At 42.5% G+C, this 128,476-nt stretch overlaps 9 protein-coding genes across 13 annotated transcripts; 6 read left to right on the top strand and 3 right to left on the bottom strand.

The window, feature by feature from the left end:
- Positions 1-13,033: 13,033 nt before the first annotated feature.
- LOC110862820 (methylcrotonoyl-CoA carboxylase beta chain, mitochondrial) lies at positions 13,034-15,962 on the top strand. The gene is made up of 10 exons (XM_022112027.2): positions 13,034-13,284; positions 13,347-13,486; positions 13,558-13,722; positions 13,795-13,973; positions 14,039-14,289; positions 14,351-14,499; positions 14,714-14,849; positions 14,973-15,231; positions 15,452-15,628; positions 15,696-15,962. Exons 1-10 carry the CDS (start codon positions 13,253-13,255, stop codon positions 15,780-15,782), a joined length of 1,575 nt encoding a protein of 524 aa, XP_021967719.1. The 5' UTR covers positions 13,034-13,252; the 3' UTR covers positions 15,783-15,962.
- A 206-nt stretch (positions 15,963-16,168) lies between these two features.
- LOC110862824 (glucosamine-6-phosphate isomerase) lies at positions 16,169-18,964 on the top strand. Of its 2 annotated transcripts, XM_035845866.1 has the most exons (7): positions 16,169-16,936; positions 17,016-17,180; positions 17,274-17,375; positions 17,578-17,945; positions 18,214-18,387; positions 18,515-18,579; positions 18,752-18,964. In XM_035845866.1, the coding sequence occupies exons 2-7, from the start codon at positions 17,057-17,059 to the stop codon at positions 18,777-18,779; spliced, it is 861 nt and encodes a 286-aa protein (XP_035701759.1). In that variant the 5' UTR covers positions 16,169-16,936; positions 17,016-17,056; the 3' UTR covers positions 18,780-18,964. The 2 variants fall into 2 exon arrangements, with proteins under 2 accessions (XP_035701759.1, XP_021967724.1); XM_022112032.2 differs by lacking the exon at positions 18,515-18,579 and having other exon boundaries at positions 16,181-16,936.
- A 128-nt stretch (positions 18,965-19,092) lies between these two features.
- On the bottom strand, positions 19,093-24,016 carry LOC110862823 (heat shock 70 kDa protein 4L). Its single transcript, XM_022112031.2, has 11 exons — positions 23,650-24,016; positions 23,254-23,578; positions 22,692-22,925; positions 22,297-22,618; positions 21,861-22,116; positions 21,664-21,791; positions 21,468-21,595; positions 21,154-21,297; positions 20,963-21,079; positions 20,670-20,903; positions 19,093-20,597 (listed from the first exon to the last, which is right to left on the bottom strand). The coding sequence occupies exons 1-11, from the start codon at positions 23,754-23,756 to the stop codon at positions 20,097-20,099; spliced, it is 2,496 nt and encodes an 831-aa protein (XP_021967723.1). The 5' UTR covers positions 23,757-24,016; the 3' UTR covers positions 19,093-20,096.
- A 3,801-nt stretch (positions 24,017-27,817) lies between these two features.
- On the bottom strand, positions 27,818-29,088 carry LOC110862813 (protein ANTAGONIST OF LIKE HETEROCHROMATIN PROTEIN 1). The gene is made up of 2 exons (XM_022112019.1): positions 28,618-29,088; positions 27,818-28,543 (listed from the first exon to the last, which is right to left on the bottom strand). The coding sequence occupies exons 1-2, from the start codon at positions 29,086-29,088 to the stop codon at positions 27,818-27,820; spliced, it is 1,197 nt and encodes a 398-aa protein (XP_021967711.1).
- Positions 29,089-31,814: 2,726 nt separating this feature from the next.
- Positions 31,815-44,237, top strand: LOC110862822. Its single transcript, XM_022112030.2, has 15 exons — positions 31,815-32,579; positions 37,197-37,547; positions 40,004-40,094; positions 40,279-40,602; positions 40,847-41,175; positions 41,272-41,460; positions 41,534-41,626; positions 41,691-41,732; positions 41,799-42,000; positions 42,083-42,231; positions 42,293-42,451; positions 42,537-42,737; positions 42,825-43,100; positions 43,187-43,321; positions 43,580-44,237. The coding sequence occupies exons 2-15, from the start codon at positions 37,263-37,265 to the stop codon at positions 43,715-43,717; spliced, it is 2,613 nt and encodes an 870-aa protein (XP_021967722.1). The 5' UTR covers positions 31,815-32,579; positions 37,197-37,262; the 3' UTR covers positions 43,718-44,237.
- Positions 44,238-45,305: 1,068 nt separating this feature from the next.
- LOC110862816 (glycerophosphocholine cholinephosphodiesterase ENPP6) lies at positions 45,306-51,542 on the top strand. Its single transcript, XM_022112024.2, has 8 exons — positions 45,306-46,096; positions 47,712-47,935; positions 48,192-48,568; positions 48,798-48,874; positions 48,945-49,082; positions 49,148-49,312; positions 49,381-49,639; positions 49,828-51,542. Exons 2-8 carry the CDS (start codon positions 47,712-47,714, stop codon positions 50,046-50,048), a joined length of 1,461 nt encoding a protein of 486 aa, XP_021967716.1. The 5' UTR covers positions 45,306-46,096; the 3' UTR covers positions 50,049-51,542.
- LOC110862821 (Na(+)/H(+) exchange regulatory cofactor NHE-RF2) lies at positions 51,358-62,624 on the bottom strand. The gene is made up of 3 exons (XM_022112029.2): positions 62,139-62,624; positions 61,592-61,879; positions 51,358-52,751 (listed from the first exon to the last, which is right to left on the bottom strand). Exons 1-3 carry the CDS (start codon positions 62,352-62,354, stop codon positions 52,368-52,370), a joined length of 888 nt encoding a protein of 295 aa, XP_021967721.1. The 5' UTR covers positions 62,355-62,624; the 3' UTR covers positions 51,358-52,367.
- Positions 62,625-65,207: 2,583 nt separating this feature from the next.
- LOC110862814 (DNA-(apurinic or apyrimidinic site) endonuclease 2) lies at positions 65,208-68,864 on the top strand. 3 transcript variants are annotated; one of them, XM_022112020.2, is made up of 8 exons: positions 65,208-65,575; positions 65,658-66,151; positions 66,228-66,621; positions 66,686-66,769; positions 66,841-67,040; positions 67,101-67,328; positions 67,797-67,945; positions 68,024-68,864. In XM_022112020.2, exons 3-8 carry the CDS (start codon positions 66,456-66,458, stop codon positions 68,673-68,675), a joined length of 1,479 nt encoding a protein of 492 aa, XP_021967712.1. In that variant the 5' UTR covers positions 65,208-65,575; positions 65,658-66,151; positions 66,228-66,455; the 3' UTR covers positions 68,676-68,864. The 3 variants fall into 3 exon arrangements, with proteins under 3 accessions (XP_021967712.1, XP_021967713.1, XP_035701767.1); XM_022112021.2 differs by having other exon boundaries at positions 65,658-66,379; positions 66,441-66,621; XM_035845874.1 differs by having other exon boundaries at positions 65,658-66,621.
- Positions 68,865-93,224: 24,360 nt separating this feature from the next.
- Positions 93,225-125,382, top strand: LOC110862815 (potassium voltage-gated channel protein Shal). Of its 2 annotated transcripts, XM_035845873.1 has the most exons (6): positions 93,225-95,083; positions 113,710-113,872; positions 114,323-114,508; positions 117,437-117,643; positions 118,784-118,906; positions 121,792-125,382. In XM_035845873.1, exons 1-6 carry the CDS (start codon positions 93,969-93,971, stop codon positions 122,116-122,118), a joined length of 2,121 nt encoding a protein of 706 aa, XP_035701766.1. In that variant the 5' UTR covers positions 93,225-93,968; the 3' UTR covers positions 122,119-125,382. The 2 variants fall into 2 exon arrangements, with proteins under 2 accessions (XP_035701766.1, XP_021967714.1); XM_022112022.2 differs by lacking the exon at positions 118,784-118,906 and having other exon boundaries at positions 93,226-95,083.
- The last annotated feature ends 3,094 nt before the right edge of the window (positions 125,383-128,476 follow it).

Genomic DNA, 128,476 nt, shown 5'->3' with positions numbered 1-128,476 from the left:
AAAGCGGCTCAGGAAGAAATCTAAACGGTTAGGAAGAAATCTAAACTTGAAAAAAAATTTAAGCGGTCAGGAAGAAATTCTGAACGGTCAGGAAGAAATCTAAACGGTGAAAACAAAATTTAAAAGCGTCAGGAGAAATTAAACGGTTAGAAGAATCTAAACGGTGAAAACAAATTTAAACCGGTCAAGGAAGAAATCTAAAAAGCGGTGAAAACTAACAAAGAATCTATGAAAACAATTAAAGGTCAGGAAGAAAATCTAACGGTTAGGGAAGAAATCTAAAACGGTGAAAACAAAATTTAAACGGTCAGGGAAAGAAATCTAAACGGTTAGGAAGAAAATCTAAAGGGTGAAAAAAAATTTAAACGGTCAGGAAGAAATCTAAACGGTTTAGGAAGAAATATAAACGGTGAAAAAAAATTTAAACGGTCAGGAAGAAATCTAAACGGTTAGGAAGAAATCTAAACGGTGAAAACAAAATTTAAACGGTCAGGAAGAAATCTAAACGGTGAAAACAAAATTTAAACGGTCAGGAAGAAATCTAAACGGTTAAGAAGAAATCTAAACGGTGAAAACAAAATTTAAACGGTCAGGAAGAAATCCTAAACGGTCAGGAAGAAATCTAAACGGTGAACAAATTTAAAACGGTCAGGAACAAATCTGAACGGTTAGGAAAGAAATCTAAACGGTGAAAACAAAATTTAAACGGTCAGGAAGAAATCTAAACGGTTAGGAAGAAATCTAAACTTTGAAAACAAAATTTAAAACGGTCCAGGAAGAAATCTGAACGGTCAGGAAGAAATCTAAACGTGAAAACAAAATTTAAACGGTCAGGAAGAAATCTAAACGGTTAAGAAGAAATCTAAGCGGTTAAGAAGAAATCTAAACGGTGAAAACAAAATTTAAACGGTCAGGAAGAAATCTGAACGGCTAGGAAGAAATCTAAACGGTGAAAACAAAATTTAAACGGTCAGGAAGAAATCTAAACGGTTAGGAAGAAATCTAAACTTTGAAACAAATTTAAACGGTCAGGAAGAAAATCTGAACGGTCAGGAAGAAATCTAAACGGTGAAAACAAAATTTAACGGTCAGGAAGAATATCTAAACGGTTAGGAAGAAATCTAAACGGTGAAAACAAAATTTAAACGGTCAGGAAGAAATCTAAACGGTGAAAACAAAATTTAAACGGTCAGGAAGAAATCTAAACGGTTAAGAAGAAATCTAAACGGTGAAAACAAAATTTAAACGGTCGATAAGAAATCTGAACGGTTAGGAAGAAATCTAAACGGTGAAAACAAAATTTAAACGGTCAGGAAGAAATCTAAACGGTGAAAACAAAATTTAAACGGTCAGGAAGAAATCTGAACGGCTAGGAAGAAATCTAAACGGTGAAAACAAAATTTAAACGGTCAGGAAGAAATCTAAACGGTTAGGAAGAAATCTAAACTTTGAAAACAAAATTTAAACGGTCAGGAAGAAATCTGAACGGTTAGGAAGAAATCTAAACGGTGAAAACAAAATTTAAACGGTCAGGAAGAAATCTAAACGGTTAAGAAGAAATCTAAACGGTTAACAAGAAATCTAAACGGTGAAAACAAAATTTAAACGGTCAGGAAGAAATCTAAACGGTGAAAACAAAATTTAAACGGTCAGGAAGAAATCTGAACGGTTAGGAAGAAATCTAAACGGTGAAAACAAAATTTAAACGGTCAGGAAGAAATCTAAACGGTTAGGAAGAAATATAAACGGTGAAAACAAAATTTAAAACGGTCAGGAAGAAATCTAAACGGTTAGAAGACATCCTAAACGGTGAAAAAAATTTTAAACGGTCAGGAAGAAATCTAAACGGTCAGGAAGAAATCTAAACGGTTAAGAAGAAATCTAAACGGTGAAAACAAAATTTAAACGGTAAGGAAGAAATCTAAACGGTGAAAACAAAATTTAAACGGTCAGGAAGAAATCTAAACGGTTAGGAAGAAATCTAAAGGGTGAAAACAAAATTTAAACGGTCAGGAAGAAATCTAAACGGTTAGGAAGAAATATAAACGGTGAAAACAAAATTTAAACGGTCAGGAAGAAATCTAAACGGTTAGGAAGAAATCTAAACGGTGAAAACAAAATTTAAAGGGTCAGGAAGAAATCTAAACGGTGAAAACAAAATTTAAACGGTCAGGAAGAAATCTAAACGGTGAAAACAAAATTTAAAGGGTCAGGAAGAAATCTAAACGGTTAGGAAGAAATCTAAACGGTGAAAACAAAATTTAAACGGTCAGGAAGAAATCTAAACGGTTAGGAAGAAATATAAACGTTGAAAACAAAATTTAAACGGTCAGGAAGAAATCTAAACGGTTAGGAAGAAATCTAAAAGGTGAAAACAAAATTTAAACGGTCAGGAAGAAATCTAAACGGTTAGGAAGAAATTTTGTTTTCACCGTTTAGATTTCTTCCTAACCGTTCAGATTTCTTCCTGACCGTTTTTTTTTTTAGTTTTTTTTTTTTTTTTTTTTTTTTTTTTTTTTTTTTTTTTTTTTTTTTTTTTCTTCCTTTAATTCTTCTGGTTTTTTTGTTTCACCGTTTAGATTTCTTCCTAACCGTTCAGATTTCTTCCTGACCGTTTAAATTTTGTTTTCACCGTTTAGATTTCTTCTTAACCGCTTAGATTTCTTCTTAACCGTTTAGATTTCTTCCTGACCGTTTAAATTTTGTTTTCACCGTTTAGATTTCTTCCTAACCGTTTAGATTTCTTCCTGACCGTTTATATTTGTTTTTTACCGTTTAGATATCTTCCTGACCGTTTAAATTTGTTTTTTACCATTTTGATTTTGTTCAGATTCCTAATATGTAGGAATATGAATGCAATTGGAGTTGTAATGTGTAGTTTGCATTTTGTGTTCAGTTTGCATTTAAGATGCAGATTGAACGCAATTTACATTGGTTTTGCAGTAGAAGCAAACCGAAGCATGCAAATCAATGTTTTGCAACACAGAACACTGGCAGTGATGGCAAGCAGAGTGCAAACTCATCTTATGCAGACTGAGTTGTCCAGCTTTGTAGTTTGCTAAACAGGTAGAAATGGTAGTATGTAATGTATGCATGCATTTGTTCCAATGATGAACAAACTATTGTGTTTATGTATATAATGCGGAAATGGACTTATTTTAGCTGGAATGAACTGTGAGATTTAGCATACACAGGTGCTTTTCCGTCCGCTCTGCAGTATAAAGCTAGCCACGGACCAAAGCCCGCGTAACGCCCATTTAATTTTTTTGTAACAGAGGGTTGTTCTGCACAAGAGTGAATCGCAAATCTCAGATTGCCCCAAATGGGAAATTGAGATTGCAAATTACTTGTATCAAATTACCCATCAAAGTAGTTGTATCAAGTTACCTATCAGAAATAGTTGTATCACATTACCCCAAATCAACTAATAGAAATAGTATCATACACAGTTTGTATGTACTAATTAATTGAAACATAAATAAACCAGTTAATATTAATATAAAATTAACCAATTGAAGTTAAGTACGAAATCATTTACACAACCATAGAGCTTTATGCTAAGAAACTGGTGCACACTAATTCAAGTTGCGCTACACTTAACATACACACACTCATAAATTAACCAACGTGAATTTACAACTCACACACCTCATAAGAATTTACTTACGAATAAAAACATGGTCTCGCGAACGGTGCAATTATAAATAAGACTAATAATTGTGAACACCAATATTTTCGATATAAGCGAATTCCTTTGGGGTGATAATTTGTCCATAGTGCTAGTTAAGTGAGTTGCGTTAGTTTTGCGCAGTATTTAGTTTCTTCTAAAAATTAATACTGGTAAGGTTTCAATAAACAATTTTTAGTGCGTATTTTGAAGTTACTCTCGAAACAATTGTTCAAAGGCAAGTTTTAACCAAATCAAAATGGGGAAACTTGAAGACTTGAGAACGGAGAGGGAAATGATTGCTACAAAATTTGAATTTATTTTGGATCAAGCCAACGATCACCACACAACACCTTTGGATATAGCAACAATCGATGCATACGTCTTAGAAGTAATTCATTGGAATAAGAGACTGGACGAGGTGTATCTTCAAACTGCATTTCTAAAGCCCAGTGACTTAGATGATGATAAAAAAGATTATGTGTTGCTATTAAAAAGTGTTCGTCAAGTTTTGGTACAGTTGAGGGCCGTGCGAGCCCTGGTTATGCCTGTAGCGACTGCTAGCATTCCCACAGCAACTTCAGTTGGGAATAATGTGAGGCTACCTAAATTGGAAATTCAACCATTCCACGGTAATTATTTGGAGTGGGCTACGTTCAAAGACTCTTTTGAAGCTGCAGTTCATTCTAATGCTAGTGTTTCCAAAGTGGAAAAATTCACCTATTTAGCGTTGCTAAAGGGAGAAGCTGCCCGCTACACCGCTGATTTACCACTCACGGATGCGCATTATGATCAGGCTTGGAAGCAATTACACGATCGGTACGAAAACCAACGTATGATTGCATTCGCTACTTTGGATAAGTTTTGTTCTCAGCCAAAGTCAACAGCAACTTCAAAATCCGTCAAAGCACTTATTGACGCAGCAAACAGGTGTATCAGATCTATGGAGCTGCTCAATTGTCATATGGATATACATACAGAACAATTTTACATATATCATATAGCAAGGAAACTTGATCCTGGTGCAAAGGACATGTGGGAACATAGTCTTAAGGACAACGACATAATAAAATTGGCAGATCTAATTTCATTCTTAGAACGACATGCTATGGCGTTGGAAAATAGTGCTTATGTTGCATCAAATCCAAAATCAGGGTCGGAAAAGAAGACTGCTACTGTGCACCATACGCAAGCAGCCACTAAGAAATGTAAAATGGGATGTAGGGATAGTCACCCGCTCTTTAAGTGCAAAGAATTTAGGGGTGCGACCGTGGAAGGTCGACGGGCGCTTGTAAAAAGGGAAAAACTATGTTATACTTGCCTACTACCCAAACATGGCACTTGTGACAGTCCCTTTAAATGCAAAAAGTGTAATCAGCAACATAGTTATTTACTTCACAATAACGCCGCTGACAATCACAGAAATGATCAACAAAATCAAACAATGAACACACAAGCAAGCAATAATTCTCGTGCAGACCGGAATTATGAGCGACAGCAAGGAGAACATCAGCAATCAGAAAGAACAAGTCAGGTATTTCACACCCAGGGGAGGAGTGACGGTTCAGCTTCAAATAATGGAGGGAGCTTGTTCTACAACAATTCTGAATGACTAGAAACGCCTTCAGATTGCTATCCACTAATAGCAACAGCTTGTGTGGCAGTAAGAAATAATTTAAATGAATTTGTCAACTGTAAAACATTGTTAGATAATGCATCAACAAATAATTTTATAACTGCATCATGCGCCAATCGGCTGAAATTGCGAAAACGAAAAACCTATGTACCAATTAGTGGACTAGGTCAGAATCAAGTCGGATGTGCAAAGGGAATCGTGAATATTACCTTTTGTCCACATTTCGATAAAAATAAAACTTTCCGTATGGAAGCCTATGTAGTACCAAAAATTAGTAGGTTACCAATAACGAAGATAGGTGAAAGCACTGTCAGCCGTCTTCATAATCAAATAAACAAAAATAAAACAACTAATCGACATTTCAAAGCCCAGCTGATATCGATATATTAATCGGAGCTGAACTCTTTTATAATATAATCGATGGGGAGAAGGAAGGAGATTCCACTGGACCGATCGCAATTAATTCACAATTAGGATGGTTAATTGGCGGCGGCCGAACTAATAATCAAAATGAGATGAAATTGTATCATACTCAAATTAATAAATCAATTGAAAATGACCAGAATTTAAAGCTGGATGCATTATTAAAAAGTTTCTGGGAAATAGAGAAAGTGCAAGACTCACAACTGCTCAGTGCTGAGGAAAAACGGTGTGAGGACCATTTTAAAAATACTGTTCAAAGAACCAAAGCGGGTGAGTTCATTGTGAAATACCCATTTAAAACTCCTAAAGTGCAGTTAGGGGAATCATTAAATATTGCAATAAATCGTTTCAAGCAAGTAGAACGGCGACTCCATAAAAATAAACACTATGTTGTAGAATACAAAAAATTTATGGATGACACATAAACTTGGGGCATATGATAGAAGTGCCACCACCAAACAAAGATAGCGAATTTAGATGCTATTTACCCCACCATTTTGTGTTAAAAGAATCATCTACCACTACCAAATTTCGCGTAGTATTTGACGCATCAGCTAAAACGTCTAACGGCCTCTCATTGAATGATACAATGATGGTTGGACCTACTGTTCAAGACACATTAGCAAACTTAATAATGAGATTCCGAAAGCATAAAATTGCAATAAATGCTGATATTGAAAAAATGTACAGACAGATCCTTGTATCGAGTGATGATCAAGAATTTCAACATATTGTGTGGAGGGAATCGCCAGATCAACCACTTAAACATTATAAATTACTAACAATTACTTATGGCACGGCTGCTGGTCCATATTTAGCTACTCGTGTGCTAAGCGAGTTAGCAAAACAAGTTGATTTTCCAATTGCATCACCAGTGTTACAAGAAGATTTCTATATGGATGATTTATTGTCTGGAGCTGACACTGAAGAGAATGCAGTAAAACTTCAGCACGAAATCATTGAACTATTGAAACGTTGCGGAATGTCAATCAGAAAATTTACTTCAAATTCCGAAAAAGCTCTTATGTCAATTCCTGAAGATCTGAGAGAAACAAAATCGCTGACATTTGATAAAGACGCAACTGTGAAAACACTTGGAATCTATTGGAACCCCGCTCAAGATTGTTTTGGATTTAGAGCTGATATATTTGGTAATGTAAAAGTAGGTTCATTAACAAAACGAGTGATTCTATCTGAAATTTCGAAATTATTCGATCCCATTGGTTGGTGCGCACCCATAATAATTAATGCAAAAATTTTAATGCAATCAATTTGGAAAGAAAATTTGAACTGGGATGATTTAGTGCCAATAACAATTCAACAAAAGTGGGATAATTTTAAAATTGAACTGAAAAATTTACAAATGTTAAAAATTCCAAGAGCGCAAGTTGGTCACTCAGGAAAAAATCGACAGACATATTTGGTAGGATTCAGTGATGCGTCTGAACAAGCGTATTCAGCTGTAGTTTATTTGGTGTATTATCATGAAAAAGGAAACGGATTATCATATCTGGTATCCTCAAAGACTAGAGTAGCGCCAGTAAAGCAACAATCGTTACCAAGGTTGGAACTTTGTGGAGCACTACTGCTAGCAGAATTTATGCCGTTAGTTGCAAAGGCTTTGAAAATGAACTTTACTGATATGGTGGCCTATACAGATTCAACACTAACTCTTGGATGGATTAGGTCTGAACCGTATAAATATAAAACCTTTGTTGCAAATAGAATTACCAAAATTCAAGAATTAATTCCGGGAGATAAATGGGGATTCGTTCGTGGAATTGATAACCCAGCTGATTGTGCATCTCGTGGAATAAGTGTACAAGAATTTATTAACCATCCATTATGGTGGAACGGGCCGTCTTGGTTGAATGAGAAACCACCTGTACCAAATTTAACAAGTGAAGTTGTGAGTAAACAAGAGCCAAGTGAAGAAAGACGTGATGCTTCAGTGTGTCATTTAACAAATATTAGAATACCGAGAGATCTGATTCTCAGGTACTCAACATTAACCAGATTGCAACGAATCACAGCAAGATTATTAAGATTTATAAATAATACGAGAGCAGCAGTCCAGAAGAAACATGGATTTGCAGCTGAATCAATTAGTAACCCTTGGCTGTCGACAGTGGAACTTGAGGTATCTCTTAGACGTTGGATTTGTATCGCTCAAGAGGAAGAGTTCGCTTCAGATCTGTTGCAGCTTAGAACTAAAGGGAAGTTATCCAGTAAAAGCAGCTTATTATCGTTGAACCCATTCATCGACAAAGACAACATTTTGCGAGTGGGGGGAAGGCTTCGTCATGCAAGCATTCCTGTGCATCAGAAACATCCAATTCTGCTGCCACCGCATCACAGAATTACAACGATGATAATAGAAAATGCGCATTTGTTGAACCTACATGCTGGTTCACAAACTTTATTATCTTATCTACAACAAAGATATTGGATTGTTCGAGGAAAGGATGCTGTGAGGAGGATCATTCGAAAATGTGTCATCTGTACAAGAAATCGAGCAGAAACCATGCAACAGATGATGGCAGATCTACCTTCATTTCGAGTAACTCCATCCCATACTTTCCAGAAATGTGGAATCGATTATGCTGGACCTTTCTTGATTCGACCTATTACACCCAGAAGTAAGGTGACATGAAAGGCATATTTAGCGATATTCATTTGCTGTGCGACTAGAGCCATACACTTAGAAGTTGTTAGTTCGGCCAGCACTGAAGCATTTATTGCTGCCTTAAGAAGATTCATAGCTAGGCGAGGCAAGCCATCAGACATATACAGCGATAACGGCACAAACTTTGTCGGAGCTGACAAGGAGCTAAAGGAGTTGCAGAAACTTACCGACAATGTAAGCCACAATAATCAGATCGCATTAACAATGTCTAAGGAAGGAATATCTTGGCATTTCAACCCACCTTCAGCGCCACACTTCGGAGGACTCTGGGAGGCAGGGGTTAAATCGACCAAATACCATCTTAGAAGAATAATGGGATTAAATCGATTAACATTCGAAGAGCTGACAACTCTTACCGTTTAAATTTTGTTTTCACCGTTTAGATTTCTTCCTAACCGTCTAGATTTCTTCCTGACCGTTTAAATTTTGTTTTCACCGTTTAGATTTCTTCCTAACCGTCTAGATTTCTTCCTGACCGTTTAAATTTTGTTTTCACCGTTTAGATTTCTTCCTAACCGTTTAGATTTCTTCCTGACCGTTTAAATTTTGTTTTCACCGTTTAGATTTCTTCCTGACCGTTTAAATTTTGTTTTCACCGTTTAGATTTCTTCCTAACCGTTTAGATTTCTTCCTGACCGTTTAAATTTTGTTTTCACCGTTTAGATTTCTTCCTAGCCGTTCAGATTTCTTCCTGACCGTTTAAATTTTGTTTTCACCGTTTAGATTTTTTCCTAACCGTTTAGATTTCTTCCTGACCGTTTATATTTGTTTTTTACCATTTAGATTTCTTCTTGACCGTTTAGGTTTGTTTTTCATCGTTTAGATTTCTTCCTAACCGTATAGATTTCTTCCTGACCGTTTAAATTTTGTTTTCACCGTTTAGATTTCTTCCTAACCGTTTAGATTTCTTCCTGACCGTTTAAATTTTGTTTTCACCGTTTAGATTTCTTCCTGACCGTTTAGATTTCTTCCTGACCGTTTAAATTTTGTTTTCACCGTTTATATTTCTTCCTAACCGTATAGATTTCTTCCTGACCGTTTAAATTTTGTTTTCACCGTTTGGATTTCTTCCTAACCGTTTAGATTTCTTCCTGACCGTTTAAATTTTGTTTTCACCGTTTAGATTTCTTCCTAACCGTTTAGATTTCTTCCTGACCGTTTAAATTTTGTTTTCACCGTTTACATTTCTTCCTAACCGTCTACATTTCTTCCTAACCGTTTAGATTTGTTCCTGACCGTTTAAATTTGTTTTTCACCGTTTAGATTTCTTCCTAACCGTTTATATTTCTTCCTGACCGTTTATATTTGTTTTTTACCATTTAGATTTCTTCTTGACCGTTTTGATTTGATTTTCATCGTTTAGATTTCTTCCTAATTGTTTAGATTTCTTCCTGACCGTTTAAATTTTGTTTTCACCGTTTAGGTTTCTTCCTAACCGTCTAGATTTCTTCCTGACCGTTTAAATTTTGTTTTCACCGTTTAGATTTCTTCCTAACCGTTTAGATTTCTTCCTGACCGTTTAAATTTTGTTTCCACCGTTTAGATTTCTTCCTAACCGTTTAGATTTCTTCCTGACCGTTTAATTTTTTTTTCACCGTTTAGATTTCTTCCTAACCGTTTAGATTTCTTCCTGACCGTTTAAATTTTGTTTTCACCGTTTAGATTTCTTCCTAACCGTTTAGATTTCTTCCTGACCGTTTAAATTTTGTTTTCACCGTTTAGATTTCTTCCTGATCGTTTAAATTTTGTTTTCACCGTTTAGATTTCTTCCTAACCGTTTAGATTTCTTCCTGACCGTTTAAATTTGTTTTTTACCGTTTAGATTTCTTCCTGACCGTTTAGAGTTGTTTGTTACCGTTTAGATTTCTTTCTGACCGTTTATATTTCTTGCTGATCGTTTAGATTTCTTTTTTACCGTTTAGATTTTGTGTTCACCATTTGGACTTCTTTCTGACCGTTTACATTTCTTGCTGACCGTTTAGATTTGTTTTTTACCGTTTAGATTTCTTCCTGACCGTTTAGATTTGTTTTTTACCGTCTAGATTTCTTCCTGACCGTTTAGATATCTTTTTTACCTCTTAGATTTCTTTTTTACCGTCTAGGTTTCTTCCTGACCGTTAACATTTGTTTCGCTCACTTATGTATAGAAGATACCGTTTATGGAATACGCTACCGAAGGACTGGGAATTACGTAATATGTCTTACGGTTTGTTTCAATCAAAAGCAGGCGACTTTATAACTGGTCAGAATGTAGTGAACCAGTAGTCAACCCTTATTTTGTTACTAATACTGGTATTAATTAGTGTAGTTTAGTTGAAATTATTGTACGTGTCTTAATCTGAAAAGCAGATTTTTTCTTAGGTGAGGCTATAGTTACTAAAAAATACCTAAGTAAGCATTCAGTCGGGTTCTGAAAAGTGACCAGAGCCCATAACTTTATCATTTCTCAACCGATTTCGATCAAATAAAAACCCAGAGTCAATTATAATCATGAAGAATCTAATTCTCTGCTGCCATGCATGAACTCTTCTTATTTTGTGTTTAGTCGTTCAAAAACCACTTCCATGACAACGTTTTGCCTTATTATACGGAAGTGAAGCATTTAACAGAAAATGTACGTGGATGGAAATGTGAGAAAAATAGCTATCTTTCATTTAAAATTTTAATCATCAAAATCGGTTGAGAAATGAAAAAGTTTTGCCTTTGACGAAAAATGAAACTTTGGGTTCAGGGCCGGCGCTGACGGTAACTGAAGGGGTCAGGTTCCCTAGCAATTGAAAAGCGTTGATTCAAATTTTTAAAAAGTGCAGGTGTAAATATCATTTAAAATGTCTTAACTCAGGCCCGGGTTAGGACATTTTATAATTTGGCATCCGTCAGATAATTTTTATACTCAACTCAAATCAATTTTGTTAACAAATTTTCAGCGCCTATCTCAAATATTTGAACCAAACTTTTGTTACTGATTCATCGCGATATTACCAATTAAAAGCTTAAAATAAACTAAACCCTAAAAAGGATTGCTTAGGTGTGACTGGAGTATGTGCGATTAAAAGTTTGAAATAACCCCCTCCCTCCTCCCACCCTGGAGAGAAAGTGCTGGTAAAATGAGCACCACCCTGGGAATAATTTCATCACAGTTAAATAATTTCGCCCCAAATTTTGCCCCATGTACTTGGTCTATACTAAATCAATTCTAGCAGTTTACGCATCTACTAGTTTTATCGTTGGAATGACCATTGGCGGCTGTTGATTTTTCGTTAATAATGTACTGTAATATTATTGAAGACAAGTTCATTAGGTAAGTAAAATAAAACATGAGCTGGGGCTTATGTCACCTTGAATGCGGCGTCAAGAAACTGATAATCAGCCATTCTTTGGGTATGTTTATGTAAATTCTATGTTTATCCTTTCTGTTATATTTGCACTGCAAAAACTTGCACAAATCAAAAATTATTCCCAGGGCGGTGATGTTCATTTTACCAACACTTTCTCTCCAGGGTGGGAGGAGGGAGGGGGTTATTTCAAACTTTTAATCGCACATATTCCAGTCTCACCTAAGCAATCCTTTTTAGGGTTTAGTTTATTCCTGATGATTTTCGACATTTTAATAAACTTCAGTAAACAGTAAACAGTAAGACCTGACTTGAAACTGGTCAAATCAGCCTATTTTTTAGTTGTGGGCAGTATGATCCAGAGGTCGACGCCGCCGATCTCACGCCTCCGCGCCGCCATACGCCGATGCACTTTCCGCGCCGCCGCCGCCGAAAAATTTGATTTCCTATTCCTTTAACATTGCGACACCTCGCCGCGCCGCCGACGCCGCCGAAAAATCACCAAAAACTGGCGCCGCCGCCGCCGAAAATTTGTCGGCGTCGACCTCTGGTATGATCTTGCATTTAGTGCATTAAAACTTTCAAAAAGGTTGGGGGTTTTCAATAGGAGGGGTGGCTTATGACTGATAAGCCAATATCTACATGTCCACATTTTCCGTGTTTACAATTGTTACAAATAATTCAATTAATTATATCAACGTTGCTGGGGGTGGGAAAATATCGATTCTCATAGTTTTTTGGTCGCTGATTTCGAATCTGACGTCAGTTTTTCGATTGAGACATCATGGGAAGGGGGACATGGCCAAGAAGTTTTCCTCAAATTTCTCGCTAAATTAAGTGAATATATTTTTTTTGCCATATCATATAATCCAATTTAGAACGTACTGGATCAGTGTGACTGACCAATCGACGGGCGTATACACTAGTAACATATAATCCGACGTAATTCATCTGAGATTCCCCCGCATGACCAGGCTCCCTTACTCAACTGGTAATAATACATTGTCCATCATCACGATCAGTATGATCCCACCATCCGCATCCAACGTCGACGAAATGTTAAAAATTTCAACACATTAAAAATATGAAAACAATTTTCCTAAAATAAAGTTTTGAATTTTGAACCTGAAATTTTTCCAGGTTTTTCAAATTTAAGATGGGGGCCCATGCATGTTGATTTGATCATAACAAATGTCTAACATGACCATATTTTAGCAGGGTTTTAGTAGGGTGATTTTTTTCTCACACTAATACCTGTCTTCGTGCAAAATATAACCCCGAGTGGACGGTACGGTTTGTAAAAAGGCTACTCATGATATAAGGTTGCTAACTATATGATAGAAGATTGCTCAATATCTGCCAATCAACCGGACTTTGACCATCAAAATAAGACCGGCTGTTGTGTTTACAACTTTTACAAGTGTTACCTGCTAAGCATGATAATAAAGTTGAAAGTACTACAATTATGATAGTAGCTGGGTAATTTTTGGTGACAGACGTGAAAAATGCATGCTGGTGTAAGGTGTATGATTCGAAGGTATACCAAAAAAACTTTTCTTTTCCCATTAAAATTAAAATATCTATTTATCCCTTAATCAGATGGATGTCGCAAGGTTGCTTCACCCAACCGATACCGTTCACTGCTGAAGATGTCTCCAAGATTGACAACGCCTCCATTTCCGGTTATCAAAGTAAATTAGCCAAGTACAAAGAATTGGAGAAGGCGGCGTTGATCGGAGGTTAGCTGTTAGTTGTATATGTACAATTGAAATGATATTCAGTGGTTAAGTTATTAATTGCCGTGTGCAAGGTGGTCCTCGGGGAATTGAACGACATGTCACCAAAAACAGGAAAGTACTCATACGGGAGAGAATCAAGAACATTTTAGATCAAGACTCACCATTTTTAGAAATTGGAAAACTAGCCGGATTTGACATGCCTTATGGTGATTTACCTGCGGCAGGGGTTGTAGCAGGTACAGACACAGTGTATATGCATTTATAACTGTAAGCTCAAATAAAGGGATTATAATCTGTCTACCCTGAAGGAATTGGGCGAATCCAGGGGATATACTGCATGATTTCTGGCAACGATGCCACCGTCAAGGCAGGCACATACTATCCAATCACGGTCAAAAAGAGTGGACGTGTCCAAAATATATCAGAAATGAATCGCCTGCCTGTAATTTACATGCCGGATTCAGGCGGCGCATTTCTGCCATTGCAGGTTTGACAAAAATATGACGCCGACACTAAGGCTAATATTGAGGAAATTACAATAATAAATTCCAGTCCGAGATTTTCATCTATGGTGGGAGAGGATTTTACAACCAGGCTGTCATGTCGTCCAAAGGAATTGCACAAATTGCCATGGTCTGTGGATCCTGTACGGCTGGAGGAGCTTATAATCCAACCATGTCTGACGAAGCCATCATAATTGATAGAATCGGGAAGATTTTTCTCGGTGGTCCGCCCCTTGTGAAGGCTGCGACGGGGGAAATAGTGACGGATGAGGATTTGGGTGGTGCCTTTATGCACAGCAGGTTCAAATCAAACCTTGAAACTCCTGACCTGTTTAGTGATAAAACCATTTAATATTTTCAGTGTTAGCGGTTGTACGGATTATTTTGCCACGGATGAAACCCAAGGGTTTAAAATGTGCAGGGAAATCGTCGAGTCGCTAAACATGAGACCTGTACCTGTTCCGAATACGAGTAGTTTTCTCCAACCAAAGGCTGACCTAACCTGGACAGGTAATCCAACCTTACCCACTCAAAAAGTAGAATTTTGTTATCTCAGGGCGCTTCTTAATCAATTTACTTCTTTATTTTGCCCTTTATTTACACCCACTGCAATATTTACTGTAAATTTTACAGATGACAGCTCACAAAAAGCTGGGCTTGAATACTTCACTTGATTCTATATTAATTTATTAACGCATGTTTAACTAGTTTTTTAATTGCTCAGATTTAGAAGGGAAAAGTCACCTTGACAAGGTAGAAATATACGGCGTTCTCTCGGGGTTATTGGATGGGAGCACGTTTAAGGAATTTAAGGCATTTTATGGACCTGGACTTATAACTGGGTCGGGCTATATTGAAGGGTATGCACACAATATTTAATGTGTTTAAACAGAGTTAAATATGCAATTATGCCAGAATACATTTTTATTTTTTATTTCTATTTCTATTTATTCTTTTAATACATTTTTATATCCTAATTTCAGAAATATGGTCGGCATTATAGCAAATTCAGGCCAAATTTTGGAAGCCGAAGCGTTAAAAGCTGCCCATTTCATTGACATGTGTAACCGTCGTGCCACTCCGTTGATATTTTTACAAAACTCGGACGCAACTTCTGCCTTGGCCAATGACTCGTATGACCTGAAGCCAAGAGGGAGCATGTCGGCAGCGGTGGCGACGGCCTGTGTGCCAAAAATATCAGTTACACTTACTGGATGTTTTCATGAAGACTATTTGCTCATGGTGAGGAGATTTTGACAACTATCGAAAAAATCTATAGATAGATTTTTTAACGTAACCAGCCTGATCTGGCTGCGTATTATATTATACGTGTGCAAACTGGATAAAGTTGGAACAATTTTTAATTACACAAATCTGATTTGCAAATTTGTAATTGCATTTTTTCACCAATTCACAAAATTTACGCGATCACTGCGTCTTTAACACATTTTTTCTGGCGCAGTGTGGCCCGTCTTATAACCCAAACCTGAATTTCGCATGGCCAGGTGCCCAGTTTTCTTCCTTCTTAATGGACAATGCAGGCCTACCAGAGAAACGTGACGACGAAGAATTCGACGCCTTTTATGCCGCCTTCAATGTTCTTACTGACGCAATAATTACTCCAGAAATTACGAGAATGGTACAAAATAAGTTTATTCCTCGATTAAAACTCAATTGCTGAAAATATGTCCTACGTTTTTCCCCAGGTGCTTGGAGAATCTTTACGCATAGTGAAACAACAATCCTTAAATTTACCAGTGACAAATCTTCGATATCCTGTTTTTCGAATGTAAAAATTCATTCATAGTGACGAGGTACGTGGTTACGTACCTCGTAACTCTCTCAATCGCCCCGTTGGATCTTTTGATAAATATCAATATATATATATATATATTTCGGGCAAATTATTTTAAGTATGAAAAATATACACAAAATGTGTATCAATAAAAAAACCGTGGCATTATCATATTTTATATGCAGTTTTTGTATTTTGTATGCATCATGCAATTTCTCATAAAGCGTTGCGTGATTTCTGACTGAACTATTCATTTATGTCCTTTTCCTGCTCAGCCAGGGAATGTTTCATTTCAACGGTTTCTCTCACATATCATTGTTTTGCATATTTTCCTCCCGTCTGTTTCCGATATTTTTTTACTCAGGGAAACCGGGAACTGGCATTATGATTCTGATTGCATAATCTCGTAAGTATCTCTCAGCTTGTTTATTTAACCACATCGAGATACTGTGGTATCATTAATTTCAGTTATTGATTTAATTTTAATCTCCATCCATCAACTTTCCGTAGTTTAATTTGATACCACTCCACACGTTGGTGATGGGATAAGTCCTACCTAATCATGTCCTCCCCTTCATCTTCTCCCGTGTCATCTCCTCTCGTCCTTACCATATTTTACGTGGACATGCAAAGAAGGCATACATAGAATTTAAAAAGCGTAAATTTACTTTCCATCGTCGTCACTGGGTTATTCCGCTACACGGATTTTTGTATTTAAATGAACACGTGAAAGACGAGGGGGAGGAGGTGACGGTGAGGTGATGATGGGGAAGACTTATCCTATCGTTCAAGCCCAATGACAAATGACCTGGTCATTCACCTTCCTCTCAGCAGTTGTAAATTACAACTTGTAATAATCGCTGTGTCACCAAGTCGAGCCTGACCTGTGACTGATGATCTCATGTCTGGCTCGGGAGAGGATTGTAATCTCGCATCTGCAGCAGCAGCAGTTTGTTAATTGTGAGTGCATGGTATTAAATATGAGCGAGATAGAGATATTTATCTCGATGGTCAACTGTTATTATTATTAAATGAATCGAGGGTGAGGATGGTGATATCCTTTTAAACTGGGTGTTGGTGATTCTGAACGCTCTGTTGAGTTGATTTACTCATTCGCTAGTTAACTTGGTCCCTGTGCTGCGGTGTTCGTTGGTGAGTGATTATTTCTCTTGCTCTCCTTTTTAGCCTTTTTGAACATTTGTAATTCATTTTGTCCAAACTCTATGTACAGAAATCGTATTTTTCGTGTGGCTGACGACACTCCTAGAAAACATGCGACTTTTAATTCTCGAGGATGACTCCCAAGTGACAGAATGGTCCGCAAAATATGTCGCGAAACGAATCCGCGATTTCAATCCTACCCCGGAAAAGCCATTCGTCCTCGGACTGCCGACAGGTATTAGGACAGCACTAATCCGCTGTGAATTATTCACAGAATCAGATATTTGTAGTAAAAATACGTAAATTTCTATGCTAAACTAATCCACAGGAGGCACACCCCTTGGCATGTACAAGAATCTGATCATTTTACACAAGGCTGGAAAAGTGTCGTTCAAAAATGTTATAACTTTCAACATGGATGAGTATGTAGGTACGTGGAATGTGCTGTACGAGTAGAGCTATAAAAAATTTTATAGGAAAAATAAGTTTCTATTAATGTCTTAACTTCCGAGTTTGATTTTTATACGTGGTATCTACCAGAGCCTTTCATGCTTGGTCTCTCTCTGCTTCTGCAGGGAACAGACTTTCTCAGCAACAGAATTTTTAAATTTTCTACACTGAATGAATTTTAGGCCTGCCACGAGAGCACCATGAAAGCTATCACCACTACATGTGGTCCAATTTTTTTAAACATGTCGACATTCAACCACAAAATGTCCACATTCTGAACGGAAATGCGGACAATTTGGCCGATGAGTGCGACCAGTATGAGAAGGAGATCACGAAAGCTGGCGGCATAGAGCTGTTTGTGGGAGGAATTGGGCCGGATGGTCACGTGGCGTTCAACGAACCAGGGTCGTCCCTCGTGTCACGGACGAGAGTCAAGACGCTTGCTCATGACACAATCATTGCGAATGCGCGCTTCTTTGATAACGACCTGACCCAGGTGCCCAAACAGGCGTTGACAGTTGGAGTGGGGACCGTCATGGATGCGAGAGAGGTAATTAATTCAAATAATTGAATGACCCCAGTCCGATCCGTCGGCACGGCTAGACTCTGATTTTGTAAAATTGAATGGTGGAATACTGACAGAATGAAAGGTTAATATATAGGTAATCCCCGAATGATTACTTGATTCCATAAGCTGACTGACGAAACTGATGCCTTCCCATGTCATCTACCACCTCCTTCTTTACGACGGCATGATAATCCGTCGTTGTTAATGAACGAATGAATGAAACGCTACACACTGTTGGTTCGCTTTTCAGGTGATGATTCTGATCACCGGCGCCCACAAGGCCCCCGCTCTCTACAAGGCGATCGAGGAAGGAGTGAACCACATGTGGACCGTGTCTGCTTTCCAACAGCACCCCCGCACCTTGATGATTTGCGATGAAGATGCAACTTTGGAGTTGAAAGTGAAAACTGTCAAATATTTCAAGGTAACATAATCTCACGTGATAATTTCCTACCATAAATGTGACTAAAAAGTAGAGCACTAAAACGTTTCAAAATTGTTTAGATTTTTTAAATTGATTTCAATTTTTTGGACATTATATTACTCTTTAGGAACTATATTTACTCCATTCTAAACTCATCTTGGATGACGAAAGCGACAAAGTTTCTACCAATAAGTTGGTCATTTTTTTAAATAAAAGTTTGACACTTTAGTTGAGAGTGGATTTGTTAGTTGTGTAATAATAACCGTTTTATCGTACTATTTTACATTTGTATAACCGTGTGACTATAGTGCAACCTAATTAAAATCACAGCGCTAATTTGTTCCCCATTCTTGTTTTGCTCTAGAACCTCTGGGGCGTCCACAGCAAGCTGATTGACGATCCTGTCAACGTATAAAGCCATGATATGGCTCTACGGCAATGTAGCTAAGATCTTATCAGAAGAATATAGTTTTACAATGAAATTAGCAAATTATCTTAAAGGATCTAAATTTCTTTAAAAAATGTCATATTGTAAACCATTCGTGCCAATAAATTCGTAACCTTATTTAACAAATTACTTTTTCCAGTATTTCAGGGGCTATGGGTAAAAATGCGTAAGGCTGGCCAGTATGTGTAAGATGGGAACTAACCCTACCTTGCCAATATTAGCCAGCGTTACGCAATTAAAGGACAGCCCCTCATTTATTAGTGGTTGTTTCACTTTTATTGAAAAGATTCACAAGTTTATGAAATGTATGAAAACACAAATCAAGTTAAATTCTACAACTAAAAACACTCTTCTACTGAGCATAATAACACAGGATAGTAAAGAATTGAAAAATAAAGAGTGGGTTTAAGCAGGATAAGTATGGTTATTAATTGACTAATTAATTTACGTTGCGCCACTAATTAATCACCAAGTTCACAATAGACGTATGTATAAGTTATCAATTTCTTTAAAGCATGGCGACGGGATTCGTTTCCACAATATTTTATGCACATATCATCCACCATAACAAGATCCATTATCACGTAACAGTTAAAGTGATCATTTACCTACGTTACAGTTTTATTTTATTTTATTTATGACGATTATTTTAACATAAGCACTACTTACTCACCTCGACATTTGCAAATTTAACAATTTGTTGCTTCCAAACGATGCACTTTTAGTTCGTGAACTTCGGAACACAACTATAGACATGAATAGGCGCAATATATTAACTAGATGACAAGATATATTATTACCAATTAATTTAGCAATTAATTTGAGTGAACTTGCCAATTATTTTTCCAAAGAAGTACAAAAATCATTCGTCCGAAAAGGGACATTTTTTAAATTCTGGAGTGCAAAATATTTTATCTGCCTCTCCTGATTAATATTTTCATTCGTTAATCTACCGACCCCGACTCTCATGATTACAATGTGCCATCATTATACAATTATTCAGACAACGCCAATGTAAACCCAGCCACCGTTAATTAATTATCATTATTTACTTTAATTAGGTATTACAATTCCTTGCTCACAAAATTATTCGCTTATGCATTTACTTTCAACGGACACACATCACCAATCATTACATGATTTAAAATTATTAATTAGTAAGCTATTGATTTTGTTCTTTCAAGATTATATCCAATTTCATCATCAATACTCAATTATATTAATTGCCTAGTAATTTTTTAAAGATTAGGGTTGATTAGGGTTATTCAAGATCCATTTCTTTAGGTTGTTGTTGCTCGTCGTTTGTGGGAGGATTTTTTCCTGCAGCATTTAGATCCTCGCCAGCACCCTCGCCGCCATTCTCGCTACCCGTTCCAGCAGCGCTGTTCTCTGTGGGAGGAGGAGCTCCTTGCTCCTTCTTCGGAGTGGGTGGTTTCGGCTTGGGCTTGTTCATGATGGGGTGAACCACGCTCTCGAAGGACTTGCGGTGCACGATGATTTCCATCGCGTTGATGGGCGAGGTCATATTGGGTTTGACGCTAAGGAGAATGTCCCTCGTGTGGTCCAGCCACTGTTGACTCTCTTGAATGGCATTTTTCAATTTGTCTACGTCAGCAGCGTCCAAGTGTTCATAGCGAGCTTCGTTGGCAAACTTCATGTCGACGATTTTGCGGGCTAGTTGGATCGACACTTCGAGCTCACGGATCGCAGAAGGACGCTCATGGTGGTCGCGGTGACGTTCGAAGATGGGGTCCGTAGTTTTCTGGGAACAATAAAAATACAAATGTTACTTTTTCTCTACTTTACCAAAGGGTTGGCTTGTGACATGCGATACCTTCAGCTTTTCCAAGCGATCTTGGTAAACTTGTCGCTTTTCATCGCTGCCTTCTTCGTAGAGCCAATTTTCCAGAAAGCTGAGCTCCTCGGACAGTTTAGACTTGTCGCGCTCCTCAACAAATTGAGTCAAATCAGTATCCAGCTTGTCTCTCAGGAGGTAAACGTACTCTTCGAGACCGTTCTTGGCATCGATTCGCTCCTTCTCCCTCCTATCTTCAGCCATCATTTTACCCTAGGAGCAAGTATAATTTAGTAACTATCATCGACGAACCATTTGTTTGACACACTTACCTCGGTTTCAGTCATAAGTTGAATGTCGTAGGGCGCATAGCCGTAAGAGTTTTGCTCGAATGGAAGTTCGATAACTTTGTGGGACTTTTTCTTATCCACAGGTGCCTCTACGTCGTCCTAAAGATAGATTTTAAAATAAAATAAAATGGCATAGTTACGCAAAATTAGCGTATTTATAAATCACAACGAACCTGGCTCATTGGTGTTTCAGCCTCCATTTCGGTATCCTGTTGCTTCGTGGCTGCTCCTTCCAACGGGGAAGCGACGGGTGGTTGTTCTTGCATCGTTTCCCCATTGTTCCCAGCTTCTTGGGAGGTCTCAGTCTCCATCATTTCCTACATATTAAATCACCAATATCATTTAATAATGACGTCAACATCCCATTTAATAAAGATGTTTTCGTAACCATTGGAAGGCTAGTTTTGTAACCTTCTCCCAAACTTTATACAAACACTTGGCGTTAATTGCATTTAATAAAAAAATTGCCATGTTATGAAACACTTACATCGGCACTCTTCAAATAAGCCGTGATTGCTTTGATACTGAAAATCCCGTCCAAGCTGATCCTGGCCTTGACTTTCAGTTTGACAGGGTCCTCATCAGGCGATTCGATATGCTTGATGCAATATTCGGCTGCGAAATTAGTCACAAATAAATATTTTCTTTCCCGAATGATTAATTGTGGTCTGTAAAATAATTACCGATTTCCTTCTGAGGGTAGGGCACATCACCCGAGTACATGGCCTTAAACTTGAAACCGTCCTTTTTATAGAAAGTCAAGAGGCGTGAGAAGGGCACGGGATGGTACAGTGGGAACACTTCCAGCATTCTGCGAGTTAATTCAAAAATTAAATCATGTCCATATTTACTAAGTTATAATTTTTAAGAAACAACTCACCCGTCTTCCTGCAAACTCTCGTCCCACACAATTTTTATCGGATACATTTGAACGTCCGAGATTTTAAAGTCTCGAATTTTGTATGCAGGCGAAAGGATGGCGCATTGTAGGGCACAACCTCGTGCAACAGCCTCGTCCTGGTTCAACGTCGTCGAGGGCGCCTTGCCAAAGGTTTTTTCAATCAGAGCCTTGATCGACGGAATGCGAGATGATCCACCCACAATTTCCACAGCGTAGATGTCACTCGGCTGGAGATCTGCAAGGTTTCAAAGTTGAATGACAATTACATTTTTTTAAATTTCGAACTTTTAGCGAATTGAATTTAGAATTGAACTAAAGTGCATTAAGCCAAGCCAATTAAAATTAGCCAGCTTGAAGGCAAAGTTTACACAAATTACACTATTTTACAAGTAATCTGTTATTCTTTTCCACTCACTCGAAGACCGGAGACAATCCACCATCGTTTTCTCCACCCTCTGCAGCAAATTGCTGCTCATTGCTTCAAAGTCGGCCCGACACATGTGGCTCGTCACGTCCTTGTCGTCCATCAAGCACTCAATGTTCAAGGGGAGCTTTGTCGCGTTGGCTGACATTTGCTTCTTGATCTTTTCAATTTCCGTGAGAAGGCGGACGTAGGCGCGATGGTTCGTTTCGGGGTCAATCTTATACTTGACGCGAAACTCGGCGCAGAAATGGTCAGCGAGAACCTTATCAAAGTCACGACCGCCCAAAAATGGATCCGCGGTAGAGGCCAAGATCTGCAAGAAAGAAATAATTAGTACTTGAGCAATTAATCCTCCACCCATAAGGATAAGGGCAAAAAGGATTTACCTTCAATTTTCCCTTGTTAAAGGCACAAGTCCAGACTTGCAAGGAGGAGTGGCCACAATCCACGAAGACGACATTTCTTGGCTTATCCGCCTCCTCCGGGAGGTCCTGCTTGTAAATCCCGTACGTTAGGGACGTCGCCACCGTCTCATTCAGTAGTCGAAGCACGTTAAATCCTGCCATTTGCGCAGCAGCGACCAATGCCCGGCGTTCCACATCCGTGAAGAAGGATGGCACCTTAATTATGATCAGTTTCAGTTAGTTACTCGTAATTAATTATCAAACTTAAGCAAGAAACATTTACGCTGTACCCACCAACTCTCAAGGCTAATTACTCATAGACAACCAACCTTGTGCGAGGCGTAAGTTACGCCGCGTAACAGCAACATATCAAACCATACTGAATAACCCTTGAGAGTTGTACAGCAGGCAGGTGCTTGTAACTGTGTATACTTGTAAATTTACGAGGTTTACAACTACGATTGTACTCTATCAATCCTAATTTCTTAATTAGATTACCACAAAATTTGCACAGCTACTTTTAAAAGTACAAAGGTTGTCTCACCGAAAAGACACAGTCGCTAATCTTGGTCTTCAAGCCTGCCTCCGTCGTCTCCTTCAGCTTGGTGAACAGCATGGCGGCGATTTGTTCCATGGAGAAAACGTGTTCCTCGCCCAAATACCTAACCTGCACTGCGACCCCGCCACTCTGAGGGTGTGCCACGACCTTGAAAGGCATCCGTTTGAGTTCCTCTTGCACGTACGGATCATCAAAACGACGTCCCAAGAAACGTTTAAAACCCCAAATCGTATTTTTGATATTCGTCACAAACTGATTTTTCGCCGCCACACCGAGAATACGATTCTTCTCGCCAAACGCCACCGTCGACCTGGATAATTGGAATAATTAATTTATAATCCTTGATTACGTCAGTATATCCAAAATGCCTTAAAAACTTACGCCGTAGCTCTCAAACTGTAATCATTGTCTACAGTTTCGATTCCACCAGCCCTCGCGACGGCGACGAAGCAGGACTCGTTACCAAAGTCAATCCCGATAACGGACATTTTTCTGCTATTTCTAATTCCACCCCTTTTTCTTGGTGAAAGAAAGAGTAGGAGTGGGCGTTTAATTGGTCACTTTTCCTCTACTTTCCTCTTATACAATTCACTACAATTTTTCCCAGCACGGCGTATAACACGTTTCACTTTTTTTGAAAGTATTGGTTTAGAAAATTTCCAGAAAGAATCAGAAACCGAAAACTGAGTCTCGTTCCTGTTGGTTCGATGGCCGGTGTGGAGAGGAAAAGTGGTGGTGGTGAGGCACTCGTCAGTTTCGTAAGTGGAGGCAAATGTTGGGAGAAGGTTCTAGAGGTTTCCACCACCAACCACGTGCTCCTCGGCTGCACCAATCCAACATTTTCCTCTTCCTCCTCTGCTCTGGAAATTTCCTCTCGTCATTTTCTTCCTTTTTCCCTTTTTCAGTTCTCGACGACCCCTTCAAGGCTTCACCACTACTTATGCACATTCATTCATACAACAACGGCCACGGCGCTTTTCCACCTCAAATCTGAGGGTGGGTGGAGGCATTGGTCGCCAATTTCCATGTATGGTAACATATGCATATTTTATGGGCATGTCATTGTAGAAAGCGACTTTGCTATGCTATCTCGCCAGATCAGATTTAAGATTGAAGGGGTGACATTTCATTAATCCAATCTATAATGGATCAATATCATCCAATCCATAAGGTCACAAAGTAACTGATAATATCTCACTGATAATGACATTAGTACACGCACCATCAATCTAATCCAAAGTATGAGTCATGGTCAAAACATGCGTCTGCGTATTTATTAGTGCCTATGTGCATGTACAACAAGTGTATTACGGTGTGCACGTCAGGTATGGGCCGGCCTGAAAAAGTGGTGAAATAATTACGTAAGGTATCACCATCCAGGAAAATCTTACGCTGGTTTTTATTTACTTCCCATAAGTGAGATATGAGAGGCCCTTGGTCCATGGCCTCCCATATCTCATACCTTGCTGGAAACAAGCAAAAACCTCAGTGCAAATGCTCCCTGGATGGTGATACCTTATGTGCACTCTGTAATATCAATGACAACATGGAATGATGGAGGTGTGTGCTTTGGGAATTTGAGACGAGTGGAAATTGAGACGTCGCAACTTTCCCGAAAGGCTGATTGTAAAGGATTTGAGTGGATTTGGATCCTTCCAGTGAGGTGTCAAATGGCAGCTCGTTCCTATCATAGTTCACTCGTGGGTGACCTGTGAAAACCCCACTTTGAGAGACGTTACTCCCCTTATGAACGGTCCCCTGAGCTGCGTACAATTTGAGACTCTTTAGACTTGGCCAGATTTGTCTGGTGAGGGATTGACGACCAGTGAGATATGACAGTTCATACAGTTCATTTTGCAAATGCAACCTATTATTCCTTGTCCTTACGATCCTTACGATTAGTACAGTTCAAGTCTCATTTACACGTAAGTTTTCCTTAAATTTTATCAGTATCAATTTTTGAATTTTTCTTAGCCCTGCAATCCCAAAAATCTTGCCAAGATTCGTTACTGCATCGTCCCTTCTTCATAAAAAGTATGCATAGACCCACTTAATAGGAATCTCTCAAATTCAAAAGCAACAAAACTCGTAAAATGATCATTATGCAAAATTTCGCTCGCTAAATTCACTCCATCAGTGTTACAGGCTTTCAAGGGAAAAAATGCAAAATTAATTTCATCCCCAAACCCATAACCAACTTAACGAGCATTTAAAGTTCATACAAATTGAGGTGCATCGCATTATTTACATTTTCTTGTGGGAAAAGAGTCAAGATCACGATAATTTACGGCCCCTGCATAAAACACGTGGTCCATTTGAAGCAAAACCCATTATGTGGAGCTCATTATACAATGCATTCAAACAAGTATCCTTCCTACCCAACCTTTGTGGACGGCCTGTTCTGAGAGAAGTCTGCGTCTCCTTCACCATGCACCTACTTTTCGAAAGGGTGAACGTTTCTTGATGAAAAGAGAGAAAGTGGTCTTGAGAGAGCAACAAAGTTTATGATTTTAGTCGTCCTCTACTTTGTTCACCGTCCAATCATTCCCATTTCGAAGGTATGTATGTCCCATGCTTATTACAATTAGCTGGCTGCATAAATGGTGCTATTAATCAGTTTACTCTCTGCGCAGGTGTCACATGCTGACTAAATATCTCCCTTTTACTTTTACATTCAACTAAATCTGTCTCGTTATTTTGGTCAGTTTTTCAACCTGGTGTGATTTCCCTTCTTATTTTAGCTCTTCTAACGCCCAAGTCCTTCGTAGACGCTCAGAGCTTCATCCGGTTAACGGTTTACCTTTCAGTTTTTCGAGAATTCGAGAAATCTGAGGATTGGGATTTCATTGTTACGCAATAGTAATGACATGGCCCATAAGATGCGTCGCCATAGCAACGAGTGGGATTCGTACGAGAGACAAAGAGCCACGGGATGGCAGAATAAAAAATGCTCTTACACCGTTAAGCCAATGAATTATCAAATTGCACTCTGTCAAATAATAGTAATCGTTGGTAACCTAACCTGCTGGAAATGGCTGACAATGATGTCAGCCATTTCATGCTGTATTATATCTCCCTTTTTTAGCTGCAAAGTAAGTCCTATCCGCCCATAGATAGGACATACAATACAAGAAATAACTTGTACGAAAACCATATATGTAAATAATTCCCCGTGAATGGTATATTCGAGTATTTTGGTGTTTTTTTTTAATTTGTGACAATTTTTAATTGGTCATATTTCATTATTTAATTATGCGTTTAAAAAATAATGAGGGTATTCATTACGAGTTCGCATCCTTCGCAACGTTAGCAACAAAACAAAGTTCGCAAGTTCGCAAAAACTTTTGGCTTGAAAATTTATTTGCGAACTTGCGCATCTCCAGGGCTAGTATTTAGTTCGCAAAATACTTTTTCAGAAATTTTCGTGGTACAATCTTTTTTGTGATTTGAGTGCAAAATGTCATCGAAAGTCGCTAAAAAAAGGAAACAGGAAGAAGCATCAATTTTGGACGATACATTGGTAGAAGAGGTTGAGAACACGAATGTAGACAACGTCAAGGAGCGCCGGAAGTGGACTCCTACCGAGATTGAAAAGCTGTTAGATCACCTAATCTCAATTGTTTCTGTTGGAAAAGAGATAGAGAAGCCAAACGCAGTAGCATTTTACAAACGTGGAGTAGAAATTCTCGCGTTTGAACATTGTAACCACAACCAATTAAAAAATCAAGTGAAAAATCTTAAGAGAAAGTATGGAGAGACGGTTCAGTGGCGCAATCAGACAGGGCAAGGGGTCTTAGAAGAGCAAGGGGAATCTTCTTTCAAAGGTAAAACTCATAAACATGTATATAAATTAACGTGGAGAGCAATTATGGAATATAATTCAATTAATTCTCAGAAACTTTGCTAAAACGCTGTCCCCACTTCGAAAAACTGGACGAGATTTTTGGAAATAAACTTAACATTGCTCCTCCCTACCTACACGATTCGTCGAAAATCGGAGATGAAGATCATGTTATAACTACTTTGAATACACCAGACTGGACATTGAACAGCACCATTTTCAGTGAGGAGACTAGCGTCCCCGAAAGTAGCGAGCATTCAGTGACTGTAGAAGAGACGCAACAATCAAAATTGGTAAGAAAGCGGAAGTTGGCCCCACAAACTGGATCATCCATGCTGGAAAGATGTGTCGAAATCAGGATCGAATTACAAAAAGAACAATTGGCACTAGAGAAGGAGAAATGGCAGTACGAGAAGATAAGAAACGATGAGCGGTACGATTTAGAAGTCAAAAAGATGGAACAAGATCGTGAAATCGAAGAACGAAAGTTGGACTTAGAGCAATAACGCATTAATAAAGATTTCGAGCTTCAAAAGTATAAGATAGAGCAGGAGTTTAAGTTAAAATTAGAGTTATCTAAAGTACAAACTAAATAATCAACTCTAATTAAAACCTATTTTCCGCATAATACGTGTAAAAATTAGTTCTTGTCAAGTTTTGTACATGTACATCTTAGGTAATTAAGGTGAATTAAGGTTACAAAAACATTTATTGTAATGCCAACTTTCCGGTTATAAAATTAAATAATCCAATTCTTTTTCTGTCATTTCCTCTCGTTGCCTCCGGCATTTCGTGATCTTCCTCCCCCAAATCTTCAACAATTATTGCTGGAAGTGTGGGCTTGATAATATTATACAGAATGCAGCATGCCATTATCCAGTCGCATGCTAATTTGTGTCCACGTTGCTTATCCACGCGTATCCTCAATCCCTTTAAGCTTCCAAAAGTTTCCTTCATTATTCCAAATACGCATTCAATGTTGACCCGATATTTTGAGAAATATTTGTTAAATGCTCTTCTTTGGCTTGCTGTGCCGGCAGTAGCATTATTCCGGAAAGGTGTGATCATGAAGTCACTAACAGCATAAACAGAGTCCCCAGCAATCCATTGCCCATTAGTTAGAAAACTTTCGGGTCTAATCCCAATTTCTGAGTTGGAATATACTCGTGCATCATGAACCGAGCCAGGATATCCAATAAATATATTTCTGATAATACGATCATTGTCACAAACCGCCTGCAAATGTATTGCGTACCGCTGCTTTCTTGTGAAATATGACTCTGGGTCATCCAACTGAGCTTCATCTAGAGGGATATGAGAGCCGTCGATGTAGCCGATACATTTTGGTAACTTGTCGCCCATAAATAATTCTATATTTGCTCGTTCATTCTCATCAGGCCATCGAATATAATTATGCTCCAGACTAAGAATCGCCTGCCACATATACCATACCACTATACAATTAAACTAAGTATTTTAAATTATTCGCAATTAATTGGTTAATTTACTTTTAATACTCGTTCAATTATGAGCATCACTGAACCACCTCCTCCAATCCCAAAAACTGCAGCCACGTTATGAATAGAGTTAGATGACCCATCATTTCCGAGCTTATAGAGTGTAATAGCGAGTTGTTTATCGACTGGCGTTTGTTTTTTGCTGCTGTTTGATCGGAAGACATGATGATCTTGAATCATTAAGAGAATCCGTCCAAAGTTTAATCTTGAGACTCTCAGAAATTTTCGAAATAGGTCGTCGTTATAATCTGGGAGAACGTTACGATACCACTGGTCGGATTTGGGGACAGGATTTCGTGGAACAATGTACCGAATGGCCTCTGTGAGCAAAATTTCATCTACGATATCGTCGAATTCCTGCCATCCATCTCTTGTGTTCGAATTTGTGCTCCAAATCAGTTCGGTTGAAGCGATTTGGCACAAATCATTAATATAACGACGCTTCTGAGATATTTTAGGCATATCGAACTACTTACATAAAAATCAGAATTGCAGAAAAATTACTATTCCAAAAAAATCTAGAATTTGTATTTTTTGCAAATACCAACTTTTGCGAATTTGTTTGCGAAGTGTCTTCACTTCGTTGCTTCGCAAAATTAGCAATTTCGAAAAAGTTATGTTGCGATGCGAACATGCGAACTCGTAATGAATACCCTCAATATATTTTGATTTGGTATTCACTCAACATTTTTATACTTTTTCGATCTGAGAACTATGCCAAATGCAAGAAATTACAAGAAAAATCGAGAAGGTAATTAGTAATTGAACTTTAATTACTTTGTGGCAATGTAATTGTAATTAGTAATTAATTACTTGGCTTAAATTGAGTAACAAAGTAATTAATTACTTTGAGTAATTAATTACTTGATTGCTTCGAATTGGAATGCCTATTGTGTAAAATCTTGATTCACAAGATCATTTTTAGACGAGCTTGAAGATTAATTTTGCGTTAACTACGCTTCAGGTATCAATTATTCATCTCTGTTACTTTGAATGTACTTCCAGCAACTAGATTCCAACAATTAGATTAATTAACTGCTTAATCTTAAAGGTTAATTGCAGTTCTTTAGTACATTTACGTTCTTAGAAATACATGTAATATTAAAATAATGCCAAGCGGTATTCATATGTGACTCAACCAAAGTGGTATTGGTAAATAATACAGTCAGCAGTAGTAATAGCTCGGTATTAAAGTTTTACCATATCGGTAGCAAATTTTTACGGATAGGTAAAAATTTACCAGTCGACAGATATAATTTTAAGACCAAGCGGTAGCAACTTTGATACCTGGAAATTAATACCTACGTGACTATGCCATACTTTTAAGATTGTACCGCCATGATTATAAAAAATGTAAATAATTTGTAATTAAGTAATTAATTACTTTTGACGGAAGTAATTGTAATTGTAATTAATTACTCGACTGATGTAATTAGTAATTGAGTAATTAATTACTTTCTCTCGTCAGATGTAATTAAGTAATTAGTAATTAATTACAAACTCAAGTAATTAAGCAACACTGGCCAAATGCATAGTTTTTTGCACAGTTTTTTTGCACACTTAAATCGGTGCTCTTGTAAAGCTATTTGCCACTATGTACATATGTAAAAATTTTTCTACTGCTCTACAATTCCGCACTTCTGATCTAATTAAGTTAATTTGCAAAATCTCTTCTTCGAGCATGCTCAAAGGAGAGATTAACTTGTTGATAACGCCAGGGAATGGATCCGCAAGATGTATTCTCTGCCCTTCTGTGTTTTGTCTTGACATTCTACATGGCTGCACATGGTCCTCTTCTTGGGGGCCCTGCAGGAAGCTTTTACCTCCCACAAAAGGCCTAGACATGCGTTGACATTTTGTACTCAGGGCCCCCGATGATGTCGTTTGATGGTGGCCATCTCCTCCTCAACGTCGACGTGCAGCCGGTAGGAAGACGACGAGGAGGGAAACAAAGCACCGGAAAGGTGTAAAAAAGACCAAGTGGAATAATAGAATCGTAATCTTTTTTATTCGAGGAGACTACAAAACTATTTATTCATTCTCTCGTGTCGTCATTTCCTCCCTCTCTTTCCACAGGAATGGGCCCATGCAAATAAACAAACGCTCGCTTCTTTTCTAAATACCTCAAGTAACTTTTTACATGGGTTCAGGCAGGTGACACAAAATCTCTACATTATTTTATATGTAGATCATTATCCAATTAAAGTTCGATTAAAAGAAGAATTGCATTTTTTAATAAGTATCTAAAACAAGCATAATCTACTTTTCCATGCAAAAAAATTGCATAGCTGATTTGCACCTAAAAAATTTAAAGTTAACAATTCCATACTATGGAAACGCAAATCCAAGTTGAGAATTTGGTATGATTTCACAAAAGGCATGAACAGATGGACTAGGAAAAGCTATACATTTCTGCTCCAGTAATACGACACTAGTACACAGTCGTATATACTGGACTTATTGTGTACAATAACGATTTTTGAGACGAGAAATTGCGAGGATGTTATTTATTTCGTGCAATTCTCTCCCCTCGATCCTTGTTTCTCGGATGATCTGCCTCATGTCAATTTAGTCCAACTTCCTCCCTCCTGCTTCCTTCCTTCCTGAATTATTGTTGTCACTCATGCACGCACAATGCTGCACAGGATGAGTGGCATTCCACTTTCCAGTCCGAAGTAAAGGGCAAAAAGCCGCCCAAAAGATACCACATCTTTTCCGCACGGCCACAAAACCACCCCCATTCCCATTGCTCAGATAGTCAGAAACATGCCACGCCAACTCCATCGCCTCGTCATCTCGTCCATTTAAAGCTCTTTAATTCCGACCAGTTGTATCCACAACGAGTGGAAGGTGTACGCACGTAGGAACAACAATTGGAGAGCAGGAGCGATATTTTTCCAGGGAAAAAGGCTCACAATAAGGGACAAGGGTCGTGGGACGCCTTGATCTGTGGCAGCCGCAGTTAATGAACGGTCCCTGGCACAGGAGAGATGAATTAAACCCTCGCCGTCGCTGCTGCAAGAATTACGCCTCCATTGTTCATTTGGGAGTTGTTCGACCAGGCGGATGGTATATAGGAAAGGTTGACTCTGAATAATAATAATATGTGCATATGAACGAGCAGGAGTTGGAGATTGTTGCCGTATTCTGCTGCCTGTAATATTACCTCGCTGGTGCATCGTCAGTTGGTGTACCGTGTAAAAAAACATCTACAAGACTTGTTTCATCCTTCTGCAGTCATTTTATTGGACTCGCCAAGTTCCATTATTGCACTGTAATAATAAAGGTTCAGTTAGTCGTCCATTCACTGTCAACGAGACAAGTCAAGTCCCATGCAAAAGCTGATTTGCACACACTCTACGCAAGTTGAAAAGTGGTTGATTTTGCAGAGTGGTGGAGGAGGGAGGATACATGAAAAAAGCGAGAGTGCACATTGGGAAGAATTTGCACATTTTGTGGGAAAAGGCTGAATTGTTGAAATCCAGTGGGAGCAGAAAAGTTGGGCTCAGCCAGAGCTTTAATCGGGCTGCTTAAAGCCCAGGAAGGAAATCTGCCATGATCGAATAAGTAGTTTTATTTCCCAGTCCTGGAAATTCCATCCAACGAAATCAGGACAAAGGATGTCGAGTCGATAAACTGCGAATGTAATCTAATCTCATCAGTCTCTCCCACATGCGCATTATTCCCATTTCGACGGAAAACTATCTCTGCTATTTCTTTGATATTGAAATATTTTCATCCAGGAGACACAAATCAACGGATACGATTACTTGTTTTGTTCGCGTTTGCCCAAAATAGTGCAAGTTTTGATCAATCCATGGAAACTTTATGCCGATTCACTACATTCAAAGTACTAAATGGTGTGATAAAACTTGTGGAAATTGTGACAAAAATTAGGTGGTAACGATTCCATTGGAGAAATACTTGCCCAATTTTTGGCAGATTCTGTCTCGGTAAGTGAAACAATACGACTTGTTCTAGTTTAATTAATTAAGTTACATTTTCCTTGGTTTCATTTTAACCCGAGTGAGTTTGTAACGATGTGGCGTGGCGTGTGCAAATTGCATGTAAAACATCAACCACTGCCACTTATTTACAAGAAGCACATGCAGTCGACCACTTTGCATTATTAGTGTAACTGTCAATTATGACGGGACGATGAGGATGTGCAGGTCTCTTGGCTTGATGGAAATAAACATGTCATTTTCATACTTATGGTTAGGCGTCTTTCGCAAGTGAGCTCGTCACTGCTAATTGTTGAGGCTTGTTCTTCTCATCTGCGTCATACGTGCGGAAAGGATGTCGTCAATTTTCCTTGATTTTCGCCATGTCTGGGAGATGATGATGACGACTAAAAACGGCCCTTCTTAATACGCAAGCATTGATCAACCACTCACATCAAGATTAAGCTTGACACAAAGGATTCATTTGCACTTACGACACAACTTTCAAAAATGTATGGCTGCCGATGAGCTGTGTTGCTCCGTAGCTCCAATTCGTGCCCCCTTATCCCTTGCAATAATTAGGCTTTGGCTGGTAATCAATTCATCATCATCGTCCTAATATTTCTGATTGATCCGTCTTTTACATATCTTTCAGGAGCGACATGGGAGTCGCAATTTCTCATTTGGCCGAGAGTTTATACCATTTCAGCTTCATTCAATAGATTTTCCTTTATTATTCAACTACATCATTTTTTACCCTGGGTTTCCTGTACTGATTGATTTTAATGGATTTCCTCCCGAACCATGCATAATTTATATAGGTGACCCAAAAAGCCCATCTTTAATGACATTTTCTTAACTGTGGCACAAATGAGCTCTTCTTCACACACATCATAAAACTCATAAAAATGATTGCTGCTAAATTCGAGGACGACGCGTATTTTTACAAGTGTCACATTAATATCGATTCCGTTCATTTGCTGAGGTGACAATTATTGCCGTGTCATAAATAAAAGTCACGTTGCTGCAGTATTTATCCTATTATTATATTATCCCACCCGTGGAATTTATGTGGTGAAATAAACAAAAAAGTGACTACACACCAAGAAAACAGGGTTAAAGATTTATGCACATTTTCGCATTCCCAAGGGAAACTTAGCTTCTGTGAAATTATTGGTGTTTTTTGCACCAAGAAGAAGCTCATGATGTTATCTCTTGAGGGAAAAAGAGGCAGATAAAATAATAATATTTCCTCCCAAATCCATCCATCCGTCCATCCTGCTCTTCTCCACCTCTTCTGCAATCCTCTCCCCGTCAATTCACCTCGTCATCAGTGAATTGTCGTTGATTGGGGCCGTCCATTAATTCCGTGGCGTGGCGCATACGAGAAAACTGAATGGGTCTCAAATTTCCTCGCTTTTTCCCCCCGCACATGATTCGCGAAGGATTCTCTGCATTGATGGTGGATGTACGGAGGCAAATTCTAGTGGAAACCATACCAAGGACAAAATGCAATTTTGTATGGCACGTAATTCATATAATAACAATAATAATCCCAATCCATGCCGACAATTCAATTCGCAATCTTCTTCTCTTCTTGGTCGTGGTGAGAACGCAGCAACCTTGTGGCAACCTAGTGGCTTTTGGTGGCTGAGAAGAAGATGCACCCATCTCTTTCTGCACTTTTGCAGTGCTAAGATGCGAGTCAAAATTAATTTGCGAGACGGAAAACCAGGCTGATTTTGTGGAATGTCTCATGCATTCTTTTCTCCTTCTGCGGGGCAAAATATGGATGCGCATCTTGACAAAAGTTGAATGAATATGGGTATTGATTTAGCTACATTGGAATTGACGTAGGACAAAACCTGGTCAAAAACATTGCCAAATAATATGTGCAAAGATTTCTCGGTCAACTTTGACGTCGGGAGTCTCCTTGTTATGAGATTTGTTTCCATCAACTTTACTCTGGAGGAAATATTCGCTCCTGTCCCTCTCAGATTTCGATGCTCTTTCTTTGGACACAGATCTTGAAACGCCGTAAAAGTGTTCTCTTGGCTGGGATACGAGATTCTCATATGCACAGCCCCTCAATGTTACGTATTGTCCATTGTTAGTTATGTGTGGCGTTTTATGTATGCTCAGCTAAAGAACAGACGACGCAGTGAGTTTTCCTTACACGACTTACCGAAAGGTTGACAAATGGTAATTGTGCTGTTTGGTACTAAATAGTGGTCCGACACCCACCCACGCGGTTCGTCACCCTTCAGAAAGAGTCGTAAAGGCATCTGCAGTGTGGTGGCAGGAGCAGTGGTTCGAATCCGTATTTGTTAATTGGAGGCACGATGATATGGAGTTGGGCTGGGCCCATTGCCTTCATTCAGCAAACCAAGAAATTGCAAAAATGTCCTGGGGTTTCTAAAGACCACTCTTTTCCTACAAATCCTAGTTTGCATGGGTTTTTCACCTTTTTGCAATATATGCATGAAAAACAGTCTTTTTGTCATAATTTTCCATCCCAGAGACATTTTTCCATATTCTCTATTTCGTTCGACGTTTTTTTGCATATCTGTGTCGCTCAATCGTTACATCGTTGTTCGGGGCATGCAAACTTTTCGTAGAAAATAAACCGTCGCAAACGCGCATACGGAAGTAGCTTCAGACGTACTTCACCCCAAACAGTCCCACCACAACTCGGGAACACTTAATTTCACTCTATTTCACCTATAGATTAATTTTTTGTAAAAATCTCATTTTGCCCCGACCACACCCCCTGGCGACGAGGGGGTGTGGAACAACTCGGGAACACTTAATTTCACTCTATTTCATCCATAGATTAAATTGCACTAAAAATCTCATTTTGCCCCAACCACACCCGCTGGCGCCGAAGGGGTGCGGCAAAATCGGGGAAACACTCAATTTCACTTAATTTCACTTAATTTCATTTAATTTCACTCAATTTCACTTAATTTTACCCATAGAATAAATTGCACTAAAAATCTCATTTTGCCCCAACCACACCCCCTGGGGCCGAGGGGGTGTGGCACAATCGGGGAAGCACTTAATTTCACTTAATTTCACTTAATTTCATTTAATTTCACTCAATTTCACCTAATTTTACCCATAGATTAAATTGCACTAAAAATCTCATTTTGCCCCAACCACACCCCCTGGCGCCGAGGGGGTGTGGCACAACTCCGGAACACATAATTTTACTCTATTTCACCTATAGATTAAATTGCACTAAAAATCTCATTTTGCCCCGACCACACCCCCTGTCGCCAAAGGGGGTGTGGTCCGGTTGCCCCCAAAAGTTGATAGGATCCTCCCCCTGGGGTCCTATGTATGATGGCGAAAACCGATTTCGATTATCTCGATCCGTTCTCGTGATATCCTGCTGACAGACAGACGGACAGACAGACAGACAGACAGACAGACAGACAAAGTCTTCACATAAAGTAGCTGAAGCTACTTAATAATTCTTAAATAATCTAATAACAAATTGTTATTAACAATATGTTCAATGGGGTAATTGAACACCAGAAAAGTTGTGCCTTAGAAACAGGAAGTAAATGCAAACAAATATCGGTGACCAGAATTCTCTAAATCGAATTTTGCAACAACATTCGTGCATGCATAGCTTTATACAATATTTTGCCAAATATTAAATGCTAAATTTCCCATAAAAATACGGAACAAAAACAAAAAAATATAAAGACGTTCTTACTTTTAAGTTTTAACTAATTATTATACGTATGAATGTATCACCACCCCAATAATGGTGAACAATAAGATGATAAAAAACGACTAATTCCCTTTTTGGCCTGATACGTATTTTTACCTTGCATTCCTCCTGATTTTAATCTGATGCGTTGGTTTATTTTTTGCGAGGTGAAGAAACTCACAAGAAGCGAATCAAGAGTGCGAATGAAGCCAAGACAGGACAAAGCAAGGAGTTAGTTACACAGCTTTTCCAAGTTAAAAAAAGTACGACTTGAACTTGAAAAGAGAACCACAGAGCGAGATGAGAATTGCTTAGCTTGTACAGAAATCAAATCAAATCAACTTTTCTTGAGATAATAATTATGCACGCCAAATGCCAGCGAAACCGCAAACAGTGGTAATTTCTAAGTCGATGAATATTTCGCATTTTTCCTTACGTAACAATTACACTGCGACTTGGGTTGCCGGAGAGGAGCAGATTCCTGGGTTTACCTAGATATGCAACCATACATATTTCGAGCTAATTAGTTTTTGGAAGGAAAATCCGCCCAGTTAGCCTTGCGTTTTTAAATATGACGAATTATGTGGCATCCTTCGTTCGTAGGAAGATTGGGACGATTTCATGAAAAAGTGCGTACTTATTATGAATCCATGAAGAACAACATACACAAGAATGTAGATAATTTTATTAGTAATCAAATTATGCATGATGTTTGTAGACCCATAAATTTTAGAAATTGGTTGTGAAAAATAATGGAACAATTTATCAAATTGCAACTAACATTTTATGAAGCATCGTTTTTTAAAACGAAAGAATTTTATCAAATTATTGTTTTAAAATATCCAAAACATTCTACAAAAATGAGATAATTTAATAAAGTTTATTTTTACACTACTTTGTTTTAGTTGTTTGGTCCGTTTCTTTGTTAGAAACGCATCTCACCGCATCTTCCCGCCTGTTCCGAGCTGGACATGACTTCGAAAGTCCTCTGGGTGGGGTCTTCCTCAACCTACTCGACCCACAAAAGCGTCACCTCGACTCCGGCCAAGAAGCAGGACGTGTTTTACGAGAACATCAACCATCGTCGCGGTCAAGACGTCACTGACTCCACTCAAAACAAGAACTGCACGGTCAAAACCTTGTCCTTGGTTCAGCAGCAGGCCCAGATTTTCAATTCTGCCAACAACAACAACAATAACCACCAACGCCAGCAGTATCAGAATGGAAACCACAACTCAAACTCATCTTATTCCGACGTAAGTGGCAAAAAAATGTTCAGTCAAGGCAGCTCATTTTTCGCAATTCGCCACCCAACGAGTGAGTGGACGAGGGGCACTAATAATTAACCCATATTTCATTCATGTTGGGAAAAAGACGGGGTTGTGTCAACATTATTCTATTGAAAGGCTGGATCATCCCTCGCCAATTTGAATGTCTGCACAAATTGAATCCGCCCCGTCTGCAGCTTAATTTTGCCTCGTTATTCTTGTTCGCAAAATTGCACGGGTAGCGAAACCAGCGAGTATGATAACGGGAGAGAAATTTGCATCCTAATGGCCAATCGGCTTCATCTCGATACTCAATTGTTGTTGTCGTCGTTGCATTGTTAGTTTTCCTCTTGAGTTGACTTGTTCAAAAAAATGATTGATTGTACTGATCCGTTTCTTCGACTACTTTTTATTTTACCACTATGTGGCCCCATACGAATGGGCATAACTTGCCACAATTTAGGTAAATTTTAATTTTGCTTGCAAAAACTGTGGCATCAACGTTGACGAATTTATTCAAAACATATCCCTCAAGTATTCATTCATTTTTTAGCGTACCGATTTTAGTCTCGAAATTATGTTGAAGCGCATTTTACTTTTATTTCTTCCTTCGTAAAAGTCTGTTGGCTTCTCGACGGCAAGGTTTGTTCGTTCTCAAATTGGGTCTCCTTCACGGACGAGGGAACAACATGCATACGGTTTTTTTGTTGTCCGTGGTCGCATAAAATCAGGTCTCGCTGCATATTGTGCACGTGCATTCATGCAATTTAGATGTAACGGATTATAAAAATTGAAATATTGGAAGGGAATCTTTGGCGGTGCATGAAATTCATGTCAAGAATTACGTAGACGTTAAAATCTGGGTATCAAACGGATGGGTTGTCAATCTTGACATTTATTTTGTTTGATGTGCAACAAGAACCAAAATAAATATTGAAAACTGCAGAAATTGCGTCGGAATTTCTTGGTAAAATAGATGAGTTCTTCTCCTCAGAGCTTTATGAGGTGTGCATGAAGGAAATCCATTTTGCACAAGGATGGAATCTGACGGGGGGCACTTATGGCACTTTCAAAACAGTACTCGCATCCGGCCAGCTCCACAGTAAATTCGACATTCGATACTTATTTGCTCATGTGAGGACAAAAGACGCGCATCACTAAGCGTGTCCTCCTGCTGCCAGGTGGTTTATTTACCAGAGTTGTTCTGCAAACTTCCGCCCCACAAAAAACTCCAAACCATCGGAGGATGATGAATTGGGACATTATTAACATAAGCACACATGCAGAGTGACACGGCTCATTCGTCACTGCAGGCCAGCCATACCTGGCGGAAAAGAAGACATGTATGGAAAAGCATTTAATGCCACTAGTGACAGAAATACGGCATCCTTGACGTGTTCGTGTGGCAAGCGAGGTGTAATGTCTAATTTTTACGAGGTTTACTCTATCCATTTTTTAACCAGAGAACAGATATTCCATATTTACCTCGTTTCCAACAAGTGGATTGGGTTACAATAGTGGTAAATCACGTGGGGACATGATCCCACCCAGGGCTGTGCGGTAAGGCTGTGACCCCTCTCGCCATGTAGATGCAAAAATATCCTGATGACCCACTGCGGCCATGCCCTTTCTGCACAGCCCCACATTCATCTTCGATAACCCCCTCCGCCACATAATATGTACGGATGGAAGAGTATATTTTTCCACATATTTTCCAATTTTTCTCTTGCCCATAACTACACGTAATTGCCAACAATTTCTACTCGCTTTGTTCTGCATGTGGTTGAAACACGCTACCACCACCACCACCATTTATCGACACATAACTCTTTTCAAAGTGCTATTGGTTCTGGTCGTTGGGTATTAAATAATGAGGATTATACGTGAACGTGGTGAAAATAGAATCCCATTTTTTCTCGATATGCAACAACAATTATCTCATTACCACCAGAGTGGAAGTGGAATAGAGAGTGGAACAAGGCAGCAAATAAATACTCCATCTCCGTCCACAAGTTACATCTCTTCTTGCACCACCAATATCATTTTGCTCATTTTGTAAGTCTCATCCTCACTCGTGCTCAAATGTCCAACTCTGAAATTATGTACGTACGTACGCCACAAATAAATCTCATTCCGTTCTACACAAATAATTACCACTTTTACAACCATATTATTGGTTTCTAAACATCTCTACAAAACAATTGAGGGTTTCCCACAGTGGAGGGCCGTGCAGTAAGGGTGTGACCTCTCGTGACCCCTTCGCCCCCAAAACATGTCCCCTTTGACCCTGCGTCGAAAGAATCGAGATTAGACCTCCTCCTTTCTGCACGGCCGCTTTCACACCCAGCGCACGAGAGAGCGTGTGTGCGCCACAAGTTCCGCAGACTTCTCGATATAATTTATTTCTGTTTTTTTTTCTCTTCTCCCCCTTCGAAATTATTTAGACGATTGTTTACGATGTGCCCAAAGCGAGTGCAGAACGTATTTACGCCCTCCCCACAGCAGCAGTAGCAGCACCGTCATCATCCGCGCTAGGTGAGTGCATGAGGAGGAAGCCTCGATTTTTTGAGGCGTACGTACCACTAACGGATCGTCCGTATGTGAGCCATGTACGTGCTCAGTCGTCGTCTGTCAGTGGGCGACGCTACGACTCTAGGTTCTAATTTGGGCGAAATTTTGGTGAAATAAGTTCCCGTTTTTTTCTGTCTTGGTGTTTCAGTCGTCGAGAACGTGCTGGTTCCTTCGGCGGCGAGACTGGTTTTAAGTCAGCAGAAGCAAAGTAGCAGTGGGAGTGGGAGTGGGAGTGGGAGCACGAGGAGCGACTTGCTCGACGACGACGACGACGACGAGGACACGCTCGACATTTCGGACGACGAAGGCGAATTCGACGTGGAGGACAGGACAGAGTTTGACGATTTTGACGATGACATTGTCCACCCCCCGAAGCCCACGGGAAGTGTAGGAGGAGAGAGTAGAAACAATTTCAAGTACGCGGCGCCCCCACCGGAACAAAATTTTAATAGTTATGATGACGCCGATTATGGTGAGATTTATGCCACAATCACTCATTCAACGTAAAACGTGTAAAATTTTGTAAAGTTTACAACAATCAGAGAAATATATAGCCAAGGACATTCCGAAGTGCATGGCTACTTTGATTAGTCTTGGTCTTATATGAGCACATAAGATCAGTCTGTGCACAAAATTTACAAGGCTTGCAAATGTAGCGTGAAGAATGGAATCCTCGCAAAGGGTTACTATTTTGAAGATTTGTGACTTTTCTCCAGGTTTGGAAGTGATTCACGAGGAGACGGAGAGTCAAATGTCGTCTTCCGATTCTGAGCTGGACTTTGACAGTGACACGAATTCTGGAGGGAAGACGGGGGGCAGTCGACGACCGGCCTTCCCCTTCCTCCCTACATCTTCCCCCCCAAGTAGAGCCAAGGAGGGGGCGAGGGGGCTCAACTTCTTCGATGCCCCGCCCTTGCCCGAAACGACCACGATGCGACACGACGCTTCCCCAGAGGAAATCTTCCAGGCGGAGGAGGGGTTGTCCCTCGAGGAAGGCGAGGAGGGCATAGCCAAACATATTCGAATCTCGCCCAATTGGGACCCGGTAATTCCTTGCATGATTTATTTCATTAATAGGCAAAAAAATTGCGAGGAATCGAAAATTGTGAATGTAAGTGACCTGTTTTTCTCCTTGTCGCAGGAACCCATCTTGACCCGATTGTACACGATGCAGGAATCTAAACCATTATTAAACAATAAGAACGCGAAGAAGGACTGTTTGAGTGGGTTTTTAAATATTTTGAGTGGAAATAGAAAAAAGGGAACGTTTTGGAACGCTTGGAAGAGAAAATTCTATGTTTTATCGGCCGGAAAGTTGAATGGTTATGAGGTATTTGTAACTATTCAAAATATTCTGATGAGGTGGGTGAGAAAAAAATTGATGTATTTTTTCCCTTCTCCAGAAGGAAAATTGTCTCGATCTTTTCCAAACGATCAATTTGGTGGGAGGAAAGGTGGACTTCTTGGACCCCGCAGATTTCGTGGGGACGGATCAGGTACGAAATTACACGTCGCGAGTTGGAACACGTGGCTTTTTAATGGAAGCATTTTATTTTTTAGAACAAAACCATGACCAATCGCATCATCGGGATTGATGACGCCGTGAGTGACCATCTCGAATTAAATTAAGCCATTTAGAGTATTTCATTTTTTAGCCTTAATTTTTAGAAAGGACATTACTACGTCCTACAATGCCCCACGGTCGCAGAAGCAGGAAAATGGGTGGCCGCCATACAGTACGAAACTCTCCCCTCACTAACTTCCCAGTACGCCATTCCCCTCTTCTCCAAGTTGCCATCCATGTTCAAAGACCTCGTTTTGGTCGATTTCGGCTCAACTAACATTCGCGCTGGCGTCTTAATGCATCAAGGTAAATTTTTAAAATCCTTCCTTTTCTCTTTGAAAATTCTCCAAGGTTAGATTCGGCTAAATGTTCCTACTTATGTACGCAGCGACCCTTCCTGCCCTGTTCTTTGCCGCCGTGACGTCACAAAACGACCAGGATGGCACCGTCATTTACGGGAATGATGTCTACCTCCGGGAAAACAGGAAAACTGCAAAGCTCAAGTTTCCTTTTGAAGCGTCGTCAAAAATGTGTCAGGTAAAAAACGTCGTCTCGGAAACAATTGGATGGAATTAAATTTTTCATTTTTTAAGTTTAGAATAATTTGAACATTGACGCCGTGAAGGGATTTCTCCTCAAGATATTTAAAGAATTAAAAGTGGAGCCGGAGCGGTATCGTGTCATTATAAATTTACCCCGCAGGGTGGACGACGCCTGTAAAAAGAACATCTTGGGAGTTTTGTTTAACACGTTTCAGGTAGTCAAAAGCTGTAGATTGTTGTACTTCTTGTTTGCAGAGTATTTTATGCAGAGTATTTTAGCCATGGTTTTTTATGTGACAGGCAAAAAGTGCTCTCCTCTGCCATCAGAGTGTCGTCTCGTTCTGGGCGTACTCGGCGGACAACGGGATCATTTGCGACATCGGGGAACGGTGTGACATCGTCCCCGTCTCGCAAGGATTCGTCCTCTCGCACGCCTGGGGCAGGGCACCCTTTGGAGGCCAACCTCTGAAACATGCCCTTCGACAAGGACTTGGCCCCCAGGTACGCTGACATACACGCTCCCACCACGTAGACACTCTCTGTGTCACGTGCCCAGTGACGTTGGTCAATGTTTGGGTGTATTTTCAGGAGAACGGGCTGTATTTGTCCACCCCGACGGAGAACCTCGTGCTGCGCTTCATCACGGAGAACTTCATCTACACGAGTGGGCAGAGCACGAGGAAAATGTCGCAAGAGAGTCAAGAGATCGTGGTGGAGATGGACCTACGAGACGTGCTCTCCATCCCTAATCTCATCGGGGTCAATCAGAACGTGCTGAGGGGGGTAGCAGACGGATTTTTCGACCCCGGCATGTACGGCTTGGATTGTGACCCCTTGCCAAAGATTTTACACAAGAGTTTACAGGTTGGTTGGTTGGAGCCAATTTCGTGTGCAATTTATTGTTGCCCTGGTGCTGATGTGAATATAAATATTTGCATATTTTCTGACAGGATTGCGGGATGGATATCCGGAAGGAAATGTCGCAGCACATCTTCGTCACGGGAGGATGCACCATGTTGCCCGGCTTCGTGGAGCGACTCGAAGTCGAGCTGACCAAGCTTTGTCCGCCCCATTTGAAGCCCAAGGTACGTTGTAGGATCACCCACTCGAAAGGAGGCGAGGTTGGTGAAATGGGTTCAAAAGGCAGTTCATCAGAGAGAAATTAATAACTCACCAAAGGGTGACCAGCTTCCTTCTGCTTTTCACCCATCTCGTCCGTCCCATTTCACTTTCATTTCAGTGCATTTCACTTTCCCCAGCCAGAGAGCTATGCAAATTACATAGCTCTCTACATAATACTATCATATTCACATAATGTAATACATGTATACCGTTAATTTCAGATTCAAGCTTCGCCTTACCGATACCACGCCAGCTTCATCGGTGCCTCCGTCCTGTCCACGACGGAGGCATTCGAGAAGTCCCTGATACATCGGAGCAAGTATGACGGAGGGCCGGGACCCACCCACTGGACCGTCTAAGGACCAGGAAATCTAAGAAATTAGTTTCCTCTAGTCTACTCTCTCTCTCTCTCCCTCGGCACACTCGATATTTCCAAATTGGTCACAATTTCCCATTTGCTCGCACATTCCGAATTGAAATTATGTCCCGATGCGTAATTATTTTGAGATTCCGTGTGATTTTTTTAGCGTGATCTGACAGTAAATGATTTTGCACACTGATTTAATTTTGTTTCCCAATCTTGACTAGATTAATTGTATATTTATTTCGAAAAATCTTTGTAGAAAAGTGAGCATATTTTTTTCCTTGATAAATTCATGTTGTGATATCGACGCCTTTTTCGATAGATTGATGACTGTTATCAGGTTAAGATTTAGGGATAGATTTTAGTAAAAATATTATTAATTAAGCATTATAATGACGCCTCACTTTATACGTATAACTACATAACTATTTTGGTAGAATAGTTTGGAAAAATGCAATTAAGTCTTAAAAGACGACGTCAATAAATAAATTTTTGAATTTACAAAAGTAATGTAATTACTCGCATTTAATATTTAATTGAAACACTAATTGTAAGCACATGAAGATTTGTACTCTCAGCGAAGCAAGTAATGCCCATCTACAAATATGCAATGTTTTTCGAAATTTTGCAAAAACCCTCAATGAACCAGATCAGTTTACAAATTGTCGTAATTTTAATACATAATTAGCTGAGTTACTTAATATAGTTCAGTTTACAAAGTGGCATAAATGTTTTACAATTGTACATGATTTTCAAATGTCTCAAAATTCCCAATTTTTTCAATGAATTCACATTTCTTGGCATTTAGGGACCCACACGAGCTGCTAACTTAATGGCAAAATAATCGTGCTGGGTAGAGAAAAATGATGACTCGCACATTGTAATAAAGGAAATGGAACTGTCACGTCCGTGACACTGGGTGAGATAAATATGTGATTATCCAGGAAAAAGTGGCTCACGTTCTCATGGAGGAGAACGAGCCGGTGGGGTCGTTTGGCTGCCCACCTGATATCTGATTAATCTCTCCTCCCTCCGCAAATTGGTCTCGACATGCGAACCCGTCAACCAGGGGAAAAAGAGTGAGTCGTCACTTTCTGCCGTCACGAAGAGGCGAATCTCTCCCATGCACCGTTTCATCACATCCTCCACCAAAAGGCATCAGGATAATGAAATGTCACCTCTTCTCTGGGACGGAATCATGTCACGGTCCGTGCTGGTCGTAACCGCCAAACTCGAAAAAGCACTCATCTTTACCCCCTCCATCAAGGCACTAATTGAGTCTCTCGTTAACTTTTAATTGCATTTGTCACCCCGTCCGATCCCATTATTCGAAGCAGACTCGGACCACAACCTGACTTTGTCTGAGACGAAATCACAGCCGATGGATTCGTACTCCTCTCTCCATTCAACCCAACCAGGGCTGTGTCTGATCTCGGAGAGAGAGAGACAGAGACAGAGAGAGAGAAGAGAGAGAGATAGGAGGACAAAAAATGGGAAAAATGACTTCGAGATTTTGCGGATGGGCCCGAAATGCGGAGAAGATGCTCCCCTTTTATTAACGACGAGACTGAGCACTCGGGATCCACTCCACTCTCTCCCACACTTTGTAAACAGTGTGGAGAAATAAAGTTGCGAATTTCTTAAAACCTAAAGTGTGCAAAAAGTGGAGGCTCAAAGAGAATGCAGAGAATATTCTCCCCTCGTCACCATCGTCATCTCCTCCTCGGCCCAGTCAGTCTCAATAGTTGCATAGTCGTCGTCGTCGTCGTCGTCCTCCAACTAACTTTAAGCACCAGACCAGCCACACTGGTGACGAATATGTACACAGAACCAGGCGACCAACACCAAGGTTGCTCCTTGGTCCACACGCCCAGAAAACTCTAGCTGACAAAATTATCCAAACTTACAAATTATCCCCAACTCGCATTTCGTCAGGAATTAATTAATAAGAATTAATGAGCCATTTAAATTAGTGATGGCAGTGTGAGAGGCGGTGCAACCCTTGGCTAGATAGTTACTGACAAGAGTGAGTGCTTTGTGGGAGGGATGGAGGCAGCCCTGGTTAGTTGCTCATCTTGACCTCGCGTAGGTGGTACGAGGACCATAGAAACCACCCCAAGATGTGTTCAAAGCTGGTGTCGTGATTATTTTGGGGATGCCCAAAACGAGGTCGAGGGAGAAAGTTGTGCTGGACAGCGGCGGACTAGAATGTGCACGCGTATCGATCGTGGCCTCCTTTGGTCGACGCTCGCATCCAGAAAAGAAGCATATTAATCTCCCATCATTGGCCAATCTGGGATGAATTGGCTGACCAAGTGAAAGCAGCAGCAGCAGCAGCAGAAAAGGATAACAGTTCCAGTTTGGGAGTAAAAAGGTGCGTGGATAAATTTAGTCTCTCAGGTTTGGCAAAATGTTTCAAACTGGGAGAAATTTGGGTACAACAGATTTGCAAAATCTGCATGAAAATGTGTGAGTGAGTGAATCCCCCAGCATGGAATATTTGGGATTTTATTTGGTGTGCACAACGCAGCCATGAAATGATAGGGAACGCTTCGTCTTCATCATGCTCATCATTACATCGCAATCTATCAAATCAGGAACGAGACAGACATGCTTTCTCTTCCAGACTGAGTGAGTGAGTAGACGCACCGTCGTAAATATGCGGGGTCCGTGCAGATCGGATGTGGCCCATCTCATCTCCGCTGCCCCCACCATGTCCAGGCTACACAGCCTGCGTGAGTAAAAGCCACCATTTCTGCACTGCTCCCAGCACGAAACTCACAAAATCTTACGACTTTCTCCCAGGAAAGATTATCAGTCACATTAACAGTATTTTGCTCAGTGATTCATACGATACACGCGATTTGCAAGCCTGCTCCATCTTCTTATTGGCATCACTCAGAGGACGAGGAGGCTCTGCGGAAAGAACGTGGTCTCACTCGTCTCGCCCTATGTCGAGGGTGGAAGGTGGTTGTTGAGCCGGACAAGAAAAGCGGTCCCGCCCCTTCTGCCCGGTCCCTTCGACACAGCGAACAACATGATAAATCCTCATTTTCATTTCACTTCTTGTCAGAGAATCGCTTTCTTGGTGAATGTAATTCGAGGGGCGTTTTCGACTTTCTCCACCGACTGAGAAAGTATAACTTTGGGGGCGAGTTTGGTGGGAGAATTCAGTCACGAGCTGGACGACATTGTCATCTTTCCATTGTCTCTGATTTCTAAAATTACACATATTCTCTCTCAGCAAAAGGATTCAGTTTTTTGTAATATTCAGGAACTCTAAACATTGGAAAACGAAAGGTGGGTTTCTGTAAATCTTACTCCTTCAAACTTCTTGGTGCTCAGTTCGCTCCCTAAACAAAACCAAAACCTGTCCTCCTGCATATTTACCAAGGCTTGCTTTTCAAAAAAGACCTTCTCACATGGAATTTGCATAAGCACCCAACTCGAGTAGCCGTGCAGAGAGGAGTCAATCTCTTTCTGCCTCCTCTCTTGGCGACATGGTGCGGAAGGGGCAAATTGCGATCGCAACTTTTCCGCACGGCCCCGTACGTAAACAGACAACAAGTTCTCACCCAATAAACCTTGCTTTTTCTCGTCTCACCAACCGAATAGGAGGCCAGACTCACCTAGAAAGCACGACACCCAGCTCTGCACCTCGACATGAACAAATGTGGACGGATAAACGGGATAGACGATATTGGCACCGTCTCACTTTGCATCCCCCATTCGTACACTTTGTATTCATGCACGGCCATTTACATATTCCTCTGGTGCGAGAGGAGGATATGCAGTCACCTCGAGGACGTAAGAACCAAGTTACGCGTGCACATTTCCCATTCGTCCTCCGTCCCGAGTCAGAGTCAGTGTCACCCAGATTTATTTGGCAGCTCGTCTCACAGTGCAGTCCTTACTTAGTCGGCCAGTTAGGAGCACTCGCTAATGATCCATGTGCTCAGCCAGTTACACAAATGCGTGTTTTTCTACAGATGGGAGTAGCACGATGTGGGCGAATATTTGGATTCGTCAACATCCTCCTCGTCGCCCTCTTCCTCGTCGTCGCCCTGAACAAGGCCGAGGTGACGGCGTATGAATACCACCCCACTTCCGCCACCACCACCAGCCCGGCCTCGTCAGAGGAAACGGATGGGTCGTCCGGGGTGACACCACCTCCATCACCGGTCAACAAGCTCCTCGTCATCATGATGGATGGGTACGTGGCTGACCAAATATTTATCCAACACACAATAAACCTGATGGATTCCTCCAGTTGGGATACTTTTTGGCCCAATAATTTGTCCAAACATGAATTTACTCTTAACTAACTTGTCCAACTTAGCTCGTTGGACAATTTGTCAGCGTCCCAATTTTTCATAATTTTAATCTTATTTTAACTTTTTCCAAATTGAAGTGGTCCACAGAAGTTGCGTATTTTTGAAAACATGTTTCCTTATGGTTTCTGGGATTAGATTCCGGTGGGACTACTACGACCAGTCGAAGGGTGAGCTGCGGGGCTTCCCCCTGTTCCTGAAGGAGGGTGTGCAGGCAGAGTGGGTGGAGCCCATCTTTCCCTCCGAGTCCTACCCCGCCTGGACGACCATCTCCACCGGCCTCCACCCCGAGAACCACGGAATCCTGGCCAACTACATGTTCGACCTGAAGCACGGGGCCGTCTTCGACCTGGACGACGACTCCTCGACGAGCAAAGTCTTGTGGTGGCAAGACGCCGAGCCCATCTGGATCACGGCCACGAGGCAGAACAAAAAGTCCTTTCTCCACCTCTGGTCCAGGTGCGATGTCCCCTTCCAGGAAATCCTCCCCCATCGCTGCTCCGGCTATCGACCAGGTGGGTGTGCAGAGTCATTTCCCACTACGTGCAATCCTACCAAATACGACTAGTTCCATTCCTTTGTATGCATATCTGGGTCACCAAGTAGCGTCCTTAATAATCCTGCAACTCCTACTCTGACCTCTGCTCCCATTACTTTTCTTAATTACAATTACTCTCCAGTGTATACAAATATGCTAAAAAAATCTAGCGACAACAACTTAATTCTGTTTCCCTTACTCTCCAGCGCCCGGCATAGATCAATTTCGAAATACGCTGAACCTAGCGGTGGACAGTCTCCTGAAGGACTATGAATTGGCCATGGTACAAAATTACCACATTTAAATACCTCTCCCATAAATGAAACAGTTAACTTTTTCCCACCATAAACTAGGTTTACAGTGAACACCTGGACATTGTGGGGCACGAGTTCGGTCCATACTCGGCCGAGTTGAAGCAAACCATGCGAGACCTCGATGACGCCATGTACGACTTTTTGGACAGGATGGCCGACACCGGGCTTGACGACAAGGTGCTCATTCCTCCAATTAGCCGCATATTTAGTTAATTAGTACGCCAGCTATTGTGCATTTGCAGGTGAACGTGATTGTGGTGAGTGACCATGGGATGACGTGGATTGGGGGTGGATCTGGGACCGTGTACGTCCCCGTGGGCGACTATGTCAACAGCAGCTACGTCTACAAAGTTCTCGGAAAGGGGGCCATGATGCAGATTGCGCCCTACAGCAGGAGGATAGACACTGTAATTGCATGTAGTGGAGAGCTCTTATCGAAACCACGTGGTCACCTAATTTAATGTGTGTCCCTCAGGTTTACGAGAACTTGAAGGGCCGGCGCGGCTTTGACGTGTACCGTCGCGACGAGATTCCGGACGAATACCACTTCAAGAACCACCGCCTTGTGCAGGAAATCCTCCTCGTGGCGCAGCCCAACTTTTACCTCCAAGGGCTCCAAAGTTCCCAACAGGTTCCGCGGAGTCCTACCTACGTCCCCTTCAGGCCCCAACGTGGCACGCACGGCTACACCAATATGACCGATATGCGCACCATTTTCTTCGCCAGGGGGCCAGGTAAAAACATTTCTTTGCAAAATTCTCACTTCCCTAATTTCACATGAGCAGATTCATGCCAAACTTTGTGAGGGACGATTTTTGCCAAAATCATAAGCCATGTTACGTGAATATCATCCAATATTTTACAAAGTTTGCACGGTTAGATACGAATCTAGTAAAATTTTAATAAAATTCGGTCCCCGCAGATTTCAAGAAGGGGATCGTCCACCCTCCGATCCATTTGGTGGATGAGTACCAACTCTTCGCCAAGCTGCTCCACCTCCCCGCCCAGCCGAATAACGGGACGTGGTCCAAAGTGGCGGGGATGTTGGTCAGTGCTGCCAGAAGAGCGTCGTCGTCGTCACCCGGCGTCACCCTCGCCACACTTTTGCTCGTTCCATTACTTTTAATTTTACATAATGACTAAGCCACCAATTTCTGGATAAGCTCCGCCGCCCGCGCCCTCATCCTTCTGCACACACTATTTTTTGTCTCGAATAAGGTTTTATATTCCTGAAAGCTTTCCATTGTTTGTCGTAAACTTACGAAAAACAGAATTTTCCACGTATTCACGTAACTCGTACCATGAATTGATCCATAAAAAAGACTTTCCTACAAGCAAAGTGTGATGATATGTTGATTAATTAGTTAATTCGTTTCCGCCAAGCGGTATCCAAGCCTTGGATAAGGTTTTCATTAATTGGCGGGATTTTATCATGATGACAAGAAATTCATTTGTCTGGAAACCGGAAGCAAACTCGTGTGAGAAAACAGTTTTACTCTAGTTTGTCCGGCCAGTGATACAAATACGTATTTATGCAAATAAATAACGACCCATTATTATTACACATTTAGTTACGATTGATTAAGCATAACAAGAAGTTAATTGCATGTGCGGCCCCGAATTATTCGTCAATATTATTGTTATTTTGACACCGTTGCGTTTATGTATGCAACAAGAACAAGACGAATTATTTCGCAGGGAAGAGTGAGTTCCTGGAATTATTTTTCATTACGAATCACAAATCATACTTACAATTAGTTTTAGCTAAAAAATCACAAACGAATGTTCATTAGTCGGTAAGGGAAGATTCAATTTTATTTTAAGTACTGATCTTGAAATTATTGTTAATTGTGATCAAGAGAGAAACTTACCTTCTTATCGTCCAATCCAGTCGAGATAATAATGCAGAAGTAGCCAAGTAAGAATGCACGCACGCAAGTGGTTGGTTCGTGGTGCTAATTTGTACCTATGTATTACACATTATTACAATACTACAGAGATTCAATACAGAGAAATCCAATCATGGAAAATGGAAACAATAAATATTATTTGCCATAAAAATAGAAATTTCTGCTAGAGAATCTTTTAGAGAAAAATACAAGAATTTTAAAAAATTTCGGGTTCAATAAGATTCAAAGCCAGTCCAATTTATCAATAAAACGGAACGATAACAATAATCAAGGATTTTAAAAACGTGATTTTATGAAATCTTATAGAGAAATAACTGTAATTGCATGGGTTTAGCAGACTATTTATGAGATTGAAATTGGGATTAATTTTTACACAATTTTGGGTGCTATTGTTTCCTAGATTATAAAAAAAGAAAAGATGCAGATTTTGCAAAATGATCAACATAATGTGTAAATATAAATAAATGTCTCAAACTGTGTTTCAAAAAAATTGTTTAAAATTATGATTGTTAAATTTTTAGGTGAGAAAAAAATTCAAAAAGTCAACACGAAATAGTGTATTTATTTATTCAGGACGACTTTTAATAATTTGTACCGTATACTTATCAATATTCTAGATAATACAAAATACTTAATTTTTATCTTATCGTCGACACACACCTGTTAGCATTCCCTGAAAAAAAACAAGTTATCGAATCCTCTTAATATATAATTCAAACGACGAAAACTACAATAGTAAGTACTGATTTAGACAAAGTGCACACTTTCCTGTCGATTTTACGACTACTATTCTAAACACAGTGGAAAACGTAAGAGTGTAAATTGTAAAGTGAAAATAAATTCATGTCAAAAAAGCTATCAGTATTTGAAGTGAAATTATTGACACCTTTTTTCAACCCGAATTTCGCCTACTACAACTTTTGAATTTCTCAAATTTGGAAAAATTATACTGTCTTTTTTCACGAGTTAATTTTAGTTCGTTGCTCAAGTTTTGTCTAAAGCTCATTTATTTTTGTATTACTTAATTGGACAACATTCATGTACGAAATCCCGTTTTTACCAAATAGCAAACCGCACACCCCAAGGACAGAGTCAGATGAAGAAGAAATTACAAAATTCGCTCTACAATATTTAACTCCAAATCTAAATAAGTACTGAAACAGTTAACTAAATAAATTCTAATAAATTCTAAAGTATAATTTTAGCACTCTTTTTTTAGAACGGAATGATTAACTCATCAAAATCTAAGTTCATGAATATGGACGAGTCATTTTCCCGTCCAAATCGTTTACAGTAAACTCATAATTATTCACCGACGAAAATTACACCAATCAGCTATTCGAATTATTTATTTATTTTTATTTATTACTTATTGCCCAAACTAATTATTTTCAAAACGAAGGGACAAAGTAGTAGATGTGATGGATTTTAGCTTGATTTTGACCCCTGGATGTCATCCTGAAATTATCCTAATTTTTTTTAAACGCTATCTTCTATCTTATCCAATATTATTTTAGACTCTGGCATTTTTTGCATCGTGCCCGCTTCCGTTTCAAAGTGTTTGAATAATGTCGTACTTCTTTTTTAAGTCGATATTCTGATTTTTGGGGTCCATTTTGTCCTTCTTCCTGGCCGCGAGCTTGGCCCGCATCTCGGAAGCTGTCATGTTCAAGTCGAGCCCGTTGGCATTGCTCCCTGACGAGGATTTGGTCAGCATGGGGATGGGCGAGGGGGACGCCGAGCTGGGCGTGGTTGACATGGCGTATGGCGTGGGGGATGGACCGCCGCCCAGCGAGCTGCCCCCATCGTCGTCAACGCTGTGGTTTCCATTCCCGTTGTAGCCGTTCTTTCCACGATGGTGGGTGGGGCTGTGGGAGGCGGAGGAGGAGTGGTGGTGGTGAGCAGCCTCCTCCTTCTTCAGCGAATTCGTCTTGCTCTGAAATTACATGGACAGGAATTAGTTTCTGAGGAATTCTGGAGGAAAGATGGGGGCCCGCTCTCCCACTTTCGAGTCACAAGAAAATAGTGGCAAAGAAGGAGCACATCCTTTCTGCACAGGGATCGAGGGGGTAGATATGCGTGACCACGCCTCGTTAAGCTACCAGACTGCAGACTCGTTAAGTTACCAGAACGGAACGTATGGTCGGAACAAACAGATCTGATGAGACCCGTTCACGCAAAGTGGTCAGACCAATATTGAGCTATTTCTCTAAAGTGGGATTCGAATCCCAAACCAAAATAGTTCTACTTCAGAATTTAGACAGGTTTGTCATGGTTTTGTCCATAGTTTGCAAAAATATGTACCAAAAATGGAGTTCTGGTAGGTAGGAAATACAAATTTCCTGGAAATCACGTTATGTTTTATGTTGGTACGGAAGTCTTCGTGACGCGCTTCCACCAATTTGTATTGTATTGTACATATCTCTCCATTCAAGTATTTTTCCCTAATCAGACACTCCACTGTTCTACCCTTGGTGACACAAACAACAAATTTTATGCAGTCTCTATAAAACATTGTTATTCGTTATGCCTTTAATTCCTTTCTCCTAAAGTGAGTAAGCTAAATATGCACAATATAACACGGGCAGTAAAGATGGAATAGTTGGTTGAATATGATTTGGTAGGAATACTTTTCGCAAATGATGACTATTCTATTCTATCCACAATCGTCCAAATAGCAAATTTGGCAAATAATGCCAAATAGCTACCAAATAGATCTCATTGTTAACTATGGCTCAAGTCCCCAAGGAGTAAAGTACAAATAAGCGTAAAATGCGGGTATGTGCCCATGGAAGAAAGTTTGCCCCGCACCTTCTGCACGGTCCCCTGGTCACAATGAGGAATTGATCAATCGGTCAATTGACAAGATTTATCGCTGCGAAGGAAAAGGGAACGAAACATGCGGAAGTGAAACAAAGGAGTTTTAGCGTCATCCCACTTTTACGATTTGCATTCCTCGTCAGCCGACGGCCTCCCAATCTCAAGTGACATCATACGCTCTCAGAGAATCCTTCATCGACGGACGGACGTTGATTATTAAGATGTGCCCAATATTCAGATTCCTACACGAACTGATCAGCATTGCCTTGTAAATATTTTCAGCCAACTGCGACGACGAGTGTTGCCATTTTCTAGAAGAGATAGTCCCTGCAGTGCCGATGGGTTGGTCGTATGTACACTTGTCATAGCACAACTCTATGAGTGGACACTACACGAAGCGCAGTCCTTAGGCCTACCTTAGCAGTGCATATATGCATCATGCATAATTGCAATTACTCAACGAGAAATCTGCATCATCAACCGCTCGTCTATTTTGACTTTGCTCAAAAGTAATTATTTCAGTCTAATCAGCTAAACGGATATCGAATCATAATTATTTCAATGACTGGGACGAGGTGACAGAGTCAGTTTATCCTCGAGAGGAGATTTATCCCTATTTTTTAACGCTTTTGTCCCCACCACGTGGCCCAAAATCAGGATTTCATGTCCAGAATTTCATGTCCAGAAAATGAATGAGTGAAATTGCGGGTTGGAAAGTGCACTCGTGGAACCGCGTGTCACTTTTGGTATCCTCGTTTTCCTATTTACCAAGCCGCAGAAAAGCAAAGTCTTTAATCTGCTTGACCATTAAGTGCTAGTCGGCACTCGGCCAGGGTTCTGCTTCGCTGTAGCCAGTGAGGATTTGAATTGTCCCTTTGTTTCGAGATGTGTTTAAATTATGAAACCGTGTTTAAATATTTTATGACTGATTGTTTCCACCACCACCACACCGCATCATTATTCAATCCGTTAACCACCACATCGTTGCTTCGCTATAGAGTTCGTTAGTCGGTAAATGTACGGACGGAGGGCTTGATGAGATACGACACGAATCGAATATTTACATGCGAATAATGTTTAAAAATCTTTTTTTTAACGGACAAAGGCGCAGATTTCTCTTTCCCTTCGATTAAATTGGTTGGTGATTCATTTCCAATAAGTAAATACGAGTGGTATTAATTCCGATTGGGTGGAGAGGAGTGTGCGGAAATGATGTCGTGCACACTTGAGGATCAAAAAGAGTGCATCAAAAATGACCACACACACTTTACGCAGGTTCTCCTCACAATTTGTCACATTTCCGACGGATTTAAAAATAGGATTGCATTTCCTGTCTGTGCAAAAATCGGAATTGGACTAATCTCAGTCGGATGCGTGTATACATAAATGCGATCACGTTACAAAAGCCAGAAATCTACATCTCTCTTTACTGCACTCAATTAAGTGCATTTGAAGGTGCTTAATTTCTAGTTATAAGCTCCATATTTCACTTATGTACATTTACATGCATCGCCCATTGACAGACACAAAAGGCACCTTCCAATGGCGCTTCTAGGAAACCCTGGTTTTAGATTTATTTCATTTTTATCATAACAATTTCACAAGTGCAAAAACAATGGTCACGTCGCAAAGTTTCTGAGCAAGAAACTGTAACTCGACTATCCTGGTTTGGTTAGGAATATCAAATCCAAAATCCGTTTTGCATAATTTGCAAAATACCTTAGGTTAGGCATAAACGATGTCACATTTTTCAGACCCCTCATGGGTTACACCCACCTTGAGCACGTGGCGCAATGGAGCCGTCACGTGAAAAGCTCTCGTGACACTTCCCACCGGACATATCACCCCTCGCCAAATTTATCTCATGCGATTTTGACATTGACCATGTTCCAGCAAGAATATACGCGTCGCAGTATTTCTTCAGAGAGAAGAGTAACTTTTATGAAGCATGCAATTTATGCGTATACATATGCAGTACATTGACCCATAAATCTGCATACTATGTACATTTTACTGCATGCAGTTGGCCGACCACGATTGAGTTTTTAACAAGGGACGAAATATTTATCCCTCGCAAAAAATGAGTCACCAAAGGACAATGCAATCTATTCGCTCTTGATAAATAAGTAATGCGGGCTAAAAATACAGCCTACAAATGTTTTCACTAATCAACCATGTAACTGGGTCATTAAATCATTAATTACTCCTTTAATTGGAAGGTGGGGCGATTGGGTTTGATCAAGATTTGAGCCGATTGCAAACCCTGACCCCCACTGCTCAATATTTCAGTGTGCGCATATAATAATTCACACATCCAATTAGAGCCCCTGTCTCTGTTGATTCTCATTCCGTCCTCAGGGTCGTCCCAGAGTCGACACAATTTCACGACAATGCAGACTAAGTTTCATCCCAAAGTCACAATCATCATCAGCAAATGGAATGTCTTCCCGTGCGCCATTAACAAGGAATGGCTGATTAAATTTATTTCGTTAACTATGTAAAAGTCCACGAGGCCGCGTTGCCTTCGATGTGCGTGGTTTAGGTTGAAAATGAAAGTGATTACACGCTAAATCATGTGGGAGCAAAAATTTTACCCAAGAAAATATTGTGCAGGAAGCTCAAAATGTCCAATTAGAAAAGCCGGCTTTAGTTTGTGATACAATTATAATTAGGCATACTCGTACAGACAAGAAATTCCATGCTACTGACGGGGTAAGGACACAACTTAACTCGAGGATAATTTGTTGTCACATTATTTACAGTGCAGAACAAATCAGAACGGCCGATTTTGACCTTTCTAATGCCCACGTGAAGTTTGGTGAGGGGTGAGGTTTCGCCCTGAGAAAAAATCCCCTCCCTTCTGCAAAGCTCCAGAGGGAATCGTGGGATTTCATCCTCTTGAAACATTCATCATTCAATTTGATCCTCGAAGCCTCGAAGTCCGTGGGACCCTCCAAGTATTACGCCGTTATAAATCAGAGGGAAAATCCGTTCCATGCATCCATACGAGTAGAAAATAGGAGTAGTGGGTATACTTTAATTACTCTACGTCCTCCTTGAACGACCCTGACGGAGTGAAAGCCATGAATGAAAGTGGACCAATTGAGCTTGAAATACATATTCGTCTACAATCAGGGAACAATAATGGTTACCCATCTTGTTTAATTGGGCTCCCATTGTTTCCCAATTAGCTCGTTGCGCAAAGTGTAATTACCCACACAATATGTTTACAAGAGTCGTTCGGATTGTGAAATTTCTAGAGGACGTAATTCCGACCTGATTTTGCTCCAACCTAATAACCATACCCCGGACAAATATTTTTTTATCCTACCCTACTCGTGTTGAGCTCAACATGAGTAGGGTAGGATAAAAAAATATTTGTCCGGAGTATGCTAATAACCCACACACACCGTTGTTGCAGTGCTCACTGCTGAGCAGCAGCGAAACCAAAACCAGGAAAAGGAAACGAGATATTTTTCTCCAATGAGAACCCAAACCTGTCCATGTTTTTCTTCGCGAATTTCATATTCCACGAGCATTGTCATGATCCAGCTAAACAAATGCTTGCACATGGGCCCGTGCAGGAAAGTCGTCCTGGATTTCGACCCATTTTCACCCATTGCGAGGGAGATGCCACTCTACACGCGCAGCCTCCAAACCCTGTTACTCATCGAGGGAGGATTGGCATTGGAAACACCTGTCTGCTCTACGTACTAAAATTTCCTATTATTTCCATCATTTTTCGCAAATAGAACACGAAGCCTGCAAAAAATTGGCAAATAGCATGCCACCAGACGGTTGTCTTGGTGCGGCTGTGCAGAGAGGATGTGCAATATCCTTTTTCCGAGGTCACACCACAATGTCCACTCCTCCGCAAAGGCTGGATTGCAGAGACCGCAGAGGATTCGTTGCCCTTGTCTGGAGTAGGTCGCGTCCTTTCTGCACGGCTCAGAGTCATTTTATTTATCGCATTTTGGGAGGAAAATTGCTCAGATCGACCCTGAGACCCCAATGTCGGTGGGAGCCAATTGTGCCGGTAGAAAATTATGAGGATGCATGATCAAGCCAAGTCATAAAACATGACATAATTCCACCATGCACATGCCCCCAATGGCCGCCCCTCCTTATGCTCCCACACACACGAGGCTCAACGTGAGGAATAAGATGCTGGATAAAGAGCCAAGTACGCAACGTGACGTGACGCACCGGCACATTCATATTTATATCGCCGCAATTATTATTCCTCCAGAGACTGACTTGACAATGGGAACTCCATCCATGCACACGTCTTAATTTTACCATTCGAGTCAAAGTACTGGAGAGCACGACCTCATTAAACGAGGCTTTTAATCCCTGTCTTCAATATCCGATATTTTCCGGCCTGATTTTTGCACGACGTAGGCCTTCCCATGCAGCATCGATATCGTTATTTCATTCCCCAGTGTAATTATCGAACCGACTGGGCATGCGGTTTCTCCTTGTTGCAAAGTATCGAGATTCCAAGCGCAATAATGGACTCGAAGGAAGCCCACGTGACAATGCTTCATGCTCGTCGTCGTGGTAGATGTTTTTGGACCATTTTTTTGGGATTGGTATTCAGCCCGGGTGCGACCTTCTTTGCGCCACTTGAAATGCAAATGTTGGGAAAACAATGAATACAAAGTACACAACCCATGCCATTCAATTTCAATCCTCCCAAATATTTGGTTTTCCTCCTCCGCCATCATCAAAATGTTAAAATTTTGCACTATCCTTCTCCGCACGGGGAGAGCTTGGCCGTGCAGAAAGGACGGCATCCCCCACTTCACCTCAAGTTGGTAGCGGAAAATCAGCCACATCTTTTCCGCACAGCCCTCGAGTGTCATAATTATGTGATGCATACCTTTTCGTAAATTAGCACAGTACCAGCATGCAGCATGATGATGAAAAACCAGGCATGAGAAAGTCGCAATTGAGACGTCCCAAATTGCAAAAATGCAAATACACCTCTCTCCCATTCAACCCCATCTCGTCAATTCCACCGTGTTGTGAATTAAAGTGCAAAATTTGCATTTAAACAGTGTCATCATCTTAATCCATTCCCTGTTGCTTTTTGATTTACGGAATCAAAATCAAAGCTGAGACCAAGACAGCTTCCCGATTTAAATAGTGACTCACCCACAAGAAGACTTTCCTCGTCAATATGTGGCTGACCAGAACAAGTCGTCACCGTGGGTCTATCTATTTAACTACGTCGTGCATACTTTGCACATTTATCTGCCATTCAAACAGAAGGATAAGCAGGCCCAACAAATATTTTGTACCAGGAGCGCAGGAGGCGTTGCATGCATGCATACGTTTCAGCGAATAAACTGCAAATACTGATCCCCAACGAGACGAAGGAGAAAAGGTGTCACATTTGTGGATGCTGTATTTACTTATCGATTCCATAAACAAATAAGTCATGCAAAAGAGCAAAAGGAGGCAAAAAATATCATTGCTTTTATCACCACCACCACCACAAAGTTTTATCACATATTGTACAATACTCTCGTCCCAATAATCAGCCATTATCGGGCAAAAGTATGCGTGTGACGGATGTCAGAGTGCGACGTCAATGCATGTATTTGCATATTTCTATTATTGAGGTTGAGACTGGATAAATACATACGTATTTATTACGAAATTTGCTCGATATTTGTGAAATGCAACTGTCCGGTTTTTCCAAATGGGACAATTTTTTAGGGAAAAATATGTGGTAACACGAGTAAAAAGTGCGTAAAGGATGGGAAATATTTCGCAAAGAAATTTGTGGTCATAAAGGGAATGATGAAAAGAGGAGCAAAACTTTGATTTTTTGTCGTCACTCTAATTTTTGTAATTTCGACTGTTTTTCTGAAAAGTAATAAATTTTCCAAGCGCCTAATTACGTGACCTGTCTGCTCATAATTGATTACTCATCTGTCCAAAATACAGGTGGTTTGTATAAATAATTCCACCCTGATTGCCACCACGGCCAAATATTCGGCTTCGTGTATTGTTGAACATCTCGAAACCCTGTGGCATCCCGGTCTGAAAGGAAACTAATTGCGAATTTAATTCCAATTTAAATCCTTTCTGCGAATGTGGATCTCTGTGCGGCTAAAAATTGTCTGGTTTGGTTTTCTCCTCGTGTGCACAACTGTTGCGAAGTCGTCGTCCGGCCGGCGGATCGCAGATCTCGCCTCGTCAAATTAATATTCATGCTTCGCCCTAATTTTCACTCGAGTTATCAGAATGCACATTACGCGAGAGGGCCTCGCACAAAGGATGGCGTCTCCTTCCGCCCCCGTCCCCATGTCCAAGGGTGACCTATGCCTCACCCTAGGTTAGACTTCTTACAGGTTTTACAAATTTCGAAAATTCCTACAAAACTTTGCAACAGAAATGTGTAGCCTCGTAGCGATTTGCTTGCATGAATTTGTAAATACATCATGTTGCCAATTCGAAATATGGCAGGAATGCAGGCAAGTCGTCAACAAGCATCGACTTGGCATAGTTTCACTTTGAGAGAGACGTGCTGTACATGTTGTCTCTTACAGATGCAGTCAGTCGTCGTCACTAGTCGTCAGTGGTGGTGGTGGTGGTGGTGGTGACGACGGTCGGACAACAGTGCCAAGAATGGTGGTGTCCACCTTAAGTGAGTGCGACTTCTCTCTTTCCGTCGCCGTCATATTCCAACGCCAGTGAGTATGCAACGACGCAGTTTTAGGACTGCAGGGATATGCAGAAAGTGGTCAAATTCCTCATCCATTTCAGATTTCTTTCAAACGAAGGAAATTTAATATTACCTTGTTAATTGACGTCTATTCAATAAGCTGCATTTACATATTTTTGTAAATATGCAAATGACACTCGCATTCCTTCCTTCCTACAACGAACTACTTGTTGCGTGTCTATGCATGGTGAATTCTTTGCCAGTTTTGCAACGATGAACATGGGAGAGCATCACGAAACAAGATCACGTCCTTCATGTCACTCCCCACAAATTTAATTTTATTACGAAACTACTCGTAGAAAATGTGGCCTGAAGTGAAAAACGAGCAGACATGGAGTTCTGCATTCTCATGAAAATGAACATTTTGACATTTAATCCTCGTCACATTTATTCTTACAAGAATTATCGCTGGACAAGTTTCATGCAGGCAGCAGGAAGAAGAAGAATTTGACCCTTCCAACCAATCGTCCGTCCTGAATTTTAATTCCAAACAGGTCTCAAAACTATGATGCCGGGTAATTAATTGGCTTTTTTCCTGCCTCACAAAAAAAACGTGCGCCGCCTGGGTCTGAATTCTAACCCTGATTATGATGGGATTTGGAAATTATATACTTTTTCCTGGAATAATTCATCTTTTCATTGGAATAATTTGCATTAATTTTATACAACTCTGGGCTTATCTGCGCTTGCATAGAGGAGATTGGATTTACGAGCGAGCTCCTCTTTTTATGACCACGCACGCTGCACAGGCACAACAACATTGCATTGCATGAGATGGGGACGTTCAGTACCGTCGTAAATGTACGACCTGCAAGTTTGCTTGGTAGTTGATGAGCGAATTAAGGAATTATTCCCACAACCACCGCCACACGATTAAATAATCCCAATGAAATACATGCATGCTAATAAATAATCTACAGAAATATTATTCCCTCTGCATGGGAAAAATGTCCTGCTCAAGTTTAACTTGCAGGCGTGGAAAATGTGTCATTCCAACAATTTTAGTGCATACGTGTACGCTTCAAGGTGAAGACAAAATTTCTGAAAAATATTTACTCAGCTTTCCTCCCAGTTAAATAATTTCCGACTTGAGGAAAAAAGAATCAGGGAAAAATCTATGCTTATGATACGAATGAAACGATGTCCAGCATTCGGAGAGGGGGGCAAAGGTGGGGAAATTGGTGTCTCGGAAGGGGGTAAAAGATGGGGTGTGAACTTACGGGTGAGGACGATCCGGATCCCGAGTGGTAGCTGTCCGACATTCGTGACGGCCTGTCCTCCTCGGAGTGCGTGGACCCGGCGTGATTGACCGTCTCGTTGTTGGTGGGGGTGAGGACGACGGTGGTGACGTTGGGGCGTGGCACGGGTGTCTGCTTGTACAGAACGTTCGGCATGGACCCCGTGACCACAATGTTCCTCGACTTGTAGAACTGGTCCGTCTTCTCGTCCATCACCAAGAGCTTCGTCTCATTCGGGACAGCCTTGATCCTCTGAACCACCTGCTTATGCTGCCACATAAAAAAAACAGGTCAAAATTTACAGCGGAAATTTCACCCCAGCGAAAATGCAAGTAGTCAAAAACTGGATAAGAAATCCATAATTTTTTAACAAAATCTAGAAATTTCATGCTATGAAATATCACATCTATTTTCACAATATTTCAAATCCCTATCATAAACAATTGAGCACTTTTTCCTAAACGTGCAATTAAATACTGTGTCAAATTTGAATTCTCGCTAAAATCTCTTCCCAACATTTTCTCCTCACATTTTCATTTGAAATGTTGGTATCATTGACTTCGATGATGCGATCATTCGCCTTCAATCCGGCCAAGTCAGCGGGCGAGTCCTTATCCACTTTGCCAATGTACTGGCCAGGCTTCGTCTTCTCGCCATGCAAATTGAACCCATAGCCGTCGAAATCTGGCCATTTGCTTAAATGACAGAGTCGCGGGGGTGGCGCGTCGTCCGGCAAATTGCTCATTTTTACTACTCACTCACTCGTTCCTCAGCGAGCAAATTCAAAATTGTCCAAAAAATCACGGCAACACCACTTGCTCAATAATCGATTTCGGAATATACCAACTTGTTTGGAAAATTGGGAGGCGACGACGAAATTGACGACGCACTAGTAGAATCCACCGCTCACCAACTCACACACCTTTAACGAAGCAACTAAGCAGGCTGCAATATTATTTTTCAATATATTTGTCAGTCGCACGACATCTCAACAACCACCACAACACACACCAGCAACTTGTTACTTGTTATTATTACCAACAACGCCATGAGTATATAGACAAGTGTTTAGTGGATTGGATTGTCCGTCCATGGTGAAATAACCAAAGGGTTGGAAGGGGCCGTGCGGAAGGGACGTGACCAATCTCCTGGTTCTACTACGTCGCAATCACAATGCTATCCAGGAGGGGAGAAGGTGCTCGGGACGCCATCCCTTTTGCACAGGCCCCCGACGTACTTGATCCTCCTCCTCATGTATTACATTATTTTCCTTACGTGCTCATTCAACGTGTACGAAATGAGAATCAGGATGCCATCCACCCAATCCACCTGCCACCACGAACCAGAGCCCCAAGTAACATGAGAAGAACAAGCCAGCATTCAACATGGGTCTCTTCTCGACTAGGATGCCATTAGGTGACCGGTTCATGAAACTGTGCTAAATCAGCCCCACAAAGAAATGCATACCTGTAACGATTCGAATTTAGGCAAAGTTCCCTTGAACGACTCTTTCAAAGAGGAGGAGGAGGATAACCTTATTCATTTCGTGGGCATGTGAGCGAGCGAGCGAGTGAGGTAGGTGACCAGCAAGCAGTAGGGTGTCCAACTTGTCAAACATGCAGGTGAGCAGATTGGAAATGAATGAGCTTTATTTATTCGAGAGGAAGTTTGGGCAAACCTTTTTTTAGCTAAGAAGAAACCACAGCCGTTTCCACGCACCGTGCGGAAAGCATGTCGCCAATTGGAAACGGGTCAAGGGCCTTGACTCAAGGCATCCCATCCTCCCCTTGTCAATTTAGTACAGAATAAAGGTCACCTCAGGGGTCAAAATTTTCCGACAATGGATCACATTCTTTATGCCGGGTTCCTTACGGAGGAGGATATGTGGTGGTTTTTCTGGTAAATTCGATCGTCACCCAAACACCCAGGAGGAGATGCGGGGACAAAATCCGTCTCCTCTTTTACATGAATCCAGCTAATCATCAGCTTATCGCAAGTATTTTAGCTGCACATCATATTTCTTGCATTCATTTGGATAAGCATGACGATACGCACGAATCTGCCGGCTAGATTTTTATCCGTGCATGCACAATCTACATCCTAATTCTTGTTGGCTTCATGCATCCTAAGTTTTTAAGTGCTTATTGAAAATTCCAGAAAAGCTTAAAGGTTGGAATAATTCAGTACTTTCCAAATTTTACATCTGAAATCCCATTTGATGTTTTTCACATTCATGACGACCCCCACATTTCCCTCTTTCCTGTCTTTTATACCCTTTAAAGCATATCGTGTGCCTGTTTGTATGCAAATCACCTTAATCTCTTGCTCCCCTGGTACATAAATAGAAGAATTATGACATTACAGGATTTACGAGGCTAGTTAAACAAATCGTGACATGTCAACGTTAAATTTACCCATGTTCTCACTTTTGCCACAATGCTTCATATTTGTCCTGGCCTTTGGAGGCCTGCCTAAACCATATTTTATTACCAGAAAACAATAAGTGTACAAATTTCTGCTGATTTGACATGTCACCCAGTACAGACAACATATTGTCGTGGTTCGTGTATACCATGGAGTTTATAAGAAAAGATTACGATCCCAAAAGTGAGCAATATGTTCCATTTAACGATGACAATCCTGTGTGGTTGCTTATTTAGCATGTGCTAAAATTGAGCACTGCTTGTGCCAATGCATGTGGTCAGGATACTGTTGTTGGCATTATTCTGCGATTACGACTCTTCGCATTGGTTTCCTTCGTCGTTTCCTTTTCTTTCGAGACACGGTGCAAAAAGGACGTGATCGACGCGAGTGAGGGAAATGGTCTGGGTCAAGGCGTCATTCTGCTACCCCTGGACAAAATCCGTCACATGTCTCATGCACGGTCGTCCCTTAATAAAGAGAGTTGAATAAATAGTCGTCTCTTAATAAGAGACGTCATGAGAGGGGGTCGTGCAGATCACCACTCACGACTCACTGCAGAGATAGCATGCGACCCCTCTCAACCCGAACAGACATCCCTCGCGCACAGCCCCACCCAAGTATTTACTGCACACGTTAAATGACTCAATAATTAAAAAAGACATGATGACAACCTCTCATAAAAGGAGACACAGGCAGGGCAAAAGTAAAATCTTAATGTTTACCGCACACCGTTTAATGACAAGTTCTTGGGACGACAAAAAGGATTCTTAAGCCAAGAAGAAGGAACGACGAGCCAAGGTCAGAGACAGCGTGGTTCTTGGTTTAGTGACTCGACTCCCTTCTTCTAGAAAAATGGCTTTTTACCACGGCCTGAATTGTGTCATCTCCCATACAACAACCAAGTACTTGTTAATTTCATTCCTAAACCTGACGTCTGCACATTAATTACTGGCCAAGGTTGAGTAATAAAATGGTATGAAATTGCATCCCAAATAATAATAACGTGTCATCCATCACTAGTAAATAATAATATAGTTATCACCGGATGACGACTCCGACCGGAAATGGAGTCCTATCAATATGCATTCGCTAAAATTGTAGCAATAACCTTACGAACCGCATCCAGACCAAACTGTGCAGAATTAATGGATGGATTTTTTTTACCCCGTGTACTGTCATAGATCGACCTGTAAAAAATTATTACTGCATTAAACCTGGATTTTTTTTCACATTTTGCAACTCGCCTAAATGCATGTGCGTTTTCCTTCATTGCATTTTACGCAATATTTTACACGATAATTATGAAAATTCTTATTAATAAATCCTCCACTCCGCCCAGAGCGAACGAGTGGAGGGGAGTATAAGAAGAGGAGGAAAAGGAAAAGTGATTGGGAATTCGAATCGCATAATACGGCTCGTTAACACGTTTGAATTTTATAAAGTGTGTCAATTGGTTATTTTTTTCGTATCGTGCCTACTTGACTATGGCCCCTTAAATAAATGAGAGGAGAATATCCCGGCCGCATGATACTCTATTGCAAGGTAAGTAAATAAATAAAGTCAGCTTCCTCCTCGTAGTATGCAAATAATTTGGGTCATTTACGTATAATTCGATAACTCGCAGTTGTGAAGAGATGCTCTCTGCGACGTCGTGCAGAAAGCTTGTGATTGGAAATTTTAACCCCTCGGAAAATGACCCTTCAACATATGCCCTTATATACAAAAGGAGGAATAAGATGCTTCGATCACCCTTTAAATGATGACGTGCTTTATGCAAGGTCCACCACGAGGAATGGATCACCTGCGGAATAACGACAAATTCTAATTGTTTTTTTTACGAAACAGGTTTCATTTCATTCATTCCCGATGGCAGAATGTAAAAATAAGGTTGCATGTGTGTCGCTTGTGATGATCTCACAAGATTGAATGATTCGAGATGGAATATTTGAACAATTATGAGGCGACAATGTGGATATCAATTTGGAATTTCCTACTTCTTATGGAATGCAATTCAACTCATTTTTAGATTTAAATTCCGGGCGTGTTTTCCAGACTTCTAAAAATTATCGTTTTTACACAACTGACAGGGACAATATGTAACTGGATATGGACAATATCGTAAATGCAACTTAACGTTGTTTTCAGGGTTTATATGGACAAAATATTTAGGCATTTAGGATATTTAAATATTTAGGAGGATAATGTGCATGAATGCATGGATAATATGCTCTCAACTTCGTCATAGACCAGCAGGACAAAGACGTCACTTTCCCCTCTCGTCAGATTTTTGCCAGTGCGGGAACCCACTCACAGATTTATTTCTGTGCAAATAAAACGACTTCTTCCGTGAGTGAGAATTCATCTCGGAATCTGATTTCATCGTTTTAATTTATGTGACCTTTTTTAGTGAGCATTGTCCAGAATGGCGGCGACCACCGACCAAATTGGTCGCGACTTGGACGACGAATTACACTTCATCTCCTGGAACATGAACGGTTTACGGACCTTCAACATGTCAGAAGTCTTGACGAAACGTGTCGGAACAATGAATTGTTCCATTTTAGCCATCCAGGAAACCAAATTGACTCGTAAGCCTTATTTTTCTTCCACATTTTACCAATTCCAGCTTGAAATCTATTTTTATGTTGGTAGGAAATATGCTCGAAGCATCACAAGCCTGTGTTGACGACTATTCGTCATACTTCTCATTCAGCAAGAATCGTTCGGGCTACTCGGGTAAGAAATTAATTCAAATTGAATTAATCAATAAATCAAATTGAATAACAGTTTGTCTATATTTTGTGTAGGAGTCGCAAACTATTGTCACACCACTGCCACTCCGATTCGGGCTGAGGAGGGCATCGCAGGGTCAAACTTTCAACCCGCATACAAAGTTGACCTTCCCATCGCCGTGGGGAACTATCCGGACATAGGGGAGGATCAAAGTGCGGATGCCAAGTATGGGGATAACGATGGACGAACCGTCATTACGCAGCATGTCGTTATCGTGAGTGGATTTAATAATTAACGTGATACAAACTTTTGGTAATTATTGTAATAAAATCAGGAACCCGACGGGAGTGAAAAGCTACTGAACGTTATTAATGTTTACTGTCCCCGGTTGCGAGATGATCCCTCGGATCCTGTCAACAATCGCCAGTTTAAGCTCAATTTTCACAACTTTTTGACTGAAAGGGCACGAAATATGGTGAAAAGTGGGCAGTTTGTCGTCATCATGGGCGATTTAAATGTTTCCCATAAACTAGAGGACCAATCTGATGCTACCGATCCGAAGGTATTGTAACATTAAAATTCTCCCGATAATAAAAACGAGACTATCTTACGCACCACCGAGTTGCTATGTAGATAAGCTACAACGACATATGCACAAATTTAAATTTTACCTTTAATTTTTCTGCGAAGAAATTGGAAATTTCCTTAAAAATCAGAATTTTTAAACACCAAAGGTGACTAAATCACTCGCACCAGTCAAGCTAAATTCTGACTGACCCTGATCATAGCTCGCATAGGTCCATGGTCTATCATGGACCATTTTTTAACGTGGTCCATGGTACATAGGAAATGTTATTTCTCCATTGCGAGCTATGATACGGATGGTGAAATAAATTAGAAGGCAGGCGATATCTATCTGCCTCCTATTTTCATACAAATATAAAACTCACTCCTCACAATATGTATATTTACAAATTTAGCCGTTCATAATATTCGAAAATTTATTAAATTTTAACCATTTATCCCTCAGCAATTTGTCCACCACGAATTCCGCCAATGGTTGGACCATCTCTTGTCGAAAGATGAAGAAAGCGGGGTCTGTTTTGTGGACACTTTCCGATCCAAACACCCCGACCGACCAGGCAGTTTTACCTGTTGGAATACACGCTTAAACGCGAGGTATTGTCCGTTAAAGAAGCTGATTTATTTCATTTCCTGACTGCAAAAAACTCATTTTAAATACATTTTTCTCTTCAGACAAAACAACTACGGAGCTCGGATCGACTACATCCTGGTAGACTCTTGGTTCTCAAAATATCTCAGGGACGCCCAAGTCCATCAAGACATCATGGGTTCGGACCACTGCCCCATTTCGGCAACCTTCCACTCGATAAGATTCAAAGCCAATACGTTTATTCCTCGCACCGCGTCGAAATTCTATGCACAGTTTTGTCACCGACAGCCCAAACTCAACGATCTCTTCAAACCAAGTGACGTCCAAGCAGCTAGAACCACTGCCATCCAGAATGAGATTGATCGTAAGAAACGCATCCTCAAACAGTCCAGCCTCGCCTCGTTTCTCGTTAAGAAACCCAAGCTTGAAGAGCCTAATCTTACTGGGCCAGAAAATGATCAGAATTCCATCACCAAATCCACGCCAAACGACGGGAGCAGCGGATTCATTAAGGAAGTTAATGCTGAATCCGTGTCTGCGTGGCGCCTCCTCTTCAAACCTCCAGACACTCCAACGTGCACGGGTCATGGGGAAAAGTGCAGTTTACGAACGGTCTCGAAAGAAGGGGTCAACGTCGGCCGGCAATTTTGGGTGTGTCCTCGCGGCGTGGGAAAACCTGGGGATAAGAACGCGAGCTGCAATTTCTTCAAATGGGTCAACTCCAAGGCGTCTTAACTATCAAATACTTTACTCAAATCCGTAACCTTAGCAAATCATAGACTTGTACAAAGTTACGAATACGTAAATTTATGTATCCAACCTGAATTTTTCGCACTTTTGCAAACTTTCCATAGCCTGGTCTGACCAAAGTGATGAAGTGAATGCAAGTCTGTCTAATAAATTTACCAACTTTTCCTCCTATTATTTTTTCCCTTATTTCTTACCATTATTTATTTATTACAGCATAATGTCGGGGGTCATTTAATTTGTAAGTCAGTTCATTTTAGAATCTACGTTTCCTGGAAAATGCCAGGATACGTCTCCCACCGAGATTCTCATCTCCGGTGGGGGATGATGATCTCATCTCCCTGCCCACCTTTTTACCCAGCAGTGGACGGACTACAACAAGGCCTCGGCATCCTCTTTTCGGTGAACTTTACCCGGCGAGAGATCATGTCGGAGATGAATTCTTAATACCTTTTCCCACAGACGATTTTGTTCTTGTGCTTTGTTCCTGAGGAGGAAACCTCATTTCTTCGGATTTCAGCCCACCACGGCAAACAACACAAATTGGGGTTAAGTCTCTCACCGAGCAAGATTGAAATTCGGGTTGCTATACAAGAACAAAAGCCGTGCTGGTTGAATCTTGAGTTGAGAGGAGTCTGTCTGTAGTGCGGTGATAGGGGAGAAGTCAATGTGGATATTTTATAATGATCCTCCAGCCACCACTGCCTCCGCTCTTCGCAACATATTTTACACAAATTCGCCTTTCCCTAACAAGGAGAATGTAGGACGGAGACCGTGCAGGTGGTCATGGATTTTGCGCAGATTTTACCACTTTTTAGCAGATTTCATATCAAAAAATGTGTCACATATGCAGTTTTCTTAATTGAGTAGAAACTAGTGCATCCGTGTTTAAGGACTACCTTTACTCATTAGGATAGGAAACACACTACACAGCATGTCCAAGATAGCTGCAAGGAACTCGTAACTTTAAAACTACTGGAATAATAGAAATCTGATACGTGCATTGGAGTCCTCGTTCGCTGCATTGCTGCAGAAGAGGAAATTCCAAGAGTTTCATTTCCTACAAAATTGTTTTCTACTCAGAAATTAACTGGCTTTCAACTAAAATTAAGCACCAGAAATGTGTAACACAAAACCTGTTGCAGCTAGAGCGTTTCATTACACTTACCTTGGGCATGCAATTCGAGCATATGACACTTATAATTTACAAGCAGTGGGGGACACGAGAACAACGCAAGGAAATTCACACTTTTGTAAAAATACTTCATGTCCAATTAGCAAACTTATAAAAATATGAAAATAGGATGAATAAAAACCACCATGCACAACTCTGATATCAACGGTTGGAAATCAGCATCTCATCAAGTCGCTATATACCTTTTGACAATAAAGACTTAAATTAGATACAATTAATCAATTTTACCCACAGACATTCCGTGCTTACTAATTTCAAAAATGACTTCTCACACACTAGTCTCAGACGTTACAAATGCAAAAATACAAAATGTATAGTAGCAAAATTTCATCAAAATCGTATCATATTTCTCGCGAACCTGCGTGCTGGCCTGACACTGTGCGAGCCCAGGTACGCAGAGACATAGGTACGTATGGGACCATGGATAAGAATAATTGACTCGAGGAGAGCATAGGAGAAAGCTGTTATTTCGTTCTCCTCCTCGCATACATGTGCCAAAAAGTAAAAGCTTAAAAGTTTTAAGACCAAGCACTCTTCCTCCTCCTTGGAAAAAAAGAAACTCTCGAGATGATGATGGGACGTGAGAGAAAATAAAAGAGAAAGCGAGCACAGGGCCGCGAATAATGGAGGTCACCCCCATTTGACCCCCACCCGAGTGGGAAAACCCATTCAAATCCTGCCTCCCCCAGCAGACGTCCTTCCTGCACGACCCCACACTGGATCGGATCACATCTTACAGCACACTTTCCCTCGCTTACTTTTACTTTTACATTGTGAACGGAAAAACCATTTACTTTTTCTCACATGTTGTTCTTCAAACATTGTTTTGGTATTTCTTTTTTTCTTGCTTCGGTTTCCAAAATTGGGAAAAGTTTGCATCTGGTCGTAATCCCAGCAATCTGGGAGCAACCTCCATATAAGATTTCCTACTAGGCAGGCTAAAAAAAACAGATTGTAATTAAATGACACGCAAATTGTAAAGTATATAATAATTAAATAATTAAAAATATATATAGTTTGTTTATCCTATAAATTTCATTCATGTAAATACACATAATTAATATTCCTTGAATTACCTATAACTTTCTCTGATTTAAAGGTGCAACTTGTGGACATAAATATGCACATGCACTGGCAACGCACTACACTGCAATTTTAAAAAAACTATTTAGTTTAATAGTCAATGGTTGGAAATCAGCATGTCATATTATCAAGTTGTTACCTTCTGACAATAGAGACTTATTGTTATTATTATAATTCAGGAAAAAAGCGAGAAAGGTTAAGCTTTCCCATGAAATTTGAAACACTCGCAGCATAAGATTTTTGATTTGGATTCCCAAGAAATATAAAAAGTGGAGGACTCTTATTTTGAATTCGTCTCACCTTTCTCTCTCGACGGATGGGTATCATTTCAAAATCGTTGTCCACCACGAGTGGGGTCGTGCAGAAGGGACCTCACGGACTCGGCGTATGGTGAGGGGCCAGTAAGGCCCACACCCTGTGTGCAGGGCCCTGGAAGAATGTCATGCTACAAATTGCTCTCCTTCACCTGCTCCTCCTGCTTGTCTTCCTCTTCATATCGTAAAATTTATGAGAGCCGTACAAGCAATAAAAGTTGACTGTCTGGTCCAGGAGTCAGAGTCGAGAGGAGTGAAGGGCTTGACACCCTTTGACTCAGAATCCACTACCTTCGGCACATTCACGTCAAACGTACTCCATTCCTCCCATTTTATTCCTCCAATTTGGGGAGCGTGCGGGAAGCTGTTGAAAGAGGAGCAGGATTCACATTGCGATAATTTCGGAATTCAGAAGGGTGACAAAAGGGAGAGGAAGGTGATACACTGGTTTTTGTAAACATCGCAAATTATGTTCCCCGTTCTCAATTGGTCCAAATAATTGCTGCGAATACCCACAAAAATATGCAAAATTTTGACATAAACACGCTCTATATTAGAAACGATTGGATGTCGCACGGAAAACGAAATGCAAGCTTCTCGAAATTTGTCATTATCCTCGTCCAGGGTCAATCTCTCACGGTCATCCTGCCATATTTTGGTTGTCCCACTGTGGGGATTTTTTGTCACGTCGACATGGGGGGCCCCCGGGTGAAGGAGAAGCCTGGGAAATGGATTAGTCACCTGCTGGACTCGGAGGTGGGAGTGAAAGTGAAAGTAAATAGATTTTGAGTGAGAAATGGGTCTATTTTAGAAATGGATTTTCATTATAAAATATCGAGGAGGAGATGAGTCGCGACATTTATCACGTTGACAGACCAGGAGGAGTGGATATGGTTGACTCAATTTCATAAATTGTCCAACCATCTACCTGCTTCCCACCACAACTTTGGGCCAGGTGAAAGCAGGAGGAGGTTTCTCTGCCCGGTGAAATCCCATGTCCTCACCTTCCCTGCTTTTTAATGAGCTGCTGCGCGACTTGTACTTTACGTAGTTAACTGAGCGTGTAATAATATACGCGGGTCCTCAGGGTTCCCAGTGCTCCGAGGGCCAATAAAATGCCAATCAAATTAGCCATTTCCGCTAATTTCATTCGTGTCTTGTATCGCGACGGCTTAATTTTTCTCAGCCGGGGACGATGGGGCATTCCATGGTTAGGTCAGGTAGCCCATTCCCATCTGGAGGTCCTTCAAGTGAGCAGGGAAAAGCGGAGCCCTGACTTATCTGAGCGGGTGAAATACAAAGCTCAATCTTGTTGATTCCGTGGGACTTTCCGGTCTCAGATTTTGCCAAAAATTGGCAAACCCTGTCTCTGCGTTTCCTACACGGCTGGGGAGAGCCGACCCTCTCTTTGAAACTACACTCCAGAGCCTAATAATGGTGCTCTGGCTGAAAAGAGGAGGCTCCGTAGTTCGTCCCTGCACACACACCCAGCCAACCAACCAACCCGGCAGTGCAATAAATCAGCGACATTTATTCTACATTTACATTTATTTCTCTTTCTCAGACCTTTCGAAACCCACTTCTCCCTCTTCATTCATTCCAACAAGTTAAGAAAGATATTCCAAAAAAACACCATTCTTTCCCACTTCCAGCCCCATTCTAGGCCGAAACCAGGGGGACACGATTCCTAATACCCGGTTTTCCTTAGCTGGTTTTTTAATACATATTTAACGCAGTTTGATTTTTTTGGTAATACTGATCTCATGTACGCACTCCTTCAGGTACTATGGTCAGGTCAGCACAACAAGATTCATAAACTACCAAAATGTGTGCACAATTTTGGTGAAAATCCAAGTAAAACCAGTTTGGAAATCTTTCCAAGTGCGGCAAATCAAGGGCATGTCGTCACACATATTTTTAAAAATTACGCATTTTTAACTCAGACTCCGCAAATTGTGCCGCTTCCTATCATTTAGTTGAAAAATCCAACATTCTGTAAACTGGGGAATGAAATGTCAATTTGGGATACAAAATTGGAGAAAGTCGCCACCCGCAGATAAATAAGGGACGGTGGAATGATTACCATTTGCGGTGAGGTGATACTATCTCTCGGCTTTTCAGTTTCTCCAATTTTCAAAAAATTCCAACATAACCCAACTTGCAAATTGCAATTAACGCTCTGCATTTGATCAGGCACCAAATAAAATTGTACTAGTGAGCAGCATACTTTCTCCACCAGATGAGCCCTTATCTCGCATACTTATCATCTGCCTACTGCACTACTTTAAATCACACTTGGCCCAAATTTCCCCTCCCAAGAATTCTGGCGACTCTCTCTGTGTTAAGATTAGGCCAAGTCGAGGCGCCGCAAATTAAATGGGGGCCATACTCGTGACAGGGATGGAGTGAAATATGGATGCAGATATTCTCCCCTCCTCACATTTACATCACATTTGGTCCACAGTGCCGAAATTCGAAATGGAATTAAGTACGTGTGGTTTGTTGCGGGTTGTGCGGAAGGGACGCCTATTTTCTCCTTTCCCCCTTCGCATCCCCCCACGACCAAGGGAGGCTGCGCAATGGGATGGGTGAGGGGGCGACGTCGCTTCTGCACGGCCCCTGGTGCAGCAGTGGCGTTTATTACACTTTCCTCCTCCTCCGACTGCAATACGTACTTTGGAGGAATGAATACGAGAAGAGAAAGTGAAACAACTCATACATCATGCCCGCATAAATATGTACGCTTTCAGTGGGAGAAAGTCACACGTGGGAGAAAATGAATCCGCAAAATAACCCGAGTTTTATGAAATTTCTTTTTATAAAATTTTCACTTTTGAGTCGAAATGGCGAATATTTTAAAATCTGCGACAAGTATTCCGTTCAGAATTATGTACATAAACATTTAATCTATCTAAACGATCTAGCTATGTAAACATTGGAGAATGAAAAAATTGACAAAATTTTTGATTGAATAGCAATGTGCATGGTATCATGCTTTCCTGCGGAGGCAATCCATGAGGAAAATGTCAAGACAGCATTGCACAAAACCACATTGAAAGATTGGAACCCTGTGAAAAAGTGGATTTCCCGTTATTCCAAGCCCAGTGAAAGGAGCAGAGCGGGGAAATCACTCACTGGTCGAACGACTTGCTAAAACTTGCCTACTTTGCCATCAGATCACAAGACCACGCACATTTGGCCATTTGGGATAATCAGGAAAGACAAGGGAGTTGAGTGGTCTTCTGATCTGGGCCATCCTCTCGCTATTTGTTTCTTTTAGTTGCTCCAATTTGCGGTACCCACGCCTCCCTGGCCACAGTACGTACGTATCTTACATGACTTTTCCTTGCCACGTGCTACACATTATTTCTCGCATCAACCCAGTAGCAGAATTACTCCTTTTTGGTCGAGCTTGTACAAATCTTTACAACAATTTTTATTAAAAAGAGTCGTTTAGAAACCCAGATGAAACTGTGATGTATACGTGGACGCATTTTTCTCCACATTCGTAAAAGGTTTCTCCATGTACAAGTGACGCAAGGGAGGTCGTGACGAAATGGGTGGAAAGTGGAAACGTATCCCTCTCTGGGGGCGGAAGTGGACCGGAAATAATAATGGAATTGGGTAAGAATTGATCTCTTTAGATGAAGGCAGACACAAAGTCGGAATTCTTTCCTTTGGCCAAATTTTTTTTTCAGAAACGTAATACCTCCCATACAACTTCCCCCCAGGATACGATAATACCAATCCGGTAATATTTCTTATTACCGTGTGGTTGCCTTGTTGTTGGTCCTTTGTTGATGCTGTTGTCGCTTGCTGCCAGATTGACATTGATTTTTTCCACGTGTAATTTTTTCCGTTAAGAGGAAGCGAGAAAATATTGCTACCAGAGAGATCCGTAAGCACACATTTGCACACTTTGTAAGGGGTTTGGCACTGGGATGGGAAATCAATCGGGGGCAGCAACTTAGCCAAAGTGATTCTGCCTCTATATTTCTAAGCATATCCCGCGGAAGCGAGGCTCCAGCTCGTGTTTCGACACCAGGATGGCTTTCACTTCAAAAAAGGGGATGGACACGATCAAACAGCAAAGTAATGAAATGATGACAGCTCCGGATCCTACGTCCTCAACGAGAGCCAGAGATTTTCCTGCCATTCTTCTCCGGATCTCGATGCAACCTCAAGTCTTGCCACCACCACGACGAGGATCCTATCCATTTCCGTCTTTATGACGCCGTATTGTGCATCCTACTTGGTGACTTTGTTGCTTTGGCGCTAATGTCATCGCTCCCCTTAAATTGAATGAAGCACAAAAGTGGTGGCTGCATAAAAAGAGAGCAAAACTTTGTGGTGAAGATTGATTTTTTTAAATGGGAGAGACCCTCCGTGCCTGCGATGCATGTATGCATTTTAATTTTTCCTCTCGTTTCGTCTCATCTGCAGTTCACCCTGGATGAATGTGTCCTCTAATTGCGTGGGCTTGTCATTACTAAATGGCATCCAGACCGGGCTTATTAAGGGCCGCAGCCGAATTGCGACACGACGAGATGCACAAAACTCTCCGACTGCTGCGGAATGCATCAGAGTGAGCAAAGTATTGCATTATTTTCCCCACTTTGCCCATAAAGCCATGCGGACGAGACTGACTCGTCGCCGCAGAAGCTCAACATTCTTCCTGCTCCTGATCCGTCGTCGCGGTTATTGGGAGTGAAAGCATGGGAGGAAGAAAGTTTGGCATTTTCACTCAGACTCTCAATCCTCAGAAGGGCATTGTGGATTCAATGGGGGGCTCTGCACGAGGAAGGCCATCGCAAAAACCCTTCCATCCTCACTCCTACCTTCACCTTATCCACTCTGGTATAAAAACCCTCTTTGTGTTAGGCAATTTCGGGAAATGAGGTGAATCTGGGAATAGTTTGGGGAAATGATTACCCTTGAAAATCCTCCTGATCCTGCATGCCCGGCCCCCGCCAGAATTCAGCCCAGCCTGTCATGTTGTATAATCATTTTATAATTTTGTCGACATAGTGCCCAATATTTTTTCGTAACCCGCCTCGTCTCTCTCTCTCTACATACATGCACACGCCATCATTATTGGCACAGGGAAACCTCTCTCTGCAGTCGCAATTTCTCTCTTTATTTCTTTGCCACGTTTTTTTCGCAAAAATAAACTGTCATTTTGCATCAGCAAACTGGAGCAGCAGACGAGACATGAAATAATAACGGGCGGCAGTCGGACTCCCCAAGCAAGCAAACAAGTCTCTCTCTCTCTCGGATATGTTGACGTGATGGAGAAAGTAGCGTAAATAGGACGGCGAGCTAAACCAAATGCCGCAGTGATGGCCTGCGGAGCGGAATTTGTAATTAGCAAAATCCACATGTCGAAAAAGGGACAAGATTTCGCTGGAGTGAAAGTCTGGACGATATCGCCGCGAGCCAAACACATAAAAGTAATTGAGTTTGAGTTGTTTTGCTGTTTTTCTGTGGAAGAGAAATGCCGGGAGAAAGGAGGCTGTGGAGAAAGCTCAATTCCAAAAATTAGAATAAATGCAGCCCTCCCTGCTTTCCCCGTCTTGTTGCACAATAAATTAACTCGACTCAATTGCCGAAGCGTCGTTACGCCGTACAATCCTCTTGGCTTCCTTCTCTCACAGGGGCCGTGCGGAGGGGATGTCCCAGCCTTTCACTCGGCCTTTCTCTTCCCCATCTCGGAAAAACACCTGGATCCGCTGCACATCCTTCCCGCACGGCGCCTTTTTCTCTCCGAATGGCCTCCCCCGTCGTGCCGCCTGGGAGAAGTTGTTCTCTCTCGAAGAAGAAGAATAAGAGTGCTAATCACATTTGAATACGGGAGAGAAAGTGGGCTAAAAATAGGCACGAGAGGAAGTCGGCTCAAGTGCTGCTCGTCGTGGTGGCAGAGTGCTCAATCCGGAAATGGGCAATGTTTCGCCTTCGCCTTCATGGGAACCAGTGGGGGTGGGGCAAGCCACGAAAAAGAGGGGGCAGTTTAAATTATCGACTGGAGCTGTTTGGTCTGTTTTGAGGGCGATTTTTTAGGAATTTTATAGGAAGTTTATAGGAATTGGGGGGAAAGGAGGCCGTGAGGTGGTGGGGAACCCTGTGAAGAGAAAGGGCATGCACGCAGCAGAGTTATTGTATTGTGTGGTTTTGAGGTTCGTGCGCCTCCTCCTCTGTCCACATTCCTTATTAACGATTATTGTTTGTCAACTTTATGTTCTCCATTTTATTTCCTTGGCCCGACTTTCTCCTTTGTTCGCCTCCACGTGCAACCACCATCCGCTCACGACCTTCCCAGGCCAGGAGACTCCTTAATTGCGAACCACGCGTAGCTCGATGCGTGGGAATAATGGGACAATTTCTGTGATTCTTCCCCGCTCCATGAAATCAAAGAGGTGGATGAAATCGGGAAAAATGAGCAAGTAATTCTTCCGCCTGGGCATGAAAAAAACCAGAAATTTCGACCGTTGGCATATTCAAGAGCAAAGTAGTCGAAGCTACTTTCACTCCGACTGGAATTTGCTCATAGAAATTCCATACCCACCTGTGGACACTGGGATGAAGGAGTTGAGTCAGGATTCGCCCACTTGTCACGTGGCCCGAAATGAAATGCTTTTTTGCCATGAGAGGAAAATCAGGTGGTCGCTCCACCCTGGATGGCGACATGAATTGATGTGGTTGAGGAGATACGCCGTGGAGATCATCGCCCTCATTGTTTCCACTTGCATCGCACTCTCCTCCGCCTCATGGCCAGCCTCGAGTGCTGTCTAATTTAATGATGGGTTGCATTCTCTGCAGCTGCGACTGGCTCGTCCCCCTGGCAACTGTGTAATAATCAGTGGTGGGGGTGCGGGATCATGTGCTCTGGCTAACGAGACAGGCTGGCAGGTTGCGCACATCAAGGAAGGGAGTCTTGAGACTGGAGGTGAAAGTGGCTGGGCGAGTCTCCCTGTGCGGAGAGGATGTGGTCCTCCTCAGGACACGCAGGCAGGGGGTGGACTTGGCGAGGAAATTGGTCGCAGTGTGTGTGCCGGCCCCCGAAATGAGAGAGCGGCTTCCTTGGTGGGCAAGAAGGCTTCATTTGCCAGACTTGTTTTTCTTCTTCAAAGGAATAATAGAGAGAGAGAGAGAGAGAGACATTCAAGTGAAGGAGACTCTCGCAGCCTCAAAGGTTTGCACAATTGGGTCCTGATGACAAAAACGAGAAAACCACAAGAACCCACTTCCTCTCGAGGAGAGACACGGAATAAGGGGAACGTCGGCCCTTCTCGTCGTCGTCTCCTCATAATGGATGGATGGATGGATAGATGGATAGAAATTTATTGATATATGTCCAGTGGCCCTCATCAAATACATGGAATTAGTACAGAGTTAGATATGTAAATGTATAACAGAGTAGTCGGAGGATAGTGGGAAAACCTAGCTATGGTGCACACTGCGGCGGCCTTATGGGGACAATTACGGAAATTCCCCAGACCTTTCTTTGCAAAAATTTTTATATGCTCTGCCATCCTGAGGGTTGGAATGACCCTCAGTGAAATTTCGTCGGGCCACACCCCCTGGGGGGCGAAGTGGCCCCCCGCTTGACCTTTGACATTATAATGTGGCTGAGATTGTAAGCCTATATATGTGTAGCTTACATTCCAAATTTTGAAGCATTTGGTCCACCACAACGCCGGGCGCGGTATGGCGACACTCGCAAAACTCCCCTTTTCGGCCCTTTTCTGTTAAAAATAACCCTGATTGTGTATGTTATAATATGAATTATGTCGCTAAATGTGCATCATTGCACATACTTGACCACCTAATATTATGGGTGGATAAATGCATGCATGAAAAGTTGAATGACTTAGATGATGATCTTATATGTATGACAATGAGCTGCGTTTAATAAATCAGTAGCTGAAAATACTCCAACAGTCGAGCATCTCTCTCCTTATATTTTGAACATTTTCAACCGCTTACAACTTCGCTACATAGGTGGATCGATAGAGCTTAGCTGTTTGGGGGATAACATGACACACATTCGCAAGATTCATCCCCTGCTAAAACGGTAGACCCACTCTTGCCCCATTCAAAGACATAAGGTTTTGAATTTCGGCATAATTCAACAATGTCGAAATGCTCACATTGTCGACACTTCTGTGTCGATACGATCAAAAATACATGCTCCCATCATCTTGTACATATGGATGCGATAGCATGTATTTTTGATCGTATCGACACAGAAGTGTCGACAATGTGAGCATGTCGACATTGTTGAATTACGCCGAAATTCAAAACCTTATGTCTTTGAATGGGGCAAGAGTGGGTCTACCGTTTTAGCAGGGGATAAATCTTGCGAATGTGTGTCATGTTATCCCCCAAACAGCTAAGCTCTATCGATCCACCTAGCGAAGTTGTAAGCGGTTGAAAAGGGCCGAAAAGGGGAGTTTTGCGAGTGTCGCCATACCGCGCCCGGCGTTGTGGTGGACCAAATGCTTCAAAATTTGGAATGTAAGCTACACATATATAGGCCTACAATCTCAGCCACATTATAATGTCAAAGGTCAAGCGGGGGGCCACTTCGCCCCCCAGGGGGTGTGGCCCGACGAAATTTCACTGAGGGTCATTCCAACCCTCAGGATGGCAGAGCATATAAAAATTTTTGCAAAGAAAGGTCTGGGGAATTTCCGTAATTGTCCCCATAAGGCCGCCGCAGTGTGTGGTGGAGAGCTAGGAAAACCACTATCATCTCTGGGAATGTGGCCCAGAGGTCCATTCGGCTCCGACTACAGACACCCAGGCAGGACAAATGAGTGATAGGGATCATAGGCAGATCCCGAGAGATAATGGTGATATCCAAATGAGGACGGCGTCGGGAAGGCGGAAGCAAGACGAGCGAAGGTTGTTGGGCGGGGTGTTCACGGACCACGAAATACCCTAGCACCCTTTCAGGTTCGGGCTACGTGTCCCCTTCACGGTCACACAGTGTGACCAGGGCCGAACGACACTACCCACCTACCCACTTGCCCCTTCACCCACTCCTCACAACACAACCGGGTCATGGGACCCCCGTAGGCCCGACTACGCTGCCCACCGCCATGCACGACCCCGTCCTCACTCTTCCACCAACCACCCCCCACGGTCACTACCCCGATATACCAAACAATGACCTACCTGGGGGAGTCCTCCATGGCGTAGATCCTCCCGTGCACTGGGTCCGGCGAATACATCTTCGCCTGATGGCTCAGCTTGTCGTTGCTGGGACGGGTGTGGCAGGGGGTGTCACCAGGCTCGCAGGTGGGGGTGTGAGTGGACGAGGCTCACATGGCGATAAGGCCTTGGGACACACTTTACTTGCCCTGGCACACCCGCGACCCAGATGGAAGAGGATCCAGTTGCAGAGCGAGAGAGAGATACGTCGTGCACGGTTGGATGCCAAAGAGGAACTCCCGTCTCCTCATAATGAGCTAGAGATGAGGAAGACAAACAGGAAATGCTCCAATTTTGGGAAATTCGTAACTATTACTACGAATTATCGCTATTTCATTTCTAAGTTTTTAGCAATTCTGGGCTCAACTGGGCCCAGAAGTTAAACTTTACCTCGTCCAAAATAGGGATTATCACGAATTAAATTTGGGAGACGTATTTTTTCAATTTTTCGCCTAATTTATTGTTCCTCAGAACATCCAAGTCTTTTGACATACGTCGGTCTTATTCCACGACGTACTTCTGACCCCGAGACTAACTTGGCCTTATGCATGTCATGCCACGTGCAATGCGATCGTGTCATGTGATCCGATTTCTATCACACTAATTTGGTGTGGTCAAAAATATCAGCTATACTGCTCTCTTTTGATAATGTAACGGGGTGAACCATTTACCCGTTCTTTGCATATTGGAAATAACGTCAATAGGTTAAGGTTTTAACCTTTTGTGATTCTGGTTAAAGAACGTTCGAAAATTCCTCCACAGTCAAAAATATTTGTAGACAAAAAAAAACGAAAAATGAGCCTGCATGAGGATTGTTGGGGTGTAAATGCGAGCGTATCACGTGGGAGGATGGACTTGTGTGTGTGCGAGGGTCGGGTTGGGATCGCAGCCTCCGTATCATTATCCACTGCTTGATGACAAAGTGAAATTATACGGCTTTCTCTTCCCTCGTCCTTGTCGTATGACCAATTTTTGTCCTGAACTCCAGCAACCATCTGCTGTTCCTCGTCTCGAATGGAAATCCTGGCCCTCTTTTTTCCAGACTTCTGCCCAATTACGCAACCATAATCGTTCCCTCATCAAAATTCATTCTGGGAGAACACCGCATTAGCAATTGCTCGTAATTTCACCCATTGTGCTCACTGTCAATAAGGAATCTCGCCTCCAGATATCACTCCCAGAGTTGCCCAAGTTGGGACATATGTCCAGCCACTTGCGGAGATGGTCCCACTAACTTTCCCCAACTTTCGCCACAACCAATGTTTATTACTCTGGGGCCAAACTATTGAAAGATGGGTTGCACCAGGGTTTCCCAGGCCGCGGAAATCCCGCCATCGCCTCCACAAGCACGCCAAAATCTTATTTGATCGAGGTCAAAATTTTAAAAAATTGCGACAATGAGACTAAATCTCGCGTAGGTTTTTAAATTGGTCGTTCTCTGCGATCGCCATATGTTCCCTCTATCGGATAGCCGTGTGGTAAATACATGTAGAATGTGAGATAAATATGCATAAATATGAGTGATTAACTAAAATTACTGCCATATCAATTTAGACATATTCCCGCCATACTTAGGTCCTTTCCCTGGCATCATTTAGTCTTCCTGGCTCCATTATTGTCCTTCATATTTCGCACGGATAAGAAAGCGGGCGGGAGAACTTCGTTGTTCGTTGTCACCCTGGACTTTCCTTGGCTCAATCTGCTTATTCTTGCCAATTGCGACCACGACGACCAAGACGGCGTCGATATTCACCATATCAAAGAGATATTAAACCAACTCTGCTAAACTCTCTCTGGAGCTAATCTGCCCAACTTTCTCTCCATTCCCTGTCCAACTAGGGCAGAGGAAATGAGTCCTCCATTGAGTTCTGAGTTGGTTAGTCGGAGACTGAGTTGGAGAGAGTGAGATTAAGCTGTACTTTATTTTATGAGACACAGGGTTTGGTATACACGAGGTTGGATCCAGTTGGAAATCGCACCTGTTCAACTCTCTCCAACCCCATTGTTTCCAAACTTTGTCAAACTAAATGCTCAAAAGATGTTGTCGAGTTGCACAATATTGTCCTCACTTTTACTCCGCAGTTATTACCTCGTCGTCACCGTGACGGGGACAAATCGCTAATTTCTTCGGGCTTCTTCTTTTCACACCAAGATCGCCCTCGAAATAAATAAATAAATGGATCTTCTACTTTTTTGCTGTGAATTGTTAAGTTGCAAAAAGAGAGTCTTGCTTTTTGCATTCCCAGTATAAGGAAATTTCCAAGTACTATAATGTGGAAAATTATTACTAAAGAAAAATGACGGATTAGCTAAGCAAACTTATTTTGAAAATGGGATTATGTAATAGTGTTTTTTGTAAAATTTGTAAATTGATTTCCTACAAACTTTTAGAAATGTCTTACATCTTAGGGACTTTTGAAGTGAGAAGTGAGGGACTGGCTTTTCTCTTGGTCTTCCGTCTGGTGGGATTATTTAATTGGGGAAGAAGAAGTATATTTATTATTTTGGGAGAGCTGGGAGCCACCCCTCGTCGGCGGGAGGGCTTACTCCTTGGCTAAAAATAGATGAGCACGACCCTTCACATTTCGCATTTGAGGTGGATTGGTGGGCTGGAAGTGGGCCGCTTTCTCCTCTCAATTTCCCATCGCTTCCCAAGATTGGGAGCGGAACGGAAAATCATTTTTCTCCACGAAAAGAGAAGCCACGCTTCGTTGGCTACACTTTCACTCTCACATTTTTACTCCCTATTTGCATACACGTTTTAATCATGGGGAGACAAACTTGCCTTCGTCCCGACCAGTACGCGATGCTGGTCCGCCCGCACCTACGCAGAGGTTCCCATGTTTCAGTGAAAAAACTGCCGAGAAGACTATTCTGAATTTTCGGAATTATTCTGCTGGGAAAATTGTTTAAGAATTATTTCAGACTACGATACAGAATAGATTAGAACGGGTTGCATTGACGAAAAATTTGGGAAACATATCAAAACCTGCCGCATTGGGCGGTGCGGTTTATGTTCGTGTTGGAGGATCTGTTTCATCCCAATTGTCGAGTCAAATCCCAAGGTTTTCGGAGGAAATGTGTGGACATTTGGCACTTGGGAGGAACAAGTCCAGGTGGAGAGGTAAACCTATTTACTCAAATGAAACGCAGACAAAAAACCGTGTCACTCCATGCTTTGTAAACCTTACAAATTTTGTGAGCTGTACGCACAACCTGAGATGACAGACAAAAGGAAGTTTTAGATTTGCTTCCGTATAGAAATTTGACATAAACACTGCGTATATACAAAAATTGTCCTGCTTTTGCATAAATCTGGAGCTCTTTTGGCAAACATGTTTGCACAGAAATTTTGCACACTTTTACTGTCATCAAAAGATACATATTTATTACTCGTGTAGTCAGTGATCCTCCATTGGGAGAAACAATGGGAATAATGCAGGCGAGTAAATAAATGGCTAAGCTGCTTTTCTCCTTTTGACAGATCTCCATGAGGTATTTTCACCACTGGATTCAATTGCTCACCATCCATGCACCCATCCAGGCGGAAGACCTGGCTGCATTGTTCCCCACTCCCCACGAATGCATGGCGAGGAGGAGTGAGTTAACAGAGCTCCAGCCTCAGTGAATTAATTCGCTCGAGGAGACGACATAGGCGGAAACAAAGGGACCAACTGGAGTAGAAAGCGGAGAAAGTTTTGGAAATTATTTCAAGTAGTTGTTGGTTCATTATTGAGGGTTTGATCGTTCATTTCGTGTACGGCCATCGGTTGATGGGCCATTCTCTCTGGCAGAGTGATGGGCAGGGTGTGTGCGCCAAGTGTGCGCCAAATTTACCCACTAATGGGAAAAATGGGGGGATTTTTCTCCACCGAGTGGGTTTCATCCTGATTTTTAGGCATGCCAAAGTGGGCGAAATGGTGAGCGGATCGGGTGGCGAAACCTTGTCTCCGTGGATGGATTCGTGTGCTAAAAAGTGGTGCAGAACGAATGGGCTGTTCTTCGTCTGTGTGATTACTTGGATACAAGCCAAGAGCAAAGTCAACGCCAGAGAAGAGCTAAACAAAACCACTCAGTAATTAATTCTCAACGAGTTAATTGAAATACAATTGCGTGCACCGCACCAGCACCAGGACCACAATCGAATCCATGCACACGGACATATCCAGTCAGACAGATATGTGCGAGCGGATAATAACCAGCACGAGGGGCCTCCACACAGGACGACACCTCCTCCCCCCATCCCACACTGGTCGGCCAAGGGCTACAAACTGACAAGAATACCCACTTCCTGGTTTACACTGAGCATAACACCAGGCATTCACAAAACAGGACAAAAATGGCAAAATTCGCATAGAATGACAATTTGCACAAAACTGGAGCCCATCTTGTACGCAGAGCCCCTGTCGACTTGACCCCACCAAGGCAGAAAATGAGTGGGTAGCGGTGGTGATCCTCACATTATAATTATTTACATCACGAAGGATTCATCGTGATGATGATGATGGCAAAATTATGTTGTTGTTTGTTGTTCCGAGTTGATAATGAACGTGTTCTGGCTTCGGTTTGGTACTTTGTTTCTCGAGAACAAAGGAATACGCTGTTGCTCATCCGTCTCCTCGGTCACACTGAGAACTGAATCGTCGTCTCCTTTCACCCTCAAAATGCATGAATCTCCAGAGGAATACATTATCCGGGATGAATTCACGCTGGTGAAAATTTCTAGCAGAGTTGGAACCATGGCATGGACAGCATTTTATTTAAAAACTATTTATGTAACTCAAAATTTGAACAACAATTCTTTTCGTAATGTCAAGCATAGATTTTCCATGTTTAGAAAATAAATAAATTAAAACTAAAAATAAATACAAAAACAACCTGCGAATACCTGCCAATAATTTTTGAGTGAAATTTTGTATTTTTGTCAAACTTTTAGTAACCATAACTACCAAGAAATGCGTCCTGTTGTAAAATTAATTTCAAAAAAGTGAAGTAAAATCAAGGGAGAAAATTCTCATGATAAATTTATCCTTTCCTTTCCCCCAGAATAGGACGTTTCACCTGGCATTTTTTGGAACATTGTAGCCTGGCTGAGACTGGCTGGTGGATTGTGAAGGATGTGATATTCTCCGGATGTACGTGATGTTGTTGTTGTTTTCCTTTCGAACTAAGTGATTGTTTACACAACCGTTTACTTTACAACTTTTGAATACTTTACTCGCCCAGAACGCCAGAGATCCGACTCAGCCGCAAAGTTGTCAGTCAGTCTGCTGCTCCTGCTCTCTCCGCATCTGCATCTTTTGGGGACCGTGCAGGATGATGGGGTCCCGCATTGAGTGCCTCTCTTCTCGTGGACATAGCAGATGGCTTCTTCTCACTCCAGGTCGCATTAGCCTCCGAAACATTGGGCGGCATGTACACGTACGCACACATGCCGAAACACCACAAAAATCTTGTCATGCGTAAGTTCTTGAGCTCTTTTTATTTGTTTCGGGCTAATAGGGCCGAAAGTGGGGAGATCTGCTCGAGACTCATGCCACGACGTACAGGACGTCCCTCACGCACTGCCCCTCCAAAAACAGAACGTTGCAAGATGAGCGTGTTAAAGGTCAGGATGAGGACGAGGAAAGCCATTAAATGAAACCCTCTTGGTCTGTCGAGATGAGGAATGAGATTGTTCAGTTTATAAGAGGCTCGTCGTGTATCTGCTGCTGCTGCACCGAGGATCGCTGCACGGCCTTCCAATCCACCTCCACTTTTGCAACGCCTAACAGCTCTTCCATGCGAAAATATAAAAAAGTGTGGTCGGCTCGGCATCTTCGCGACTACTTGGCGCAGCATGTGTGACACACATTCCTCCCAACCCATGGGATGAATCTTCCCAACCACCAGGGTTTCCAACCATGAAACACAAACATCTAAATATCTGCAAAGCCAAGCTTCATCATTTTCAAAGTTTCAAACCTCCTTCACAAACCGGACTGAAAAATCCTGGCGACCAAAACCCAGAACAAAGGCTTCTAAAATTCGCTCCCATGAAAAATCAGGAAACTTTGGAGTTGAAGTACTCTGCAAAAATTTAGCGTTACACTGGCCCCAGAAACGTGCTACGTACTCCAGCCCTCGAATGAAAATGAAATGGATTTTGAGAAAGAGGGGGTAAATTTGTCCCCGGAGGAAATGGGGTGACGGGGAAACCCTGTGCCTCATCTATCTCGTCTTTCCGTTGGATTGGGATTTTTCAGCGTTTCGATACAAGAGTTGAGCTCATGGTTTGGTGGGAGCGATCGGGATGGGACCAAGTGGGTATCACATTTCTCTTTCAGTGGTCGTCCTATTAATAGAATGTCATACATTTTATCCTTTTCTTAACGTTTCCCCACCATCACCAGCTGGCTTAACATCAGTCGTTACCTAGAGATCAAGCTTATCTTTCCAACCAAATAAAAAATGACCTTCTTTAAAAATAATCCAATAAAAAGAGGAAAAAACTAAAAGGGAATTTTTTTAGGTCGAATAACATCTCAAATTTGACGTGCCACGAATTCTATGCGAGCTTGGGTCGTGCGGAGAGGCGGTGGAGTCCTTTCCCAGCCTTAAACTTCACCTCGTAGCACCCCCGCTTTGCGTGCATGTCCCCTGCTCCTTACGTAATTCGTCACAGGGTAACTTTGTTAGTTAGTTTTGTGCATAATGTGAAATAAAATGAATGACATGGGCTCACTTTCTCCACGCCGCTCTCATAATAATAAGGAGACATATTTGCATAATCTTCTCTTCCCTCCTGTGTCCATCCATCCAGTCAATTTGTTCTACATGTCGGAGCAGAATCAGCAGAGGAGGTGGGGCAGGAAGGGTGTCGCCTTTTTTATCAAGGGTCACACCATTTGGATTCCTTATGGAGACCCCAAAAAGGGTGGAACTGGTGTCCACACGTGGCTTCTAAGAGTGGAATCTGTCATGCACGGTCCCCCCCAGCGTGTCTCCTTCTTGTCCATGTTGTGTCCTTTCGAGCCGAGATAAGATGCGAGGGAAGGAACAAAATGGCATTTTTCAAAACCACCTCTTAAAAGTGTTTCGAATGACCATGGTTTCTCACAAATAATTGTTTAATACTTTCCCATAAAAAGCTTCCATTCCATTCCATGGAAAACTAGCCGAGTGTGCGAGGCTGTGGTTGATCAGAGTGAGACGACAAGATTCTGCCCCTCCGAGGGGACGAAATCTGGCCATCACAAATCTCCCATTTTGCCCACTACGTGCATATCACTCCTGCACCCACGGCACCTTATCAGTCAGTCTTGGGACAATGGGCTGCTGCCGGCTTTTCGAACGTGGTGTGAAGCCGGACGGGAAGAGCACGTAGGTCGTATTTACGTACGTACGTGGCATCGCATGGGCATGAATGGAGCGACGCGAGCAAGCCATCCATCTCGCGAGGAAATTGAATATCTGTGCCGTCTTCCTAATTAATTACGAGGCCGGGACTCGTCTATTCTTCCTTTGTCCCCCCTTCTCTCGCCGCCCTGCACAACCAACGTCGTCACGCCTGATGACTCCACGCCACAAAACGCAACCTGGAAGTTGGAATCCCCTCGCTGTTGGTGCCTCGAAGCCCCATCCCTTTTGCATGACCCTTGGCTGTGTCCTACTCTGCTTCACGTCGTCGGGATAAGCAGAGTCAATTTTTCCCATGATTTTCTATGCTGTAACGGACAAAGCGCACAATCGCGCTCTTTCTTTTATTTAAGATATAATAAAGCTTTGTGCATTTCCCATTTGTCATCCTGCTTCCTCACTTTGTGCCGAAGCAACAAATGTGGAAATGGAAGGATAAATGTCGTTAACAGGCTAACAATTTTATGCGATTTGTTAGCCCCAACACGGCCGAGGCATCTCACTTTTCGCAGCCTCCAGTAATGAGCCTTTGAAATTTTCACAATTTCGCCCGTGGTCATGATTACGAAACTCATGAATCCAAAAACAGCCAATATGCGGACCAGGATTTGTCCATGAATTGGCTGTAAACAAGGAGTTCGTCCCAAACACTGGGACATGTGTCGAGATTATTATTGGCAGGATGGCAAGCTTCAAGAACAACACGCCCGGCTGGGACAATGAGTGCAAAGTGTGTGCACACTGAGGTGACAGGTGAGCGCTTACTCAATCTCCCCATGACACATTTTGCAACTATTTATTGATATCTCCTCGCCCAGCTTACCACCTCATTGATTTTCTTGTTTGAGTTAAATGCTACAGTAACACACAACATTGTCCGATAAGCCTGCTTATCGGGACAACCATTCACTCATCCATTCATAAATAATAGCTGTTGAATTTTCCCAGGCTTTGGAAGATCACATCACAGTGGCATCACAAACCTCATCCCAATGTGATTTCTATGATTTCTGTGAAAAATGTGTTTTGGGGTTTCATTCCAACTTGCATCTTTAACCTACAAGTCAAATGCAAAATGTAACTTTGTCCTATTCGACTCAAGTCCAGAAAAATGCTCAGAATTTCATGCTGAATGAATCCTAACGTCAAGTTGGTTTTGTCCTAGAACGTCTTTTAAAGTTGCTTCACTTTCTCCCAGCAATATCACAAATCGAAGAAACCTCAGTGGGCGAAGAAGCCGCAGGTGTGGCAATCAAAGAATCACATCTTACTCACAAAGTGCGATTATCAGAGTTGAAACCCTGTTTTCCCTCCGAATGGAACACGTGCCGCCGCATTAATGAGTGCACGTCGTCTTTCTTGCTGTAATGTCACCTTAATTTCTACACTGTTTTTCAGCGGAGACAGTAAATTAAGAAACGCCTAGTTTTCCTCGGAAAAAAGTCCATTTTTTAGACAGAGTCTGGTCTGGTGGTGACATTAGCAATGTGCATCCATCCATCGTCCTATCTCTGAGCGTGATAAAATAATGTGCGAAATTCTCCAGAGTCTCTCGTGCCGCAGTGGAGTCGATGAGATGACATGTGAGCACACCACGGCTTGACATTTCCTCGCCCTGTGTTACATAATGATCCGTGAGTCCAGAAAGCAGGACGGATAATTGCACCATCTCAGTCAGAGTGGAGCCAATGATGACGATCAAGATCCAACCACAGCTCGGCGGAGACAGGGACAAAAGTCGCCTGATTAATACCTTCTCAACAATTTTATGATGCCCAGTTTCCCAAAAATTGCTCTCTCCATCTCAAAATTTTGAAATGTCCAGTGTCGTGGTTTGGGTGTCCAATGCTGGGTCTGCAAGAGGGCCGAGCTGAGGGGGGACCCAGTTGGTGAGATATGAGTGATTGAGAGGAGTGAGGTTTGAGGAAGAAGGAAGTTGACGTCAGAGGAGGAGGAATAGTCATGGAAACGGTGTGAAGAGATAGATGGATGGATGGATAGGAGAGAATAACTTGCTCGAGATCTACTCCTTTCCTCCTTTTCTAGGGCTGTGCAGGAAGCATGTCACCTGTCTCTTAACCTAACTCAATCAATAGCAATCCCACCCATCTCACGACTCGAGTGGGTTTTCCCCACTCGGAACACAATTACCCCTACCGGCTCAAGATTTCTACTTATAAACGCTATAAAAATTCGGAAGAGAAAAGTCAAGCTAGTAAATGTTTTCTGGACTCAAATGACAACAAAGATTGTCAAATCTTGTCTACCACAGGTCCATGAAATGGATGTTACCCTCTGTACATTCAATTTGACGATTAACCAAAATGCATGACATCCTTTCTGCCCGACCCCTCGTTCTCGTGGTCGTCTTGTTGAGTAAAAGTTAAGCCCCACGACGAGGATGAGAGCGACATGGGGTATAAAGTCAACAAAATCATCCTTAACCAGCTGCTCCCTATACAAGGGGCGTTCCAATCTCTTTGAAATCCGGATCGGCAGCATGCAGAGGGTGCTCAATCATTGGCATAATATTTCCTGGCTCACTTTTCATGCAGATTGTCCGTGTCTTATAAATGAGAAAGTTTCGGAAATTTAATACTTTTTCTGCTACAAGTTCCTTTGTACGCTAATCAAACAGAAATTTACTCATCATACTGCACTAATTTTCATTAGAAAGCACACACTCGTGACTACCGAATTGTCACTTCCCTAGACTTTTCTACACTTCCGTTCTCCACGTCCGTTCCATTCAGGGGGTCGCACCCTCTGTAACCACGATCCGCATTCCCATCCAGTCAATCCCGCACCCAATAATTTTTGCACATTTACATCCTCGCCATACTTTCAAACATTTACAAAAGTATTGTAAACATTTTCTTAACTCGACTCATTGCACTTGAACGGCGTGCTAAACCAAGACTGGCTCCGTGCGTGGTGAGGTTGCCACTACATCCAAAAGCCCCCTGCACATGGAATGTCCCCCAGTCCCACCCTTTCTCCTCCATCCCCATCCAGGGGGTCAGCTTCTTCCCCCAAGGAAAAAGGGGTCACACCCCTTCCGCACATCCCTCTAAAAAAGAGTTGCATTCTCCTCCACCACCACAAAGTTCCACTCCTCCTTCACTTTTTAAAACGACTGGTCTGGTATTTGTCCGTCTTCAAGAAAGGCAAACGTCACTCGTGTTTTCTTCACTCGTTTTTTTCTCCCCGTTTTTTAAAGTAAACACGTTTTATTTTATTTTGTTTGAAAGAGCAGGAGCCTCACGGGACGAGGAGGCAGGGAAGAATCCCACGGACCGTGCTGATTGAATATTATTGAATTGTGGGATGATTTGGACGAGGTGCATCCACCATTTATTTATTTTGACTTGTTCCAAATGACAAATGGGCAGGATTTCGGCCTTCTGGTCGTCAGGTCTCGTTTGGTGGGAGAGCACATACCTACGCGTCAAGGCCACGTGGGAAGAATTATGATCTTTGCCCACTTAACCCACTAGACCAGACCCCCAAACAACTAGCCCATTAAACTCCGTCTTAACCTTTCCCAAACCAGGCACCAGGAGGACGTGGCAAACTGTGGGGATTCGTGGACATCAATTCCCAACCAAAATAATGTCCTCGCAAAATTGAAACGGTAACGATCCGTTCCCGAGTTAAGGGTAAGAAAGAATAGCGCTTGAAATTATTTGGATTCTCTTCCACGCCATTTTTCACTGGAAGCTTGAATTTCGTGTCCAATTTCTATTTTTCAAATGCAACAGATTTGTGAACACTTGGTCCCAGTGTCACGTAGTTTGACGTAGTTTTAGTCTGCACAAATACGCGCCTCATCCTTGAACCCAGGCTGTCCGACGTAAATGAGTGAGTATTATTTGTGAGTACGTATTATTTGTGGGGTGGGAAAAAATGGGTGGAATTTGAGCTCACTTTCACTCCTTTGGAGAAGTTTGTCAATTTGTTGGGCATCGCAAGTTTGTGTGAGAGCAACAGCTCGGGAAGGAAACCATGACCTGCCCCGTGCCATTGGTGCGGGTAATAATGTAGACTTCTCGCGAGTGGACTGCCACCACTAATCTGCGCGGGGAAGAACTTAACGGACCGTGCGAACGTGGGGAGAGAAAGTTGGGCCGGATCCTACTTTCACTTCCATTAAGACGGGGACAAGAAGACAATGAGAAATCACCTCTTCCCAGCCACGGCTAAAAGCACAAGTGGTCTGGTCGATTAGCTGCTGGTGGTGGTGGCCAGGCCAACAACAACCTCTGCTTTCACCCACCTAATTCAAGCCCACCAGCACCACCAGCTCACTCACACACGGGGTCACGGGTTCAACCATTGGTGGGGGAGACAGTCCTTCCTGGCATCATAGTTAGGCGCACGTTAGGTGGTCATTCTAGAAAGAGGAACAGAATACGGGTCAAAGGTTAGGAAAGAAAGGCGACGTTTTTCATATTTGTACTTTCACTCTTCGGATCCTTCACTTCTTTGCACTTCTGTACACAGTCTTTTTCAGAGCTCGTTTGGCAAGCGTGTTTTTAAGGAGTCGTAATTTGAGATTCATTCCATTAGCGTAGTTCTGGAGAAGCACTAAAATGGGGCTAAAAACCCTGAAAAGCCCGGAGTATGTATTTGGAACCCTTCCCCATTCGTCCCCGTAATAAACCTTACGTCACATTTCTTGCCCACATTAATAACTTTCCCCTTTGCCTTCTCCTCCTTTTGTCTCCTTTGTTCGCCTGCTTCTTTTAAACGATCATCACGATTATTACGATCACGGTTCAAACAAACTTGACCCGAGATGAATTACGCGCAGGCATTGTTCTCCCTCCGTCACGATTACGCCCAGACAATGGCTCCCCCAAGGTTTTCCCTCCACGCGATAAATGCCCCCTTCACGGACCAATCCATCTTCATCATTCCCACCAAAATCACCTCCAATTCATCTCCCTAATTAAAAAACATCAAATTTCATCTCGACTTTCTCCCCGAAGGATCGGGGAGAAAGTCGTTGGTCCAGGTAGGGGAAAACTCAACAAGTATTTTCTCCCCCTCCCTTCCCCCGCACGACTCATGCCAATTTTGACCTCCTCGGCCTGCGTTGGAAGGTGTGGAGGGGGGGAGGCTGGGAGAAAGTGGTGGGGGAAAGTGAGACGTAGAGGCCGAAGACGTGGTTTTCCCTCTGCAAGGCGCACGTCTCTCGTGCTAGGTTTTTTGGGTGAGCAGGATTTGCACTGCATGGTGGGACTGATTGGACTGGTGGGTCGGGAGGAATGCGCGAGGAGGATGGAGGAAAGTGTGTAGCTCCGAGAATTCGGACGGAGGAGAGAGAGCTGGCTGCACGTCCTAGTTGTTTCCTGGCAAGCTCACTCGCCTCACCGTCGTCGTCGTCGTCTCCGTCGTCTCGTTCTCATCATCTCAGCTCTCGTCGTCTCGTCTCCCAAAAAAAGCCGTCGTTGTAAAAATACACTGCTCGAGACTCACGGCCCACTCGAAGGCAGAGAGAGAGGAGAGGAATACCAAGTCAAATACACACTCTTCGCTTCTCCTCCTCCTCCCCGTGCACATTTTCCACAGGAAAGGACTTTTCAAGAGAAAACGTGCGTGTGAGACGGCGGGGGAGGTCATCAATGTGGTCCAGCTGTGGTGGCAGTGGGGGTGGCAGTGGTGGCAGTAGTGCAGCAGGGTGCGGTGCTGAACTCAGCCACCCCAACAGTGCAAATTGTGCAAATTGTCAGTAATGGCACATTGTCCTCGGATTCGCGACTACTGGGCTGACTGAGGAAAAGGAGGTTTCCTTGTGGTCACAAGAGTGAGAAGAGTTGGAGACTGGGAGGAAGGCTGGGTGTGGGAGGAGGAGGCAACTTGAGAGAGCACCCTTGACCCTTGCAGGGGGAATGTAGCCCTCTGACTTGACCATGTCTCAGTGGGGGATGGATGAACAGGGTGGTGTTGGTGCTTATCATCCGTGGTGGTGGTGGTGCTTGATAAGGCCGTGAAAAGTGTGTGTCTAAAATACAAAAAAACTGCCACCCGTCGTCGTCCTGATAAAACTACTTGTTCAACATTCCTCCCCAAGGAATGGCCTCGGTCGCGGCTTGGTTGCCGTTCGCGCGGGCGGCAGCCATCGGGTGGGTGCCCATCGCGACACACCCACTCCCACCGCCCCCCGTCACGAAAGATCGGAGGAAAGCAGATGACGAAAAGCTCCTCATCAACGTCTCGGGGAGAAAGTTTGAAACTTGGCGCAACACTTTGGAGAAGTATCCTGACACTCTTTTGGGTTCTTCGGAACGGGACTTTTTCTACGATGAGGACACGCGCGAGTACTTTTTCGACCGCGACCCCGACATTTTCCGCCACATTTTGAACTACTACCGGACGGGGAAGCTGCACTACCCGAAGCACGAGTGTCTCACGTCCTACGACGAGGAGCTCGCCTTTTTCGGCATCCTCCCCGACGTCATTGGCGACTGCTGCTACGAGGACTATCGGGACCGCAAGAGGGAAAATGCCGAGCGCCTCTTGGACGACAAGCTCTCGGAAAATGGTGACCAAGCCCTCCAGCAGTTGACCAATATCCGGCAGCGGATGTGGCGCGCCTTCGAAAACCCGCACACCTCCACCGCCGCGCTCGTCTTCTACTACGTGACGGGCTTCTTCATCGCGGTGTCCGTGATGGCGAACGTGGTGGAGACGGTGCCCTGTGGGAATCTGCCCGCCAAGGGGAGAACGCTGTCCTGTGGGGAGCGCTACAAGACGGTCTTTTTCTGCATGGACACGGCCTGTGTGATGATCTTCACGGCGGAGTACCTCCTCCGCCTCTTCGCCGCCCCCGACCGGTGCAAATTCGTGCGGAGCGTGATGAGCATCATCGACGTGGTGGCCATCCTGCCGTACTACATCGGGCTGGGGATCACGGACAATGACGACGTGTCGGGGGCCTTCGTCACCCTCAGGGTTTTCAGGGTGTTTCGAATCTTCAAGTTCTCCCGGCATTCCCAAGGCCTCCGCATTTTGGGGTACACGCTCAAATCCTGTGCGTCAGAGCTGGGCTTTCTCGTCTTCTCCTTGGCCATGGCCATCATCATCTTCGCCACGGTGATGTTCTACGCAGAGAAAAACGTCGACGACACCAACTTCACTTCCATTCCGGCAGCCTTTTGGTACACCATCGTCACCATGACGACGCTGGGGTAAGTTGACAAAAAGCTGGCATTTCCTCCAGCATTTCTCGCACTTTACGACTTCCGGTTCCAGCTTCGCTCCCATCCATTCAAATCAAGAGAGCATTTCTGCAATAATTTCTGCATGGCAAGCTCGTGCCTTTGTCTCACCAGAGAAAGTGAGGCAACACACGAGATTAGGAAACAACTGGGTCAAATCTTACTTGTTGACACATATATTGCTTTCCCCGTCGTGCCACGAGTACGAAATCGCCTCCGTCTGGCCACAGCCACGAGGAAAGCACTGCGGATAAAACATTAAAGCCCAGACGAAATCTCATTTGAAATCAAACTTTGTTGCCCAGCGTGGCATGCTTGGTGGAAATAAGGAGTTGGGAAATCACATCCCGCTCCCCCTGCCACACGAGCAACGCAGGGTCGCCACGTATGCAATAAGAAGCAATATCCGTAAATGTGCCCCCTTTCCTTGGCATGCGGGAGGTGAGCCAAGGAGGAAAATTACTCTCTCCCTCCTCATTTGCATCCACCCAGCATAATGCAACCTTGCCTGACATTTTTCCCCATTGCGGGGAGGGCCGCGTGACCACAACCACTCTCCTAATGCACACTATCCTCCAGTTACGTTGGTCGGCCGGTCCGTCCGTCCGTCCGTCCGTCCGTCGGTCGGTGGGTTGATAAATAGAGATTAATCCACCAAAGTCCATGCCGTGTACAAATCTCGATGAGGGTGGCGCTGCGTGAAGGACGTGGGCCTCTCCTCCTTGCCAAGGTGGGAAAGAGGTGGGAAAGAGCCCACATCCCACCTGCGCGGACCCCCTCTGGTTTTATAGTTCTTGACATGATGGTGGCCAAATCGCGTGCAAATGTGTATTCTGACTTTATCAAATTGATAAATAGACGTGGGTGTGACAAATATGGGAAGAATTAGTTTGCCGCAGTGTGCTTTATTTTCTCTCTCCTTCCTCACCACGTAGGTGACCATGTGTGATGAGGTTGTCGTTCCGTTTGTCCACGGGATGTGGCATGCTCTCGTCCTTCACACCTAGGCAGCCTCCTCCTCCAATGGAGGAAAACATGGACAAACTTTTGTCACGAATGGGCCAATAAACTATAAAAGTTGGATGGGTTAGTTTACCTTAATTTCACTTCCTATCTCTCTCTCTCTCTCTTGCTCTCTCCGTCTCTCCGTCGGTAGTTGTGGAGGCAGCAGGGGCCGCGGACCCGTGGGGGCATTGGGACAAGACGGGAGGGTGGCGAAAAAAGTTGGGGAGCTTTGCATCTCTTGCATGTGGCCAGGTAGCTGGCATGTGAATGAGGCTGAGACTGGAGCGGCTGGTGAGCATCCGTACGAGGCAGGCTGTGAGTAAAAGTTGTGTGGAAGTTTGGTAGGAGGAGGTCGAGCTATTTTTGCAGGAGAGAAAGGCGGAAATTTTCACGGTCTTGTGAATTAACATGATGGAAAAGGTGGGCATCGAGGCGTGATTCATTTTCCGAACGGGACTACACAACAACAACTCAACTGTTGCCAATCATGTGTTGGGATGCCATGTAGAGCAGGCTCACTGGCCCACCGTTCCAGCCAGTGACACCAGTTTCGATGGGATTCTTACGGCTCCTCACTTACAACAAAACTGTGTAATACATTTAGAAAATTCCCGTAAAATGATTCTAAATCACATTTCTGGAACCCTGAAATATCATCTGCATTTCATTTGATATGTAATTTTTTCTTAGTGAGGCAAATACCTAACAAGGAAAAAAATTTACAAAGTGTGCATTTACTCCACCCCCAAAAAGTGAAATAATTCTACTTCTCGACCATTTCTCAACCGATTTCAATGAAATTTTTCACATATCATCTTCAGGGGATGTGAATACGATTTCGGGTTCGACTACGAGAAATCTTGATTTTTACTCAAGTTATGAGCGAGAAGGGACACAAAATTGCACTCGCAGGCACGTTTGTCTCTAATATCTCATTTTGGAGCATCACATGATCCAAAGTAATTGCAAAAACATTCTGACAATTTTAAGACAGAGCTGACCGAAATCGGTTAAGAAATGACGACGTTAATAATTTAGTATAATTATTCTGAATGCAAATATACTGGCGGTGGTGCAATGCAATAATGTCGTTGACATTGACAACCCAATTACAAATTTTAAATACACAAGGTCCCAAAAAATGGGAAATTTTAGTGAGGCAGTGCAATCACAAATAAAATTAGATTGCAGAATTTTTTGCATCACTGCTCTCGGTACCATTTTTGCTGGAAGTATTATGAATTTTGCTTTGCATATGCATGAATTCTTAAATCTTAATTTGAGAATTCAGGGCGTTTTTATGTTACACACATGACGTATGTAGACACATGTACGAGAAAGGTGCTAAATGAACTGAGATGAAATATCATGGTTTAACAATCGTGAACTACCAAATTGTTTAAATAATATATTAATTTGGATATTCTGTATTTCTATTATAATGAAATCTTCTTTAAAGGGGCCAAGTATTCTAAGTGATTAACGCTTCCAGTAAAAATGGCACCGAGTTCGGTGATGCAAAAATTCCCACTCTGGTCGACGAGCAAGTCGCCACCCACGGCAGGCACTTTGACCATCTCGTCGTCGTCCTGGAGGGAATCTCAGCTTGAGCTTCGTGTTTCCACTCTCTTTCGCTCCACGGCCAAATTTTGGACGTGCGGGGCTTCAAGTCGAATGAGACCTTAAAATAATTCATGCGGGTCCCAAGCCAAAATAAAGCACTGTCGAATATGCCTATTCTTCCTATGCTCCTACATGCGTAATACGAGTCACAGTGTATGACCTAAAGTACAGCGACCACCACTGAACTGTTACCACGATGGTATTGGCAACACCTGAAATGGCAATTGTTTGCGTTCACGAGAGGAATATGGCCACTCAACTGGTAGATTCCTGGGTCGGCCTTCCCATGAAAATGTGTGTGTTTCTTTTGATTGTGCAACCTCTTCCTGGTTTTTCCACATGGCACGCTCACTTCATTGTCGTCTCGATATCCGCCCAACTGCGACATTGTGAAAGGTCTTGGGGAAAGTGGACAAGCTGAGCAATGGATGGACACACAAAGGCACTTCTTCTCTCCGAAGGGGGCCACGCATCGGGCAGCTCTTGTCGCCAAACATAAATGTGCAACCTGATAAAGACCACGGGTTGGAAGGAAACCGTCTTTTGGGTCCCTCGCTTGATCCATCCAGCCCAGCCAAGGTTCCGTCCAAACGGGATTTCCACCCATTGTATTTCACATGTGAAATACAATTTATTACGCAATTTTCTAGAAACTTCAAAATTACATTTCAGTCTTAAATCGAATTTTTTTAAACTACTACATAAATTGAGAATATTAATCTGATATGATATCAGTGATATCCAACATTGTAACAATAACTTGGCGTAAAACTGTTTTGCACGTTTTTTGCAAACTCATTTTTTGGTCGATCGAAAGACTAATTTTTAACTTTTGTCACAATTGGAAGTCCAATTTTTCCAACCTTCACGTCATCCCCCAAAACTCTGTAAGTTGAATTTCTGGAAACCTTTGAGTAACCCTGTCTCGTCCATTTAATTCCTCTCCCAAAAGAACCATCTGGTAGCCACACTTGGCTCTTTTTCCCAAGAAAAACCCTCCAAAAAAATGGCCAAATCAAAAAATCTGCCCATGTCAATACATCTTTGTCTCGAAATCCGGTGGTGCATTGAGCAAAAGTGAAAGCAAGTCCGGTCCTCGCATAGCACGGCGGAGAAATAAATAAAGGTCTCAGATTCACCGATGGGGAAGATTTCCTCAATATTTATCACACCAGAGGAGAAAAAGGGACGTCGTGCCGAAGGGATGTCGCCAATTCTGGCCCCAAAGTCACCCCATCCGGCCAAGGGGAAAGTGACGCTCGCCATGCACACCTCCCCACGTCCTGGGTATCTCTGGAGCAAAAGTGGCCTCTTTTTCGCAAAGACGTCATTGCTATGACGATGATGGTGATGATGATCTTCATCTCTCCCAAACTCGCATGTTGTTCCCGTTGTTTGTATTACTTTCCGAAAAGTTTAACAAGATAAAGGCGGATCAAATTTGACTTGTTCTCAGTTTCTCTTTTATTACATGTGGTGGTGGTGGTGGTGGTATTAGGGGAACACAAGAAGTTGCTCCGTTTTGGTTTCCTCGACCTCCAGAAATAAGGAGGGAGCGTGGAAGGGCTGAAATGATGAGAGAGCGAGGAGATTCCGTGGAAAGTCTGAAATTTCCTTGGGTGGGAGAAAGTGAGGCGGCGGTTGAGTAGATAGCGGAGCAGCCACATCCATCACTCTGGCATATGGATTCCTGGCCGGGCAAGAACAAGCTTCCCGTCCATCCATGCCTCGTCTCCGAGGTCCATTTGGTTGCCTTGGTGATTCCCTAATTTGTTGTTCAGTGGCTCGATCCCGGTCAGAGTTACATCATCACAGAGACGTTGACGGGATGGTCAGTGGCGGAGGTAGGGCGCCCCTCCGCTCCCTCGCCCCAGGAAAATCCTGGGTGGACTTTTTTGGAAATGTGCTCAACCATGGAATAAATTTAAATACATGGTTTTATGTCCGTGGAACTCTGTAAAGCATCAAAAAGCATTTAAACAAAGGTCCAATTGTTTTTGGACTTATTTCATCCCCACTTCCACCAATGAAATTAACTTGCACAAAAAAGAGAAAGTCTTCATGGTACGAACATGGCGATTTTAATCCTAGTAACCTTTTAGAAAATTCTTTACAACGAATAGTAGTTGTTCAAAACTTGTCTAAAATGTGACAAGAAAGCATTCACTTGGAACTAAATATGTAAACTTGGTAAAAAGGGGACTTTTTGCCACAAATATTTTTACAACCTTTTCGCGGATGCTGTACTTCCATCCAGCTCAGATCACCTGCACGCTTTGCCAATCCAGGAGTGAACATATCTTTTGCCATTGCCACCCATTCGCGTCCGGTCCTGCCGACGCGAGTAAATAGAACTCGGACCACTGAACTGTCCGTCCGTCCGTCGTGCTGAGTGAGTTTGGTTTCTGGTCTTTTTGTGGCCGTTTTTGCCGGGGAGGAAAGGAGGTTGGAGAAGTGAGAGAGTGGAAAGAGGAGAAGAAGGAGAGTGAGCGAGAGATCAGCCCTGATTTGAGGAGGCGATACAAATAAATGTACAAAAATAATGTCGACTCGGATCGATTTCTTTCCCTTTCACTTTCTTAATGCAGGAATAATTCCTCTGGGGAGGAGGAAAATGCGAAGCTGCTTGAGCTCCGGGTCCCAAATGAGCGGTAGAAAGGGTACAAGTGGATCATTGAATTGGCAGATAGTTGTCCATTACAAATCGCACGACATGCTTTTTTCCTACCCGAAATCAGATCCAATTCACTCTCCGCCACGTGGAAATCCGGATCAGTTCACAAAGTTGACAACGAAGAGGAAATAAACATTGGCCAATATTTGGGATGAAATCTTCGAGTTGGTAATATTCCTGGCAAATAGTGTGGAGATAAAATTGCCGGCTATGGCTCACTGTCGAAAGGTGAGCAACGAAAGTCGTGTCAAATTCATGTGTGTAACTCGGTGACAATTTTGTTACCACGCAGTTATTTACAGCAGTGTTAAATTAAATTTAGCCTTGTTGTATATTTAGTACATTGAAGAAGGAAATTACTGATGTTGTGAAAGTATGTAACCGAGGCGGTGATAAAAGAGCACATTGCGGCCAGTCCATTTCTTCCTTCAAGTGTAATGTTTAGTTTGGAAATTGGTTGGTGATAAATGCCCAGTGCACCTTTGCCCAGTGCTCCAAATTATTCTTCACGAGCGGGGTGAGAGCTATTTCGAGGAGAAAGTAGTTTTTCCGAGTAGTTGGTCCCTGCAGCTTTCTTTATCATGCAGATTTAAGGATGTGGGTCATGTTTTGTCTGTATTTTGGCGCAACAGCCGAGTATTTTGGGTCATTAGGGAATGACCCGAAATACGTGGAACCCCGTCTCCTCCTAATTGGGCAACAAATTGCTACCTATCCTCCTCCACCCTATGGTAACATTTATCTTGTGCGAAATTCAATTTGCTACCACCCTGGTAACAATTTCCCCGTGCAAGATTGAATCATTCCTCGGAAACAGTATGTATCCCATCTCCCACAAAATCATAACTTTGTGTAAATTCAGACATTACAAACTGGGTAGAATTACTTCTGTTACCACCTACACTTTCGGTAATAATCGTGAATATCAAATTTGGCTCTGGGGCGAATAAGGATTATCTCAAATACCATTAAGTTGCACATATGCCTTCCACACCCGATATCATAAAATGATTACTTATCAATATGCCATTGCAGTAGTGCGGCAATAAACCACGCAACTGGATAATTCCTCGCCTATCTCGTTGGTAAAGCGTTTACATTTGGTAGTAAATAAGTACTTATCACCATTTCGCCGTGAATTAGAACTTGCTCCCAGCTGTCCGTGGTTTCCAGTCCAACGCCATTCCGCAGGACGAGCCGTAATTGAGAAACTTTGCTACCAGCTGGTCGTTCCTTCACTTTTGACGACTCATTTTTATTGCGCAGGTAGGCGTTTGGTGAGAGAGAAAGTGGCAAAGTTGAGAGAAAGTGACTGCTCGAGAGGATTGTATAATAACTCGAGAGGAGTTCAGACATACGTCTTTCCCTCGCAAATGACTCCGCCACTTGGTCTCCCATAAAAACGACTCCCCTTCTTCAGCCACACCCGCTTTAAAGAGGTGTGAAACCAGAGAAAGCAAGCGATCTCATTATTTTCTACTCCACTGATTGAAACCCGGCTTCCACTTAATTTGAGATCACCCACACGCAGAGGTCACCTCATCTTCTCAAGGGCACGGCACGCTCAGATAAGGCCTTCCAACAAATGGCAAGAGTGAAGCTGTGCTGTTTCTTCTAGGCTCTAGATTTGGTGTGATTTCCCATTACGCAGTCACGCCGTACATTATTTTTTTAGAGTAAACCAGGGATTTGATGGCAGTACTGAAATACTGCTGCTTCATTATAATCCTTCAATTTCGTCCATCTTTGCAACCCTATAAATTTTACAAAGAAATGAAAATATGACATATTTCAAACTTTTCTCTACCTTTCACCTCCAAAAAACTATGCCCAATTTTGTGCAGGCTATAATTCTATTGTTCCCAAATGTGAGAAAGGGTCAAGATTTGGAACAGGATTGTGTCCTTGGCCTCTGGGTAGAAGGGACCCAGAGGTGCAGTCATTATAGGAGCTCGTAATCCACTTTATTTCCCCTCTATTTAATTACCTACCTCCCTACCTGTCATGTCGGGTAGTCAAGTCTGACCCAGTTTATTTTACGATCATGTCCATGCCCATGGCGTGTTAGTTGGCTCGTCAGGTGAGGTGGTGGGGTTGTGCGTGAAGGACACCCTGCTTCCTTCCTGCCACGCCACCAGCCAATTCCTCCCCGGATTCGGAGTGGTTCCGGTGACATCCCTTCCGCACGACCACCGAGATGATATCCAGGGTTGGGTCCACCCTGCAACTCGTGCGGTCTGGTCTGGTGGTTGTTGTTCCTGGCGTGGAAGCTGGAAAGGCAGCAGCAGAGAAGCAAAATCCACACACGACACACACACACAACTTTGTACTACAGCCACTACTCGGAGAGAGAGAGATGATGTTTTGCTAAAAATAGAAATACGATCAATGAGCTATCATACGTAGACGTAGGTAAAGAGCAGGACGGACGGGAAATGTTGCCTGCTTTCACTCCTCGCATGGGAGAAGAAAGCAAAAGAGAGCTTTATCCGCCACTCGGTTATCTTCCTCGCTTCACAACCTCGCCCTTCCCACATCCCGCCGACCAACTAATTCTCCCCTCACTCTAACACCCGGCTTTAGTTTGGCCCCCAAAATTAGAACGAAATTTTGAAAATAAAAAAAACTGGCTTTCCAATTTACCCACTTGACCTGTCCCAAGATGGAATTCTGGTGCTGGAGAAGAAGGCGGTGGTCGAAAGACTGTGCTTACGACGCAGACCTGTGTCGAGTGGCTCTCCTTGTGTCGTCATTAAACAATTTACAGCCTGCCTCGTGGCGATGATGGCCTACAAATCTTGTCGGATTAGAGCTCCCCCATTTAATCAATCCCTTCGCTTCTCTGGTGCCACAGTCAGGTGGATTTCACTTCTAGAACAAAGTAAACTTGGCGTCGTGTGAGTAAAATTTCAGTTCCGAGCCATCAGCCACGCTCAATCTGATCGAGGATGTTGTGAACGCTAGGTTTCCAAGTTTTTACTTTTTTTTTAGAAATTCAGTTTGACCCCGTGGTTTAGGTGAATTTTAGTCTGCTCTTTGTAACTAAGGAGCTACAATTGTGTACCCTTTTGGCGACAGCAACATGCGTTTTGTTCGAGTAAAGGAACTGCATAATTACGAAAATGAGACTAATAAGAATCGTGAGCTGCAATTGTCTTGCGTCGAATTGTAAACATGTGTGGACACTTGAAATTGCACTCGTGAAATTAAACGTACATTTCGTACAACGCATTTATCAGCTCAGCCCTTGGCCTAAATTATTTACAGGATAAAAAGGCTTAAAACATTCACCACCACGAAATCCAAGTGTCACCCCGTCATTCCTTTGGCATGGAAGCATATGTAAATTTTAACGAGATCTTTCTCCTCACCTTTCGCGGGGCAAAGCAATTGCGCCCATGCCACTTTTTGTGAGGTGCGAGCAGACCCACTTTTTCCGCCGGTTGGGCTGCCACTTGTGGGAAGACGATAAGGGGAAAAGTTTATGTAAATGGGCATAAAAATAATAAATCTCTCGACTTTCTCCACCGTATGAGACCATGCATCTCCTCCGCGAAATGAGGTTCACATCATTTTCTAAGAGAGAGAGAGGAACGTGCTCAATAAATGCAGTTTCAGCCGAACGGGAACCACTCTAATGTAAAATATTGCCAATCCAGACTCTTCCTGATGATGCTCAGCCTCTTCTCTCTCTTCACTTCTGCCTTCTTCATTGCCTCGTCCATGGCCTTTCGTGGATTGAGTGACTCAAAGTGAGCGAGACCAGGACAGGGTTCCCAACCACCAAAATTGCAGACCCAAAGTGGACGAAATTGCCGGATGCACAATTTTCACCAGCACCCCCCTCCACGTTGATTTTGGCAAACGTCAATTTTGCCAATATTTTGATATCCATGTCACGGATCTGGACGACACAATATTTGAATTGTTTTCCTCCATTCGTGTCTTTATTATTCAGGAAACTCCACCTTTGGACTTGCGACCGTAGCAACAAGATCTTCACACATTTAACATGCAAAGCTATTAAGCTTTTTTAAGCTATTTGTAGATGGTGGAAGGAACCATTCAACACCCACGTGATACACGTTGCCCTATTTAAAAACCCTGCCTCCTGAGCAACCCTGATTTTCCATGTAATGTGGAAATCCATGAGGGGGAAAGTCTGCTTTCTTGGTTAGCTCATCTCCTTATCTGCTTCCGCGTCTTCTCCTGAGCGAGTATATTGATCAGGAAGGCGAGAAAACGCCAGAATCCGGACAGACGCGATGATTTGACAGTAATTGTAGTCTGCGGCAGATTAAATATAAAGATTTATCCATCCTTCTCCAATTATTTCGGAGAATGGAATGGCTCAAAATCTCATTACGATCTCCGCCGCCTTGTCCGACTCACACAATATCAACTTAATTTTCCCCCACGTACCACACTTCCTTCCTCGCCCAGCTCCCCTTTTGCCTCCTTCAGCAAGTAGAACGTGGCAAAAAACTGATAAATATGGATCAATCCCATCTTTGGTTTGGTGGAAGGGCAAACTAAAACGATACCACGGGAGGGAATTGTAGAGCTTTTTATGAGAACATCTCTAATTAAAACAAGACCTTTTACGAAATGGCTAAAAAACTTTCCCCAACCAAAAAATTTGCCCGTGTTAAAAAACACAAACTATGATTATGAAAAAGACACAAATTTCTATCTGCTTCCTTTTCGGGGGAAAAGAAGTGCAAATAATCCAAAGTTGGCGATTTCATGGAAACATGACCCTTGCAAATTTATCCGACTGAATTTTGTTATCAAAACCATAAATTTAGTGCAACTTGGGAAAATCTAGATCAAGGTGTTTCTCTCCAAAGTTCTTATTGTGGCCGAATATTCAACAGGCTGGCTGGCTTTCACGAGTGGCGAGGATTGGGAAGTGTTGCGATTTTACTTCCCAACTTTTTCCCTCCCATTGCTTCACAGAAGAGAAAGTTGGGAATTAAATATTTCCCAGGCTCAAATATGCCCTTTGCGTGGTTGTGATTGAGAAAGTGTCACTTTCGTCACCACTCGGCCCCTCTTTTAATGACTTGAATTCCAACGCCGGCTTTTTAATTGGACTGGATTTGTCTCTCTCCACCTTCGCAACGTGGCCACCCCCACTTCATTTGTGAGAGTGCAAGTTGTGCAGACTTCTTGGGATGGAATCGTCACGGAGACGTGGCTGCTGGAGGATAATAAATCCTCCACATGATAAAGTACCAGTGTTTCACGGGTTCGCAAATAAATTCAAGCTGTCGCGTCGCCATTTTGCCCACTTTTTTGCAATGTTATGCATAGGCAAAATTTCCTGTGTGGGGATTCCAATTCCCCGTTTTTTTGCAGGCCATTAAATAAACTTGAGCTTGACTGAGTTGGGAGGAAGCCGTGCGTTGAAGTGGTCACCATTGCCCCTGAACCAGCCTTCCCTTTAAATGATTAACTTGTAAATCAAGCCATTAAAGGAACAATTCGCCTCTAGCCGTAGATTTGTCCTTGATGGTGAATTTTTGCCACCTCCGAGTGTCAAAAACCTTTGTCCACATCCGGGTTGGAAGCACTGGTCCCCGCTGCTGGGCGTATGTGCACAGTGGCATGAGGATAATAATGCCATGAGTCTGCATTGTGATCACCTCGACGGCCACTCTTAATGCGCCATGAGGCCGTGGAATAGCTGCCTCTCGCGGCCTAATTGTCATTGTGAACAAGTCCTTTCACTCTCTTCATTTCTCCGACGAGGCGACTCGCACCATCCAACTTTTTACGACGAATCCTCGTGTCTGACTCTTGACTAACTTTCACCAACTTAAGGAGAAAGTCAGTCAGTTAGTTTGGGGGAAAGTAATTGGAGATTGAAATTCTTCGTCCAGCCCGCGTTTCCATTTTCCAAATGAGTCAACCGTCCATCCATCTCATTATGATTAATGGACTTTCACTATTTCCAGTGGGAGTATAAAATTGAAAGCGTGCCTCCTTTCTCCCTTTCCTCGCCCAGCTAATGGAGCACTAAAAACCCTACCCAAGACGAGCTTCATTTAATAGGCCGTGCAGAAATCGTGGCAAAAAATAGGCTCAAAGTAAGCCCTGTCGCCGAGAGTCTTAAAACTCCTTGTACAATTGCAAGGCCTCTCGCATGCAATTTAGACCTGCACATTTTCTCGCAAAAATCTACAACCATGCAGTTGGAGAGGTTCTCAAGGTAATGGTAACCTTTGAAAATTTCCCCCTTCCATCGATTTCCATGTATCTCCATAATTTTGAGGAGCAGAAGGATTTGCGAAAATAGTCGTAATTTCTCAAAATTTCGAGAATTTTCTTAATCACACTTAACCCAAGGGAAACCAAGTCCGCCTAAAAGAAAGAAACCCACGACGTCCTTTCTTCTCGTCCCTTTCGGATCTCAGACGGTTCGTTTCCTTTCCCAGAAATGATTTCATTTCTCGACATCATTAAACCTGGCCGGGTTGAGAGCTTGAGGAGCTTTTGTAAGCGCACACACTCGTAAAACTGCCCGTGTACACGGTCCTCTCATCAGAAACTGCCACTTTCTCTCCACCCACCCACCCCCATTACCAAATAACGCCGTGGACGAAAAGGAGAGTTTTTCCTCCTCGTTTGTGTCCCTCTATTTTCTGGCACCCACTCCCTGGCTGGGCAGAAATGATGAGAAGGAGGACAAAACCACACGACTGTCCCGCTATATTTGGCTCCTCGAGGCTGAAATTATGGGCCTCGCCGGGGTGAAAATCCAGCCCAGATTGAGGAAGAGAGGGGGAGAGAACAAAGGAAAAATGTGACCGAGTCTGCAGCAGGAAGAACCACTTGAGGAGAAAGTGGAGAAAGCTCTCGTCCTCCGTAGAAGCCACCCATCCATGAATTACAATTAACAAAGACGACGACACCAGCCTGCACTTGGTGGCTGGATGGAGCCCCGCCATGCCCGACGAGGCCCCAATTTCCTCATCGAGACGTGGTGCAAGGGTGACCACATCACTTTTGCACCTCCCCCCAAACGGGGCTCGTTTAACCGCATTTTTCATACCCTCCTGAGCAAGTCAACCAAGTTGAAGAGGAAAAGAGTTGAGATTGGGAAAAATGGTATGAATCCGCTTCTCCAGTCGTGGAGTAAAATGGGAGTGAGAGTTGGTGAGAGTTTGACTTTGCGGAGAGGATGCAGAGTTGGGGAGAGAGTTGCATGGGGCCCTTGTTTTCTGTGGCACTGGGCCATACGCATTATGACGGAATGAAACGGATTATGGTCACCCGGACGCTGACACGACATGCAAAAAATGGGGAAGAAATGGTCGTTCAGTCGGTTGCGTAAAATGGCATTAATTCTGCTCCACTTCCTCCCGCAAGTGGTTGCGTTCCTTCAGTCATCAATGCTGGGTCTCCACGGGGACTGGTGGACGGCTTTTTTCTACCACTTTCCCACGGCTTGTTACAGAACTTGCTACCGGGTGGTGATACTTGTCACAGTTTGCTGCCAATTCCGTACACGGATACTTCCTAGCACAAATTCAAATGCCGAGTATTCTTAACTCCCTCAAAACCGGTCACCTTGTGTCTGCCTTAATTTCAGCCAAGTTAGCCCCGCGTTTCTTCTCCGACTTTCTTCCCTCGTCAAATTCATGAATAAGCGAAAGGACACGAGATGAAAATTACGGCGACACTTTAAACTCTCACAAATGGTGAAACCGGATGCGAAACTGTGTACAAATCCATCTCTGCTGTTTTGGTAGAGTGGGATATCGTAGTGGTGAAAGGAGGACTGGGATCGATATTTGTCCTCTCTCCTCTTCCTCCCCTCCTGGGGGCTGTGCAGAGAGGACGCCGTCTCACCTTCCCCTCAGCCATAGGGCCACTCCTCGGGTGGGTCCGACCCAGCACCCAGAACCACACCCGCCCTGCACAACCCTCCCCTCGGTTTGATCTGATATGAGAGTTGTGCTCGCATAACAGGTTTCACTCTGACTTTGGCTTTTAGCAGACGAATGGAAATTGTGGGATTGTATGCACATAAAATCTGGTGCTTTCTCTGCCCTGAATTGTGGCTTATTTACATTGGACGAGAAAATGTGTGTGAGGCTGGTGCAGCTGGCAGTTAAATTCAGCACCATGTTTGGGATTAAATTATCGACCCCCCTAACATTATGATTTTCCCCCCCCTATATTTTGGAAATCGGCCCCCATTGATATTTGCCCCCACATAATTCATTTTTTGCCCCCTAAGTATCAAGCGATTCCCCTAAATAAAATGACTCGCCACATAATTAAACTGCAGTATATTTAGACCGGATTTGTCAAAGAAAAACAAAATTAATTAAATATTAAGCGTTAATCAAGCTGTTGTCTGCATCTGCTGTTTAATCCAAAGGTTTGTGGATTCCAATCCATTGTTTGTTGACGGAAATCCAAGGGCTCGTCCTTCTAACCACCCTTCCCGTTGCTGCAAGTGTTCCTCTTGGAAATATAAAGAAAGCTCAGGGTTAGCTTCTCATATTTCTTAAACCAAAGCAATTTTGCTGCATCACAATCTTCTAATCCAAAAAATCCAATCCAAAAAATCCAAAAAATCCAATTAAGCTTGTAGGTGGCATCGGCGTGAAGAGCAAGGGTGCGCAGAAGTAATTGTAGAAGGCGCGGAGTAGAGATAAGAAGCCCGAACCACTTTGAATCGTAGTCAAATTCGCAATTTACAATATAGCTTTCGTCATTATCTACCGGAACCTCCGATAATCTCGCACACTCGGCCTCTAATACGCCAATGGATAAAATAGTAGGGCCTTCCTTTTTTCTACGGGTTGCCAAAAAGTTGGTCAATTTAGTTTTAGTGGGAACGTCAACGCCCAATTCCAAAAGCGACCGAAAAATTAGTTTGGGCTGCGTTACTCCAGACTTTAGTAGTTTTTGGATTTCGATCTTCGTACCGGCATCAATTCCTAAAATATATTTAACATTTTTAGCCTGCAAAATACTGTGCAATAAAATTTACGAAATTACCTGTTTTAGGAATTGGAACATGGTCATGTTCATCAGTTGTCTTCTCGACAATGACCGACGTATTATTCGACAATAATATAATACGACATTTTGCGCTGCATGAGTCGACGCTACGGCATACGAATTTTAAAATTTCAGCGTCTGAGGTTTGATACTTTGTTTTATACACCCATTTATTTTCACTATTGATGAACTACTGGGCTGCTTGTTTCGTGGAAAAGTTTTTAACAAAATTCCAATCCAACAATTTCCGTCGCTTTGCAGGCTGGTATTCATTTCTACTATTGTCGGATTCGTCGTCACTACTTCCGGAATCAAAATTAAGTGTTTGGGAACATTTCTTTGTCATGTTGTGCAAATGCTCAAAAGCTGTCAATGGTTCAAAAGCTACTAAAAGTTGAGCAGGTAGTCTGAGGTAGTGATAATTTAATAGAGAGATACATATGTAGTCTCGTCCCTTTCTAACCTGAGTAGATTAGAACCGCAGAAAAAAAGGTAACACAAGTTTGAGATATGCATGTTTTTCCTGTTCACTGAACTCTAACTAGTTAAAATATATTTAATTATATTTGATTTTAATTATGTGGCGAGTCATTTTATTTAGGGGAATCGCTTGATACTTAGGGGGCAAAAAATGAATTATGTGGGGGCAAATATCAATGGGGGTCAATTTCCACAATATAGGGGGCAAAACCCGTAATGATAGGGGGGTCGTTAATTACATCCCCACCATGTTTACCCATCACGTACGGCGTGGAGGACTTTATCCTAGAATTAGTATGCAATTTTGTCCCACCATGCAGGATTTCGACTCCTTGGAGTTATCATTTTTTGAAGGCCAGTGCAAAAAGGAGCAATTATCACGGCGTTCAAAGGGCATAAGGAGAAGCATTCTGATTTGCGGTTTTCATAATTCCAGACTTGCAATTTTTTGCGAAAAAAATCAACCCAAAATACCGGCTTCAAATAATGTCATTTTTTCAATTCTCGCAAGATTTCAAAAATTCTAGAGCACATGGTTTTGATTTGATTTTGATTTGAGGATGAAACTAATTGACAAGATTGCGGATGGAACTTGACACAAGAAAAACGAAAGTGGGTAGAAAAAGATGCCATCTTTACCTAGGCCAACCAAGAAAAAGTTTAGATTAATTCGATCACGTCGCACTTTTCGCTGTGGTCATCTTTATGCAAAAATGTTTTGTAGCCGAAAATGTTGCCCGAGTAGAATACGCGTTCATATTGTGTGCTTGATGGGATGGGAAAATAAGGAGCTGTCAAATTGAATGGAGAAGACTTGACAGATTTTGAGGAGAAATGTTTTTCCATTTGGAGGGAAGGCGGCTGAATGCGGCGGAATGTCTCTTCTCGCTAAGAAGATTATGTCAAACGCAGAGAGGGAGACAAGGCAGGAATCCATGCATGTCAAAATGCATCACACAAAATTCTGGGGCTCGAGCTTTTTAAATAAATTGTAAGTGATTGAAATAGGCTTATTTCTACCGGGAAAATGGCGAACAAAAGTGCCCAGGGTTGCTCAAAGTGGGCTCCCAATTTCCATCTCCCCACTCGAATTATTTCCCTCTGGGATAAACTGTCCCTTAAATCCCATCTCATTGGTGGAGCACATTAAGTCATGCTTAAAATCCAGTCAGGGAGTGAGTCGAGTTCAATAAAATCGTCCCAGCCGGCGGGAAACGCTTCGCCCCAACGTCTTCATCCTCGTTCAGATTTTATACCTCCAAAAACCTACTTTTACACCCATTTGATCCGTTTACTTTCTCGTCATTCCCACTTTCTCGTCATTCCCACCGGGACGGAGAGCGAGCGAGCGAATGATGGTGATCACGAATACACGAGTTTCCTCATGGCCATGAAACTCGAGGCGCCGTAATAACCTTCTCCGCAAACACATGTTGCCTGCCGGGTGGGGGGACGCGCCTTTCATTTTATGCCTGCGAGGATGAGAGGATAATGATAAAATTCGGTGGCACGTAATAAAACTGAGCTTGGTGAAAGGTGCCCTGATCCAGTTACGGATCGATGACGGCTCTCCGCACTGATGGGCTAACGGAGAGAGCCAGAAGGTGGTCCACTCTTCCCCGTCTCCAGCACCATTTCGCGGAAAAATGTGCGCCAATTTAGGCGATATCCCGCCGATTAGACAGGCTCCTTAAGAGTTTTTAATGCTTTAGTCTACCATTAAAATCTTATTAAGCTCCACCCCTTGGAATCCCACAATCCTAGAAATCTTCACACTTGTGCCGTTCCTTTCCGACTTTTGGAAACGTAAAGGTCAGGTGAGGAAAGAATATACTGCAGCCGCGAATATTTGAATAAAGTCAGCAGAATTTCTGCGCACCTGGGAGGAGAAATTAGTCTCTGGGGTAAAGATCCGCCCAAGTTTTCGCGATTTTCAAAGAGCTTTCCGTTAGGTGGCGCAGTAATAAATCAGGGCCACATTTCCGCAGAAACTTTGCATGCAGGAATTGAAGACTGGAACTGATGGGGGTGTGCTTCTTGGGCCGACTTGTTTTACAGCCCTGCAACTTCTTCTTGTTATTTATTATTGGGAAGAATGGGTTTTCGCGAGATGGATATTTCCTCATTTTTCATCTCCACGAGTCAATCTAATCTTGGCAGATTTATCAAATCAGATGAGATTCATGAATCCCAATATAGATCCAAACAAGTCAGGGAAAGCTTTCTCGCCCAAGTCAAGGGTGACCAGGAGAAGACGGACAAAAGTGCTCCACACATTCACCATTTCGAGGTGATTGGATTCCTCCCAAAGTACAAACAGGCTGGGGCCGCCCAACAACTCTGCCACCTTTTGGCCTACCCCATGATAACCGTATAGGAATACGCTCACTGAAGGTGCAGATGCTGACTGGTGGTGGGAGCTGTTTATTGGGCAAAGGTGCCGAGAATCCCCGCGTCCTTCCCGCACGACCCCTTGATGGATTCTGAGTCTGCCTTCAGTGGAGGAGTAAGTAGTTGAGAAAGGAAATGCAAATACGAGGCCGTGCTGGAAGTGGATGACAGAGTGACTGAGCTCTTTATGCTGGACGTACATGCAGGAAAATATAATCTGAGAAGCTTTCACTCACCAGAAATTTTCGACAAGACGGCGACGAAAAGTGAAAAGGAGGACTTTTGACTCGCTTTTTCCTCCTCCTCCTCTGCTTTTTAATTCCTCTCAATCTGTACACAACATGAGGACGGGGACACAATATTTCCAGACTTTGTGGCATCAAAGAGACCATCGCACAAAACTCTGACGCCCACGTTCACTCTCCAGGCAGCATCAACCGAAAGTAGGACTTGTCAATTTTTATGAGTGGATTGGATTCCAGCCCTCCTCAGGGTTTCCCCAGTGAAAGTCGTGAGAAAAAGCGGGATTTTATCCCTAAAAAACAGGACTTTAATAACGGAAAGTCACATTTCAAACGGACGTGTGAACTTGTACGAATTCAGTGAATCTAGGGATTGAATACGTAGTATGAGGGTCACCCGGTGGTCAAACGGCGAGATCGACTCCCATAAGATCACCACTCATGTCCCTCTTCTTAAAAATGGAGGAGTGCTCAAAATGAGGGGAATTTTAACATGCCACAACTCGTGCATAGCATTCTTGGTGCCATGCATGACGCTAGTTTTCTCCACAACCAGAATCTAGTCCGATTCGTCCACAAAAATGTGTCCATTCAGTGGGACGACATTTGGGGAGTTGAAATGACACGGGATAATATTTTTTCATGGATTTTCTGGCATTAAGGCGGAGCACTGATTGCTGCCCTGCACCCTTTGACACAGTGGTGAGGACAAGGGGGATGAGTGACGGGATAAAAAATACAAGCCAACTAAGAAAAAGCCGGCTACTCACTTATTATTTGTCAACAAAGTTTGAAAGGGGTTCGACACATTTTCTCCTTTCATCTCGCTCCCTATTTTATTCAAAGTATCGCATTATGTGTCAGTTTTAGAGTGAAAAGAGAAAGTGAAAGTCCTTGTCGAGAGGTTTATACATTTTTAAATCCTTTCATGATCACACGCGATCCGATCCACTCTTTCTTCTCCCCTCCCAAAGATTACTTGCTTGTCACGCCAAGAAGTAAAGACGACATTTACATATTTCTCAAATAAGTGAAAGTGCTCTCTGTTTCAATATTTCAACTTGTGCATGACACGGATTTATTAATCTGCACGTGCGAAATTAGGTGGGCAGAAGCTGCTTGGAGGAGAGGTTGGTCTAATTGTGCTGTGGTTTTTGCAGGTACGGGGACATGGTGCCGCGGACGATAGCGGGGAAGGTTGTGGGAGGGGTGTGCTCGCTGAGCGGAGTGCTCGTCATCGCCCTGCCCGTCCCCGTCATCGTGTCCAATTTCAGCCGAATTTACCACCAGAACCAACGAGCAGACAAAAGGAAGGCGCAAAAGGCAAGCACCACGATTGACCTTCTATTCCCACTTTCCCCACCTCCACCCACATCCCTCCGTCCCTCCAACCACCACCAAGCCACCCCAACCTTGCAAATAACTCGACACGCACACAGCTTACAAATTCCTACTTTCCAACAAATACAGGAAATTCATTTTTACAAAGAGCCACTTTAAAGCTGTTCAAAATGTGGACATATAATGTCAAACACTTTGAACGGTTGGCAAAGTTGGCGTGAGTTAATTTGTCACCCTCCACTCGAGCTGTGTCCATGTAACTGTCCCCAACCCGGTATATTAACGAAGTGCCCCTACACCAAACGACGACTCGGCTCAGCATGAATTTCTCCCCAATTTAGACCATAATAAGAAATGGAAATACTAATTACTCTAAATTAAAAGTTTTTTTCTGAAAGGATGAGAGGAAAATGGTGTGTTTTTGGTTTGTAGAAAGCGAGACTGGCTCGAATCCGGATAGCGAAGGCGTCCTCTGGAGCAGCCTTTGTGACCAAGAAGAAGGCTGTGGAGGCTCGGCTGGCTGCTCAAGAGTCAGGCTTGGAAATTGACGATGGGAAGGAGGACGACATTTTCGAGTTGCAACATCATCATCTTCTCCGCTGCCTGGAGAAGACCACGGTAAGTGGATCTCTCTCCCACTACTCCGTGTCCCCGTAGGATCTGGATATCCGGGGGTCATGCGGGAGAAACGGTGGCCCAGACGCCCTGCGCCCCTCCAGGCGGGGGCAATCCCACACCCTTTCTGCCCATCCCCCCAGATACCAGACTTAGACTCTGCTCTGTATACTCACAATATGTTCGCTATGTACACACTGTCTGATCGTCTATCGTTGTGGATGCAAGGAGGGGAAACGGCTCTGCTTTCTCCCTGGCCTGAGCAGGAGGAGGCCGCGCCCTCGGAAAAAAAATTCCAAATACATCGGCCTCCTCCCAACCTAATTTTCACAGGGACACGAGTTGTTCAACCCCCTATTTTCCCATTTCAAACTGGGCTAATCAATGGAGTTTTCTGGTATGGCCCCCATCCGCTAGAAAATGTGTGTCCCATCCAATACGTCGAGGCCACCATTTGGCGAGGCAGGGTGACTAAAACTGTTCAAATCCAGTTCCTCCGAATTTAGACTTTGAACTAAATTGATAGGAAATTTGTATTTTCACCTGCATCGATCGATCCAATCTCACGTCACCCCCACCCAGTTACCCTACTGGGAGACAGACTTTTACTTTTATTCAATCAGGATTTCCAAAAACAAGGCTCCCAAAGCCCACTCAGCTCTTCTTCTCCACCGACCAAAAAACATGAGCCTTTTACTTTCACTTTACTCCAGCGTCACGTCTGACGTGCACTTTCGTGACGGCGAGAGAGAGAGAGGCGCTTATCTTATCAATATTATTATCCAGCCAGGTTCCCCGATTAGTGATTCTCCGAGAGAAAGTGGAGCCGTTTGTGTACATCATCCACCTCTTTTTTCCTGGGACATTACATGCAAAACGTAATCGGAAGGATTCATTTTGCCCAATAATTATGACTCTCGGTCCTCTTTTTACTTCACTCAGAGGCCAAATTGTCCCGTTGGGTTTCTTTCTGTGCGGCTTTCTACTCGCCGCCCTTACAAAATCAGTGCGCTTTCCTTAATTACTCATCTTAACCTTCTCTTTTACTTTTACTTTATTTATTCAACATTTAACGGGGACATAATTTTCTACAAAAATAGATTAATAGATTAATTTAAATAGATTAATTTTGCATGGCAGGGTTTTAAATAGTTAGGCCCAAAATTATTACCGAGGTTCTCGTAAAATATTTAAGTTTGAAATCTATTCTCACCTGAGAAAAACAAGTATTTCCATTTAGTAACTATTTTGTTACGTCTAAACCGTGAGAAATTTTCGCAATTCTTTCGTAACGGTGTAAAATATGTGAGTTTTGTAAAATTGGTGGAAAGGCTGTTAAACGACGCTAGTGATCTGCGTTTGTCAGCTTATTTTCACTGATAACCTTTAAGATGTTATATGACATTTGTAAGTTTCCATAGTTTACCATGTTACAAAGAACTGCGTGAATTACCTCCTTTTACAGATACTTTCTAGATATTTGTTTTCTTCATTTTTGACCGTAAATTTACAAATTCAACAAAGTAGAGTAGTTCCGTATTTGCATAGTTATGTCATGTCATGCATTTTCAATTCTAAATTTTTGACGCTATTTAAATTCGCACCAGGTGCGTGTAACCGTGTTAACTGCGACCATACCGATTGAAAATCCGCTAATTTTACAATTACAAATGCCCAATTAGTAAATTGACAGAGTTACAAAGACCTAAAATAAATGATAATTGAAGAGTTAGATCTGGGCGAAAGAGTGGAATTTCAAGTTTCCTCTCTCCGCACCAGGCCATCAGATTGGTCTTGGTCGTCGTCCTTCTGTTGACGAGAGCAAATATCGCGTCAGCAAACTCTTTTTGCCTTCCCTTGATTATCTGCTCCGCTTCCGAGATGGGAAGATAGGCGGTGGAAATGCTCCATAATCCACCCCTTTTTTCGAGCTAGAATTCAGTAACCATGGAAACTGGAGACTTATTTAATCCTGAAAATAATCCACCATAGATGCGCGACTCGGCCAGTGTGGAGCACGACATGGAAATCAGATCCTAGGGAGAAAGTAATCAATTAGTCCTTTTTTTCTGGCGGCTCCCTTTCTTCTCGTTAAAATCGTGACAAAATATCCTCCAAGCTGGCCAATGATGATGTCCTCCTCGTGCCGCCCAAACCTCCTCCCGCCCGCCCGCCCGCTAATTTTCGTTACACACGTTCGTTACCATCTTTACTTTGTGTTGTTCTGTTATTTAGTGCCATGAATTTTGTAAGGATCGCTTACTCGTCTTCCTGTGCTTTCTCCGTGTTGCGTGTTCTTCGGGGCGGGAAAAATGTGCTTTAAACAGAGTCGTTCTCAATGTGCCCCAAGTCTGTGCATAAATGTCGTGTGGTGTGATGAGTAGGTGTGGTTGGTTCTCGTGGAGTGAGAGCAAAGTGAGGAAATAGGCCTTTTCTTGGGGGCGTTACTATTACTGTTTCGCAGGGTCTGAGACTTCGTACGCCGGGAGAGAGTGACTACTGATGATGATGAAGAGGAGGAGGACGGGAGGGGGAAAGAGAGACGAGTCACCATAGGTACACAATTATATTTGTTGAGGTCACGTGTTGTAAATAGCGAATAAATCTCAATAACAAACCTTCTCTTCACTCAACTAATCCCAACTTTCTTTTCTCTTTTCCCGCTAATAAATCTAAGACTAACTCATCAACTAAATTGCACCCTGAAATTAATTATTACACAGTAACATGCTCTCCTAGAACTTACTTGGCTTGTAAACTATTCTTATTAGCCACTGTTTTTGAGGGTGTGTGAAATTTCCGGCCGCATTTATTAATTCTTTAACTGATGCACTATGAAGGGAAATTAAAAAAACGATGAAAAAACACGCAGTTTGGCTTTGTCTGGGTGCAAAAACTATATAAGGAAAGGGGTCTCGATTTGTTAACTAGGATCGGGAATTTGTCGAGATGGACGTTCCCTACAACGGGCAGCCGAAACGACCCGGGAGCCCTTCCCCGCCACCAACACCCCCGCCCGCCCTGAGGCCCGCCTCACCCGGGGTGGGAAGCGACGTCCGCGGCGGTCATCCTAACGGCGCTGCGACCACCCTCCTCCAACTCTGTTGTCCGACGAGGTGTTGCCCGCAACGTTACCAGGTGACGACATTTTTATATCTCTCCCAATAGACTTGCAAACTTGAGTTCCGTACGGGACTCTGCGTGAAGGGTGTCTCAAGCCTGGGACGATAAGCTGGAGTACTGGAGGACCATTTCGTGACATCACTGACTCATTCCAGTTCTTATCCATGGTGTCATTGATGTGGAACTGAGGCCAGGAAACGCGACATCCTTCACGCACCGTCCCTGCTGACTACAAAACGTATTTATGCTCGAAATTACCCGGGCTCCGTGGCTTAAGAAAATCCGACATGGTTAGCGTAGCATATTTAGATAATGTAGATACGTAGGGATCAACCAAGGTGGAGACCTTGGTTGAGATGAAGACAGTGGTATAAAACTTGGTGAGAGTAGAAAAGGAAGCCTAGCTGCTTGGGAGTGTAATTAGGAAATGAGCAGGGCCGCTGGTCAAGTCACCCACCACGTTCCTTCCACTCTGTGCTTTCAATGTGCTTCTTCTTCACACGGAGGAGCGATCCCGGCGCCCGTCCATCCCCTTCTTCCCACTTACGCACTTTTCCTATTTCTCTCCCGGGCAGCGCTTTCACCTCAATGAAACACCACGCTCATAACATGTTACACCTTGTCCGCGGCGTCAGTTCAAATTCTTGCGCAAATGCCGCCAGCCACCCACCCACCCTGTCCCTACGTACGTCCAAGTCCCCACCTCAAACTCCCCACCTCAATAAGCTAGCTGCCCAATAAGGTTAAAAGTTAAGAGAGGAATGTTCATGTCATGGGTGGTCCGAGCCAGATTTGAATAGTGTCTTTCACAGTCTAGAATTTTAAAAGGTCGGGAGTAGATATTTTGGGGGCAATATGACATGGGGAAACACTATTCAAGTCCTGTCGACTCACATCTTGGACATGGCTGGTAAGATTGTGGAGAAGGGATGAGAAGCTGGGGCTCGAGAAAGCGAGGTCACTTGGTAAGCGTAAGAAGACGATGAGAAGCCAGGAGGGTGGTGAAGAGTGTAAAAAGTGAAGTAATGGGTGTGAGCATCATAAAAAATTAGTGTTTTCATTGTGAATTTGTTGTTTTGTGTTTCTTTCCTTTCGTGGCTTTGGGCTACATCTGCCTCACTTTTGCTTTTTCCTTGTGCTCCTCGATGAGCGAAGACACTTCCGTTTCTGGCAGCCAGCCCGGCCAGTCGGGGTGGTGCTGGGCCGTCGACGGGGGGTGCGAGGGACGACCGGGTAGTCTACGTCTATAGCGACAAGATTGAAGTGAGATCACAACAGGTAACGTTTTTCCAGGCCCGCTCCCTTGTCGTCACCTTCTCCAAAGCCAAATACTTACAACAACAGGCCTCCACCCTCACACACATCTCACATCACTCAAACACTATTTACCTACACTTGTTGGACCAGAATCTTACCGGGACTATTTCTTTTTTAACACTCCGCGAAATTAAAATTTACAAACCCTACACCCGTCACTACCATCTGTAGGTAAACATAAATATTTGACTTTAACAATAGTGACCAAGCTTTTCCCAAGTTGACTTTCACCTCCAAGTATATTTACCTCCTTCAGTCGAATTACACGCTTCGGACCCAGTTCATTTGGTCCGGAATTGTTAAGAGTGTGGCGACGAGGATGGAGGAACATAACGGGGCGAGAGAGGATCGGCATGACGTGGTCCTTCCTCGCATCCAGAAATCATGCCAACAAACCAGGCACACAGTTTGCTTTCTCCTCTTGCCAAATTTTCCCCTCCATCAATTTCACTCACGTTATTGTACAAGGAGAAAGGCTCTAATCACCAAAGGTCTTTTACCCATTTTTACACACTCTGGTAGCAAACTCACCTCTCCTCCCGTGGTATCGAGTTATTATCGAACAGTAATAAAAATTGTGGCTGAAATTCAAATTGATAAATCTTGAATGAGATCTGGTGTAGTGAGAAATTTAAATTTCGTGTCCAATTTGTTGTTACCATTTGGGTAATAAATCGTTGCCACATTGTTTCAGTTTTAAATGCAAACAAGAAATAAGTCTCCAAATATTGAAGTACAAACACATTACAAGATCCACACTTACACATAAAAACATGGAATGAAGCTACTGAAGAATACACACAAGTCCATGATTTATAACTTTTTGTGGCACGTTGCACGACCGTGTAATTAATTTAGAAATTTCCACACGATATGCGCATTCCTTACGTAATTTGGCAAGATTGATGTCAGAATTTGTACTCCCGTTTGTGCATTTTATTGCATTTTGTGATTGGATTGTATCTAAAAAGAAACCCGACTTGAAATTTCTGCCTTCTTTTTTGCATCTGTCTCCTCATTCCTAAGTATTTGTCTGGCATGAAAGAAAACGTTGAAACGTATCCAGTGTAACATAATCTGTACTAAATTATGCAAATTTGCTCAATAATCAAGCAACATGACCCCACCAAAAACATGCCACGTGGTTCGGGCGGTAAGGACAAATCTGTTACTATTCCCTTTTTGAAATGTCACACCCAAATATCAAATATGTACATGAAGGGTCGTACAGAAAGGTTGGACACACTTTTTGAGGTCACGACCTTTCCCGTGTTCACCCAGATCCTCAGGGCAGGGCGAAAAAAATCCTTTCCGCACCACCCGCAAAAGACTGGAAACCCGTCCTGTCGAGGAGGAAAAAAGCTCGACTCGTATGGAAATCCGCCACGTATGTGACATGATACCGTGAATAAACACTCGTGTAAAACGAGCCCACTTTTGTACCAAGAAAATATTATGTGAACACGATCCCCGTACTGCATTCTCACCCTGAATATGTATCTCTGTACAACATAATTTTAATAATGATGTGTTTTGTGCCATGCTGCTGCATATCACGTGACACTCGCGGGATGCCTTGCCCCCATGTTTCCCCCAATTTTTTTAAAATGCAGATTTACCAGTGGAAAAAAGGTTGAATTCCTCCTCAAGTCGAAATCCTTGTTTGGGGGGCCGAAAGGTCAAATGTCACCGTGCCCCCGATGGGGTGGCAAGAAACTGTGGAGGGGGGGGGTTAAGAAATACTTGGGGGGGGGGCTAAAAACGGATCAGAAATTGTGGAAAATATGACGGCGGGGATCCTGGGAGTGTCACGTCCTTGAGCCGCTTCTCTGTCATGCATACTGCTCGCGTTCGCCTTGTTTTTCTCTAATAATAAGCTTCACCTTTTCATATGAATCCCGTCACCTGAGACGGATGACATTTTCTCCGGCTTTCTTTTTTCGCTTCACATTCATGTACAAAAAATGCAGGGAGATTTCCTCCCAGTTTATTCCTTTGCGAGTTGTCAATTTTATAGAATTCTCCACTTTACATGAGCAGTAACTTTTTCCGCGAGGAGAATTGGGACCATCCACGGGATGGATGGAATATTGACACCGTGTCAATATCCATATCCTGCCTTTGGGAAATTTGAATGCTTTTTCCATCTCTGGCCAACCCCAATCTGTGCATGCGTATATACAAACTAAAAACATCTCCAACTACTTCTTTTTCCGGGGCAAAATGGCACGGAGTAATAAAAACCCATTCAGATTCTGACCACTGCAGATCGACGGCATAAATATCCGCATGGGAATTTTTGTATTATTCTAAATCTCTACCGCATTAACGTACGCACACCTTGCACCGTATACTCGCCCCCCAAAAATTCGCAACTAACCGAGTAGCCTACCACCACCAGCACCACGAGTCCCTTTGCCTTCCGTTGCGGATGTCTCGTGTGTGCTCACTGCATTGGAGTGCATAGCTTAAAAATGTGAATGATGAGTACTTGCTGCATTTGTGAGGTCAGGATTTGACCTCAGCCTCACCGCCCCCTCTGCCACGTGACCCCAAGTATTTATGTAGAACTAGCAGTATTTTCTCTCCAGTAGCGGACCGAATTTTGTACATTCTTGCAAATAAGGACTAATTTTTAGGTGACGAGTGTTTGGCGAAATTTGTATTCTAGTCGTACGTATGCAAGTATTTATTCTTAGTGGTCGTCCATTTTGTTTCACTTTCTCCTCTCACATTCTACACACAGTAGTAAAACTATATAGTTTCTCATGGGAGTAAGTTTGACCTTGACCCTGGTTGTGACCTTGGCGATGTAATTAACATGTACCCATCTGTCTTCCACACAGAAGCACAGTCGTGACGAGATTGGGAGTGGGGACGATCCCGACGAGCTGAACGACATCCAAATTCGGCTCAAATCCGACCGACCTCCTTCGTCCATAGGAACGTCGTCCAAAAAGACGCCGACTGATCTCCCTCCCTCCCGCCAACTGAACGCCACGACGTCCTCCTCCAGCCCCGTCACCTCCGTGACCACCGCCCTCGTCACGCTCCCCTCACCCGCCACCGTGGAACTCGAGTCCAGAACGCCTTCGCCCAAAGCCGTCGCTGGTGGCGCGAGCACGAGTGGCGGCTCAAGTAAACAGCCCATCGTCCGAATCTCCACCTTGTGAAGGAACTGACTTGCTAATGTGACCATTATTAGTCTCAACTTACCCCCCCTCCCCCCTCCTCCCTCTCACCTTGTCCATGCTCCATCGGTGCTACCATTTTTATAGTGATACATATATATCTACACAAAAACGAAAAGAGTGACAACCACGTGGACTCCAAGAAGAATCCACTCCAAACTTTTACACCACTTACCTAACACTGACTGTAATAATGCTAATTAAGAATAAATAATTAGTTGACTTCATAAGCAAAAAATAAGAGAGGCGAGTGCGTTCCGGACGAGTGAAAGTATAACCAACCATGTCCGCACGCAAAGTTTCCACCAACCCACAAAGTTCCCGGGTAAAAGGAAAGAGAAAGCAGAAAACTACTCGAGTCCACCCATCGCTACTTTATTATTGGCCAAACTAAACTTAAGTGATGACCACGATCAAGTCTGGTGACGAAGCAGAGTCACCAAGCCACGCGTCCAACAGTGATGAATCGCCCAGGAATCACGAAAATCCTGACAACTGAAACTTTCTACTCCGAGTGTCAAGTTTATTACACAATTGAAAAATACGTTTGCGTGGAGAAAGTTGTTTTTGTTGAAATTTGAATTGATTTCCTGAAAAATACTTTTCAAATGATATCCATCTTCGATTATTTCTTTTTAGTGCTTAACAAGATAACCAAGTGTATGCGCCAAACCAATTCGACAAAATTTCGACACTGGAAAGTTGCAAATCAGGTCTCATTTTCGCTCCAATATTTGTGACTGCGCAAATAATTAATTCCGGTTACAACGTGATGAATTTAAATGTGGACGACATCATCATCCAGCCCACACGTCAAGAAGTGTCATTTTTATCGCTATGCTTTCTCCTCATAAAATCAGTAGGCTTATTTATTTACGATTTATTTCAACGCCTCACCACCTCGATGATACTCAGCTTTCTGTTTGATATTAATTTGTGATTTGTATCCTATAAAAACCCCTCTCTTTTCCCACGTGTAAAATTATATACATTCACTAAACCCACGTATGTACTCAATTTATTCAATATTTCGTTGTTCTCATATCCACTTAGGTATTTACATAAATTTAGAGGGATGGGAGAACATTTTTTAAGTATTTTTAAAAATATATATTTTTTGTCATATTTTTTTCGTACTTTTTCGTCTTTTTTAACAAGATTTTCATTTCTAAAGCAAGAAATACTTACTGGGACGGGACATATTGGAGAATAGAAAAGCCTCTGGTGGTCGTGGTCCCCGTAAAAAAAGTCTTGTGTCTTTTTCTTCTCAGTCTTCTCCTCACTCCAGTCTTGGCCAAGCAAACGTAGCGTAGCAAGAACTCGTCTCGTCAAAGAAACCAATCCACACAGAGAAGAAAAATAAAACAAATGAGCTTTTATTCATTCTAGTCAGTCGTCGTCGTCGTCGTTGATTAATTGTTCTTCTTGCATTATGTATGCACTCGGTTGACAAGAATTAAGGAACAATTACCACCACTTCTCGCTAATCGTACCACTCTAAACACTTATCCACTACTCAATTTAGTGATATATTAATAAATACAGAGAAAGATACTTGAACGCAATCCATTATTTCTGTCTGGTTAAATATATAAACATGTCTAAATTAGTTACCTATTTAATTAGTCACATGCATGGTAAAAAAATATCCATCTCATTGATCTGGAAGGGGCAGGATTTCAACGTTTTTCCCACCATGAGCTACGTTGCCACGACAAATAAATCTGCTTTTTTAGCATGTTTTGCCAATTCAAATCCAAATCCAGGCATTTCTATTAAACCTAGCAAGCAGATTTATTTTCGGGGTGACCAGATACAGAGTGGGAAAACCCCGTTCGAATCCTGCCTACTCGAGAGATGCAGGACCTTGATACTGACCTGGACCCCCAAACCGGCCAAGTAACCGAACCACGCCGTGATAATTATGGCCGGAAGGTGAAGAGAGAGAAAGAATACGTTTTATGTCCGCTGGGAGAAATTGTGGTGAAAGCGTCGTGGTGAAAGGTTGGGTCACTTATTGCTAACTATTAAAAAAAATCCTTCTTCTCGTGTGTATACTAAATAATGATACATTACGACCTAAATTATATACATCTCTATAGATATATAATATATATATATATATCATTTTAAATGTACTAAATAATATCTTCTAAGTCAAGACCACTCTGAAAAAGCCACATATTATTACTTACTTAGACAGCTACGTAACTACTTAACTCTGATTATGATTAGCTGAAAACCAAAAAGATTGAATAGCTGTTACGGAGAAGAGGGAGAACAATGGGCGTGTTGTACTACAATTTAAGGCAAAGTTGAACCAAATCATTTCATGTACCGTCAACCAAATACTTTTTGACCATACACATTCCTTGGTGTCGTTCGTTCATTGTGCGTCGTGTATTTAAGGAAGATTGGTTTACTTGTGTATCGCTACTGTTAAACGTTACCCACCCCCGTCCCTGGTGCTCCTCTTGATATCGTCTTATCTTAGAAAAAACCTCTCAATTCTTTCCCCTCTCGTATCCAAATTTATTTACATGGAGAAAGTTAAAAAATGTGCCATGTTTCCCCATTAGAATAATTCTTAACTCCCAATTTTTTCGAGTTTTAATTTAACTCTCCGTTACAAAAACCGCTCGCTGTCGCCTCTTCCTCTAAATATCGTTTTTCCTTACTTCTTGTTAATAGCCATATCCTCGATCTTGGGTATCTTTACGGTTTCAATAGGTTTTCCCACCTTTTGTCGCATTACCCCGAGACAATTTTTGCTAGCCTTGAGCATGTACGGATGTGGGAGGATTTTCATGTTAAGTGTCCAAACATACTTAACCACGAAGTTGCAGCTAGTGGCTTTTTCTCGGGGTAGAATGACAAAGAGCGGGAGAGCCCCATTCAAATCCTCGAGGTGCTCGAGGGATATTATTACTGTACCGTTTACAGCATCACTTACACACTGTTTATATACATAAATCTATATTATGTACTGTAGCCGTGCAACAATTTATATGATCATATTCCGACTTATGTTTTCTATTTGATGAAATGCCATAGGTATTTTAACGTTACGATACAATACTACCACATGTTATTACCGTTACCATTATCATTGTTACTATGACTACGACAACTCTTTAGCCAAGAGACTCTCTTCTGGTACCAAAGAAAGAAACAAAAAAAACAATGTTGCCCAGTCTTCATCACCTGTTGTGAAATAAAACCAGAATTTTATACCCAAAAAATATATTTCAAACCGCTCTAGATTTATTGGGCATCTACATAAATCATGAGAAAGATATTTGCAAAGTCAATGAGATCATCGTCACCGGAAATATATGTACATGAGTAAATTTGGTAAAACAGCACAACTTTCCTTTTGGCTTTCTCCCTGGGATACGACGACGCTGGATGTGGTGGGACGAGTGGTTGAAATTGTTGACATTTTTAGGAGGATTTTTAGGACAATGGAGGAGCAATTAGGAGGAGGAGGCAGCAGTGGTGGGACATGGTCTGGGGACTCATTCGCATTCCTGCCGTGCCAGTGGGCATGGAATTATTTTAAACTGTACACAGCAACGCGGACGTGTCCAGAGTCAAGAGTGGTCGCTCCCTCTTTTTAAGCCAGGTAGCTCCAATGGGTCCTGCAGAAAGGATCCGCACATTCTTTGTCGCAACGCCACGCTACTTTCAAGCCCCCAGGCACCCGGAAAAACTCACAGAAATGAATCCTATCTAAGGCGTTAGGTATAAAGCTGTGCTTCCCAGTGGGAAAATTGGGGAGATTCCCACGTCACCCGCCACGTGGAAACTTGGTGGAGAAATGTCGAAATTGATTGGACGCTTAAACAGTTAATTAACATAATGCATACCAGTTAATTAGCAAAGTTGTAAGTATTTATTAAAGGCCGTAGAACCACTTTGATTTTTACTGCAAGTTTTTTTTAAGTCGTCCATATGTAGGCAATGGAAGTGTGAAATTGGGATGCGGACGGATGCGAATGGATCAAGTTCCTCCTGCACGGCCCCAAAGGGTACTTTTGCCTCTTGTCTTTTCTTCTTTGTACACGGGAGAGATGCGTTTATGGGTCTGGGAGAAAAGCTAATGGATTTTATACCAGTCCCAATCTCGTCTTGGATTACATTCCGGTCGAGAACTGTGCGGCGGAATGGGGGAAAAATTTATCGATAGCCATGTACCAATTACAGTTGGGCTGCAGCAGTCATGGCAACCAAGCACGAGGCCAAGTTTTGACAAAAAATGGCTACTCGTCCTAGTTGAACGACACTGTTTTTAAAAATAAAGTGGAAACTATAGGTTTTCATTTAATTGGCTTGTAAGTTTCTGAAATTTTTGCAAAAGCAAGTAGCTCTATTTTTGCAAATTTCCATACCCAATGAGAATGGACGGAATATCTATATTATAAGCTGGAAATGTTTGTCTGCAACGGAAGTGAAAGTAATTTTCCGTGACGGAAGTGAAAGTGGAGAAAGTTTCATTTCCCTTGCTAACACACATTTCCAGCTAATAATATAGATACAAGATACAATTAAAAAAATAATTCGGCGGAATTAATTATGAACAATCGTACTTAATTTTCATGAAAATCAACTAAGCCCGGCGGGAGACGGGCTTATACGCTAGTACCTACATAAGTTGAGAAATGCCTTTAAAAAATGACAATTTCTTGCAAAATTACTCAACACCCTTATACTTATTGCCATTTTGCCAATTAGGGAACAAAAATAGCACATGCCACCTTATGTTCCTTGATATCATATCTCGCATTAAGGAAGGAATTAATTCACTTATTAGTGAATTCATTCGTTCCTTAATTCATAGAACTGTGCTCTTGATCTATTTCGGGTTTCGCAACTTTTCCTCACTTTGAACAAACAAGCTTCACGCGCCTCTATTCTTCAAAGGTCACCCAAATCATGAAAGGAATCCAATTAAGAAGATTCCTAAATTGGATTCGCCCCCATTTTTTCCGATAATAATACACCAGCCACCAATGGGATGAACGTTGCGAAATTTATGCATGATTTCTATACATCAATTGAAAATTAAGCAATGGCAATTTCGCCTTTGACAATTTCCTTGAGAACGCGTCTCTCCGCCCGTTTGTCTGCCTCCACGTGGAGTGAACGGATTAGTGACTAATCACAAGGAGAACGATTTCCTACTTTGCAAGCAGTGTGCCCAGTTCCAGAAGTGACACCAGATCCGATTTCTCTGCATTCACTGCACATTATTGGGTTTGCAATTTCTTTAAATCGTGTCATTGGCGATACGGTGATTTTTCCGGACGGGGGTCGAAACGTATTTCATCCGGATACTTGGAGTGGACCAAATGAGCAAACTGGTGAAACCCTGGCTCCTTCGTGGTAGTGGTTCGAGTATGCATTTCTTGTTTTGCCGTCTACATTTTCTGTCCTAATAAACTGAACAAGAACACTTTCTGTATCACAAAAACCACCTTTATTTTCCGACTTTCTTGCATATCCCCACTTGTCTCCTTCAAGCTGGAAAGAGTGCATGCCTTGAGACGGGGACGACTAATACTTCATCCTCCAACTGCACCCAAATCCTTGTTTTATTCTCCTCTAAATCAAGCAAAGCCAAGGCGTAGGAACAAGAGACATGTCTCGCGCCCACCACGACGTCTGTAGGTAAGCCGTATTCGTGTAGCAACCTACACGAATACCCACCAAGTAGCCAATTACTCACAATGCAAGTCTTTTACGTGTACAACTCAGATCTGGTTGGGACCAATTTTATGTTGTTCACCACAAAAAATAAGCATACCCGTATTTTTTCATTTTTCATAATGCGCTAATTTGAGCGCGAGGCGCGAATTTTAAAACATTTTTCAGCCAAAACCTCGCTTTTTAAAAATTCCGTAAATTTTCGAATTTTAGCGCGAATCCAAAAATTCGAAAACATGTGTCTTCAGAATGACTTACTTGACTTATGAAAAATCCACATGCATTATTGTTTGAAAAATTAAAAATTTGAAAGACTTTATAATTTAATGAATTTCAAAAACTGACAAAAAATTTTGAAAATCAAATTTCAAGACAATTGAATTTTTTATAAGTCAAGTAAGTCATTCTGAAGAGACATGTTTTCGAATTTTTGGATTCGGGCTAAAATTCGAAAATTTACAGAATTTTTAAAAACCGAGGTTTTGGCTGAAAAATGTTTTAAAATTCGCACCCCGCGCTCAAATTAGCGCATTATGAAAAATGAAAAAATACGGGTATGCTTATTTTTTGTGGTGAACAACATAAAATTGGTCCCAACCAGATCTGAGTTGTACACGTAAAAGACTTGCATTGT

Source organism: Folsomia candida, unplaced genomic scaffold (assembly GCF_002217175.1).
Source record: "Folsomia candida strain VU population unplaced genomic scaffold, ASM221717v1 Fcan01_Sc070, whole genome shotgun sequence".
Taxonomy (NCBI): domain Eukaryota; kingdom Metazoa; phylum Arthropoda; class Collembola; order Entomobryomorpha; family Isotomidae; genus Folsomia; species Folsomia candida.
The sequence above is the reverse complement of the archived record's forward strand: the minus strand, read 5'-3'. Positions and strand labels throughout refer to the sequence as shown.

Bases quoted from the DNA above. Each gene is read 5' to 3' on its own strand.
- LOC110862822 (XM_022112030.2), top strand. From the start codon at position 37,263: ATGACTTCGAAAGTCCTCTGGGTGGGGTCTTCCTCAACCTACTCGACC. The intron at 40,603-40,846 runs GTGAGATTTATG...ACTTTTCTCCAG, and splicing joins TTATGATGACGCCGATTATG to GTTTGGAAGTGATTCACGAG. The intron at 42,452-42,536 runs GTAGTCAAAAGC...TTTATGTGACAG, and splicing joins TTTTGTTTAACACGTTTCAG to GCAAAAAGTGCTCTCCTCTG.
- LOC110862814 (XM_022112020.2), top strand. From the start codon at position 66,456: ATGGCGGCGACCACCGACCAAATTGGTCGCGACTTGGACGACGAATTA. The intron at 67,041-67,100 runs GTGAGTGGATTT...TAATAAAATCAG, and splicing joins TTACGCAGCATGTCGTTATC to GAACCCGACGGGAGTGAAAA. The intron at 67,946-68,023 runs GTATTGTCCGTT...TTTTCTCTTCAG, and splicing joins AATACACGCTTAAACGCGAG to ACAAAACAACTACGGAGCTC.
- LOC110862815 (XM_035845873.1), top strand. From the start codon at position 93,969: ATGGCCTCGGTCGCGGCTTGGTTGCCGTTCGCGCGGGCGGCAGCCATC. The intron at 114,509-117,436 runs GTAAGTGGATCT...TTTGTTAACTAG, and splicing joins GCTGCCTGGAGAAGACCACG to GATCGGGAATTTGTCGAGAT. The intron at 118,907-121,791 runs GTAACGTTTTTC...TCTTCCACACAG, and splicing joins TTGAAGTGAGATCACAACAG to AAGCACAGTCGTGACGAGAT.
- LOC110862816 (XM_022112024.2), top strand. From the start codon at position 47,712: ATGGGAGTAGCACGATGTGGGCGAATATTTGGATTCGTCAACATCCTC. The intron at 48,569-48,797 runs GTGGGTGTGCAG...CTTACTCTCCAG, and splicing joins CTGCTCCGGCTATCGACCAG to CGCCCGGCATAGATCAATTT. The intron at 49,313-49,380 runs GTAATTGCATGT...TGTGTCCCTCAG, and splicing joins ACAGCAGGAGGATAGACACT to GTTTACGAGAACTTGAAGGG.
- LOC110862820 (XM_022112027.2), top strand. From the start codon at position 13,253: ATGCATGCTGGTGTAAGGTGTATGATTCGAAG. The intron at 13,487-13,557 runs GTTAGCTGTTAG...GCCGTGTGCAAG, and splicing joins GAAGGCGGCGTTGATCGGAG to GTGGTCCTCGGGGAATTGAA. The intron at 14,500-14,713 runs GTAATCCAACCT...TTAATTGCTCAG, and splicing joins GGCTGACCTAACCTGGACAG to ATTTAGAAGGGAAAAGTCAC.
- LOC110862813 (XM_022112019.1), bottom strand. From the start codon at position 29,088: ATGCCTAAAATATCTCAGAAGCGTCGTTATATTAATGATTTGTGCCAA. The intron at 28,544-28,617 runs GTAAATTAACCA...TATATGTGGCAG, and splicing joins TAATTGAACGAGTATTAAAA to GCGATTCTTAGTCTGGAGCA.
- LOC110862824 (XM_035845866.1), top strand. From the start codon at position 17,057: ATGCGACTTTTAATTCTCGAGGATGACTCCCAAGTGACAGAATGGTCC. The intron at 17,376-17,577 runs GTACGTGGAATG...AATGAATTTTAG, and splicing joins CAACATGGATGAGTATGTAG to GCCTGCCACGAGAGCACCAT. The intron at 18,388-18,514 runs GTAACATAATCT...ATTACTCTTTAG, and splicing joins AAACTGTCAAATATTTCAAG to GAACTATATTTACTCCATTC.
- LOC110862823 (XM_022112031.2), bottom strand. From the start codon at position 23,756: ATGTCCGTTATCGGGATTGACTTTGGTAACGAGTCCTGCTTCGTCGCC. The intron at 23,579-23,649 runs GTAAGTTTTTAA...CCAATTATCCAG, and splicing joins TACAGTTTGAGAGCTACGGC to GTCGACGGTGGCGTTTGGCG. The intron at 21,298-21,467 runs GTAAGTGTTTCA...TTTAATATGTAG, and splicing joins CTTATTTGAAGAGTGCCGAT to GAAATGATGGAGACTGAGAC.
- LOC110862821 (XM_022112029.2), bottom strand. From the start codon at position 62,354: ATGAGCAATTTGCCGGACGACGCGCCACCCCCGCGACTCTGTCATTTA. The intron at 61,880-62,138 runs GTGAGGAGAAAA...TTTATGTGGCAG, and splicing joins CCAACATTTCAAATGAAAAT to CATAAGCAGGTGGTTCAGAG. The intron at 52,752-61,591 runs GTAAGTTCACAC...ATGTAATTTCAG, and splicing joins GATCCGGATCGTCCTCACCC to AGCAAGACGAATTCGCTGAA.